This window comes from Macaca nemestrina, chromosome 9 (genome assembly GCF_043159975.1).
Source record: "Macaca nemestrina isolate mMacNem1 chromosome 9, mMacNem.hap1, whole genome shotgun sequence".
Taxonomy (NCBI): Eukaryota; Metazoa; Chordata; class Mammalia; order Primates; family Cercopithecidae; genus Macaca; species Macaca nemestrina.
The window spans coordinates 93,483,146-93,627,324 of record NC_092133.1 but is presented as its reverse complement, the minus strand read 5'-3'; the positions used below and the strand labels follow the sequence as shown (position 1 = coordinate 93,627,324).

Below are 144,179 nucleotides of genomic sequence, written 5' to 3'. Positions count from 1 at the left end.
TAGGCTACTTGCTGTGCCAAACTCCTATTAACTTCAATAGGGAAGGTACCAGGTTCAAGTAGCCAAAAAAGGGTCTCAGAGCCAGCAAAAGAGATATGAGGTTTAGTAGAAGTTTAAATATAGGGGTAAGTGTTCGGTGGTGGCAGGCTGGAGCACAGCCACCTTATGTACAGAAATGGTTCAGTGGCAGCAGGCTAAATATCGCCTTACATACAGTCCAGTGGCAGTGGGCTGGACAAAATCTTCACCTGACAGGGTGGTGGGCTGGACAAGATAACAACATAACTGCACTGCCCAGTGGTAGTGGGCAGGAAAGGACAGCAGCACCTTCTGATACACAGCATGTCGTTTTTGTAGCCTTTTATCTAAATGATGTTCTTCACACCCATGTGAGCCTCCTCGGGGTGCTTTCTCTCATGAGCAGAATCTCACCCAGGGTACTGCACTTTTGATTTTGCCATTTCAGGGAAAGAAATGGGTCATAGTGTTGCCTCCACATACTCTTGGGAGCTTTTTCAGTTTTCTTCTCTTATTTTACCTGCTGTGAAATTCTCTCTCAATTGACACCCTCAGAAAAATGTTATGGAAATATTTACTGCCTATTCAGTAGTAGGTGAAATGATCTATATAAACTTCTCAACCCATATCTAATCACAGTTCACAAATTATAAATCGAATTGAGAACTTTTATTTTTAGGTAATATTTGTTTGCATTTTAAATTTCTTTTTTTTTTTTTTTGGTTAGTTTTGATTTCTTGGAGATGTTTTTAAACTGAATTATTTCCTTACAAAATAAATTATAATCCATTATTTAGTCTTTAATCAATTTTGACTTTGTATCTGTTTAAACTTTCTGAAAAAATAAAACATGCAGGCCCGGTGCGATAGCTCATGCCTGTAATCCCAGTACTTTGGGAGGCCGAGGTGGGTGGATCATGAGGTCAAGAGTTTGAGACCAGTCTGGCCAATATGTTGAAACCCCGTCTCTACTAAAAATACAAAAATCAGCTGGGTGTGGTGGTGCACACCAGTAGTCCCAGCTACTAGGGAGGCTGAGGCATGAGAATTGCTTGAACCCAGGAGCCAGAGGTTGCAGTGAGCTGAGATTGCACCACTGCACTCCAGTCTGGGTGACAGAGCGAGACTCTGTCTCAAAAAAACAAACAAACATGAAAATGTGTTGTTATTACTGTTCTAAATTATGCTTATGTTTTATTTTATACTTATAAAAAGCCTTTTCAATTATTACATAAAATTGTCATGCTTCATTTTGGTGTTTTAGATGTGTTATTTGTATTTAAATAAGTTATTTATGCATCTGTAGTAATGTTTTTTGAACCTCATTTGGCCAGGCGCAGTGGCTTACACTTGTAATCCCAGAACTTTGGGAGGCCAAGGCAGGTGGATCACCTGTGGTCAGGAGTTTGTTACTAGCCTGGCCAACATGGTGAAATCCTGTCTCTACTAAAAATACAAACAAACAAACAAACAAGCAAACAAAAAAACAAAGCTAAGCTTGGTGGCAGGTACCGGTAACCCTAGCTACTTGGGAGGCTGAGGCAGGAAAATCACTTGAACCTGGGACGCAGAGGTTGCAGTGAGCCGAGATTGCGCCACTGCATTCTAGCCTGGGCAACAAAAACGTGAAATTCTGTCTCAAAGAAAACAAAACAAAACAAAACAAAAAACAAAGCAAACAAACAAAAAAAAGCAAAAACAAAACCATCATTTAAGGGCTATATTTGTTCTTATACAAGATGATGAATTTAATCACTTTCTATGTTTAGCTTTAGTATAATAATATAATAAACAAATTGTACAAATCTAAAAATAGAAAGTTATTTTACTTAATTATCTTGTCCAGCACACTGCCCTTGGACTGCATGTATATTCTTGTGCATCTGTGATGAGTGTTCTGAATATGACAGGTTTATCATGACACCCTGTTCCAGTGCAGAAGCTGACAGCCTTTTTGTCAGGTCTTGTGAAACAGTACAAGTAACAACAGCCATGCTCATGCATGTTCTCTTGTGTTCTTCTGTGAGTCAGAGAGTTGTCTCTGCGTAGGGTGGCCATATAATAGAGTTTCAATCAATATGATTTAAAGAGAACACCTGGGGAGAATGCTCTCTGAACTAAAAAGCAACAGTTTTTATTCAAATATTCTATGTGCTATTGGCTTGACGTTTCCGCTTTGATGTTGTGTGGAATGTGATTTGATACTTGTCGGTGAAGCAGCCAACATTGGGTTCTAAAAAATTAGGCATGAGCACAATGACTAAGTACGCACATAATCAGAGAGAAAAGAGAGAAACTAACTGATACCTTGTAAGGTCATTGGACTATTTCATCAGCACTGAGTTGCTACTATTCACAGTGTACATAAGACAAAATACAAATAATATTTTCTGACACTGTACACCAGTCTTTTTTTTGATATCTCTGAACAAAAAGTAATAGCAATGGAAAAAGATAAATTATTGTATTTTAGTTGCACCAATGTGAAATGTGTGAGCATAACCTATTATCTAACTTTAAAAAAATCTATTTCCACAATGGACACTTTACTGTCCACTGTAGACAGGCTGCATAAAAACAGAGCATGGGCTGTGAAAGAACCTAGGGACTTCTCACCTGAAGGCTGGGTGGAGTGAGTGCAGTTGAAATGCTCATTATATCTGAGTGGTTAACTGTTCCCCAACCTTTCCCAGTGCTTCTCACAGAGCAAGGGTCATGTGATTAGATTTATCAACACATGTGTGTGATATGTGGGAGTGAGGGAGATCCCTGCCACCTGTTGAGGACAGAGGCCATTTCTCCTGAGGTTAAAGATTAACCCCCCACTCTAACCACATGTGCTATCTGTGGATCTTAATCTGTCATGACCTTTTCACGTGAACCCCTTAGATTTGTAAGCCCTTAAAAGGGCCAGGAACTCTTTCTTTGGAGAGCTCGGTTCTTGAGACACAAGCCTGCCAATTCTTCTGGTCAAATAAAGCCTCTTTCTTCTTTAACCTGGTGTCTGAGGGGTTTTGTCTGTGGCTGGTCTTGCTACATTTCTTGGTTCCCTGATTGGGAAGTGAGGTGATTAATGGATGGTTGAGGCAGCCCCTTAGTTGGCTTAGGCCTGCCCTATTGAGCATCCCTGTAGGGGACTCCTGCCAGCTTGAGTGATGCGAATCCTGAGAGTGCTCCCAGGTAGGCATTTGCCCCGGTGGAACTCTTTGTCAGAGCAGTGCATAGTAGGCCCCTGTGGAGGATCAACACAGCGGCTGAACACCAGGAAGGAACCAGCGCTTGGAGTCTGGACATCTGGAATCTGGGAGGACCAGTCCTGGGAAATTGTCTGCTCCATTTGAGTGGAAGCATGGCCTGATCACCCAAGATGCGCCCTTATTGGTACTTTGATCTCAGTATTGATTTGACTTGACTTGTTTGCAAAAAGGAAAGTGAAAGTGAGTAAGTGCTTGAGTTTGAGACACGTGAGGGAAAGGAGTGACCCCTTAACCCTTTCCTTCTTGTGGTGTGAGTGTTGTTTTATCTTGGGAGGAAGATGGGTAGAACATAAAGTAAGCCCTCTCTGCTAGGAACTATGTTAAAAATTTTTAAGAAAACATTTATTGGAGACTGTGGAGTTACTATGACAGCAGGAAATCTTAGAACTTTGTGTGAGATAGACTGACTGGCATTAGAAGTAGGTTGGCCATCTGAAGGAAGCCTAGTCAGGTCCCTTGTTTCAAAGGTATGGCACAAGGTAACTCATAAGTCCAGACACCCAGACCAGTTTACGTACATAGACACTTGGTTACAGCTGGTTTTAGACCCCCACAGTGGTTAAGAGGACAGGCAACAGTAGTACTAGTGGCAAAGGAACAGCCAGCCAAGGAAGAATCCCCCTGTACCCGCCAAGGGGAGTCGGCTCCTAAAGTCCTCTCCTACCCGACATCAGAGGATTCATGGCAAGAAATGGTGCCAGTGACCCCCTACTTTCACCAAAAAGGAAGACCTCCTACTCCTGAGCCCAATGTGCCTGAGCTTCCACAAGGCCTACACAGCCCTAGGCCACCCAGAGTGGAAAAGAAAGGATGCGAGACCTCAGGAAACCCCTTCCTTGGCAGCCTGTTTAAGGCCTAGAACTGGGATACAAATGCCCCTGAGAGAGCAATGGTATACTGGGGTAGATGAGGACGGGCATATGGTGGAAAGGCATGCCTTGGTGTACCAACCCTTCACCTCTGCTGATCTCCTCAATTGGATAAACAATACCCCATGCTATACTGAAAAGCCTCAAGCTACAATTGATTTGCTCCAAGCTGTTACCCAGACCCACAACCCCACCTGGGCTGATTGCCACCAGTTGCTCACATACCTCTTTAACACAGAGGAAAGGAAGAGAGTGCTCCAAGCAGCAACTAAGTGGCTGGAAAAACATGTTCCAGCTGATTACCAAAGCCCCAAGAGTATACGAGGATCCAATTACCAGGAACAGACCCCCAGTGGGACCCAAATGAAAGACAGGGTATGCAAAGTCTAAACTGATACAGGGAAGCCCTTCTGGAAGGGTTAAAGAAGGGAGACTGTAAGGAAATAAGACACTGGAAGGACAAGTGCCCCCAGTTGAAAGTGAAACAAGGTGACTCTGAGCAGGAGGCCTTAGACAAGGATGAAGGGGTCTTGTTCAATCTGGCAGAAGGCTTACTGGACTGAGGGGGCCAGGCTCATGTGCCCCCAAAGAGCCCATGGTCAGGATGATAGTCGGGGGCAAGGACATTGAGTTTCTTGTCGATACTGGTGCTGAACATTCAGTAGTAACCACCCCAGTTGCCCCCTTATCCACAAAGACTGGTGATATAATTGGAGCCACAGGGGTTTTGGCAAAGCAAGCTTTCTGTTTGCCCTGGACCTGCACTGTTGGGGAGCATGAAGTGATTCACCAGTTTCTGTACATGCCTGACTGCCCCTTGCTTTGCTAAGAAGGGACTTACTTAGCAAGCTGAGAGCCACCATCTCTTTTACAAAGCACAGTTCTTTACAGCTAAAGCTACCTGGAACGGGAGTCATCATGGCTCTTATGGTTTCTCGGGAGGAGGAATGGAGACTCTTCTTAACTGAGCCAGGCCAAGAGATAGGACCAGTTCTGGCTAAGTGGTGACCAAAGTTGTGGGCGGAAGACAACCTTCCAGGGTTGGCAATCAACTAAGTCCCCGTACTCATGGAAGTTATGCCTGGGTCCCAGCCAGTCAGGCAAAAACAGTAGCCAGTTTCCAGAGAAGCTCCTGAAGGTATCCAGGTCCATCTCAAATGCCTGAAGGCTTTTGGAATTATAGTCCCTTGTCAGTCTCCATGGAACACTCCCCACCTGCTTGTTCCCAAGCCAGGGACCAAAGACTACAGTCTGGTACAGGATTTGCACTTGGTCAACCAAGCTATAGTGACTTTACACCCAATGGTACCTAACCTGTACATGTTGTTGGGGTTGCTGCCAGCTAAGGAGAGTGGGTTCACCTGCCTAGACCTGAAGGACGCTTTCTTTAGCATCAGACTAGCCCCTGAGAGCCAGAAACTGGTTGCCGTTAGAGACCTAGGCTGCATGTTGCTCCAGTACATTGACGACCTCCTGCAGGGACACCCCATGGCAGTCAGATGTGCCAAGGGAATGGATACCCTGCTCTTGCACCTGGAGGACTGTGGGTATAAGGTGTCCAAGAAGAAAGCTCAGATCTACAGACAGCAGGTATGTTACCTGGGATTTACTATCTGACAGGGGGAGCACAGCCTGGGATCAGAAAGAAAGCAGGTCATTTGCAACCTCCCGGAGCCTAAGACCAGAAGGCAGGTGAGAGAATTCTTAGGAGCTATGGGGTTATGAAGTTTATTTTCATTTTTGGGTCATTTTTTGAGTCTTTGTTTATTTTGTTTTAAGTAGTATTAAGGTCATTTTATTTCAATATTGTTTGGTATGTGTTTTGTATTTGATTCATTTAGAAGTTTAAGATAATACATCGTATTAGTCTGTTCTCACACTGCTAATAAAGACATATCCGAGAGTGGGTAATTTATCAGGGAAAGAGGTTTAATTGACTCACAGTTTCACATGACTGGGTAGCCCTGGCAATCATGGCTGAAGGCAAATGAGGAGCAAAGTCATGTCTTATATGATGACAAGCAAGAGAGCTTTTGCAAGGGGAATCCCATTTATAAAAGTGTCAGATCTCATGAGACTTATTCACTCCCATGAGAACAGTATAGGGGAACCACTCCCATGATTTAATTATCTCTACCTAGCCCCGCCCATGACACATGGGGATTATTACAATGCAAGGTGAGATTGGCGTGGGGGCATAGCCAAACTATATTATACATATAAGTTTCTATCAAACTTGACAAGCCCTCCATTTTGTTTCCTTTTACTATAATTTTGTCTCTTGATTAATACATAAGAGACTTTTTTTGAAATATGTTGACTTCAGGTTTAAAGTACACTAAATTTGTGTCGTAAAGATCTTTATTTTACTACCTTTTCTGATCCAAGGATTTGATTTGTCTTAAAACATGTCTTTTTGTGTGTGTGTCATTCAGTAAAGTTTTATGAGTTTTTGCAGGCCTAGACATGTCTTGTAAATGTGTATTTTGGTACATTTGATAATCAAGATAGACGTTGATTGTCTCTGTTATGCTGTTGTTATTCCTGTTGTTCATCCATTGTTACTACTGAAGAGTAGTATGTTGACCATGCATTTACCCAATTTTCTGGATGTTGTGTTTCTAACAGTTCATGTTCTGCATGTTAAAATAGATTTTCTTCCTTTTCTAGTTTACATCCATGTCATCTGTGAACAGCTACAATTCAGATTCTTTGAATCAGCTTCTTTCCTGTTTTTCTTCTCTTCCTTGTTTTGGTTCCTACTCAGCCATCTCACACAGTGGTGAATTGTGAGAGCCCAGTCCCCTCCATCTTTTAACTTTACCTTTATTGAAATACTTCTAATGTTTTTTCTTGATTAGTATATTTGCAGAATTTTCCTTTTTTACTAAGAACTTTTAAATTATGCTCTTTTGCATGTGTAATCATCAAATACTTTATTCTAGGATCTAATGTTGTAATTTTTCCTTCTTTAATTTTTTGACTTAATGCATAAAGTTTGAATTGAAAATTATTGTTTTATTAGCAGGATAAAATTCAATTTATATTAATGGCTAAATGTAAATGGATTCCATTGTTTATGTTTTTGTTTGTTTGTCTCTGATGGGGATTAAAGCTAAAATATTCTATATGTTTTATTTTCATTTAATATGGTTTTAAAATGATCAAATTAACAAAATGAACAATCTTACAATATTCCCATTGCACAGAAACTCTATCTGATGTAAAATTTATGCACACTCATGCTGAAATAAATCAGATCTTACCAGGTTCCCAATAAAGGCCAGGGTAATCTTTAAATTTAAATATAAATATTGGTTAATTATATTTCCTTCTTTTTCTTAATATACTCTGTATTAGAAAACTTTAACATTGACAGCAAAATTAAACAAAAGGTATGTTGCTCTCGTGTACACCTTACCCCTCTGGAAGTTATCAGAATCAAAATGGTCTCACTAAGACTAAGAAAACCTGGGCAGGCCGGGCGCGGTGGCTCAAGCCTGTAATCCCAGCACTTTGAGAGGCCGAGACGGGCGGATCACGAGGTCAGGAGATCGAAACCATCCTGGCTAACACAGTGAAACCTCGTCTCTACTAAAAAAATACAAAAAACTAGCCGGGCGAGGTGGCTGGCTCTGTAGTCCCAGCTACTCCGGAGGCTGAGGCAGGAGAATGGCATAAACCCGGGAGGCGGAGCTTGCAGTGAGCAGAGATCCGGCCACTGCGCTCCAGCCCGGGAGACAGAGCGAGACTCCGTCTCAAAAAAAAAAAAAAAGAAAAAAAAAAAAAAGAAAACCTGGTCAAATATACCCAAGAAGGCCATCATTAGAGGATTGTCATGTTTATATGTCTGATAAAAACTATCAGAAAAGACTTAAAAAACCGCAACCTTGCACAAAGGCCAGTGCAGCCTTACACAGAAAAGACACCTGCAGTGACACAGGCCCAGAAACTGCTGGTCTAACCTCAGACTCATCACCCTTGTTACTGATCTTTGCAGTCAAGAATAATTAATTCAAAAACAATTATGCAATCCTCCACATTAAAAATTTTGTTCTTCTTTACCTCTATTAATATGCACATGGTTTACTATGACATTTACATTCTCATTACAATAATTTATTCCAAGTAAATATTTTTTACTTGAGAGACTCTTTGTTTGCTGTTTAGGTTTACACATATGGTGTCATAAATGGGACCTGCAAAGTTTACAATTGGAAGGAATTGGTGATTCTTGGAGCATGCATGCAGTCTTCACTTTATACCCTTTAGCGCTCTGCTTCTATAAGTCACCCTTTCTGCCCTGGTGAGTCTTCTTTCAGTTTAAACCTCAGTTATTTGATACATGATTTTTGGTATGTTGAGGTCTCGTTTGAATAAGGCTCCTTTAATAAAAGACCATATATCCCTCCTAGAACAATGAAAGCTTTTTTGTCATTTCTGGTAAGTCCTTTCTGCTATAAAGACAAACATCTTTCTGGATTGTGTACTCTTGGTTTCTACAGAACTTACCTTCTGTTTGTGAAGCATTTATTTTCTAGTTTGCACACATAGTTTTATATTTTGTTTGATTTACACAGCAAGGTTATATTTTATATGAACGTTTTTATCTTGGGCTCCTTTGAATTTGTTTGACGTTTCCCCCTTACTTGTTTCTAAAAAGTGACACTAGCTTAGTTGCCACTATCTAAAACACTGGGCTAACCTCCTGGCATTTTCTTACAAGATTTATAGAATTTCCTTTGCTCTCTAGATATTAATAAGAAACAGAATAGGATTCCCCAACATTCAGATATGCTAGGTTTCTTGGACTCCTCGTGGCTACATAGTATGATGCTTCTTTTGGACATTTTAAAATAAAAAGGCAAAATTACATCAGGAAAATTTAGGGCTTAAATGGTTATTATTTTAAAAACTCACAACTATAGAGTTAACATATGGAGTCCTCTAAGTTCTCTATTTTTTTCCTGCTTACTCTGTATCTGCTTGCTTTTCTACTGTTGTTGAGATAAAACTCACTGCTTATGGTATTCCAGCCAAGATGTGTGTGTTTTTTTTTTAAATTATACTTTATGTTCTAGGATACATGTCCACAACATGTAGGTTTGTTACATATGCATACATGTGCCATGTTGGGGTGCTGTACCCATTAAATAGTAATTTACATTAGGTATGTTTCCTAATGCTATCCCTCTCCCCTCCCCCTACCCCACAATAGGCCCTGGTGTGTGATATTTTCCTTTCTGTGTCCAAGTGATCTCATTGTTCAAGTCCCACCTATGAGTGAGAACATGCAGTGTTTGGTTTTCTGTTCTCGCTATAGTTTGCTGAGAATGATGCTTTCCAGCTGCATCCATGTCCCTACAAAGGACACACACTCATCCTTTTTCATGGCTGCATAGTATTCCATGGTGTATATGTGCCACATTTTCTTAATCCAGTCTGTCGTTGATGGACATTTGGGTTGGTTCCAAGTCTTTGCTATTGTGAATAGTGCCGTAATAAACATACATGTGCATGTGTCTTTATGGCAGCATGATTTATAATCCTTTGGGTATATACCCAGTAATGGGATGGCTGGGTCAAATGGTATTTCTAGTTCTAGATCCTTGAGGAATCGCCACACTGTCTTCTACAATGGTTGAACCAGTTTACAGTCCCACCAACAGTGTAAAAGTGTTCCTATTTCTACACACTCTCTCCAACACCTGTTGTTTCCTGACTTTTTAATGATCGCCATTCTAACTGGTGTGAGATGATATCTCATTGTGGTTTTGATTTGCATTTCTCTGATTCAAGTGATGATGAGCATTTTTTCACGTGTCTGTTGGCTGCATAAATGTCTTCTTTTGAGAGGTGTCTGTTCATATCCTTTGCCCACTTTTTGATGGAGTTATTTGTTTTTTCCTGTGCCTCACTCTTCTCAGTGTTCTGAGAGAAGGAGCGCCACCCCAACTTGAGCTCGGGCCACAGTTATGAGCTCAATACCCCTTAACTGTGCTCAAACTCTGGGAAGCTGGGACAGGTCTTGTAGCTGTATCCTCTTGTACCTCAGGGATAAGCTGTGCTGGAGCAGGAAAACTGCTTTTGGTCTGCCAGAAAAACACTCAGGTGGTACAGTGGAGGCTGTGCTATGTGTACACCCTTGAGGGAGCATCCAGGCATCAACTGGGGAAGGCCCCGGCAGAAAAGGGGCTGTACAGATCAGATGCACTTCAGACCCTCAGGAAAGGCAGCCCTGCTCTCTCCTGGTCCAGCTGTCAGCAGGGACTAGAGTCATGCAGAGAAAGATGGAGAGCCTTGAGGAATGGGTGCCTATTCCTGTATTTAGCTGCAGCTGCCTCTTGACCTCAGGTGATCTCCCCACCTTCGCCTCCCACAGTGCTGGGACTACAAGCATGAGCCATCATGCCTGGCCTGATTTTTGGTTTTATATGGTTCCTTTTCCCCTTAATATTCTTATGTAGTTAACCTGATCTATTAATTTTTCTGCCAAGTATCTTGAAGCTTCATAATTTAGACAGTGATACTGTTATACAATTGTTTGTCAGCATTCCTCTATATAGAAATATTAATTAGTTTAATTATTTTTGATAAGATTGCAACTTAAACTGAAAAAAGGGTCAGGTACTTCTACTCCTTTGCACATTCTGGCACTCAGTAAATTAACTTTCCTTGATTGCAATCTTTGGTATTATCCTTAGAGGTTACCTTGGAACAAAGTATTTTGTACAGTTTTTCCACTCCACATAAAGGCATAGTTGTGAAATAGGAAATGGTAAACACAGGCTTGAAAGGAAATATAATTCATAAAGTGGTGAAAAATAACACCTTGGTCAGCCTGAAGCGGTGGGTGGAAGACCAAAAGGGCAGGCCCTACTTCTGATGCCGTGGCCACGATTTTAGGAACAAAATGCCTTTGGAGATGATTAAGTTCTCTTTGATCTCAGCTGTCTCCTTCTCCCCTGAGAGTTGTTGTTCTGAATGATTCCTTGGTACCAAATGCTTAAGTTTTCTCAGATAATGGGTGAAATGTACAAGAGTGTTCAATAGAATGTTTGAAAATGTCTTTGAGGGCCGGGCGCGGTGGCTCAAGCCTGTAATCCCAGCTCTTTGGGAGGCCGAGACGGGCGGATCACGAGCTCAGGAGATTGAGACCATCCTGGCTAACCGGGTGAAACCCCGTCTCTACTAAAAACTACAAAAAACTAGCCGCGCGAGGTGGCAGGCGCCTGTAGTCCCAGCTACTCGGGAGGCTGAGGCAGGAGAATGGCGTGAACCCGGGAGGTGGGGCTTGCAGTGAGCCGAGATCTGGCCACTACACTCCAGCCTGGGCAACAGAGCAAGACTCCATCTCAAAAAAAAAAAAGAAAAAGAAAATGTCTTTGAGAGACAGTGTTTTTTTTTTGTTTGCTGTAACTGGTTTACTAAATACAAGCTTCATTTTATTTATTTTACTGTCTATATTTAAGGAGTAAGACATGATGTTTTAATATATTTATACACAGTCCAATGGTTACTCTGGTCCAGCGAATTAGCATCTTTAACATTTCATGTAGTTACTCTTGAAACACAAGTATTTTTTTCTTTTCTTTTCTTTCTTTCTTTGTTTTTTGAGATGGAATCTCCCTATGTCGCCCAGGCTGGAGTGCAATGGTGGGATCTCGGCTCACTCCAAACTTCTCCTCCCAGATTCAAGCAATTCTCTTGCCTCAGCCTCCCAAGTAGTTGGGATTACAAGCGTCCACCACCACGCCCCGCTAAGTTTTGTATTTTTAGTGGAGACGGGGTTTCTTGCCATGTGGGTCAGGCTGCTCTCCAATTCCTGAACTCAGCTGATCCGCCGTCCTCAGCCTCCCAAAGTGCTGGGTACAGGGGTGAGCAACCACCACACCACCACTGCTGGCCTTTTTTTTTTTTTTTTTTTTTTTTTTGGAGATGGAGTCTTGCTCTGCTCTGTCACCCAGCCTCAAGTGCAGTGGCACAATCTCGGGTCACTGCAACCTCCGCTTCCCAGGTTCAAGCGATTCTCCTGCCTCAACCTCCTGAGTGCTGGAATTACAGGCGCCCAGCACCGCACCCGGCTAATTTTTGTATTTTTAGTAGAGACGGGGTTTCACCGTGTTGGGCAGGCTGGTCTCAAACTCCTGATCTCAAATGATCCGCCAGCCTCGGCTTCCCAAAGTGCTAGGATTACAGGTGTGAGCCACCAACCCCGGCCTAAACACAAATATTTCTTTTTGTTTGTTTGTTTGTTTTTGTTTTGAGGCAGAATTTCGCTCTTGTTCCCCAGGCTGTAGTGCAATAGCGCAATTTTGGCGCACCGCATCCTCGGCCTCCAGGGTTCAAGTGTTTCTCCTGCCTCACCCTCCCGAGTAGCTGGCATTACAGGCATGCACCACCAAGTCCAGCAAATTTTTGTATTTTTAGTAGAGACAAGGTTTCTCCGTGTTGATCAAGCTGGTCTCAATCTCCCCACCTCTGGTGATCCTCTGACTCTGCCTCCCAAAGTGCTGGGATTACAGCCATGAGACACTGTACCTGGGCTAAACACAAATATTTCTAATGATATCTTTAAGAATCTTATAAGTAGAGCCATTTCAGAAGGCAACAAGTGTGACTTGTTAATCCATACATCATTAATAGCTTTTGCTCTTCCCTCCCTACTTTGTTTGAATTACTTATTTGTTAGAAATCCTCGAGAAATATATGTACTTCTTTACAACAACTTTAAAATTATAACTGTATACAGCATATAGGCTCTAATACACTTTCAGAGGTAAAACATGGTTTGTTGTATCTTTCATTGACTCATGGTCACTATTTAAACAACGCAAGTCATTTAGACACATTTGTTAAAAAACAAAATACTCAGTATCTGTCTTTTGCAATCTTCACAGACGTAAAGAAATTCTAGCAGATGTCAGTACCAAACTTCTTCAAGAAAATGAGTGGAGCAGATCTTTATTTACTTCTCATACTACAAGGCCAGTCCTAGAGTCACCATGCAATGGAAATCTTAATGATAATTTAGATCTCAACAGAATACATATCCCAAGAGAAACCTTAATGATTCCTACTTCAAGCTCATTGTCTTCAAATATCAGAATGGAGAACGACTTGTCAAAAGTTAGGTATAGTATTGTTTTTTCTTTGGTTTTCAGACTTCTGATATAGTTCTCTCTATATTTTTGGCAAGATATTGAGTTGTCTAACTGACTCATGCATTTTAAATAAAGGTCCTAATTATCTGTGTTTCTAAGGAAAGGAAACAAATCTTACAGCTTTTTTTTTTTTTTAAGTCCCTGGGGTTTTAATTGTCAAAAGATATTCATTTTTTAACTTTACTCAACAAATGTAACTATACCAGCACATTTTAAATTTCTGTAAAAATTGCATTTAAGTTAGATTGTGGAAATGTACTGATATTGCCTAACAACCAAAGTTATACTTGGAGATGCTTTGGCTTACTTTCTTTTTTTTTTTTTAAGTTCTAGGGTACATGTGCACAACGTGCAGGTTTGTTACATATGCATACATGTGCCTTGTTGGTGTACTACACCCATTAACTCATCATTTACATTGAGTATATCTCCTAATGCTATCCCTCCCCCCACCCCCTACCCCGCAACAGTCCCAGTGTGTGATGTTCCCCTTCCTGTGTCCAAGTGTTCTCATTGTTCAATTCCCACCTATAAGTGAGAACATGCGGTGTTTGATTTTTTTGTCCTTGTCATAGTTTGCTGAGAATGACGGTTTCCAGCTGCATCCATGTCCCTAACAAAGGACATGAACTCATTCTTTTTTCTTACATGATTACATCCTTAATTGCTGTTGTACTTACAGCATTTCAATTCAATTGTTGCAAAATGTGCCTGTTGCTGTGCAATTGTACAGTGGTTTTTAAATACTTAAAACAATATTTGAATTCTTAAAGTGAAGTTCACTTATGTCTATCTTACCATCACTCAAATGATTTATGGCTGAGATGGCAATGATATCAGGAGTAGTTAAATAGCAAATGTGACCAAACAGAATACATTCTGTTCTTTCTACTCAGAATTCCATGTAAAACTGCACAGGGTTCCCAGCTCCCTAGGACATGACACTTTCAAACTTTCAAGGTTCAACTGAACAAGAACTTTTCAATCCAACTGTTAGGGTAGCCAGTTAGTCAGACATTAACAGGCAGGAGGAAAGGTAGCTGTGTAGGAAGAAACACCACAGAACGACTCTTAAGATGCTCAGTAATTACTCATTCTATGGTTGAACTGTCAGAATGTGTTAACTACAATCTGATAAAGAAGGAGAAAGGCAAAAGGGGAATTCTTAAGAGCTGTGTGGGCACAATGAGTACAAATTTGAGTGCTATACTACCTTCCTGGGGTGGAGGTAATGAGCAATGCCATCATTGGGTAGAATTTGTCTTGATCACTGGGTTCTGCATATGCACATTAACCAAGAGTAAGAGAGGGTCTGCCAGCCTGGGTGTGAACTGGGCAAGAACAAAGGCAGGAACCTAAAGAAGAAAGTGAGAGAAAAGATCAAATGCAGAATGTATTGAGGCTGTTCCCAGCCAAGTCAGCGCACTCTTCTCTTAAAGCATACTGTTACTTGCACAATAAATGTTTTGCTGGATTTACTAACTGGTGTTTTGGTTGAATTCTTTCTTGCAAAAAGACAATAACTGAGGACACTTTCTGGAACTCCAGGCTTGTCCATACCTTTTGGTGCTGTGACTTGCATCTTGTCATGAGGTAGGGACTGTGCTCGCCACTGTCTCCTCTCACATGTCTGCTCCTATGCAGCATAGACTGTGAGAATGCTGAGCATGCTGAGCAATCTCCCTAGCATCTCCACTTTGTGTGTTCAACTAGAGCACTTTCACCTAATGCCCAACAGAGCTCCCCAAGCACAGAATGCTTTTTTCTTGACAGAGAACCTAAGGTTTCTGATTACTTCCATATTCTCACAACTGACCTCTGGGGTCTCACCACCCTGTCTTTCTTCACAGTTGCTCCTGCTGCCCATGCCATCATGGCATCTCTCTTGCTAGCCAATGCCACCTTCTTTGCCCTGTCTGTTCCCAGGTAGGTCCCAGTAGAATGGCTTTTTGCCTGCTCTGTCACCACCTCCTCTGCATTAATTCCACCTCCAGATGGAATGTAGGTAAATTTTGGGTGCTATGGTCTAGGTTTAGGGGTCTCCTTGGATGTACCTAGTACCCAATTTTCTCTCCATGTTCTTACCACTGAATTCTCAGGGATTTACCTATCAACTTCCCTCTTGTCTCTAGCCCTCCCCGCTGTCCTTGACATGCTTTGCCTGTATGCAGAGGATTATCACTGAAGGCTACAAAATTATAATTGGGCAGAGTCATCTATAATTAGATGCAAGACCTATGGACCTAGGAGGTCCACAGACCAAATGAGGGGAAGAGGTCACTGCTCGGTTGGGAGCATGTAGTAAGGGTGCACGAAATCTGAAGCTCTTCACAGACTAGGGATACCTGGTCTAGTGTGGGAAAGGGATAGAAAGGATGCTCTCTCCCTTTCACAATGGATGAGAATGGACAGAGAGCGAGGATGCTCACACTCCACTAGCATTTTCTTCTCTCTGTTTTTCAGACGTGCATTCAGCACTCCATACTGTAGGACTCTCCCCTTGGATGCATTCTCAACAGTTAGGAGAAGTCTGATTCCCAGACATTAAAGAAAACTATATTAGTTTTCCTTTGTAATGCTTCATAGCCTCAATACAAACTATATGACTAGGAAGACTGGCCAGAAAATGGTAGCCTTAATTTTAACACCATCTTGCAGTTGGACCTACTTTGCAGGGGACAGGGAAAATGGTCAGAGGTGCCCTATGTCCAGGCCATTAAGGCTCTAAAAGAAGACCAGGATCTCTGCTAAAAATGCAGATGGGACTCTGCCATCTTGGCTCTCATGAGCCCCTCAGCAGATAATTCTCCCATAAATGTCTTAGGAAATTTCCCAGCAGAGCATCCTCAGCTTCCTTTAATCCTCCCACTGAGGATCCAAAGCCACCAGCTCCTTGTTCTCACCAGAGGAATAGGAATGGGCACTGGGACACAAGGCTCTGGAAGCTGGTATCAACTGGGAGAAGTTCTACATCTGCCTTAAAATGTTCAATGGGCAGTTAGCTATGCTTTGCATGACTATTGCCACTTTCTCAAGAAACAGCTTTCAATAATGTGCAAACGGCTCTTTTGGGAAAAAAATATTTCCAAGACTACAGAACAAGTTTGTAGGGCCCGTGCCCTTTGCACATTAAACATTTTGCACATTAAACAAGGAACCAAACCTCCTTTTCTTTTCCAGCCAGTCCAGTGGAAGGTCACTTATCCTGGGGAGGACTGGCCGTTTGACTTTACCTGACTTCTTGCCTGTCAAGGATTAAATATCTTCTGGTCTTTGTAGACATATTTACAGGTTGAATATAAGCGTACTCCATGTGAATGGAAAAAGCAATGTGTGTAGTATAGGCCCTCCTTAAGAAGGTCATCGCTGGTTTGGCATCCACAGGTCACTGCAAAGTGATCATAGTACATCCTTCACTTCACAGGTTACTCAACTTGTTTCCCAGGCCTTGGGAATCAGTTACTTTCTAAATTCCTCCTGGCACCCACAACACTGTGGAATGGTTGACAGAATTAACAAATCTCTCAAGCAAACCTTGGAAAAATTATTCCAAAAAACTTCAAACCATGACCAAAACAATTACGTATTGCTCTACTAAGGATGAGAAACATACCCATCTCTAATTTACAACTCAGTTCTTTTGAGTTATTATGTGGAAGACCCTTTCTTCACTTTCCTATTGGATACTGACCTTACCAATTCTAATTATGTTAATTCCCTCTCCCAGTTTCTGCTGGTGGCTCAAAAACTAGGCCAAAATATATTTTCACACCCTGAAAACTCTGACCAAATTTTAAACCCACCCGTACTCAAGTTCTCATCAAGATTTGGAAGGATGGAACTCTAAACTCTCAACTGAGTCTTATTTGGAGAGGTCCTTACACTGTTTTACTCTCCACTCCTATAGCAGTTATGGTGCCAGGGATCACCAAGTGGATCCACTATTCCAAGGTAAAGCTATATGATGCGTCTCGGGCAGAGGAAGTCCTAGAGGTGCCATTGGACACCTGGACCACTTGTCCCCTCCAGGATCTCAAACTCCTCTTCAAGCAAAGCCAAAAGAATAAACATAGGTAAATTAGTAATGCTTTGGCCTGTTATACCATGAGTCATAATACTCCTTGCAGGTTTAGTAATATGTCTTTGCTACTATGAACCAAAATCCCCTCCAAGAAAAGGTCTGTTCTGTACTACCTGATTTTAAATCTCAAAGCCATAATCTGGGCGGCATTCTCTAATACTCACTGAGTTAACAGCTTCTGTTTCCCTAATCAAGAGACATCTTGATTTGGCTTTAATCTGTTCTCTTTGGGATCATGCAACTCAGTGCTCTATGCTCACTAATGCTTCTACCTAAAATCACCCTCATAGGCCCCAGCAGCCCACAACCACAACAAAAATCTCTACAAGCAGCTCAACAACTACTAAAGTTCACCAAATCTTCCTGTGCCTCATCCTATTGGCTATACATGAATTCTTTCCACCCAAGGCAGGAACAGGCTCCCCAGCCATGATACAAGAGCAGGCAACTATTCAAGCCCAATTTAGATTCACCTATCATTGGGAGCTCTGCATACAAAACATTCCAAGAGATGTCATACGGTACCTAATACAAGTTAAAGTGGACATTCAAGCCTTGTCTAAGCCCACTTGCACTATTTTAGGCCCCTTGTACTCCCCCATTACCCTCATCAGCCAGGCATCCCTAGGCATCACTACTACCAGAGATTCTGGAACTTTTGTGGGTTCTCTTAACTCTGAACACTTCAACACAACCATCACCATTGTTAATATCTCTCATACTTTTTTTCTCTACAAACTAAAATCTCCAAATACTAAGTAAGGTTCTCTACCCAACCAAACCAGCATTGGGTCATGCAAAAAGTTTCAAATCTTTAACTCCCTTTGGGAGGTTCTTCTCCTTGACATTACTGGACACATGATCCTCTGGGAAAGAAGAACCATCCTTCTATTCAAATTAGTCACCCATGTCTGGCTCCCCTGGCAGCTGAATCTTTAGTGACAGAATATCACGTCTCAGGTAGCCAACAGGTATATTGGTCAATGTTTGGAATTGACCTTGCCTCCTTCAGTGTCCGTCCTTGTCTACCTATAACAGAACTTTATTTTCTATGTGGGACACAGGCCCACCTCTGTCTCCCTGCAAACTGGACTGGAAGTTGCTCTCTGGCTTATCTCACTGCTAACATCACCATTGCTGCCAGTGATGCTTCTCTGCTTTTTCCCTTATTTATTACCTCACACTGGGCCCACCAAACAATACAATTAATTCCCTTTCTCATCAGACTTGGCATCACCACAGATGCCATGATAGGAATAGCCAGCATTGGCACAGATTCCTCAATCTACCACAGCCTGTCTCTAGAATTGACTCAAGAGATAGGAACCACTGCTTGAACTGTAACAGAGTTACAGTGGCAAGTCAATTCTCTTGCAGCTCTAGTTCTCAAAAGTGGCTGAGGTCTTGACGTGCTGGTTGTAATTTAGGGAAAATTAGTCTATGCTTGGAGAAAAGTGTTAATCTGGGTTAAGAAACCAGGGCAGACACAGGAGCACATTAGAGATCTCATAAACCAGGCCTCTCGCCTTTGGGAAAGGACTACTGAGGGTTGGCTCTCCTGATTCTGACTCTTACTGTTCATCCCCTTCCTAGGACCCCTGGCCTCTACCTTCCTTCTTCTCCTTTCTCGGCCTTGCTTCTTGAACCTGCTAACTAGGTTTATCAACCTCTTTCCTACCCTCGAGGACAATCAAATCCTTGCACGTCTCCACTGGACACTGGTTCAAACCTTTAGAGATACAGCAACAATCTCTGAAACCTTGTCACCATGATAGCAAGGAAGGCGGGGACCCTGAAGACCCTCGATACCCCTTTTTAGCAGAAAGTATCTACAGAATGAACCCCGTCTCATTTCCCAAAAGATTTCTGGGTCCCAACTCCTTGAGGGATAAATGTAAGAGGAGGCAGTTGGTCAGATATGAGCAGGCAAGAGGGGAGGTATCCATGTTGGAAGGAACAGCCCACAACACCTCTTCAGATGACCAGTACTCACTCTATGGTCAAACTCAAAATGTGGTTAACTAGATCCTGATAAGGAAGGAAAAAGGCAAAAGTAGAATTCCTGAGAGCTGCGCTGGTGCAATGAGTACAAATTTGACTGCTATATGACCTTTCTGGGTGGCAGTAATGAGCAATGTCACTATTGGGTAAGATTTGTATTGATCTCTAGGTCCAGTACACATGCATTACGCACAGTAAAGGAGAAGCAAGACCAGTCAGGCATGGTGGCTCACGCCTGTAATTCCAGCACTTTGGGGGCTGAGGTGGGTGGATCACCTGAGGTCAGGAGTTCAAAACCAGCCTGGCCAACATGGTGAAGCCTGGTTTCTACTAAAATAGAAAAAATTAGCCAGATGTGGTGGTGCATGCCTGTAATCCCAACTACTTGGGAGGCTGAAGCAGGAGACTTGCTTGAACCTAGGAGGTGGAGGTTGCAATGAGCTGAGATTGTGCCACTGCACACCTGCCCGGGCAACAAGAGTGAAACTCCATCTCAAAAATTTAATTAATTAATTAAGGAGAAGAAGACCACAGAAGACCACAATGCAGAATGTCCTGGGGCTGTTTCCAGCAGGGTCAGTGCACTCCTGTCTTGAAGTTCACTTTTACTTCCCCCAATAAAACTTTTGCCTGCTTTACTAATTGGTCTTTTTGGAGAATTCTTTCTCTAAGAAGACAACCAGGAACACTCTGGATCACCGAGATCCATAGTATCAACATGTGATTTCCCTCATGGTAGGAGTCCATTTCTGGGGATCCCAAAATGAATCCAATAATGACACGGTGTATCAATTATAGAGCTGGTAAAGAAAAAATAGTGCAACTATGCTTGATTAATTTTAAGAAATTTTCCTAAGGTTTGACCATTTTTCAACTAAGGGAAAATTACAAAAGCCAGGTGCAGTGGGACACAAATGAAGTCTCAGCTACTCCAGATGCTGATGCAGGAAGATCACTTGAGCCCAGGACTTCAAGGTTGTAGCATAAAATGCTGGTGCCTGTGAATAGCCACTGCACTCTAGTACTACAGCCTGGGCAACACAGTGTGACCCTGTCTCTTGAAAAGATTACAAAAATTATAACATACTTGTTTCAACAAAAATAAATAGGCAAATTGTAACTAGTTTTTTGTGTCTTATTTTTATTAGAAAATTCAGTCAGTGCACTTTGGCTTATCATTTGGATGGTGTTTTTGTGATCTCCTTAATGCACAGAAAGGTAATAATAAACCCATGATAAATGAAACCATGAAAAAGGCAGTGCATTTAATAAAATACCTTTCCAGAGCAAAATCTTAGGTGTATTTCTTTAGTGCCAGTGTCTTGGATGATGGGCCCCTAGAAGTTGTCAACATCTCTTCTTGATTGGAGAAAGTGTTAAGCCCCAAAGTAGCTGGAGCAGTATATTTTCACCTTTTGTCAACAGGGCAGGAACTTGATTACTTTGAGTGCTATTCAACAGTTTCTGATTTAATTAAAAATGCAACACAAGCCAACTATATTGCTGCTAACTCCTCGCTAGATATCTTCTGCTACTGTCAAAAGAATTGTGGTCTCTGGCCTTGGATTTGAAATGTTGATGTTCATTTTATAGAAAGGAGACTGTTCTGTTGTAATTATTTTATTGAGAAACACAACTTTTGAGCCATTGGAAAAAAATACAAGTTGCTGGAATATCAGAATGAAGAATACAGAATTATCAGACTACAATGTAATATCAAATTTGATTTCAAGAAATTACAGAAAATCTTTCCTCAAGTTTAATCTCACAGAATTTATTTCTACAAAGAATTCCAAGATAAATTCAGTTTTCTGGAAGATTTTTACATGGCTTTTACTCATTCTTCATATCGACTATCAACAGATGAGTACATCAATTATTTGGCTAGTGAATTCATGAGTGCAAAACTCAGAGACATTCCAATATTACATTGCTTGCATCGTTAGGCATACGCTCAATGCCAGCTCTGGCAATTGAAAATAAGCTCTTTTGTGATCTAAAGGCTTAAATTCCTCCAACCAAACTGCTTGATTCAGAAGCAGCTCTGCAAATTTTAAAATTGTTTCTGGAAGAACATGTAAATGAGACTTAAGAGAGAAAAGGGCTTGAAACTGGGAGGTGGAGGTTGCGGTGAGCCCAGATTGCGCCATTGCACTCCAGCCTGGGGGACAAGAGCGAAACTCTGTCTCAAAAAAAAAAAAAAAAAAAAAAAAAAAAAAAAAAAAAAAAAAAAAAAAAAAGGGAGAGAGAGAAAAAGGAAAGGAATGGCCACAAACCACCTGAAATTTAAAAAAATGAACTATGCAGAATGCCAAATCAGAATGAAAACAGAGGTACAAGATTATAAACAGAATGCAATCAAACTTGTCTTGAGCTCACCTAAAGTTTTCTTTCCTGATAATTTTAGGCAACTTTGATTAACATTAAATTGACATTCTAAACTACCAAGTCATTTGAGTTTATATATGTTAGTAAACATTCACTATATTAATTTTATTGTCCAAGGCTAAATCTAAAGAGTTTAAATATAATTTAAAAATTAGTTTTCATTGATCGAAAAATATAGTTTGTTAAATTTAGTACTTTCCCAGTTAAATTGATCATTGTTAGTTCTTTATTTGAGAAATCTGCAAAACTCCACTGAAAATAAATTAGTAGTAGAAATTATTCCTAAATATCAAAAAATGAATAATTTAGTCAATTGATTTCACAAAGAAATAAAGGAAATTTGCTTAATTAGCAGAGAGTATCATTCCTACTATTTTTTTTGTACTTGGATTAGCGTTCTGAGACAGATACAGTGGCAAGTAATTGCATAATTAAAGTATATATATATATTTTTTAATTAAACGACAATAAAAATAGGTTATGCAATGTCCTTAAGAACATTGTGGCCTAATTCTAATGTTATTTACTTCTATGCTACACCACACCCAACATCACTTAAATGCTCTCTCTGGGATAGGTGCTATATTACATTTTAGCAAACTTCACAAGACCCTTATGGGATGATATGCTTCAGTGTTGTAAGTTTGTGTGCCTGTACTAGTCTTGAATTTTCTGGGGGTATACTGACCCAGTATTACTCCAGACACCCAAGAATCTGTCTAGACTTCACAGTAGAACTGATATAAATCTTGACCATAGGTGACAGTGTTGTGGCATTTATTTGGAAATTATTTTTCCTTGATTTTTCTTTGCCTTTTAATTGTTTCATGCATTTTTTAATGTACAGAACATTTTAAAATTCTTATCTAGATAAACTGTTTAGTCTTCATTTTAAACTCCTGCCTCTGAGATGTTACTTAGGTTTCTCCTACCCATAATATCATACACATATTTGCAATATTTTTCTTGTACTGTTTTTTTGACTCACTTTGTTTTTCAACTTTTTTAGAATAACAAAAGTGATATCAATTAATTGTGAAAATACTGAAGTGGCATATAAGTTTCTGAAGTGCATATATGTATTTATTTATTTATTTTTTAACCGATAGATAGGGGGAATGCTGTGTCCTATTTTAATGTACATGTTAAATCTTTCAATACATGAACATGGCATGTCTTTCCATTTATCTGTGTCCTCAGTTCCTTTCATCAATGTTTTAGAGTTTTCAGTGTAGAGATCTTTCACTTCCTTGGTTAAATGTACTCCTAGGTATTTAACTTCTTTTTAACTACTATAAATGGGATTGCTCACTTGCTTGTTTTTTTTTTTTTTTTTGATATCTTGTTGTTAGTGTATGAAAATGCTACTGATTTTTGCATTTTGACTTTGTATCTTTCAACTTTACTGAATTTGTGTATTAGTTCTAACAGTTTTGGGGTGGTATTTCAATTATTTAATGATGAAATCAAGGTCCAGAAAGGTGAAAAACTTGTCTACAATGCTGTGGCTAGAGCTCCAGGTTAAATCCCATGCTTCAATCTCAACTAGTAGGGTAATACTTTCTGATTTCTAAGTGTATCAAATGTATCACTAGTATGCGTGGTGATTTTAGGTAATAATTGTCCTTTCTTTTCATATGCATTAGAAAAAAATATAATGAACTAACCAAGTCTGGAATTTCATAATTATTCTTGTTTAGGAATTTTTTTTTTAAAGTGAATTGCTGGCCAGGTGTGGTGGCTCGTGCCTGTAATTCCAGCACTTTTCGAGGCTAAGGCAGGCGGCTCATTTGCGGTCAGGAGTTTGAGACCAGCCTGGCCAACACGGTGAAACCCCGTCTCTACTAAAAATACAAAAATTAGCCAGGCATGTTGGTGGGTGCCTGTAATCCCAGCTATTTGGGAGGCTGAGGCAGGAGAATCGCTTGAATCTGGGAGGTGGAGATTGCAGCGAGTCAAGATCGTACCACTGCACTCCAGCCTGGGCAACGGCATGAGACTCAGTCTAAAAAACAAGAAAAAAGTGAATTGCTTTAAATCATAAATAATAAATTCAGATGTATTGTAGACATGATTACAGTCGTGGAGGTGGCCCCTATGTGCTTGAGATTTAGGTAACTCTTCCCTACCTTCTATGACAGATGCTATTCCTCTCATTTATAACAATGTTAAGATTTCATCAATTTCACCCTGTGCAATGTATTAATACAAGGAAAAAGTAAGTAAAAGTTCATTCATGAATATTTCCCTGAACAGCATTTTTGTTTCTTTCTTACTTTTAAATATTACTTTTCCATTTCCTCCAACACCGGTGTAACTGAACAGTATTCGTTGCATACCAAAAGTATTTCTCTTAATCCAGCATTATGACTTACTACAAATAGAAATGAGATAGATAATTGGTGTACTTAATCCTTTGTAAAAGCTTAGAGGCCATCTTAAAATGCTTCGCAGAAATTGGAAATACAGTATTTTGAGTGGGATTTTTAAATGTTTACTGTGGAATTAGAGCACAAATCTCTTCAAGAAGAGAACTGTGAACATTAAAGACTCTTATTGTCCAGTGTGGATGAAAATGGAAATGTAATTCACAATTTGTTGTGGACAAAGAGCCTGGCAGAGAGAATGTGTCCATGGTCTTAAAGTGTATTACACAGCTACCTTACTAGCATTTTTTTCACTGTGCTGACAAGAAAGGGAAGGAAGAACATTCGCAACCCAGGTTGCTAAACTAAGAGCTTTAATTAATGAGACTCCAGAAAGGGCCCTAGCAAGATAAAAATGTGATTGCAGTGTGCTCTCTGACCTCAATTGCAGGTTCCCTGACTTCTCTTTCATGTTCTCAGACCCTCAGTGTAAGGATATAAGGGCTCTCTGAGATGGCAAGTTGTTTTGCTAAAAAGCCTCTTTACACATCTGGAATATAACTCTGAAACCTAACCCAGGCTTATGTTAACACTGTGGCTTATAAACCATGCTTAGACTGCATGGAGTCATAAACATGTTGAATGTAGGAAACACTGTCAGTTTATAAATTGGGTCTGCTATTAAGTTCTGAGGTCATTAGTTTGTTTTTTTTGGGGGGGGGTTGTTTTGTTTTTTTTTGTTGTTCTTTCTTTTTTATTTCTCCCAACTCTATGTGCTTTGGAAACCTGAGGGTGGGTAAGAAAACAGTGTAGCCTGGTTTCTTTCCATGTTTGCTTCCAGCAAGATGCCTCTGGACTTTTCTTGTCCAAAATCAACATAAAGCTGCTTCTCCCATATCACCACCGTGACTACCACACAAAGCCAAGATGTCCCCATTTTTAACTTTGTTACTTCACAGACTTACTACTAAATTCCTGGGTGATGGGGGAGGTGGGAAACACGAGGCCCAGAATCATGCCTCTCTGTGTGATAATGGGCAAGTTACTTTACCTCGCTGAGATGTTTATAGGTCTGTGAAAGGAATGATCTGCACCGTTTGCTCATTAGATCCCCCTTTGCATCTAAGCCATGATAATACCCCAAATAAGATGATAGGATTTTATACAGGCTTGCCTGCATATTGGCATTTTGATCAATGACAGACAGCACATATGACACTGGTTCCATAGGATTAGAACACCACATTTTTACTGTACCTTTTCCATGTTTGGCTATTTTTGTTTGTTTGTTTTGTTTTTTTGAGACGGAGTCTTGCTCTGTTGCCCAGGCTGGAGTGAAGTGGCATAATCTCTGCTCACTGCAAGCTCTGCCTCCCAGGAATGATAATGAACAAGTGAAAGTGAAATCAGTGTCCCTTCTTTGTTCAATAAACATGGTTAGAGCACCTGTGTGCAAAGTAGTGGGACAGGGGCTGAGGGGAACGGTAAAGCCGTTTAAGCTGTGACCCTGGGCTGAAAAAGCAATCTAGCAGCGCCATCAGACTCTGCACACTACACAGCACAGTGTCCCAGGGGCCAGGTGGAGGGAAGGATCACTTCTGGCTGCAGCATCAGGGAAGGCACTCTGCAATCAAACTGTCTATCAAATTGTATCTTCCACTACTTTCATTGGGTTTATCTTGCTGCTTTTCTCTGGCTTATCTTGGATTGTTTATTTTTCTTCTTTCTTATTTTCTAATACATGTGTTTTGGATGGTACACTATTCCCTGAGAGCTAGTCTGGCTACTGTCTGGGGCGCAGTATTATAGGACTGTTTCTCATGTGATTCTGGTGGGTAGATGGAGTAAAAAGCACTGGTATGGCTTCAGATCAAATGTTTTGAAGATAGACCAGATTGAAATCCTAGCGTGGCTACCCACCAGCTGTGACCTGGACAAATCACTCAGTATCTCTCCAAATCAGTTTTCTCATCTGAAAAACAGGAACGGCAGTAGCTATCTCACTGAGTGTTGAGATCATTTATAGGATAATACATACAAAGTGCTCAGGAAGGAGCCTCGTCCACACTCATGATAAACACCTGCTTATATCGTCATTCAAATTCAACTGCCTAAAACGAAGTGCAAAAAAAAAGACCCAATGGAAGTGAATGGCTTGCTACAGTCTCATCTGTATATAAATAAGTCTCATTTGGATGACTTTGATTTATAACGAACTTTAAAAACAATATATGTAAGAACAGATTAAAGGAGAAAGATCATATGAATATCTTCATAAATGCAGAAGTGGCATTTGATAAATTCCAATATCCATTCTTTCTCCACCCCCTCAGAGATGGGGGTCTCACTCTGTCACCTACAGTGGAGTGTACAGCTACAATTATAGTTCACTGCAGCCTCTAACTCCTGGCTAAACTTATCCTCCCACTTCAGCCTCCCAAGTAGCTGGGATCGTCACAGGCATGCACCACCATGCCTGGCTAGTTTCTTTGTTTGTTTGTTTGTTTTTGTAGAGACAGTGTCTTGTTTTGTTGCCCAGGCTGGTCTTGAACTCCTGGCTTCAACCGATTCTCCCGCCTCAGCCTCCCAAAGTGCTGGGATTACAGGTGTGGGCCACCTCTGTCCACATCCAACATCCATTTTTAATAAAAGTTCTCAGCAAAGTTAGAAATACAGTGGAACTTCCTAATTTTGATAGAGGAGATCTACAAAACTCTAGAATAAACACGATGCAAAATGTTGAAAGTTCTCCTTTGAGGTCAAGAACAGGGCACACCTCTAGTCAGCACTGGTGGAAGTTCTAGCCAGTAGAATAAGGGAAGAAACATAAATAAAAGGCATTCACAATTGAAAGAAAGAAAACTGTATTTCTGGACAGTTTTACACCTGAAAAACTGAAAATAATCTACAAACTATTAGAATTAATAAATTTATTTAGCAAGGTTGCTGGGTATAAGGTCAATATGAAAAATTGACTGTATTCATAAAAACTACCATCAAACAATTAGAAATTGAAAAAAAGTGAACCGAGATCATGCCACTGAACTCCAGCCTGTGTGACAGAACTAGATGCCATATCGGGAAAAAAAAAAAAAAAAAAAGTTGGTGCAGTGGCTCAGGCCTGTAATTCCAGCACTTTGGGCGACTGACACAGACGAATCGCTTGAGCCCAGGAGTGTGACACCAACCTAGGCAACATAGCAAGACCCCATCTTTTTAAAAAAGTCATTTATAATAGCATCTCAAGGTAGAAGTAACTGGAAATTAATCTAACAACAATGTGTAAAACCTCTTAAAATTATAGATATATTAAAGGAGATCTAAATAAATGGAGACAGACCATTTCATTGTTCAGAAGACTAAATAATAGAATTATGTGATGCTTTCTAGACCTTAAGGGAAACAAAATAATGACAATATGTCAATGTTCAACAGCTTTATTTTTCATTTTTGTAGCATGGGACAATGCATAGAACATGCAAAGGTGTAGGAAAAGGCAATTCTATTGCACAAGATAAGAGGACAAGATTTATCAGATAGCAATGATTGTAAAGCTGCTGCTATTAAGACAGTGTTTTGTTAGCCCAAGGATAAACAGGCCGATGGAACAGAATAGTGTTGAGAAACAGATCTATACATGTAAGTAAAGACAGGGCACATCAATGAAGACTGAATGTCTCAATAAATAGTTCTGGGATAATTGGGCATCCAGATGGAAAAGGTAAAGTTGGAAACCTCTCTCTTACAAAAAATAAGCTCTAGGTAGATTGAAAACTTAAATATGAAAGAAAAGAATTCTAAAACTGTTAGAAGATACTGTAAAATAATATAACTTTAATACAAATAAATGAATAAAATTGACTGCCTTCATAAAGTTCTGTTTATCAAAAGGCCCAACAGAGTAAAAAGACCATGAGAGGATATTTGCAAAACATCGAAATGACAAAGTACTGAAGATCAGAAAAAACAAGGAGTGCCTATAAAAAGGTAATAAAAGGACAGACAGCCCATTAGAAAGCTGGTGAGATTGTGGGGAAATGGGCACTATTGTATTCTTTGCTTAGAAGCATAAATTAGTCCCACAGTTTTGAAGGCAATATGGTGATATGTATCATAATTAAAAGTTCATTCTTTTTTTTTTTTTTTTTTTTTTTTTTAGATAGAGTCTTGCTCTGTCGCTCAGGCTAAAGTGTAGTGCTGCAATCTCGGCTCACTGCAACCTCCGCCTCCCAGATTCAAACGATTCTTTTGCCTCAGCCTCCTGAGTAGCTGGGATTACAGGTGCCTGCTACCACGCCCAGCTAATTTTTTTTTTTTTTTTTTTGTATTTTTAGTGGAGATAGGGTTTCACCATGTTGGCCAGGCTGGTCTCAAATTCCTGACCTCAGGTGATCCACCAGCCTCAGCCTCCCAAAGTGCTGGAATTATAGGCATGAGCCCCCACACCTAGCCAAAATATTCATTCTTTAATCTTCAAATTCCAGATCTTGGAATTTTTTTCTAAGGGAACAAATACCAAAGTGGGACAAATACATGAAATTCGTGTTCATTGCTGTATTGCTTATAATGGTAAAAAAGTAGAGACTTAAAAGTCCCTCAGAAGGGGGGTTTCTTAAATACATTAAAGCACATCTATGTAATAGAATTCTATGCACTAATATTAATGGATGGGTAAGTTTATACGTATAGACAAATAGACATATGTTCGTCCAGTGCAGTGGCACACCTGTAGTCCCAGCTACTTGGGAGGCTGAGGCAAGAGGATCACTTGAGCATGGGTGCTCAAGGCCAGCCTGGGCAACATAGTAAGACCCATCTCTTAAAAAAAAATAAAATAAAATTTAAAATAGGCATATATGACAATGGAAACCAATTATAGAAGAGATTATATCTATATGTATGTATATATATATATATATAATTGGATTATAGGCATGAGTCACCACTCCTAGCAACTTTCAATTTTATAAGCTGAGTTTTTAACATTATTAACTTAAACATGTTTGTTTTGAAATGGGCAAAACAACAAAAATTAAATGTTATAATATAAATGTGAATACTTAAATGTCTTTCTAATGAAATGATGACTAACTGTAGAAAAGAAAATGCAGGAATGTATACATCCTTGCAAAGAGTGTGAAACTGATGCAGGCAGTGTAGAAAGTCTTGCTTAGGGGCAATGAACAAAAGAACATACCTGGGTAAAAGAAATGTGAGGTTACTCATAACAAAACTAATATTTATATTGCACAATGTAAAACATTATTTTATAATTAGGATCACATTCGATCTTTACAAATCCCTGTGAAACAGCTATTATTATCAGATCCAGTTTATGCATAATAAAAACAAGACTCATATGGGTTAGCTAACTAGGCTATGGTCTCTCCACCAAGCTCTACTTCTCTGATTGAGAAGATAGTAATATCTAGACCTTCAGTGTTCTTTCTACTGCCCTACGCTACCGCCCAGTGCAGATATAAGAACAAAACCTTCTAGTAACCTGCTATTGAGTGTTTAGACCTTCAGCAACTTTAATCATCCAAAACATAGCCATGAGACCAAAAAGAGGAAAACAGTTTACAAAAGCCCATATTTATTACATCATGAAAGAGCCAGGTCTGTGAAATGTTGCCTAGAATTTGTGTACTAAACTCAGCAAAATGAATTAACTCAGTGACTTCATTTTCTCCCAAATTACAATAAATGGAAGATTTAAAAGATGAGAAAAATAAACACAGAAAACTTCAGTTAACAGGGTAGAGGATGACCTATTGAAAGATTGGGAGTCCATGTGTGGGAGGTAAAGGCAGGTCCTATGAGTGTTAGGCAGGCCTAGGCACGTGTTCTTTTTGTTGTTTAATTCTAAATTTATGACAAATGAAGAACAGGGCCTTGACCTGGTCTGGATCAACTTGTTATGGAGCCCATGCAAAATGAAAATGATTCATAAACAAAACTGATTCATCCCCAGCAACAGCAGAGATGACCATGAACAATTAGCCACTTGAGAATCCTCAACTATCCTTGGGGAATGTCATTAATTACATTTTATTAAAGGGCAGGGATACCCAAGCTGACCTATGGGTTACAAAGGCAAACTAGAATTTCTTTATGGGTTTTGTTAATGTGGAATATAAATTCAGAAATAACTAGAGTTTAAGGGTGTCTTAAATCCAAAAAATAAAAATAAAAACCCAACCAGCAGCAATTTGCTGAATTCCTGAGTGCTTAGGACTCTCCATTTCTAGTCTAGCAAATATCTTCCAGTTGCAATTTTAAACTTTTTTTCCCAGATCTTTCAAGAAACCTCTAATAGTATCAAGTTCAGCACACAAAGCTAGATTTCTGTAAGCAATCAGTCTCATCTACCCACCTTTACTTTAGACAGGCTCCTAAAGACAACCTTAGAATAAAAATAACTTTTCTTTTATTATTAAAAGTCTGTTGTCTAGCCAGGTGTGGTGGCTCATACCTGTAATCCCAGCACTTTGTGAGGCTGACACTAGAAAACTGCTTAAAACCAAGAGTTCGAGACTAGCCTGTACAATGTAGTGAGAACACCATGTCTACAAAAAGGAAAAAAAAAAAAGTAGCTGGGCATGGTGTCACACACCTGTGGTCCCAGCTACTTGGGAGGCTGAGGTGTGAGGATCATATGAGCCCAAGAGGTTGAGGCTGCAGTGAATGCAGTGAACCATGGTCATGTACTACCCTTCAGCATCGGTGATAAGAGCAAGACAGATGTTTCAATAATTAAAAAAAAAAAAAAAAAAAAGGCTGTCCTCTGCCTCAAAGGGACTTTGCTGTTATATTAAAACTATTGAAATATGTATAAACCAGGTGTGGTGGCTCACATTTGTAATCCCAGCACTTTTAAGAGGCTGAGGCAGGAGGATTGCTTGAGACCAGCCTAAGCAAGTTTGAGACCAGCCTAAGCGAGCTAGTGAGACCCCGTCTCTACAAAAAATATGAAAACTAGCCAGCTGAGGCTGGGTGTGCCTGTATTCCCAGCAATTCAGGAGGCTGAGACAAGAGAATCCCTTGAACCCAGGAATTTAAGAGGTTACAGTGAGCTGATTACGAACTGCACTCCAACCTGGGAACCAGAGGGAGAAACTGTTTCAAAAGAAAAAAAAAAAGAAGAAGAAAAGAAAAGAAGAATATATGTATAAATGCGTGTTTTAAATTGGAACAATTACTACAGCATCAAAATGCACATTTCATGAGATGTGAAAATTTCTTCTTAAGCATCCATTTCTGGTTTTGCAGCAAAGGCATTATTATACTTCTATAACTTGTTGTCTTATATAGTCAGATAGAATCAAGCAAAGTTGGCAGAGCCTAGGCGTCTGCCTAAAAGAAATGGTCTCTCACATTTTCGTGTATATATTAACTCTTCCCGAGTTCCAGTGGCACTATTTCTGGAGTCCTTTTTGAGGCACATAATCCTAAAGCAGGTGTCACTTGTTATTCTATTTCAAAGCATCTTGCTCTTTTTCTTCACAGTACTTTTCAAAATATTTAATATACATTTATTTCTTATAAAAGTTGTTTACCTCACTGGACTTTAAGATCTGTGAGGTTAATCCCATGTCTGTTTTATTTTCTACCTTATTGCCCCTGTTCCCCAGGCACAGAGCAATGTGTACCTGACATATATTTGGCTCTCGATACACATTTGTCCTATTTGTGAGTGTGGTTGTTCAACTTATCTCACTCTGTGTGTAGGTGTGTACTTTCTTGTCATTTCAGGGACACTTAGGAATTTCCTTATTTTGCCTCAATTTCAGCTATGCATTAAAACTATTTTATAAAAACATGTTTTATTGATTTTTTTTTTTTTTTTTTTTTTGAGACAGAGTTTCACTCTGTTGCCCAGGCTGGAGTGCAGTGGTATGATCTCGGCTCACTGCAGCCTCTGCCTCCTGGCTTCAAACCATTCTCCTGCCTCAGCCTCCCAAGTAGCTGGGATTACAGGCAACTACCATCATTCTCAGCTAATTTTTGTATTTTTGGTAGAGACAGGGTTTCACCATGTTGGCCAGGCTGATACTGAACTACTTGGGAGGTTGAGGTGGGAGGATTCAGCTACCTTGGCCTCCCAAAGTGCTGGGATTACAGGGGTGAGCCGCTGCACCTGGGCTTAACATGCTTAAGTGTTTTATATCAGAAGGCATTTTTCTGGTCCTCTATTTCAGGAGTTGGCAAACTTCTGTAAAGGGCCAGATAATATTCTCAGCTTTGCTGGCCATGCGATTTCTGTCCCAACTACTCAACTAATTGACATTTCTTGTCAACATCAGCATCACTGGAATTCTAATTTGTTATTATGATTTAAGTAGCAGGAAATCATCCAGCTGTCAAGACACAAAAGACCTTCAATGTCAGGCTCTAAAAGATAAAGCTCTAGAGTGTCAGGCTGTAAAAGATAAAGCTCAAACTCCCTCACATATTTGAGTATGAATTTAAAGCTAGTATTTGCTGAGCATTTACCGTGGTTCAGGTACTATTCTAAGTGCCTTTCCTATGTTAACTCCTTTACATCTCACAACAGTACCAAAGACAATGACCACTATCATCTCCATTTGGAAACTGAGGCTCAGCTACATAAAGTTACGCCACCCAGTGGTGGATAAAGGGCACCATCTCTGTCTCTCTGACTCCAGAAACCATGTTCCACTCAGGATGCTAACCCCCTAACACCCATTCTTCTATCTCTTGATGAGTTCTGAATTATCACTCAGGTATTCGCCCTTCTCCAGTAGCCTCCTTGCCTCAGAAACACATACTCTCACCCCAGCTTCAGAGAAAAGCTGATTGATCTCCATGCACTCTTATCCTCTAGACAGTGATTGGCTTACGTCTGAGGTTTCTCAACAAATTAGTACATGGCATAACCTCAGGTCACAGGGGCTGGCCAGAAATGGACAGGTAACCTTAACTAGGCTGATGTGATGGGAGGGAAATTTGCTGAGGGTTTTTAGAAAACAAGTTTCATCAATCTTGGGAGAAAATCTTGGAGAGGGCCAGCCTCTCTTCATCCAAAGATTGCCATATATGCATGTAAAGCTTGAAGCTACAGAAACATCTTACTCATCATGAGGATAAAACCAGAACAAAGTGGCAGAGTTGAGAGACTCAAAGACCAAGGCAGCCAGAGCTCTAGTTGAATCACAGCTGCTCACCACTCTAGTGCTGGATTTTTTGCATTGTATAATCAATACACCACCTTTGTGTTTTACACCAGTTTCAACTGAATTTTCATTCAATGGAATGTAACCTGACTGTAGTTATTTGAAATCTTTCAAAATCTGGCCTCAGCATACCTTTCTAGTCCTTATTTTTACTTGTCTAGGGCTAAATAAATTACCCAGAGTTTCCCAAACACATCACACCATTCATGGATTTGCAAGCGTGATTCCTTCTGCCTTCATTGTCCTTTGCTCTTCTCTCCCTGGAGAATTCAGGTTTGGTTGCAATCATGTTTTAAACGTCTGTCTTCACCACTTGATGCGGCTACATCATTTTTGTCTTTACACTCTCTGCACTTCTCATGCACTTAAGACATAATAAGCGCTCCAATAAGTGTCTATAAGATTAATAAAAAGGGTGGGCAACATGGAAACCTGAATCATAATATAAACTTTCTCTACAAGATACTTAGCCTGGCGCAGTGGCTCATGCCTATGATCCCAGCACTTTGGGAGGCTGAGGCTGGTGGATCATGAGGTCAGGAGTTCAGGACCAGCCTGGCCAAGATGGTGAAACCCTGTCTCTACTAAAAATAAAACAATTAGCGGGGTGTGGTGGCGGGCGCCTATAATCCCAGCTACTTGGGAGGCTGAGTAGAAAATTGCTTGAACCTGGGAGGCAGAGGTTGCAGTGAGCTGAGATTACACCACTGCACTCCAGTAAAAAACAAACAAACAAACAAAAAAACAAAAAAACCCAAAAACCTTAACTATTTAGATCAATGCTTTCTGGTTAAATATTCTGTAATAATGGAAATGTTCTGTACCTGCCCTGTCCGATAAAGTAGCCACTAGCCAAGTGTGTGTAATGAGCACTTGAAATGTAGCTAGTATGATGGAAGAACTGAATTTTAAATTTAATTTAATTATAACTGATTAAAAGTTAAAGAACCATATACAGCTAGTGGCTACTATACTGAATACCATAGATGTAGACAACAAATTTAAAAAATTTTCCAAACATGGGAATGGGTCACCTAAATGATTTTAGATACCAAGCTAAATAAAAACATCTGGAGATGGTACTATTTTGACTCTAATAATTTTCTTGTTGAAAGCAATATATATTATATATACACACACATATATACACACATACATATAAATATACACACACACATATATATATGTATATAATCTAGAGGTTTCTTTCCTTTCAAAAATAGTTCATACCTATAACTTAAAAAATATAATTTTATGTTTCTTGTCTTTATTTTGAATTTTCAATTTCAAAGTTAATATGAGCAACAATATCATTAAAAAGTGGGCAATGGATATGAACAGACACTTCTCAAAAGAAGTTGGCCGACAAACATGAAAGAAAGCTCAACATCACTGATCATCAGAGAAATGCAAATCAAAACCACAATGAGATACCATCTCATGCCAGTCAGAATGGTGATAAAGTCAGGATACAATAGATGCTGGCGAGGCTGTGGAGAAACAGGAATGCTTTTATACTGTTGGTGGGGATGTACATTCGTTTAATCATTGTGGAAGACAGCATAGTGATTCCCCAAGTATCTGAAACTAGAAATACCATTTGACCCTGCAATCCCATTAATGGGTATATACCCAAAGGAATATAAATCATTCTACTTATTGCAGCACAATTTACAATAGCAAAGACATGGAACCAACCCAAATGCCCATCAATGATAGACTGAATAAAGAAAATATGTTACATGTACACCATGGAATACTATGCAGCCGTGAAAAATGAATGAGAGCATGTCCTTTGCAGGGACATGGATGAAGCTGGAAGCCATCAACCTCAGCAAACTAACACAAGAACAGAAAACTAGACAAGCGTGTTCTCATTCAGTGGGAGTTGAACATTGAGAACACATGGACACAGAGAGGGGAACAACATACACCAGGGTCTGTTAGGGGATGGGGTGAGGGGAGGGAACTTAGGGGATGGATCAATAGCTGCAGCAATCCACCATGGCACACGTATACCTATGCAACAAACCTGCACATTCTGTACATATATCTTCTTTTTAGAAGAAGAAATAAAGAAAAATAAATGATCGCTTCATTTCAGGAGGTAGAGTTTTCCTCTTAAAGTTTTTCAGATTTTTATCTCAACGGTTTGGCTTTTTGTGCATCTCACTACGTGTAATTTGCAGTTAATACATCAATGCCTTCTGCTCTTCTTTCTTCTCAAAACAGTACATCTTTTTGCTTAACTAAAGTGGTGACTCTCATTTTTTTTTTCTGTCAGTTCCTATTGCATTTTTCCCCACTTCACACTCTAGTATTATATCCTGACACTGAGAATGTTTGTCTCAAAAAAACCTGGAAAAAGAGTGTTTTTCCAGTATAGATTAATTCTGTACTCTTGGCTTTTCCTGATGTATCCAAATTGTTCTTTGTAACCAGGAAATTTCACATGCTCTTACTTTTTCTAAAAGCCATCCATTCCACCTGGTGGAGGTACTAGTTGTGTGTGTGTGTGTGTATGTGTGTGTGTGTGTGTGTGTATGTATTATTATTCCATAATACGGGTTACTTATAATATTAGACACACACTCTTCCAGCCTCTAATTGAATTAAAGTAGTTTTTCATGGGGTTTAATTTCCAGCTTACTCAAAAGGGCATATATACAAAGAGAAATGGTCATGCTACAAAAGGTTTCTCTCTCTCTCTCTTTCACTCTCTCTCTCTCTCTCTCTCTCTCTCTAAGTAATCCACCTAACAAGCAGATATTTTATGTTTTAAGATAGCCTTTTGTGGTCTGGGCTGTCTTTATTCGGGTTTTGACCACCTGAAAAAACTAACTCATCTCTAATGCAGGTCTAAGTAATTTTTTTCTCTTGATTATGTAACTTTTGAATTTATTTTGAAGTCTTTCCATTATTACTCTGGTTAAATAAGTGACCATTATCTCTCAAGGATATGTAATTTTACTTTAATTAAATATTTTTAGGCTTTTTACACCCAAAAAAATGACAAACTTCCCCAGAATCAAATTCAAATTTAACTCTTTTTAACCTAAAATTGACTAAGGGATTTTCTAATTGGGCTCCTGGGAAGTCTCAAAAGATGTGTCTCACATTAGGCTTGTTTGACCAGCTCCCAAAATATTCTCTAGGATCTGTAAGCTTTCTTTCAAAACAATGTGTAGCATTTCTCTTGCTAGTAAACCCCCAATCTTCTCTTTGTCCTTCACAAATACAGAAGACCACCGTGGTTTTCAGTTTTTTTTTTTTTAAACTACAATTCGGTGATTCCCAAATAAATTGTATAATTTAGAGATCCATCTTTATTTTGACTTCAATAGTGGTGATAAATTCTGATACAATATTCAAGAATATGTTTTATAACAATACTAAGTCAATTTAGAAATGCATTTTACTGTGATATAAAATCCTTAATTTTTCTTCTCCACTGACGTTATGTATGATTTTGTTATTAATTTATGAGTACTTAAAAATTCTTTATTTTACATAAGGTTTCTATTAGATATAATTTTGTGAGAAAAATAAAAGGTCGGTTTTCTATTTGCATTGTGCTAATTCAGACTGCACTTGATTCTTCACGCACACTGGTATCAAAGTTTTGACAAATTATTATAAAAACCGATATACACACAGACCATTACAGAGTTATTTTTAAAAGCACAAAAAACTACTTTAAAAGATCACAAAATTGATTTATATTCTTGGGGCGTGCCCAAGATGGCTGAATAGGAACAGCTCCAGCCTCCAGCTCCCAGTGCAAGCGACACAGAAGATGGGTGATTTCTGCATTTTCAACTGAGGTACTGGGTTCATCTCACTGAGGTGTGTCGGACCATTGGTACTGGTCCACGGGTGTAGCCCGACCAGTGAGAGCTGAAGCAGGGCGAGGCATCGCCTCACCTGGGAAGCACAAGGGGGGAGGGAATCCCTTTTCCTAGCCAAGGGAACCTGAGACACACAACACCTGGAAAATCAGGTAACTCCCACCCTAATACTGTGCTTTACCAAGGGTCTTAGCAAACTGCACACCAGGAGATTATATCCCACACCTGGCCCGGAGGGTCCCATGCCCACAGAGCCTCCTTCATTGCTAGCACAGCACTCTGAGATCTAACTGCAAGGCAGCAGCGAGGCTGGGGGAGGGGTGCCGCCATTGTTGAGGCTTTAGTGGGTAAACAAAGCCACCAGGAAGCTCGAATTGGGTGGAGCCCACCGCAGCTCAAGGAAGCCAGCCTGCCTCTGTAGACTCCTTCTCTGGGAACAGGGCATAGCTAAACAAAAAGCAGCAGAAACCTCAGCAGAGGTAAATGCCCCTGTCTGACAGCTTTGAAGAGAGAGCAGTGGATCTCCCAGCACAGAGGTTGAGATCTGAGAATGGACAGACTGCCTGCTCAAGTGGGTCCCTGACCCCTGAGTAGCCTAACTGGGAGACATCCCCCACTAGGTGCAGACCGACACCTCACAACTCACACAGCAGGGTACACCCCTGAGACGAAGCTTCCAGACCAAGAATCAGGCAGCAACACTCGCTGTTCAGCAATATGCTATCTTCTGCAGCCCCCACAGCTGATACCCAGGTAAACAGGGTCTGGAGTGGACCTCAAGAAAACTCCGACAGAACTACAGCTGAGGGTCCTGACTGTTAGAAGGAAAACTAACAAACAGAAAGGAAACCCACACCAAAACCCCCTCAGTACATCACCATCATCAAAGACCAAAGGAAGATAAAAACAACAAAGATGGGGAAAAAGCAGTGCAGAAAAGCTGGAAATTCAAAGAATCTGAGTGCATCTCCCCCTCCAAAGGAACTCAGCTCATTGCCAGCAACAGAACAAAGCTAGACGGAAAATGACTTTGATGAGTTGAGAGAAGAAGGCTTCAGTCGATCAAACTTCTCAGAGCTAAAGGAGGAACTACGTAACCAGTGCAAAGAAACTAAAAACCTTGAAAAAAGAATGGATGAATGGATAACTAGAATAATCAATGCAGAGAAGACCTTAAAAGAACTGATAGAGATGAAAACCATAACAGGAGAACTACGTGACAAATGCACAAGCTTCAGTAACCGACTCAATCAACTGGAAGAAAGAGTATCAGCAATTGAAGATCAAATGAATGAAATGAAGCGAGAAGAGAAGTGTGGAGAAAAAAGAGTAAAAAGAAATGAACAAAGCCTCCAAGAAGTATGGGATTATGTGAAAAGACCAAATCTACGTCAGATTGGGGTGCCTGAAAGTGACAGAGAAAATGGAACCAAGTTGGAAAACACTCTGCAAGATATCATCCAGGAGAACTTCCCCAACCTAGCAAGGCAGGCCAACATCCAAATTCAAGAAATACAGAGAACGCCACAAAGATACTCCTCGAGAAGAGCAACTCCAAGACACATAATTGTCAGATTCACCAAAGTTGAAATGAAGGAAAAAATGTTAAGGGCAGCCAGAGAGAAAGGTCAGGTTACCCACAAAGGGAAGCCCATTAGACTAACAGCAGATCTCTCAGCAGAAACTCTCTAAGCCAGAAGAGAGTAGGGGCCAATATTCAACATTCTTAAAGAAAAGAATTTTCAACCCAGAATTTCATATCCAGCCAAACTAAGTTTCATAAGTGAAGGAGAAATAAAATCCTTTACAGACAAGCAAATGCTTAGAGATTTTGTCACCACCAGGCCTGTAGTACAAGAGATCCTGAAGGAAGCACTAAACATGGAAAGGAACAACAGGTACCAGCCATTCAAAAAACATGTCAAAATGTAAAGTCCATCGATGCTAGGAAGAAACTGTATCAACAAGCGAGCAAAATAACCAGCTAATATCATAATGACAAGACCAAGTTCACACAGAACAATATTAACCTTAAATGCAAATGGACTAAATGGTCCAATTAAAAGACACAGACTGGCAAACTGGATAAAGAGTCAAGCAAGACCCATCAGTTTGTTATATTCAGGAGACCCATCTCACATGCAGAGACACACATAGGCTCAAAATAAAGGGATGGAGGAAGATCTACCAAGCAAATGGAAAACCAAAAAAAGCAGGGGTTGCAATCCTAGACTCTGATAAAACAGACTTTAAACCATCAAAGATCAAAAGAGACAAAGAAGACCATTACATAATGGTAAAGGGATCAATTAATCAGGAAGAGCTAACTATCCTAAATACATATGCACCCAATACAGGAGCACCCAGATTCATAAAGCAAGGCCTTAGAAACTTACAAAGAGACTTAGACTCCCATACAATAATAATGGGAGACTCTAACACCCCACTGTCAGCATTAGACAGATCAACGAGACAGAAAGTTAACAAGGATATCCAGGAAATGAACTCAACTCTGCACCAAGAGGACCTAACAGACATCTACAGAACTCTCCACCCCAAATCAACAGAATATACATTCTTCTCAGCACCTCATCGCACTTATTCTAAAATTGACCACATAGTTGGAAGTAAAGCACTCCTCAGCAAATGTAAAAGAACAGAAATTATAACAAACTGTCTTTCAGACCACAGTGCAATTAAACTAGAACTCAGGACTAAGAAACTCAATCAAAACCGCTCAACTACATGGAAACTGAACAACCTGCTCCTGAATACATAACAAAGTGAAGGCAGAAATAAAGATAATAAAGATGTTCTTTGAAACCAATGAGAACAAAGATACAACATACCAGAATCTCTGGGACACATTTAAAGCAATGTGTAGAGGGAAATTTATAGCACTAAATGCCCACAAGAGAAAGCTGGAAAGATCTAAAATTGACACCCTAACATCACAATTAAAAGAACTAGAGAAAAAAGAGCAAACACATTCAAAAGCTAGCAGAAGGCAAGAAATAACTAAGATCAGAGCAGAACTGAAGGAGATAGAGACACAAAAAACCCTCCAAAAAATCAATGAATCCAGAAGCTGGTTTTTTGAAAAGATCAACAAAATTGATAAACCACTAGCAAGACTAATAAAGAAGAAAAGAGAGAAGAATCAAATAGACACAATAAAAAATGATAAAGGGGATATCACCACCAACCCCACAGAAATAGAAACTACCATCAGAGAATACTATAAACACCTCTATGCTAGTAAACTAGAAAAACTAGAAGAAATGGATAATTTCCTGGACACTTACACTCACCCAAGACTAAACAAGGAAGAAGTCGAATCCCTGAATAGACCAATAGCAGGCTCTGAAATTGAGGCAATAATTAAGAGCCTACCAACCAAAAAAGTCCAGGACCAGACAGATTCACAGCCGAAGTCTACCAGGGGTACAAGGAGGAGTTGGTACCATTCCTTCTGAAACTATTCCAATCAATAGAAAAAGAGGGAATCCTCCCTAACTCATTTTACGAGGCCAACATCATCCTGATACCAAAGCCTGACAGAGATACAACCAAAAAAGAGGATTTTAGAACAATATCCCTGATGAACATCGATGAAAAAACCCTCAATAAAATACTGGCAAACCAAATCCAGCAGCACATCAAAAAGCTTATCCACCATGATCAAGCGGGCTTCATCCCTGGGATGCAAGGCTGGTTCAACATATGCAAACCAATAAATGTAATCCAGAATATAAACAGAACCAAAGACAAAAACCACATGATTATCTCAATAGATGCAGAAAAGGCCTTTGACAAAATTCAACAGCCCTTCATGCTAAAAACTCTCAACAAATTCGGTATTGATGGAATATATCTCAAAATTATAAGAGCTATTTATGACAAACCCACAGCCAATATCATACTGAATGGGCAAAAACTGCAAAAATTCCCTTTGAAAACTGGCACAAGACAGGGGTGCCCTCTCTCACCACTCCTATTCAACATAGTGTTGGAAGTTCTGGCTAGGGCAGTCAGGCAAGAGAAAGAAATAAAGGGTATTCAATTAGGAAAAGAAGAAGTCAAATTGTCCCTGTTTACAGATGACATGATTGTATATTTAGAAAACCCCATCGTCTCAGCCCAAAATCTCCTTAAGCTGATAAGAAACTTCAGCAAAGTCTCAGGATACAAAATCAATGTGCAAAAATCACAAGCATTCTTATACACCAGTAACAGACAAACAGAGAATCAAATCGTGAATGAACTCCCATTCACAATAGCTTCAAAGAGAATAAAATACCTAGGATCCAACTTACAAGGATGTAAACAACTTCTTCAAGAAGAACTACAAACCACTGCTCAGTGAAATAAAAGAGGACACAAACGAATGGAAGAACATACCATGCTCATGGAGAGGAAGAATCAATATTGTGAAATGACCATACTGCCCAAGGTAATTTATAGATTCAATGCCATCCCCATTAAGCTACCAATGAGTTTCTTCACAGAATTGGAAAAAAACTGCTTTAAAGTTCATATGGAACCAAAAAAGACCCCGTATTACTAAGACAATCCTAAGTCAAAAGAACAAAGCTGGAGGCATCACGCTACCTGACTTCAAACTATACTACAAGGCTACAGTATATATATATTCAAGGCTACAGTAACCAAAACAGCATGATACTGGTACCAAAACAGATATATAGACCAATGGAGCAGAACAGAGCCCTCAGAAATAATACCGCACATCTACAGCCATCTGATCTTTGACAAACCTGACAAAAACAAGAAATGGGGAAAGGATTCCCTATTTAAGAAATGGTGCTGGGAAAATCGGCTAGCCATAAGTAGAAAGCTGAAACTGAATCCTTTCCTTACTCCTTATACGAAAATTAATTCAAGATGGATTAGAGACTTAAATGTTAGACCTAATACCATAAAAACGCTAGAAGAAAATCTAGTTAATACCATTCAGGACATAGGCATGGGCAAGGACTTCATGTCTAAAACACCAAAAGCAATGGCAACAAAAGCCAAAATTGACAAATGGGATCTGATTAAACTAAAGAGCTTCTATACAGTCAAAGAAACTACCATCAGAGTGAACAGGCAACCTACAGAATGGGAGAAAATTTTTGCAATCTACTCATCTGACAAAGGGCTAATATCCAGAACCTACAAAGAACTCAAACAAATTTACAAGAAAAAAACAAACAACCCTATCAAAAAGTGGGCAAAGGATATGAACAGACACTTCTCAAAAGAAGACATTTATGCAGCCAACGGACATATGAAAAAATGCTCATCATCACTCGCCATCAGAGAAATGCAAATCAAACCCACAATGAGATACCATCTCACACCAGTTAGAATGGCAATCATTAAAAAATCAGGAAACAACAGGTACTGGAGAGGATGTGGAGAAATAGGAACACTTTTACACTGTTGGTGGGACTGTAAACTAGCTCAACCATTGTGGAAAACAGTGTGGCGATTCCTCAAGGATCTAGAACTAGAAATACTGTTCGACCCAGCCATCCATTACTGGGTATATACCCAAAGGATTATAAGTCATGCTGCTATAAAGACACATGCACATGTATGTTTATTGCGGCATTATTCACAATAGCAAAGACTTGGAATCAACCCAAATGTCCATCAGTGACAGACTGGATTAAGAAAATGTGGCACATATACACCATGGAATACTATGCAACCATCAAAAAGGATGAGTTTGTGTCCTTTGTAGGGACATGGATGCAGCTGGAAACCATCATTCTCAGCAAACTATTGCAAGAACAGAAAACCAAATACTGCATGTTCTCACTCATAGGTGGGAATTGAATAATGAGATCACTTGGACACAGGAAGGGTAGCATCACACACCAGGTCCTATTGTTGGGAGGCGGGAGGGGGGAGGGATAGCATTAGGAGATATACCTAATGTAAATGATGAATTAATGGGTGCAGCACACCAACATGGCACATGTATACATATGTAACAAACCTGCACATTGTGCACATGTACCCTAGAACTTAAAGTATAATAATTAAAAAAAAAAAAGGATGAGTTCCTGTCCTTTGTAGGGACATGGATGCAGCTGGCAACCATCATTCTCAGCAAACTATCGCAAGAGCAGAAAACCAAATACCACATGTTCTCACTCATAGGTGGGAATTGAACAATGAGATCACTTGGACACAGGAAGGGGACCATCACACACTGGGTCCTATTGTGGGGAGGGGGTAGGGGATAGGGATAGCTTTAGGAGATATACCTAATGTAAATGACGAGTTAATGTGTGCAGCACACCAACATGGCACATGTGTACACATGTAAGAAACCTGCACATTGTGCACGTGTACCCTAGAACTTAAAGTATAATAAATATATATATATATAAAATTAGGTTTAGAGAGAAAAAAGCTTATTAACTATTAATTAAATCATATAAGTAAATGCATTCAAATCCTCTATTCATAATTATTATTATTTAATTGATCTGAGAAAAAATTGACTAGTATATGAAAATCACTAAATTTTTTTTGTTATTTTCTTACAGTTCTAATAGTTTTTGCTTTATATATTTTCAATCTGTATTAGACCATCATATTCTTATTGGGAAAGATGTCTTTTCTCAATGATTCATTTTAATTGTATCAGATTCCTATGATCTTAATAAATATTTTTCACTCAAAAAACAATCACAAGATTATGCAGATGAATCTTCATATTCATTCCGTCAATGAAATATAATACTAGTTTCAATGTCTTTTTTCCAAAAGCCTAATTTTCAAGTGAAAGCTTTAGATCTTTGAAAGTAATAGAATTAAAGATAAAGATGGAAAAATAAATAATTCATTTCAGCAGTTTTCTGAGAAATACCACATTTTCCAAAATACATATATTTTATAAGAAATGGTTTCTCTTGAGGCTATTAGAATATCAATCTTCTACAATAGGCCAATTTTCAAAGGACTAGGCCTACCTTCACTTAATCAGTCTCATGAAGCAAAACTTGAATTAAGATATTCCATTTAATTTAGTCTACATATTTATCAAGCAAAGAAACTAGCAAACAAATACTCTTTCTTGGCCGGGCGCGGTGGCTCAAGCCTGTAATCCCAGCACTTTGGGAGGCCGAGACGGGCGGATCACGAGGTCGGGAGATCGAGACCATCCTGGCGAACACGGTGAAACCCCGTCTCTACTAAAAAAATACAAAAAACTAGCCGGGTGAGGTGGCAGGCGCCTGTAGTCCCAGCTACTTGGGAGGCTGAGGCAGGAGAATGGCGGGAACCCGGGAGGCGGAGCTTGCAGTGAGCTGAGATCCGGCCACTGCACTCCAGCCTGGGAGACAGAGCGAGACTCCGTCTCAAAAAAAACAAAACAAAACAAAACAAAACAAAACAAAACAAATACTCTTTCTTGCCGAAGTTCTTGGGATTTCCACGGTGCTTAATGTGTATTTTTTTCAATTGTGAGATCAAACAACACACATCTTGAGCCATTGTATATGTTACCTGGGTAAAAAAACTAAATTAATCTTTTCAAATATCTAATGGAATCCCAGGCATAGTGATTTATTAAAATATTAAATTAAATTTTAAGAGAAAATTAATCACTAATAATGAAATGAGTTGATTTTCTAAGAAAAGTAAGTATGTAATTAAGGAATCATTAGCAGACTCAAAACCATTACAACATTTAAAAGCAATCAACATTACAATTCTTAGGGTGTGTTTTAAATTCTTCATAAACATATACATTCATTAATTATTCACTTGCCATGATCAACAATGAAAGATGAGTTAGAAAAACCAGAGGCTTTAATTCAAAAATGACAATCTTTGGTACTGCAGCAAGGAAATAACTAGCTGGTGAAATTAATGACTCCATCTGGCTTTATCTCGGCAATGTTCTGATATACATGCAATGAACAACTTCACATTGTTTGATGTTGTTAATTCTTTACAGCCATCTCTATGGCTGGTCATAATACATAAGGTCAATCCGAAATGATCATATTATGAAACATAAATCACTTCACATGCCTTATCTGGAAAAAGGGCTTGTACTTACTTGCACCATCTCAAGTTCCAAGAGCCAAAAATATATACATGCTCATGAAGGAGAATTTCCTTTCTGATTTTAGAACAGTCTGAAAATGGGGTGAAAAAATGAAAAAGAAGGGGGAGCTTACAAATAACAAAAATGTATATCCCAAATGAAAATTATAATTTCTATGGAACGAGTAGCAGTAACAATAGTAGACAAAAGATAGAATGTAGATGTTAAGAAGATGTCTACAAGGGAAGCACAAGACTCCAAAGGCTCTTGCTACTAAAACATAGACTCAAGGTTTACCATCTGTAATATTCTGCTGCCAAGTACATCTATGCCACTAGTACTGTCTAAAATGAGGATATATATTAAGAAATCACCAAAAAGGACTGCATAGCAGAAACTTTTCTGATATCAAGGGATCAACCTAACTACAATTATATACAGGTGCCAATTTCCTCTGGAGTAAACTAGCACACTGGGCCTCATGTACCAGTTAGATAATCCAAACCAGCCCTTATTGCATAACTTATCTAAAATATTGGACTCTACATTTTGGCTCTGCAGAACTGAGAGAAGAAATGTATAAATAGGATAGTGATATTGCCTTTGTCTATGGGAATTCTTGAGTCTAATAAAAAAAAGTCTGGGAAAAATCTAACTCCATGATTACACTTGGACACATAGGTGATTAATATGAATGAAGTAACAACCATAAATACAATCATAACCACAAGAACAACAGTAATTCAAATTTTTTCACTTCACAGATGTTCTTAGAATGCTTTATTGGTATCTTGCAGGTGCTGTCCCCAAGCCTCAGGTGTCATTGCATAATCTCAGTTGATGCAAAGGCAAACACCACACTCTCCTCTGTTCAATGTCTGCCATCCCTGTCTTTTTGGCCTCTGACTCTTCCCTACACTACTATCTGTGCACTTGAGATCTTCACTGAAATAGCTGGGCTCTGTATTTATTGATAAGAATATCTCCTTTCTCTTAGACTAGGCATGACCAAAAGGTTAATCTGGGTTCAAAGATCAATGACAATGACCACTCAGTTTTCATTCAAGATCAATTTTATTTATTGTACAAACAAACATGGGTTACATTCCAGACAAACAGATATAAGTGAGTAGACTTATGCCCTGGTGCCTCCTTGGCTCTTCACAGGATGCAAAACAAATCCTGCCAGCAGGAAGTGGCAGTTTGCAGAGGTGGCAGGTGGCAGAGGTGGCTGGTTGTTCTTTGAGCTGGCTTGGACTTGTCTGGCATGCACAGGCCCTGGCACAGCAAAACATTCAGGGAATAAGAGTGTTGCACAAAAGATTTTACCAACTTTGTCACATTAAGCAGCATTCAAGGATTTGCTGACCACCACTTAAGCAAATTGTGTGTTATGCTATAGCAGTGAACTTACTTGTTCTATTTCTAAACAAAACATTGGGTTCACACACAGGCCTGGACAAAGCTTCCCACTTCTGGACTATTTACTGATCTTCTTATTCTCAAAGAAAGCAAGATGAATGATGCGTCATACCATGGCTATGGCGTATGACTCTTCTAGACCTGGATAGTTAGTGTCCCAATATTTAACTGATTTTGAGGGGGACTGAAAATATGCCATCAGTTCTTCCTTCTATCATCCCCATCGCTACCATACACATAATGACATAATCATGTCACAGTATGTCCTCAGAATCACTATTTCTAGCTGAGTGTATACTAAGGCTTTATATCTAGGTCAGTCCATTGTACCTGTGTCTCCTCTACACCCTCCTTCACCATGCCTACCTTGAGGAATTCAGCAAGTGATCATTCACACAAGTTAAGGATTTTAGCTTTCTCTGCCATAAAGATTATTGCTAAAATACATACCATACAACAAACCAACCCATTTCCCACAAATCTTATTGTCTGACTTCTCGCAGAATACATAATGACTTTTATTGTGTCTCTTCCTTCCGTGTTTCTCTTTCCTAACTGAACTTTGTTCTTTATCCAGGCCTTCTTCCAATCCTGACACATTTTAAAACCTTTAGCATTTCTGCCTATAATATTCGGGTGTTCTTCTTTTCCTATCTTTACTTAATAAATCCCACACAAATATTTTCCCCATAATCACAATGTTTTATTTTCCCTTTGCTCAAGAACTGAGTTATGAGCTCCAAATGAGGTCTGAAAAAATTTGGATAAACTCTACATTGGCTAAGTTTTAGTCATTTGCACTGCTAATAAAGATGACAATTCAACATGCTGAAGACAACTTCCTCCCTCATAAAGGGGCTAACAGAGAGGGCAATACTGTTCATGCTTCTGATTCTTGATCACAAGAATTGCTTTAGGCAATTACAATAATGTCTCCTCTGACACATATTATTATTCAAGTGAGACAGAGAAAGAATATGTCCTATGTCACACAGCCAGGTGGTGACAGCTGACGTAGCATCAGCATACTGTGTTCCCTCTATTTTCTTCATTCATCTCTAGGTGGCAGTAAATTTGGTCCTGAATACTGACTTTGACACTCTGCTTTCTCCACATCCTTCCTGTCACTTCCTTTGAGACTACTTCAGATTCTTCCCTTAGCTTCTATTTCTCCATTTGTAAAATTGGGTTGATGAGGATATCTTCCTTCAGTAGCTTTGACAATAAAAATGGGATCATCACGCATCCTCCTTAGCCCCATGAGTAAGCTCCCAGTAAGTGAGGTTGCCATCATTATTGTATATTTAAGGTGATCTACCCATTTGAAAAACCCTAGTCACAGAGCCTCAGTTGCTTTTCTTTTTGGGTGAATGATCACTTGCTGAATTCATCAAGCAAGCTCTTTAACATTTACCTTCCTTTATTATGCTGGAGCATTTCTAATGTAGGAGGCTTTTGTGGCTTCTCACTATGACTGCTTTGTTTGTTCAAAACTTATACAGGCTGAGTATCCTTTATCTGAAATGCTTGGGTCAGAAGTGTTTTGAGTTTCAACTGTTTTCAGATTTTGGAATATTTGCTTATATGTAATGAGATATCTTGGGAATGGGACCCACGTCTAAACACAAAATTCATTTACGTTTCATACACACTTAGCCATATATATATAACCTGAAGGTAATCTTTAAACAATATTTTAAATACTTTTATGCATGAAACTAAGTTTTGAATGTGTTTTGACTGTGACCCATCACATGAGGTAAGATGTGTGGAATTTTCCACTTGTGGCATCATGTCAGCACTCAGAACATTTTGGATTTTGGAGAATTTCAGATTTTGGATTCTCAGAGTAGGTGTGTTCAATTTGTATATATGGGTCAGATTCAGTTGTCTCCTTTAATTCTTGGCTGAAGGAAGCACTAAAGACTTTGGGGCCTCAATCTCCCATATGCAGTGACACTCTCAAAGCCATTGACTCAGCTTCTCACCTGAGTTTCCTTCCAGTAAGCCATAGATAGAAGTCATAGATGATGGCAGGGGCCTGGTGGCTGATGGCATTCCAGTACTGGGTTGTGAAGTTGCTGGTGGTGAAATCAGCATATGGCCTCCTAAAAGCTCTCTCAAATGGAATTGGAATTTCAAAGGTTGGCAAGACCTGGAATCCTGGGGAAAAAAAGAGAGAGAGTGCTAGAGAATAGGAGGATATAAACCATCATAGTGGAAGGTATTTGTAATGGGTCACAGCAATAAAGACAAAGGATTTGCTGTGTAGAGTCAAGAATCAATTTCTGAGAACAATATAAACATTTTTATGCTAAGCAAGTGGTTATCTGCAAAATGAAACAATGTGAATGGGTTAAGAATTGGATCCTCTATTTGAAACATCTACTCTAAAACAAATTCCTGGGGAAACGCACGTAGTCAATATAAGGGGGTACTGTTCAGAAAAAACATAAATCTGCATTTAATTCTAAGGTTATCTAGTCTATTCTGAAAGCCCCAAGGCAGAGGCTAGAAACTTTATTTCCCTGGCTGGACCATTACTTTCAGAACCATTTAGAAAGTTTCTTAACATTTTATTTCAATCTTTATTAAAAGTTTAACTAAAAAATTCTAAAGGCAATATTTTCTTGTGTTAGTTTACTTTCAATATTTCTCTGGGAATATGGCAGACTCAGTTGTCCACTCTGCTATCCAGGGTTTTATTCATAATAGTGTCTTTTTATAGAGTAAGCTTAATTAAGAACTTTTTACATACATTTGTGAATTCAGTAGTTCTTTCAAAAAGATACTCATTTGAATTCAATTTTATTTAAGGTATGTAGGTTTTTGCAAACCATATGCCTAAGCTCATTATTCAATTATGATGTCAGTTATTACAGTAATATCATTATTGCCCTACTTTAAAAATGCCAGCTAAAAATCTATCTGAAAAATATAGCTCCTCTTCAGAGAAGATTCTCAAGAATCATCTGGTCCATAGGGATTTATACTTTAAAAAGATGGTGGTAAATTAAAAAGTTATGTACAGGTTGATAGCATAAGAGATTCTGATCTCCACACTGACATTCTGATCTATATATCCATATACTTGTTCAATGTTTCCAACTGGAGGTGTAATAGACATTCACATTTAACAGCTCTAAAGTGGGCCTCCTGATACACCCACTACTAATGACCCCCTTCCCAATGCGTACACAAACTTGCTGTTTCACCAATCTTCTACCTCTGACCAAATGGTAATTCAATTTGTTTAGTAGTTCAGCCAAAAACTTTGGGGTTATCCTTGATTCTTCTCTTTAACAACCCACACACAATTGAACAAAATCTATCAGCTCTCTGTTTGAAAAATACCCAGAATCATAATTTCCACCTGCTATCTCTCTGATCAAAACCACTACTGTAGCCTGGAATGTTGCAATACTGTCCGAAGTGGTCTCTGCCACTACCCCTGTATCCTCAGTCAGACCTCCATGTAGCCGCCAGAGTGATTCTTCTAAAATGTAACTCAGAGTATATTACAGGAACTTCTCCATTCAGAGCCCTTCAATGGAATCTCTTCTCATTTAGAGGCAAAGCCATAGTCTGCAAGGCCTTGCACTCTCTGCATCCTCTCTCTCTGCCCACCACTCTGACTTCATCTCTTACCGCTCTCCCTCTCAGTGCTTCTGCTGCGGCCATACTGGCCTCCTTGCTGTCCTTGAATATGATTAAAGAACTTTAGCACTTACTGTTTCTTCAACTTGGAATATTTCATCCACATGTCCTTCTGATTTGCCCTCTCATTTATTTCAGGTCTCTACTAAGAAGACACCTTATCGGAGAGACTTTCTTTGGCCATCACATATCAAATAGCAGCCTTCCCACAACACTATTTACTTCTTTAATCTCCTTTATTTTTCTGCACTCAACCATATCTGATGTATATTTCTCCTAAGATTTAAATACCAGAACGAAATTTTGTGTGCATTGTTTGAACTTATACAGTACCTTAAAGAGTGGCTGACTCAGTGACTAATAAACAGTTTTTGACTAAATGAACGAATAAATATCTCAGCAACATACAATTACTTTCCTTTTCCTAAATCTATGTCAATCCTTCCTTTAGTCATTTCAAATATATTTATTTAGCATTTAACACTTGCCAGGCACTGTGGTAGATGCTGAGGTAAAAAAAATTACATATGACATATTCCTTGTCTTTAAAGAATTGGCAATCTGGTGGGAGATGTGGACAATTCATGATTACAATACTTTGCCTGAGTATTCTGCTAGAGGCCAGGACAGTAAGCTCTGGAGGAATACAAAAGAAGCATCTAGCTCTGTCTGGGTGCCAGGAAGGGGAGGGGTGGGGCTGGGTTAGGAAGGCTTTCTGAGAAAGCTGTCCATATGGGGATCGCAGGCGTTTACTAAAATGTTCACTGTTCTAACCACTGTATGAAGCACTTTATCTCCCTACATTCTCCGAAGAGCTCCCTAGAATAGAATAATTATTATTCTCATTCACAGATAAAAAAATTGATATACAGGGAGAAACTGAGAGACTTTTTCAAACTGATACAACTAATAAGCAGTGGAGTCTACTGAATGGTGGGACGCATCCCAGCATATAACAGCTATGTGAGCACGGATTTCTGTTTAGTGATACATCCTCAGCACCAAGAATAATGACTATTTAATGAATACAGGAGTGAGTGAATGAGCTAGGATTTGAATCCAAGTCTATCAGATCCCAAAGCCCAAGACTTTTAACCATGAAGCTACCGTCTTTCTGATGTGACGGACAAGTAGAAACTCATGCACATGTAGAAAATGTAATTTGGCAATTGAAAACTGCACTCTACATCCTCATAGGTCAAAGAAGAAATTCAAATGAAAACTGTTTAAGGATTAGAGAATAATGATAACATAAACATTATACAATAAAATGTGTGGGATACAGCCAAAGTGGCATTTGAGGGAAATACAAGCCATGAATGCATGTATTAGACAAGCCGAATATTTGTGGGCTATATTTCTAAGTTAAAGAGAAGAAAAACATAATCAAAGAAAACAGGAGGAAGGGGAAAAAAGAGATAAGGCAATACATCTATGCAACAGAAAACACAGCAGCGTAATAAAGAGTCAATAGGCTGGGCTCAGTGGCTCATGCCTGTAATCCCAGCACTTTTGGAGACCGAGGTGGGTGGATCACCTGAGGTCGGGAGTTCGAGACCAGCCTGACTAACATGGAGAAACCCCATCTCTACTAAAAACACAAAATTAGCCAGGCGTGGTGGCACATGTCTGTAATCCCAGCTACTCTACTCAGGAGGTTGAGGCAGGCGAACTGCTTGAACCCAGGAGGCAAGGTTGTGGTGAGCCAAGATCATGCCATTGTACTCCAACCTGGGCAACAAGAGCGAGACTCCATCAAAAAAGAAAAGAAAGAGAAGAAAAGAGAAGAGAAGAGAAGAGAAGAGAAGAGAAGAGAAGAGAAGAGAAGAGAAGTCAATAAAGCCAGAAGAAGTTGGTCCTTTGAATAAAAGAAATAAAGTAGACCCTTTAGAGACTAGCTAAGAAAAGATAAGATACACAAATATTATGAATTAAAACAGAAGCATAATTACAGATACAGTTTAGGACAAAAATATTAATATAATATGAAAACAATGTAAATACATTTTAAAACAGATAAAATCTTAGAAAAAGAGACAAATATAACTAAAACTGATTCCAGCAGAAAATGAAGCCTGCAAAATTCTTTAACTATTAAAGACACTGAAGCAATAAAAAATGTTCTTACCAAAAATTATAAATCCAGATAATTTAAAGGTGCTTTTCCCAAGTTTTGGAGAAACAGATTACTCCACTATTACACTTTCACTCCACTAAGCATTTTCAGAGAATAGAAAAAACAAGGGAACTATATGATTAGCAAATTGAATTAAACAAAATATAAAAAAAGATAACACGGCATGACCAAGTTGGGTTTATCCTAAAAATGGCAGGAGAGTTTAATATTTGAAGTCTTCTGCTTAAAATTAGCAGCAAGACAACAATATGCACTATTGCCATTTGTATTCACCATTATAGTAGAAGTTCAACAAGAAGGCTGGGCGTGGTGGCTCATGCCTGTAATCCCAGCACTTTGAGAGGCCAAGGCAGGCAGATCATGAGATCAGGAGATTGAGACCATCCTGGCTAACACGGTGAAACCCTGTCTCTACTAAAAATACAAAAAATTAGCCAGGTGTGGTGGCAGACGCCTGTAGTCCCAGCTACTCAGGAGGCTGAGGCAGGAGAATGGCGTGAATGAACCCAGGAGGCAGAGCTTGCATTGAGCTGAGATGGTGCCATCAACAAGAAAAATAAAGACCTAAGGCTTGAAAAAATTGGGATAATACTGGTATTTTTGCAGATTAAGTAACTGTCTACATAGGAAATCAAGAGGAAATTTTATACAATTTCTAGCAATAAGTTTAGCAAGATAGCTGAATATAAGGTCAATATACAAAAATCAATTGCATTTGACATCATCCACAAACAATTAAAAAATATATTTTTACAAAAGATATTTAAATTAGTAAAAAAAAAAAAAAAAAAAAAAAAACCATCAATTACCTAGGCCCTAGGTATAAATCTGATAAAAGATGCTTAAGACCTATATGCAGGAGATTAAAAACTCTTCTTAAGGGACACTAAAGGAGACAATTCTATGGAGAGATAGCCCATGTTCACCCACCCAGCTATCACTCCTTGTAATATCACCTGAGACTATATATGCTCAACCTCCTGTTAACATGGCTACTGCTCCTAGTAGGAAGCATTTTTATCCCTCCTAAGAGTCCCCGATAGGAAACACAAATGAGTTTAATTTGAATGTAACATCAAATTAATTAGTAATAGCTTCCAGAAATGCTGTGTTAGAAGGGAATCCAGAACAGAGCCTTGGCACAGGGATAACCAATGTCATATCAGCCTACAATGTTTGCTATAGGTGTGAGAAAGGTAGAGGAAACATGCATGCCAGGTATTTTTCATTCCTGGGAAAGCATTTTTCAATTCAAAGCCACAATATATAAATGAGCCACAGTGTCCAGCTGTCCTGCAATAGAACTCTCAGTGTGGTACCATGGCTTCCCATTGGAATATGAAGAGCCAGTGTCATCTATGTAACAGGGACAGAAGGGATGTGTTCGCAGGTACTAAGAAATCCTACAGAATAGCAAAATTCCCTATTTTTATCTTCTACCATCATTAGATGTTTAAGTTGTACTCAAATTGATTTCCATGGTTTTTGTACATTGAACAGATTAAATCCCTTACCTTCGGACAAATTAATCATTTATATAGTACAGGGTTTCTCAAAGAGCATTTCCCCAAGTATCAAGAATCATCTAGATGCTTATTAAAAATATAGTTTCCTCAGCATCACCCAAGACCTTGGTCCCAGGGTCTAAGGAATCTGGATGTTGTTTTATTCTCCCATAGTGATTCCTATTCACTTTTACAAATCACTAGTAGAGTAGTTAATGCACACCCAAGAGAGGCAAGTTGCATAAATTAATGGTCAGTATTACAGACGCAATCAGGAAGGAATAAGATCACTCGACTTTTCTAAATCCCATTGGTCACTGATCATGTCACATTCTCAGTGATGTATCAAGAAGGGAAGGGGTGTGTACAGGACCCACTGCCCCAGCAGGGAGGAGTATTTCAGCATTTTATCACTGAGATTCTTTATAACTGCCAACTTTTGCTTTATTTCATCACTGTTTTTTAAAATCTTTATAACCAATGGACCCCCTATTGCTTACAATCATGTATGTGTCCCCAATGACTCCTTTCCTTGGTAACCACAGTACCTTCTAGTTAATTACCACAGATTTACAATTTCTCATTATTTTGTCTCTTTATTTACTTTCTGTCTTTCTCCCCATGTAGGCTCTAAGCTCCATGACACACTTTGTCTATTTTTTCTCTGTGTCAGACACCAGTAATTATGCAGATACATGGCTAAAGTACTTACCCATTTTGCCCCAATTGCAGGGATTGAGGTTACCAGATGTACAGTGGTAGACTAACATTGACTTAGGTCTGGAAAATGAAATAAAAATTAAATAAATACAACAGAATGGAAAACTAATGAAAGAAAAATAAGGGAGACAGAGTTGTTTCCATAATTCATCTGATTAAGGCAACCTATGCAAGAAGGCTTCTGTATTTTTTTCTTTCTTTGGGTTAATAAGCAAACTGGAAGAAGACTAGCAAAAGGCTGTGTGTGGGGGGGTGCGTGTGTGTGGGAAAGACATGTGTTAAATAGGAGTGACATATTATGAAGCACATATGTGTGAGTTCACATAAGAAAAATTTAATTCTGTTTACCACTTACTAACGCAGCCAAATGTATGAACAACCTGTTTTTCTTTTTTTCCTTTGTACCAGGAAACTTCCTCACACATAGCGATTGAACACTTTTGGCATTAACCAGAGTTCAACTAAAAAAAAATATTCTCTCATTTCATCCAGTTCTATCTCCTTTGCCCTAAAAAAGAAAGCTGAATGTTAAACTACCAATAGAAAGAAAAGCCTTTTGGTTATCAAGAATTTTATGGTTAAGTGATTTAAATGTTTTATTACTTTGTGAGTAGCCAAGTACTAAACTGTATTTTGAAAACAACTCAACATATATATGATGGCATATTAGGAACTCTATAAAATATTGAAATGAACACCCTCTCACATTTGGGGTCTTATACAATGAAATGCCTATATTTGGAAAATGTGCCTAATAGATGAACCCTCCCTCTCATGAAATCTTTGAAAGCCCACTTGAGCATCCACACCTGTGAGCTGCAGCACACCATCCTCCAGCTAGCGGGAGATTGATGGCTGTATCAACCGGAATTGGAATTTAGTCTGCCACAGCCATTGGAGTAGTTTTTATGGCCAGAAGAAACCCTTTCCCAGCCTGCACAGGAAAAAGAACATAAAATGTGAAACCAGGTCTTAAGTAACAGCTGGGGCTAAAGTATGTATCATCAAACTGATTATACTAGTGCAATAAGTGAAGACAGCTAACATCGATCCATCGCTTACCAGGTTCCTACACTAAGTCTGACTTCGTCAGCCTATCCTAGCTTCTCAGCCAAGGTCACCTTCAGCATTTTCTTGAACTACTAGTGTTCCTCACGTTCCTTTAGGGAATAAAATTCCTCATATTTGTGAGAGGTTAATAAACTTAGTTAATTACCAAACACCAAGAATACACCTTCACATTTTAAAAATTAATTAATAAGACACGTTAAGAATTAAGGTTACACAAATTTCCCATTAATGTTTACCATTTCCTTGATGATTTTGTTTTCTGCTAGGGTTTATTAACCCACAAGCAATAGTAGGCACTAAAAGTTTAAGAAATTTTATTTGAAAAAAAATTAATTGGTGAAATTCCACAATTAATAAGACAAAAACTTTTTTGGCTTAGAAAAATGGTCTTATCATTTACTTTTTATTCAGAATCTCAGTTCACCTCACAGATCACTAATGTTATATAGATACAGGAGTTGGGAATTATTTACATTAATAATTTGTTGAGTTTATGAAGTTGATTCTTTCTGCTTTGCATGTTTCCCACTTTGATTTGAAATGATTAACACTTTCTTACCTTACTCAATTCTCTTTTCTTATAACTAGCTCCCCTTCTTTTGGACGTAAGAAACCAATTTAGAACATTTTTAAAAATGTAAATAAATATGCATCTTTGCATATAATGAAAACCGCTTTGGGATCGTGTTAAAATAATGATGTTCTAAGTCACCAAACATTCACCCCAACTGAACTTTTTTAGGAGAAAGAGTTGAAGGCAGGTGGGAAACAGAAAGAAAGGGGCTGCTGGAAAAATCTGAAGTTCGAAGGAAGGTCTTTGTCACTATCATAATTCATTGTTTTATATTTGTATTTTAATTCATGTTGAATCTAGCTCTGGGAGGAAGAGAGACAGAGTCTGAAGCGCAGTTCGAATCCCTAATAAGATTTAAACTCATTTAGATCACTGATTTCCTACTCACTGTACAAAAAAGTAAAGTGGTGCTTAGGCCCTAAATGCCTCAGTGTGAGCTGTGAACCCCACAGCTCTACCGGATCCATCTGGACTTCAGGGAGATGCGCACTGAGGGCTGTTTACCTAGAGGAGCCACGTTTCTCCTTGTAAGACATTATTGAAAAGGCGTTGCTGGCACATGTGTACCCATGTAACAAACCTGCACGTTGTACACATGTACCCTAGAACTTATAGTAATAATAATAAAAGAAAAGGCCTTGCCTATATTCACTGGTGTTTGTATTTGAAAAATTTGCTCCAATATTGGTAGTTCTCTTTCTTGTATTCATTAAGAATTTTTGATGTATACCTGCTTTCCATACACACACGTAAACTCGTATGTGTTTTATAATAACGAATAATCTTTGAAGATATTATTTTTACTGCATCCTCAATTCACTGCACTAATTCACGCAATTATAAACTGCAGAAAGGAGGAAATACCCCCATCTTGCGATAAACAAAGCAAAATCCTTGGCAGAACCATGCCCCCCTGCCCGCGCCCCGACCAGCCCACCCGGGCAGCCACTCACCGGTATGCGTCATCCTAGCTCCCGGCCATGTGGCCAAGTGAATCCATCCTGCCGTCCGTCTCCACTTTCGCCAGCCCCTACCGTGAGCACCGCCTGCAGGAGGGCTGACCCCGCACGAGGGGCACCCACTACTACCTCAACACGTGGCGTGCGGGACTTCATTCGGTCCAAAGGGCTGGACGGCCTGGGGCCGAGGACACCCCGAAGCCCCCGCGACCCCGCCGTCTGCGTCCTGCTACCCAAACACTGCACGCAGCTGCCCTATGGCACCCCCGTGAATGGCCTGGTGTGGGTCCCAGCCGCTGCGACCGGAGCTGGACCCGCCGCGGATGGCCCGCCGGTTTCTTTTCTTTTTTGATGGAACCTTGCTCTGTCGCCCAGGCTGGAGTGCAGTGGCGTGATCTCCGCTCACTGCAAGCTCCGCCTCCTGGGTTCACGCCATTCGCCTGCCTCAGCCTCCCAAGTAGCTGGGACTACAGGCGCCCACCACCTCGACCGGCTAGTGTGTGTGTGTGTGTGTGTGTGTGTGTGTGTGTGTGTGTGTGTGTGTGTGTTTACGGTGTGTGTGTGTGTTTGTGTTTTTACGGTGTGTGTGCGGTTTTTTTTTTTTTTTTTACGGTTTCACCGCGTTAGCCAGGATGGTCTCGATCTCCCGACCCCGTGATCCGCCCGCCTCGGCCTCCCAAAGTGCTAGGATTACAGGCCTGAGCCACCGCGCCCGGCCTGCTAAACCGCTTTCTACTGGCGCTGCCGAGCCGCCTGGTCAAGGCCCGGCCCCCTGAAGCGGACAGCGGCGGCCAGGGCGGCGCACCCGGGTTCACCCATGGACCTCGCGGCCTCAAACACGAGGGCGCCCCGGGCCGGCGGCTTCATGCATGCGAAGTCCCGGGTCCCCCCCTGCCGCCCCCGACACCCGCCCCTCAGCCCCTACTGGCCCGCGCCCCTCCTGCCCGCTGCCCTTCCGTGGCGCTGGCTTAGGACACCCAACCCAGCCTTTATGAGGCGCCCCCCAGCTCCCAGCTCCCCAACCCCCACCCCCGCCCATTTTCGGTAGCTTTGGCGCCGCAGCCACAGCCCTGGGCCTAGGCCTGGCACCCCCAGTCGCCCGCGGTCTCCTCGTGGTGGCGCCGGCGTCCCGGCTGGAGCTGCTGGAGGCCAAGTCCAAGAGTGGCGGCCGCTCCTGGCCTGGGAAAGGCACCACCATGTGTGCCTGTGCGGCTAGGGCAAGCCCCACAGCAAGAGATCTCACCCAAAGGCACATCCGCGCAGCACACAAGTGACAAGCCGAACCACTGCCACTGGGATGGATGCAGCGGGAAGCTGCTCACTCAGACAAGCTATGGCTCTGCCACCCCAAGTACAGGGGCCACTGGCCATTTCAGGGCCACTGGTGCCACCGCGCCTTCTCGCACTCCGCCCACCTTGCCCTGTACAGGAAGCGGCACATGCAGCCCAGATGCCCCCGCCCACCTGCGCAAGGCCCCCTCCCAAACTGTGACCGGTATTTATTGCACCCAGAGAAGCGGGCAGGGCACAGTGTGGCTACAGAGGGTCTGAAGACGACGCCACCGCCCCAGCCCCCATCTGTGACTGAAGGCCAGGTGGGAAAAGACCACTATTCGCCTTGACGAGTTCTGTTTCTCAAAATGGTGCAATAATTAAGTGGCATCTTCCCTCCCACCCCACCAGGTCATAAGGCTTGATGTCCTATGAGAAATAAGGGCCTTAATTGGTACTGTCTGCGACATTTTTTATAATATTGTACAAAACTGTGACAAATATTGCATTACTGTATATAGAGCGGCAGGTGGGCATTTTTTGGGCTACTTGCTTCATTTTTATAAGACTTTTGCTGGTTTTAAGTTTAAAAAAGTTTTTTTTTTTTAAAAAAAAAAAGAAAAAAGAAAAATCCTTAATTCTCAAAGACTTTTCAAAATAGAACTCTTAAATAGTAATTGATAGCGGTTTACCTGTTTTCCTGATAAAAAATTCTAAAAGAATAAAAATAATTTCATCCTGCCTTCATATTATAACCAGAATAGTTGAAATAATATGCTTCAATTGATAGTAAAGTAGCATTTACGTTTTTGGATCAATGAAGCTAAGCCAGCACTAAGAATTCTGTTACTATTCCTCCACTACATTTCAGAGTTATTTCTTCATCCCTATACATACCGCAATAATGAGTCGGCTAGGTCCATTTAGATTATCAACCCAACCCTAAAAGAAAGAAGATTTCCATTGGTTACACATTTTAGAAAATTGTTGTTATCTTGGAACATCTGCAGTCTAATCTCAATAAATTTCAAACAAGGGCACTGAGACACCAGCTAATAGAACTATCTAATTCAGTATTATTAAGATCCCAAAGATCAATGGCAAAGCATTGGCTATTTTGTGCACTTTGTCCAATAATTAAAATTTGGCCAGGATTGTTGTTCATAGCAGGAGCCATGAATGGTTTTGCAGCGTTTTGTGACATCTTAAGGGCTACGGTGGACCTTGTCCTTATACCATGATCTGCTAAGCAATTCGCCAACCATACTTCTCCACCTCAGTCCTGATTTTAGCCTCCTTAGGAGAACATTGAAAACATGATTGGTAATAATGTGTGTTGACTTGCTTAAAGATGTTACAGGAAAGATTATGCTTAAGAGTAGTTAGAGGGAAATGTCTTTTTGAGTTTGTTTCCTAAGCCCCAAGCCATTCAGCTGACCTTATTATGTCTCTTTACCTTACAGTATAAAAGTTGAAATGTGTATAATGGGAGACAAGAGATATGGGAGGAGAAGATGAAGGGACTAATATTAATTGAGCCTTTTCAGTAGGGACCCGCCTTTTACTAGAGTCTGAGCACTCCTCTCCTCATACATTGTCTCATTAAACCAACTCTCCAAAGTAGTATCTGTCCTGTTTTATGGAAAGAACAACTCAAAAATGTCGCATTGCCAGTAAGTGGTGGAGCTGGAATTTATCTGCCCCCAAAGCTTCACAGACCTGCTTTGAAGAAGACAGTATAATTCAAAATACTTTCAGAAGGACACAGCAGTATACTGAGGTTAAAAAAAATTACTATTCCCAAACTGAGATCCTTCTGTGAGCTTTGTAACTCTTGTTTACCCTGGCAGTTAGTTGCAATACTATCAAGTTGGCCATCAAGAACATTCTGGTCTGTTTAAGCTATAGTGGGAAAGCCAAGATATAAAAACATCACCCATGGGAATTTTGAGACTAGAGTAGTTAGAAGCTAATTTAAGATCTCTAAGATAGTCAGGGTAACTGCGAGAAAGAGCCTCATGATCCCAAAGTGGGATTTTGCCCTAGTATAATGCGTTCATATTTGATTGGTTGCATTTAGCTATAAATCCTGAGGAGAAGAAGAAAGACATCAGAAAATAATTGGGCTAGAAAAACCTTAGTTTGAAAGCAAAACACAGAATCCAGGTAAGTGGGCTTACTGGGAAAGGCTTATGCCACGTTGCTCCCACAATGGAGGGCCTTATGATGGCGATGGTTAGGCTCCTGCTCTCCTGCTGCACCACCATTTCTCCCAAGGCCTTGGTGTAGGTGTAAGTATTGGGCCAATCTCCGATCCGCTTGGGTGTGATCTCGTCAATAACAGCGTTGTCTGCACATAAAAGGTAGAGTAAAATGAATTCTAGCAACATGTGTTAGACAATAGACCAAAAGGAAAATGTGAGACACAGTCAAACAAAACTTCCACCCTTTAGCCATGGTTCTGGAATTCAGAACAGTCACATGATACCAAGTTTGAGTGCATACCTGCTTAAAGCATACATGAGCTCTTTTCACTGCTAAGCCCTATCTTATCAGTCAAATCCTGTGCCCTCCCATCCAGACAGGTAGGTAGATAGATGGATAGAATCAATAGCAATGCCACTTTATTACTACTACTAGTGTAGGGCTATTAGTACTACTTTATTAGTACTACTTTAGTGCTACTTTTACTTTACCAATACTGATTATTCTGTAGTAGTACTAATTTGAGGTAATTACATACAACCTCTTTACTTCCTCTCCAACAAGCTCATAAGTACATTCATTGCACACATTTTTGAGTCCCAGTCATTCTCCCAGTAGTGTGCTGGATGCTGTGTTCAGGGAGTTTGAGCCTCTCATCCAAGGTGTTTCAGTGGCAGCCCTGTTCAGTGTTGTCCCATAGAAACCCAGTGCAGTGATCCTGAAGACTTTAGCTTTACATTTTAAAAATTTCATTCAAGGCAAATCAAATCAAAGTGACTACTTTTGGCAGACTGACGATCTGTTTTACCAATACTATGTAATGCATTTTGAAGGTCTGTTTAGAGCCTGTGATAATAACTTGGTAATTATTTCCAGAGATTTTCAACGAATTCTGAAGTCTGTCAAGTGGGGTGATTATAGCACTCTGAAACAGCTTCAAAATCATGAATATTGAATACTCCTACTTTCAAGATGACATGTATCATGAATAACTGAGTTACCATAGCATCAGCCTAATCTTTCTTAAAAATATGTCAGAACCAGCCGGGCACAGTGGCTCACACCTGTAATCCCAGCACTTTGGGAGGCCACGGCGGGCAGATCATGAGGTCGGGAGATTGAGACCATTCTAGCCAACGTGGTGAAACCCCGTCTCTACTAAAAATACAAAAATTAGCTGGGCATGGTGGTGTGTGCCCATAATCCCAGCTATTCAGGAGGCTGAGGCAGGAGAATCACTTGAACCAGGGAGCAGAGGTTGCAGTGAGCTGAGATTGTGCCACTGCACTCCAGCCTGGTGACAAAGCAAGACTCCATCTCAAAAAAAAAAAGTCAGAACCATTTGATTGATAACCCCAAAATCTATCTACAACTCTCTAAGAGAGCAAAAAAATTAGTCAATTAAATATGTAACATTTATTCTAGCTCAGATCTATGTGGTTAAATTATTAATATAACATAGCTTTTTAAAAATTAAGCTGTTGGAATATGCTAGTGTGATTTTGCTGATCAATGTGGTACATTTATTTCTATTTTATACAACAGAACATAACTATACTATTTCGATTGTAGAAAATCTTCAGTGTTACCACCTTGCTGACATGACAAATTTTTGAACAACTAACATGTTCATGAGGTTAAGACTTATTCAGAATCACAACTCTCAGTATTAATCCTCATTTGATCCTGGGGGAGAACTTGGGCATTGACCATTATGTTTCCATTTTTCTTGCTTTGCTTCTGAGTGTTGAGTGTGTTCTGGATACTCAAATGCCTTTTCATTTAAATTGAATAGAGAAAGATTGAGAGGTTCTAGAATTAAAAACAACTTAAACTACACAGAAATATCAAGGATATTTTAATTATATGGTCACCTAGCAGCTGGGAAAGAGTGTAGGATGCTGCAGACACCTCTCCATCTTCACAATAATCCTACCTCATTCCATTTCTGGGTCAACAGTGGATTGACTGACCTAAGACTATTTTCCCTCAACTGCAAAAATAGAGAGTTTATAAAAACCAGGTCTTGAGGGAATACAGCTTCATTTCACTACAGCTGTAAAGAAAAAATTCCTAGAAAACATCAGAGCCCAACAATGTGCTGGGATTGTATGTCACATGGCTAGTATCGGTTGCTATCATTAATGTTGGGGTACATGGAAAGGATAATACTTGCAGGAATGGGAGCCTCATAAAGCTTAGTGAGTTTGCTTGTATTAGAAAATGTTGGGTTTTTTTTTGTTGTTGTTGTTGTTTGTTGTTTGTTGTTTGTTGTTGTTGCTGTTTTGAAACGAGGCCTCACTCTTGTCACCCAGGCTGGAGTGCAGTGGTGAAATCTCATCTCACTGCAATCTCCACTTCCCAGGTTCAAGCAATTCTCCTGCCTCAGCCTCCTGAGTAGCTGGGATTACAGGCGCCCACCAGCACACCCGGCTAATTTTTGTACTTTTAGTAGAGATGGGGTTTCACCATGTTGGCCAGGCTAGTCTCGAACTCCTGACCTTAGGTAAGCTGCCCGCCTTGGCCTCCCAAAGTGCTGGGATTACAGGCATGAAAAAAATTTGGTTTTATAGATTTCTAACAATGCACATGGAAGAAATTTTAATATTCTATAGATGGCTTACCTCTGCTACTCTTAGCTACACCTGTATTCCACTGTTTTATCTTATTCTAATTCTACTTGTGAAAATGGCAATAATTATATTCGTTGTAAATTTTCAGGCTATTATGAGGGTAAACAGAAATATTCACAACTGCATTTAAGCTCTTTGATAAAACAAAATGAGCCAATAAACCTAAGGCGTTCCCATTTTTAAATAAAACAACCGGAGAGCATCATATGTCTGCATAGGTAATAGTTGGTTTTAAAATGTCATTTCTGGCCACATGTAGTAGCTCAAACCTGTAATCCCAGCAGTTTGAGAGGCCAAGGAAGGAGGATCGCTTGAGTCCAAGAGTTTGAGACCAGCCTGGGCAACATAATAAGACCCAGTCTCTACAAAAAAAGTTTTAAAGATTAGTTGGGCATGGTGGTGTGCACCTGTAGTCCCAGCTACTCAGGAGGCTGAGGCAGGAGGATTGCTTGAGCCTGGGAGTTGAAGGCTGCAGGGAGCTATAATTGCGTCACCATACTCCAGCCTGGGTGACAGAGTGAGACCCTGTCTCAAAATGAATGAGTGAATGAATGAATGAATGAATGAAACAAATAAAAATAAAGTATCATTTGTAATACAGCCAAAGAGATCATCTGCTAGCTCATTGAGCCACTTCCAAGGTTCAGACAGGAGATTAGTGTAAACATGCACATGCACTGGTTGGGCAATGCCCTTCTCAGGACTTTCACTCAACTCAGGGTTGCTGCTGTTATTCTCAATTTATTTTAAACACAGTAAATAAGTTAGTATGGATAAAAAACACTATGTAAACCAAAATACATGTCTGAAATTAATCTAAATGTTCTTCAGTACACTCAGGAAGATATTTTGACCCATGGATCTCAAATGCTAAACTTGAATTGCTTCAGAAGAAGCACAAAGTCATTGAAAATTTCAGAAAGCAATATGTGTATATCTACATGTGTACACACATAGACACATACACAGTTTCTTCTAAAGATGACTCTCAATTTTGGTTTCAAACTTATTGAATCAACATGATGATATCATTAATAGTTACATTATTTATGCATTTATGGATTGAAATACCAAGAAGCATACGTACTTCCCCTCCCCCATGTTCCAATTTTCTTATGCAACAAGTTGGCAAGCCTAGACGTTCATCAGGAAATCTGTTAGAGAGTAAGTACTGGACACACTGTCTTATGATAACATTTGCTCTCTTTCTCCAGTCGGGATTATATAATTCACTTGACTGTTGTAGTTATCAAGTTGCATTTGCTTATGTGTCTGTCTCCCCATTGGACAGTGAATCCAGGAGAGTAGGGATTATGATTTTTATCTCTGTGTCTAATCATTTTTCTGCCCCCAGGAGCCAGCTGCCTTATTCAGTAAACGGATGCTCTTCGACACTGTAATCTTGATTGGTCAATTTCTGTACTATATAAGGTTTTGGGAAGCAGAGATGGACAATGATGAGACAGAGTGGATGAACTCAAAAGAAGATGAGGTTGTAGGGAGAATGCAGGAAAGGAAGGAAGGGGGTATCTTTGTAGAGCAGGTAGCAAAATTGGAAGTCAAATTGTCCAGTGGCAGTGGTGATAAGTGTTGACCAACCTCAGTTTGATGAAGGTGGCGGGAAAGTCAATTTAAACTTTTCACTGGGAAGCAAGGTATTTCTGAGTCTAATGCTTATGGAGAATTGGCCTCTGTATTTCCCTCCAGACTTTTATGAAGCACCCAGCCTGGCCCAAACATAAGCCAGATGCTGAATGGCCTGCCAATGGCCTGCCTATGTGAAAATTATTCTGTTTGATTAAGAAAAATTTCATCATATTCTGGTTTGTATATTAAGCCTGCTAACATCAAAGTACACAGAATTTTCATTTTTATGTCAGCTACTTAGCTGTCATTTTGAAGCTGTGCAATTATTAAATTAAATTAAATCACAGGCTGGGCACAATGGCTCACACCTGTAATCCCAACACTTTGGCCGAGGTCAGGAGTTGGAGACCAGCCTCGCCAACATGGCGAAATCCTATCTCTACTAAAAATAAAAAATTAGTCAGGCATGGTGGCGGGCACCTGTAATCCCAGCTACTCAGGAGGCTGATGCAGGAGAATCGCTTGAACCCAGGAGGCAGAGGTTGCAGTGAGCTGAGATCATGCATTGCACTCCAGCCTGGGCAACAAGAGCAAGATCAATCTCAAACAAACAAACAAAAAGCACAAGTGCTAGCATCAGCTTTCACCATTCCCCTAGAAGAGATCAGCTTTTTTGGTGTTAACAACGTGTTCTATAGCACGAAGGCAAGACTACTGTCCACCGTCTGACCTCCTTTCATATCTCCCAGAGGGCTGTGATGAGGGCCACTGCTGCTGGCTGTGGGGGTCTCCATTCCCCTGCCTCTCACCCCTGTACCCTCAGGGCACATGAACCTTTCCTTTTTTACATGGCAGACTAGCTGTGGCTTCTGGTGGCCATGTCGCTTCAGAAGTGTGGTTTTTAGTAGGTACAGATATACTAGGATCTGTCATTCAATTAAAGCTTCTAGGAACTGAAAGACAGCAGGAGATAAAGAGAGCAGGAGAAAGAGGAAGCATGGGTATTAGAAGATAAATGATCTTCATTTCAAATGAAGACTGCTCAGTGAAAAATCTCCTTAAGGCACTATTTCCCAAACTTGCCTGTTCATGAGTGTGAATTACACAGGGACCCTGGGAAAAATCCAGGTCCCTTGGTGCCATTTTAGAACCACTAAATACATCTGCAGAGGTAAGAGTCTGGATAATCTGTGTTTTCAACATGCCCTGGAAATTCCAACAGTCAGGGAAATTGGGGAATCACTAATTTAAAAGAAGTTCGCTCCATCAACTTAAGTCATTAAGATTTGAATATATCAGGATTAGCTCTCAAAAACACATGGCTTCTTGGAGTAAAAATTTCAATAGAATTGAATTTTAAAATTATTAAACCCCATAATGCTATCCCTCCCCTAGCGCCCCACCCACTGACAGGTTCCAGTGTGTGATGTTCCCCTCCCTGTGTCCATTTGTTCTCGTTGTTCAACTCCCACTTACCAGTGAGAACATGTGGTGTTTGGTTTTCTGTTCCTGTGTTAGTTTGCTGAGAATGATGGCTTCCAGCTTCATCCATGTCCCTGCAAAGGACATGAACTCATGCTTTTGTATGGCTGCAGAGTATTCCATGGTATATATGTGCCACAGTTTCTTTACCCAGTCTATCACTGATGGGGATTTGGGTTGGTTCCAAGTCTTTGCTATTGGGAACAGTGCTGCAATAAACATACGTGCACATGTGTCTTTTAGTAGAATGATTTATAATCCTTTGGGTATATACCCAGTAATGGGATTGCTGGGTCAAATTGTATTTCTGGTTCTAGATCCTTGAGGAATCGCCACACTGTCTTGCACAACGGTTGAACTCATTCACACTCCCACCAACAGCGTGAAAGCGTTCCTATTTCTCCACATCCTAATGTAGCACCGAATGTCGATGACAGGTTGATGGGTGCAGCAAACTACCCTGTCCTGTGTATACCTATGTAACAAACCTGCACATTCTCCACATATGTCCCAGAACTTAAAAGTATAATAATAATAAAAAAGATTGAAAATTTAAAATGCTAATACAAAATTAGGCTTTAATTATTTGCAGAATACATTGTATTTTCAATGTGAAAAACAAAGGGTTATTGCATGTATTATCAATAAAGTTACATAGTTTCTCATAAAAATAACATTAAAAATGGAAAATTCTAAAAGAAAAATAATTAAATTCCTTTAGGACTATTTAAATATGTATCTGTCAATTTTAACATGAAAATTATCTTACATTTATACATCCCACATTCTAATAAGGACTCATTGACATGAATTATGATCAGTAAAGAAATACGTGTATGCGTGTCTGTATACTTATAGGTATATATCTGTTCCTGTAAAAATATCTCTTTTAGAGTCAGAAAATCTGTTTGGTCCCAGTTCTCACTAAAGATACTTAATAAACTCAATAAACTTTACTCTTAATGAGGTAAGAATGAGAACACAGGCGCCAGCAATGAGCTGGGGTTCCTCTGGCACAGGCTTCAGAGATCCTACCTTTAACATCCTCCTTTCATTCATTTGAGCCTGATAAGAGAGGAGTCTCTTGGGAGAGGAACAAGTATATACCTTGGGATCAGACAGCCCATGGTCAAAGTTGAACTCCACCACTGTTCAGCTGTGTGACTTTAGGCAAGTGACTTTCCCTCTCTGATCCTCATGATCATTTTTGGTAAAAACAGCACAGTGACAGGTCTATGAAGATTGGAGGAGCTGAAATAAAAATGTGTGTCTTAGTTTGAGTTTCCTGGAAGTAGATCCTGAGGCAAAGATTCAAGTATAAAAATTTTATCTGGGGATGACTCTAGGACAGCAATTATGCTGCCAGTTCTTCCTTAGGGTACTAATTGCAGGAAACACTAGTACAGGAGTGGAGAACTGAAACAGGAATGGAATGCAGCAGTTAAAGGGACCTTCATCAAGAAAATTTCCACTGTGGTCAGTCAGGACTCAGCCCTGCTGGGTACCTCTGAGACACAGCATAGAACATGTGTCTCAGAGTCATCCTACCCAGAGCAAGGGAGTTTGGGTATTTATCCACTCTTACCTACCAGTCACTTCTCAGGGCTTCTTCCAAGGGCATGATTCCTCCAGAATGCCCTGCCTGCACTGCAAGAATGAGACCTGGAGGGTCAACGGCAAGGGCCCTGACAGCACTTCCAGCAATGAGCACAGCCTGGGGTGGAGAATTTCAGTCCCTCAGTGACCCCAACACACACACACACACACACACACACACACACACACACACACACACACACTCCCTCTCTCTCTCTCTCTATTGCTCTCTCCCCCTCTCTCTCTCTCTCATGCACACACACATTCTTTCTCTCCCTCTTCTCTCTCACACACATTCTTTCTCTCTCTCTCTCTCTCTCTGACACACACACACACACACCACACTCCAACACCAACACAGGGTATATGTACATACACACACATGCATACATGACTGTTACCCACTCAGATCCTGGTGAATCCATGGGATAGAAGATAAGGTGGGAATCAGAGGGAAGAGCAAAATTAAGGGGAGTGAAGGTCTTGGGAACAAAATGCAAATGCAGTCAGAAAATCAAGAGGGAAGAGGAGCGGTCTGGACACCAAATGCCTGCTGGTGGTACCTGCTCTACACACACTGTCAGTCATTCCCCAAGCAGCCTCGTAGGGTAGAAGGAATTCCCCTCAACTTACAGATGGCAGAAATGTAGTTCAGAAAAGAAAACTGACTTTACTAACTGATTTTACTGCTCCTGGGCTCTGCTCCTTTTCTTGCTAGGCAATCATAGCAGAACTGACAAAAACATTTTCCCCCTTCACCACCTGGACCAGAGCCAATGAGAGGGGCTGGGGAACAGGCCATGAGGCCCTGCACCCACCATTCAATGTCTTCAGGACTGTGGTCCCTCAGGATTGTTGCACCACATGCTGGCAGCACTCCCGGTGTCTGGGTGTCTTGTGAAGTTGTACAGGATCCAGTAGAGGCCACTGGCTCTGCTGTCATACCCAGAGGCAGCCAGGCAGGCTTGTGACCCTTGGCTGCTTCAGCACCAGAGGATGAACAGCACTCATGCACTGAGGCTTTTGGGAGAATGAAAGGAGGGAAAAGAAGGGCAGAATGGAGTGATGTAGGGTCCATCCACAACATCCCTGAATGGAAGGACCCCTGTTCCCACAGTAGTCCCACACCGAGACCACCACCGGCATTCATGAATATGCCAGCCTCCATTTCTATGTCCTCGTCTGACAACTCCTTCCCATTTTCATCCTGGAGGCAAGACTCTGAATGTACTAGCTCTGAGGGCACCTGAGTGTAACCTGAGACAGTGCCTGAAGACCTTTCATCCAAGCAGGATCCCTCCCTTGCTATCTCCAGACCTGCCCCACAAGCTCCCTCCCTGGTCTCCTGGCTCTTGTTCATTCCTAGGCAGCCTTCTACAGTCATCTCTAAGATGAATCTGAATGTCACACCTTTATCCAGCATCTTCCATGGCTCCCCAGAGCCTTCCAGATGAAGTGCAAGTTCTTTCATCAGATGCTTGATCCCAAGCTCCATTCTACCTCCTGAATTAAGATCCCGGAGAAGCCCGCCTCTCTCAGCACAAGTGCCTCAATGAAGTCAGAAGCCTTGAACGTGGCCTTGGCCTTGAGGAAGTCATCAACACCCTGGCTAGTGAGGGTGCAGTACTGCTCCAGGATGATGGTGTTTGAAGTTGTGCACCAAGTCAGAGGCCCTGCAGAAGCATTGCTCCTCAGGAATGAGGTAGTACAGGAAGTCCGTGCACAGGCAGATCTGCTGCTGCCGTTACACTATGAGGGCACTGAGCTCCAAGATGGCGGCAACATATTCACTGGCATTTCTGCAGGGTGAGGCTGGGGAGAGGAAGCAGCTCCACAACACATATGAAACCCTGGAAGCCCTTCCCAGCCAAAATCTCTGGATCACACTACTTCCAGAAATGGCTGCCCTCTTAGCACACTTGTCTCTCTGTCTTCCACTCCGAGTTCCCTCCTGGCCCCACATGCCCCAGTCTGGACCAGGACTTTGAGCCCAGCAGGTGTTCAGTCCATGGTGTTGACTGCTCCCTGGGCCAGAAGAGCCCTTGGTGGCTCTGTGACTCCTCCTGTGGGACCACTACCTCTGCCTCAGGACCTCCCGATTCCCATGGGAAGAACCCAAGGCTGTGGATTGCCCCACCTGCCCAGGGATCCTCCAACCCCATAGGCCTTACTCGATGCCTTAGCCCTCCCAGAACATGACATGCTTCTCAGAAGGTGACTTATTTCCAATGCCATCTGTGGATGTTTCCTGGGGACCTCTCGCTGTTCTCCTTTATAATCTGTAGGTCAGGGCCAAGGGGAGAAACCAGCCCAACCTCAGAATAAACAAAAGGCCCACTGCCACAAATGGCAACCGCCAAACAGTCAGCAGTGCTTCTGGAAGGAAGGAGGCTTCATTCTGCACAAAACTCCTCGTTTGGCTTCTTTCTGTATCCGGGGAGGGGTAGGTACCAAGCCCAGCTTACCTGTGGTGTCTGTGCCTAGGATGTACAATGGGCCCCTGTTCCCACTGCAGGGTTGATGTTTCCTCCAGCTGGAGATCTGGGCTCCTGACACCACCTGGCCTGTTTGTCCTGCGCTGGATGAGCGTGGAAAGGCTGTACCTGGTATTTCCCTAGGCCCTTGGTTTCCACCATATAGACATCCAGCAGGAGTGGCCATGCCCTGCCCCACACCTGAAAGGGAACTCCCTCACAGAGCAGTCGAGACATCTACGGAGGGAAGAGTGCTCGGTGAGACAGGCCACAGGGGTCCCCGGGGAGAGAGCTCGGTGAGACAGGCCACAAGGGTCCCCGGGGAGAGAGAGCTCGGTGAGACAGGACACAGGGGTCCCAGGGAGGATCGGGGGTGGAGGATTCTGGAGGTTTCCAGCCTTGGGCTCTGTGGTTCCTCAAAGAGGTTAGGTCCACCTAGTACCAGGCCTCCCCTCCCATGATTCAAAGAATGGATGAGTGTTCAATGTCAGGAACTCTGATCTGGACCTGTTTTTTCATTTACGTCACCAAGAGACAAGCCCTAGCCCCTCAGCTAAGGATGGTCCAAGCTCTGGGATGAAATTCTCCTCCAGCAATGTGATGCTTACAGGGACAGGTAGAAAAGCTGGTGACCAGGCCTTCTGTCCTCTGGGTAAGGACAGTGTGCCACCCACCCTCTGAGAGTCAGCTGGTGCCAGGCCACAGCACTGGGCACCTGTACCCCTGGCTCTGCAGACACTAGTCATGGAGGTCCCTCCCTTTCCGCATTACCTTCTTGCTGCTCCTAGATTTCTTCTAGTCAGTAAGCACTTTGAGTCATTTTTCTGTGCATCTGATTTTACATGTTTGCTCTCAGATGACAAGCGATAAAGTATGCTGAGCTGCCTGGATTCCTGGAGGAGACCTTGGATGCTGAGTCTTGGGCTCCAGGGCCCTGATGGCCCTGAATCAGAAGGAGCCAGGGAAGGACAAATATTGGGGCTGAACCCCTATGACCCAATGGCCATTGGTTGCCTGGCCTTATAGTCCCAAGACACCCTGTCCTCAGGTCAGAGACACCATGGGCTTTGGTCAGGTCCCAGCCTCCCAGTAGTGTCCTGGCACTAGCAGGTACTGACCCCTGAGCCACAACCGCAGTTCTGGGTTTGGGGTTTGGTAAAACCACCTCAAGGACAGAGTCCTGGGGTCAGATTTGGCAGGAACCATGGTGCCTCCCAGAGATGGTGTGCCACTCCCACTTGCCAAGAAATGTGCACACAGGCTGTCCCCCTGTCCATCCCATCCTGCTGGACAGGATGGAGGAACTCAGGGAACAGGCAAGGTGGGCAGCTGGGGTGCAGGAAGAGGCAAGAACATGCTGGGAGGTCAGACCCTGTGAGGGCTGTGGAGGCATCAGGTGGAGTGGGCTTCAGGTGTACCTTCAGTGCACTGGGCATGTCTCAGGCCAGGCTCCCCGGACCCTGCATGTGTGATGTGGTCACTCCCTGGGGGACTGCTGTCAGGACAGAAATAAGGAGATTATGTTTAATCATTTGTGAAGGATCCACATGCCACCATCATTTTTCACCCCTCACCCCCAACATAATCGCCCCATTCTCCCTATCTCCCACCTTCCAACCCCCACTCTCCACCATGATTAAATCATCTTCCACCAGGCCCCACCTTTAACATTCCCCATTACAATTCCACATGAGTTTTGGTAGGGACACAGAGCTAAATTTTATTATTCTGTCCTTGGCCCAAATCTCATGTCCTTCTCACATTGCCAACGACAATGATACCTTCCCTACAATACCCCAAAGTCTTACATCATTTCATCATTTATACAAATGTTCAAAGCTTAAAGTCTCATCCAACACAAGGCTGCAGACCCTTAGACTCATGAACCTCTGAAATATAAAGCAAGTTAACTACTTCCAAGGTACAATGCTTATACAGGCAATAGGTAAGCATTCCCAGCCAAAAGGAGTAATTTTGCCAGTAAGAACAAAACACAGAAAGGACTTACAGGCCCCATGAAACTCCAAACCCGGAAGGCCAGTCATTCAATCCTACAACTCCAAAATTACCCTTTTTGAAACCTTGTCCCACATCCAGGGCACACGGATGTAAGGGCTGGGCTCCCAAGGCCTTGGGCAGCTCTGCACCTGTGGCTTTGCAGGGTTTATGCCCCAGGGCTGCCTTCATGGGCTGGGCTGGTGTTGAGTGCGTGTAGCTTTTCCCCACTGACAGTACAAGCTGTTGTGGGGTCTATGAATCTGGGGTCTGCATGATGGTGGCCTCCAGTGTGGGGGCTCCAACTCCGTGTTTTCCTTCTGCACTTCCCTGGTAGAGGTTTCTTATGAGGTGCTGCCTTTTTGGAAGGCTTTTGCCTGGACACCCACACATTTCCATGCATCCTCCAAAATCTATACAGAGGCTCCCAAGCCTCTAGTCTCATGCTCCATCCAACCAGTGGCTTAACACTATGAGGAAGTTCATGACAACTCACTATCACGAGGTCAGCATCAAGAAGATGGTGCTTAATCACTGGTGAAGGATCCACCCCCCAACCCACCTCCACCCCCTACTGTTTCCAGGCAGAAGCCTGAGGCAGAGGCAGAGCCTCTGGGAAAACCTGTACCATGCCAGTGCAGAAGAAAAACATGGGCTTGGAACCCCTATGCAGGAAGCCACCATCCTCCAAACCCCAGGTTCATAGCCCCACCAACAGCTCGCTCCTTCAGTATGGAAAAGCTACTGGCACTCAACATCAGCCCAGCCCATGAGAGCAGCCGTGGGGCTACACCCTGCAAAGCCACAGGTGCACTGTCCTAGTAGAGGTTTTCCACCAGCCTCTGCCTCTGCAGCAGGCTACTCCTCCTTCCTACTACCCCCACCCTCCCACCACACTACAGCCAGCTTACTCCTCACCACCCTACCCACCCCTTTTCCCTCCAACCCCACCCCCCTCCCATCCATGATAAAATCACCTCCCACCAGGCTCCACCTCCAACATTCGGGATTGCAATTCCACATGAGTTTTTCTAGGGAAATATAGCCAAACCATATTATTCTGCCCTTGACCCCCTCCCACTGAATCTCATGTCACTCTCACGGAGTAAAATACAGTCATGCCTCTTCAAATGTTTCCAAAAGCCTTAACTCATTCCAGCATTAACTCAAATGTAAAAAGTTCAAAGTCTTATCTAATACAAGGTTACAGTCTCTTCTGCCTGAGTCCCTGAATTTCAAATGGAGTTCTTTTAAGGTACAAGAAGCTTACATTGTGTAAGCTTTCTCAATCCAAAGGGAAGAAATTTCCCAGAAAAATAATACAAATGGGACCACAGGCCCAATGCACATCCAAAACCCAGCAGGCCAGTATTCATTGAATCTCAAAGCCCCTAAATCATGAAGCAAACTATCAGAAGGACAGCATTAAAAAGATGGTGTTTAACCATTTGTGAAGGATCTGCCTCCCACCCCTGCCTTTCCCCCGAACCCCACCACAATCCCTGCAATGCTCCTCACTACCCCCACCTTCCAACCTCCACTGTCCACCATGATTGAATCACCATCCACCAGTCCCCACATTTAACTTTTCCCGTTACAATTGCACAGGAGTTTTGGTAGGGACACAGAGCCAAATCATATTATTCTGTCCCCGGTCTCCCAAATCTCCTATCTTTCTCACACTGCAAAATACAATGATGCCTTCCCTACAGTCCCCCAAATCTTAAATAATTCCAGCATTTACTCAAATGTCCAAACCCCAAAGTCTCATCTGAGACAAGGCTACAGTCCTTTCTGCCCCTGAGTTTCTGAATTATAAAGCAAGTTAACTACTTCCAAGGTACAATGATTGTACAGCCAACGGGTAAACATTCCAGGCGACAGAAAAAAGAAATTGCCAGAAAGAAAAACAAAACACAGATGGGACTCACAGGATACAGGAACATCCATTACCCAGGAGGCCAGTCACTCAATCCGACAGCTCCAAAATCATCCTTTTTGAATCTTTGTTCCACATCTGGGGCACAGGGGCGTGGGGGCTGGGCTCCCAAGGCCTTGGGCAGATCTGCGCCTGTGGCTTTGCAGCGTTCAGCACCCAAGGCTGCCTCTCATGGACAGGGCTGATGTTGAGTGCCTGTGGCTTTTCCACACTCAGGGTGCAAGCTGTCGGTGGGTCTATGAATCTGGGGTTTGGAGAATGCAGCCTCCCTGTGTGGGGGCTTCAACCCTCTATGTCCCTTCTTTGCTGCCCTAGTAGAGGTTTTCCATGAGGCTCTGGCTCTTGGAAAGGCTCCTGCCTGCACACCCAGGTTTTTCTGTACATCCTCTGGAGTCTAAACGGAGGCTCCCGAGCCTCTGGTCTCTTGCTCTGTGCACCTAATGGCTTAACACTATGTGGAAGCCATCAAGGCTTGGAGCCACCTCTGAAGCAGTGACCCAAGCTCTATCTGTGCATCCTTCAGTCATGGCTGGAGCTCGAGCTGCAGGGATGAAGGCAGCAGTGTCCTGAGGATGCACACAGAAGCGGGGCCATGCAGCTGGCCCAGGAAACCATTCATCTCTGCTAGGCCCCAGGACCTGTGACAGCAAGGGACACTGCAAAGGTCTCTGAAATGCCTTCAAGGCCTTTTACCCTTTGTCTTGGCTGCTTGCACTAAGCTCCTTTTTATGCAAATACCCTGAGCCTTCTTGAATTTTCCCCATTAGCTATTTTCTATTTTATTAGCTATTAGCTGTTAGCTATCCTATTTTCAAAAAGAAAATAGGATTTCTTTTTGACCACTTGGCCAGGATGCAAATGTTTCAAACTGTTGAGCTCTGCTTCTCGTTTAAATAGAAGTTCCAACTTAAGGTCATTCCTTAGGCTCACACATAATACAGGCTGCTCATCGCAGACAGGACACCTCTTGAGCTATGCTGCCTAGATGTTCATTCCACAAGATATATCCTAAATCATCACCCCCAAGTTCATAGTTTCACAGATCTCCAGGGCAGGGTCACTGTGCAGCCACGTTCTCTGTTAGGCCAATCAAATGGAACCTTGGCTCTTGTTCACAGGAAATTCCTCATTTTCATCTGAGACCTTTTAAGTCTGGCCTTCACTGTCTATCCTTCTGCCAGCCTTCTCATCACAAGCATTTCACAATTCTCTACAGTGCTCCAAACTTTTCCTCACCTTGCTGTCTTCTAAGCTCTCCCAACTCTCCCGACCTTTGTCTTTTATCCACTTCTGAACCTGCTTCTACACTGTCAGCTATGTTTGTCACAGCCTGGCAATGTGGTAAAAGAAAAGTCCAATTTCAGGGAAAAAATTCACGCAGGCTTCAGATATTTGCATGAAAAGAAGCTGAGCACTGATTGCCAAGACAATGGGGAAAAGGCCTTGAAGGCATTTCATGGCTTGAGTTCACAGTACTGTCTGTATGACCATAAAGAAAGTTTAATTGGCTCACGGTTCTGCAGGCTGCAAAGGAAACACAGTGGCTTCTGCTTCTGGGAGGACTCAGGTGCCTCCTGATCACACCAGAAGGCCAAGGGGCAAGGAGATGTTTCACGTGGCAGGAGAAGGAGCAGACTCAGAGGAAGAAGGTGCCACACCCTGCTATAAAACCAGATCTCATGAGAACTCACTATCACGAGGTCAGCATCAAGAAGACAGTGCTTAACCACTGGTGAGGCTTCCACCCTGGAAAACCACTTCCCACTGTTTCCAGGAAGAAGCATGCTGCAGAGGCAGATCCTCTCGGGAAACCTCTGCTCAGGCACTGCAGAAGGAAAATACAGGCTTGCAGGCCCCACAGAGGTCCACCACCCTCCGGACCCCAGGTCCACCCTAGCAGAAGTGGCTGGTTGCTCCTTCAGCCAAAATGGCTTTGCCTGCAATGCACAGGCCCCAGCCACCGACACACTGCTCCGAGTGAGCTTGTCCTGCCTTGAACCAAATTCTAAGTCAGTCCAGGGCCACAAAAGGCCGAGGCCCATGGGTGGTAATCCTGCCTGCTTTCTGCACTTGAACATAAAGTCCTCCTCAAGACGGCCTGTGGTTTGCCTTTTGGCAACCAACAAGACCTCAGTGCCATAGGAGCCCTGAGGCCGCAGTGCCATAGGAGCCCTGAGGCATGGACTGGAGCACGAAAGGCAGCACTCACCCTGCTCCTGAGCCTGCTGCTCGTTTCCTCTATATGGTTCCATTTGAAGCACGGTTGTTGCACTAAGGCTTGTGCATGCCAGGCAAAGCCAAGCTGGCTCAAAGAGCAACCAGCCACCTCTGCACGGGTGTGCCAGGAGCAGGTGGACCAGCCACCAACCTCACTCGCTGATGGACATGGTACATCAGTTCTTCCACCCTAAAGGTAGGGCCGAGAGGCAGACCTCAGGCCATTTGAGGAGGACTTTATGTTCAAGTGCAGAAAGCAGGCAGGATTTCCACCCAGTGGACTAGGCCTTCTGTAGCCTACAGTGCCACACGAGCCCTGAGGCATGGACTGGTGCCATCTCCTTTATACAAAAATTAACTTAAGATGGATTAAACTGTTCAACATGCAATCTGCTTTTCCTCAGGTCTCTGTTCCATCAGACATTAGGTGGCAGCCACTCAGGTTGTGGGAACCAGGCCATTCCTGCGTCCTTGAGTAGCTGAGGCTGCTGGATGGTGCACATGCTCCAGGTGCACGCTTGCAGAGGTGGCTGGTTGCTCTTTGAGCCAGCTTGGCCTTGCCTGACATGCACAGTCCCCACCTACTTACATGCTATTCTGAATTAGCTTGTCCCAAAGTCTGAGTCTGGCCAGGACCACAGAAGGCCGAGTCCCTGGGTGGTAATCCCACCTGCTTTCTGCACTTGAACATAAAGCCCTCCTCAAGACGGTCTGTGGTCCACCTCTTGGCAACCAACAAGCACGCATTACCATACAAGGCCTGAGGCACTGACTGGAGCCCCAAAGGCAGCGCATACCCTGCTCCTCAGCCTGCTGCTTGTTTCCTCTATATGGTTCCATTTGTAGCAAGGTAGTTGCACTGAGGCTTGTGAGTGTCAGGCAAGGCCAAGCAAGCTCAAAGAGCAACCAGCCACCTCTGCAAGGGTCTGCCAGGAGCAGGTAGAACAGCCACTAACCTCACTCGCTGATGGACATGGTACATCAGTTCTTCCACCCTAAAAGTAGGGCCGAAAGGCAGACCACAGGCCATTTTGAGGAGGACTTTATGTTCAAGTGTAGAAATCAGGCAGGATTACCAACCAGTGGACTCGGCCTTCTGTGGCCTACAGTGCCACACGAGCCCGGAGGCATGGACTGGTGCCATCTCCTTTACACAAAAATTAACTTAAGATGGAATAAACGGTTCAACATGCAATCTGCTTTTCCTCAGGCCTCTGTTCCATCAGCCATTAGGTGGCAGACACTCAGGTTGTGGGAACCTGGCCATCCCTGCTTCCTTGTGTAGCTGAGGTTGCTGGATGGTGCACCTGCTCCAGGTGCCCCCTTGAAGAGGTGACTGGTTGCTCTTAGAGCCAGCTTGGCCTTGCCTGACATGCACAGGCCCCAGCTACTTAAATGCTGCTCCAAATCAGCTTTTCCCAGAGTCTAAGTCTGGCCAGGACCACAGAAGGCCGAGCGCCTGGGTGGTAATCCTGCCTGCTTTATGCACTTGAACATAAAGACCAACTAAAGACGGCCTGTGGCCTGCCTCTTGGCAACAAAGAAGCCTGCATTTCCATAGGAGTCTCGAGACATGGACTGGAAACCAAAGGCAGCACATACCCTGCTCCTCAGCCTGCTGCTCGTTTCCTCTATATGGTTCCATTTGTAGCACGGTTGTTGCACTGAGGCTTGTGCGTGTCAGGCAAGGCCAAGCAAGCTCAAAGAGCAACCAGCCACCTCTGCAAGGGTGTGCCAGGAGCAGGTGGACCAGCCACCAACCTCACTCGCTGAGGTACATGGTACATCAGTTCTACCACCCTAAAGGTAGGGCCGAGAGGCAGACCACAGGCCATCTTGAGGAGGACTTTATGTTCAAGTGCAGAAAGCAGGCAGAATTACCACCCAGTGGACGTGGCCTTCTGTGGTCTACAGTGCCATACGAGCCCTGAAGCATGGACTGGTGCCATCTCCTTTATACAAAAATTAACTTAAGATGGATTAAACAGTTCAATGTGCCATCTGCGTTTCCTCTGGCCTCTTCTCCATCAGTCATTAGGAGAAGCCACTCAGCCTGTGGGAACCTGGCCATCACTGCTTGCTTGAGTAGCTGAGGTTGCTGGATGGTGCACCTGCTCCAGATGCACCCTTGCAGAGGTGGCTGATAGCTCTTTGAGCCAGCTTGGCTTTGCCTGGCATGCACAGGCCCCAGCTACTTACATGCTACTACGAATTAGCTTGTCCCAAAGTACGAGTCTGGCCAGGATCACAGAAGGCCGAGTCCCATGGGTGGTAATCCTGCCTGCTTTCTGCACTTGAACATGAAGTCCTCCTCAAGACGGCCTGTGCTCTGCCTCTTGGCAACCAACAAGCCTGCAGTTCCACAGGAGCCCTGAGACATGGACTGGAACCCCAAAGGCGGCACTCACCCTGCTCCTGAGCCTGTTGCTCGTTTCCTCTATATGGTTTCACTTGAAGCACGGTTGTTGCACTGAGGCTTGTGCATGCCAGGCAAGGCCAAGCTGGCTCAAAGAGCAACCAGCCACCTCTGCAAGGGTGTGCCAGGAACCAGTGGAAGAGTGACCAACATCACTCGCTACTAGTCAGGGTACGTTAGATTTTCTACCCTAGAGGTAGGGTCAAAATATCATCTGCTTTTCCTCAAGCCTCTGCTCCATCAGTTGTTAGGTGGCAGCCACTCAGGTTGTGGGAACCTGGCCTTTCCTGCATCCTTGAGTAGCTGAGGTTGCTGGATGGTGCACCTGCTGCAGGTGCACCCTTGCAGAGTTGGCTGGTTGCTCTTTGAGCCAGCTTGGCCTTGCCTGGCATGCACAGGCCACAGCTACTTATTCACTGCTCCAAATCAGCTTGTCCCCAAGTCTATGTCTGGCCAGGGCCACAGAAGGCCGAGTCCCCTGGTGGTAATCCTGCCCGCTTTCTGCACTTGAACATGAAGTCCTCCTCAAGACGGCCTGTGCTCTGCCTCTTGGCAACCAACAAGCCTGCAGTTCCATAGGAGCCCTGAGACATGGACTGGAACCCCAAAGGCAGCACACACCCTGCTCCTGAGCCTGCTGCTCGTTTCCTCTATATGGTTCCATTTGAAGCACGGTTGTTGCACTGAGGCTTGTGCATGCCAGGCAAGGCCAAGCTGGCTCAAAGAGCAACCAGCCACCTCTGCAAGGGTTTGCCAGGAGCAGGAGAAACCAGCCACCAACCTCACTCGCTGATGGACATGGTACATCAGTTCTTCTACCCTAAAGGTAGGGCCGAGAGGCAGACCACGGGCCGTCTTGAGGAGGACTTTATGTTCAAGTGCAGAAAGCAGGCAGGATTACCACCCAGGGGACTCGGTCTTCTGTGGCCTACAGTGCCATATGAGCCCTGAGGCATGGACTGGTGCCATCTCCTTTATACAAAAAGTAAAGATGGATTAAACAGTTCAACATGCCGTCTGTGTTTCCTCAGCCCTCTATTCCATCAGTCACTAGGTGGAGGCCACTTAGCCTGTGGGAACCTGGCCATTACTGCTTCCTAGAGAAGCTGAGGCTGCTGGCTGGCCCACCTGCTCCAGGTGAACCCTTGGAGAGGTGGCTGGTTGCTCTTTGAGCCGGCTTGGCCTTGCGTGGCATGCACAGGCCCCAGCTACTTACATGCTACTCCAAATTAGCTTGTCCCAAAGTCTGAGTCTGGCCAGGATCACAGAAGGCCGAGTCCCATGGGTGGTAATCCTGCCTGCTTTCTGCACTTCAACATAAAGTCCTCCTCAAGACGGCCTGTGCTCTGCCTCTTGGCAACCAACAAGACTGCACTACGATAGGAGCCCTGAGATGTGGACTGGAACCCCAAAGGCAGCACATACCCTGCTCCTTAGCCTGCTGCTCATTTCCCCTATATGGTTCCATTTGTAGCACGGTTGTTGCACTGAGGCTTGTGCATGCCAGGCAAGGACAAGCAGGCTCAAAGAGCAAGCAGCCACCTCTGCAAGGGTGTGCCAGGAGCAGGTGGACCAGCCACCAAATTCACTCGCTGATGGACATGGTACATCAGTTCTTCTACCCTAAAGGTAGGGCCAAGAGGTAGACTATGGGCCGTCTTCAGGAGAACTTTATGTTCAAGTGCAGAAAGCAGGCAGCATTACCACCCAGGGGACTCGGCCTTCTGTGGCTACAGTGCCACACGAGCCCTGAGGCATGAACTGGTGCCATCTCCTTTATACAAAAATTAACTTAAGATGGATTAAACAGTTCAACATGCCATCTGATTTTCCTCAGGCCTCTGTTCCATCAGGTGGCGTCCACTCAGGTCGTGGGAATGAGGCCATTCCTGCGTCCTCGAGTAGCTGAGGCTGCTGGATGGTGCACCTGCTGCAGGTGCACCCTTGCAGAGGTGGCTGGTTGCTCTTTGAGCCTCCTTGGCCTTGCCTGGCATGCACAGGCCACAGCTACTTACACACTGCTCCAAAACAGCTTTTCCAGAGTCTAAGTCTGGCAAGGGCCACAGAAGGCCGAGTCCCCAGGGTGGTAATCCTGCCCGCTTTCTGCACTTGAACATAAAGTCCTCCTCAAGATGGCCTGTGCTCTGCCTCTTGGCAACCAACAAGCCTGCAGTTCCATAGGAGCCCTGAGACATGGACTGGAACCCCAAAGGTGGCACTCACTCTGCTCCTGAGCCTGTTGCTCGTTTCCTCTATATGGTTCCGTTTGTAGCACGGTTGTTGCACTGAGGCTTGTGCATGCCAGGCAAGGCCAAGCTGGCTCAAAGAGCAACCAGCCACCTCTGCAAGGGTGTGCCAGGAACCAGTGGAAGAGTGACCAACATCAATCGCTACTAGTCAGGGTACATTAGTTTTTCTACCCTAGAGGTAGGGTCAAAATATCATCTGCTTTTCCTCAGGCCTCTGCTCCATCAGTCGTTAGGTGGCAGCCACTCAGGTTGTGGGCACCTGGCCATTCCTGCATCCTTGAGTAGCCGAAGTTGCAGGATGGTGCACCTGCTGCAGGTGCACCCTTGCAGAGGTGGCTGGTTGCTCTTTGAGCCAGCTTGGCCTTGCCTGGCATGCACAGGCTCCAGCTACTTACATGCTGCTCCAAATCAGCTTCTCCCCAAGTCTATGTCTGCCAGGGCCACAGAAGGCCGAGTCCCCTGGTGGTAATCCTGCCCGCTCTCTGCACTTGAACATAAAGTCCTCCTCAAGACGGCCTGTGCTCTGCCTCTTGGCAACCAACAAGGCTGCAGTTCCATAGGAGCCCTGAGACATGGACTGTAACCTAAAGGCAATGCATACCTTGCTTCTGAGCCTGAAGCTTGTTTCCTATATATCGTTCCATTTGTAGCACGGTAGTTGCACTGAGGCTTGTGCATGCCAGGCAAGGCCAAGCTGGCTCAAAGAGCAACCAGCCACCTCTGCAAGGGTGTGTCAGGAGCAGGTGGAACAGATGCCAACCTCATTTGCTGCCGTTCAGGGTACCTCAGTTTTTCTACCGTAGAGGTAGGGTCCTAGTGCCATCTGCTTTTCCTTAGGTCTCACCTCCATCAGCCGTCAGGTGGCAGCCACTCAGGCTGTGGGAACCTGGCCATCCCGGCTTCCTTGAGTCGCTGAGGTTGCTGGCTGCTCCACCTGCTCCAGGTACACTCTTCCAGAGGTCGCTGGTTGCTCTTTGAGCCAGCTTGGCCTTGCCTGGCATGCACAGGCTCCAGCTACCTACACACTGCTCAGTCAGCTCGCCCTGCCTTGGCCCAAATTCTACGTCTGGCCAGGGCCACAGAAGGCCGAGTCCCCTGGGTGGTAATACTGCCTGCTTCCTACGCTTGAATATGAAGTGCTCCTCAAGATGGCCTGTGGTCCGCCTCTTGGCAACCAACAAGCACGCATTGCCATACGAGGCCTGAGGCACTGACTGGAGCCCCAAAGGCAGCACACAGTCTGCTCCTGAGCCTGCTGCTCGTTTCCTTTACGTGGCTCCATGTGTAGCACGTTTGTTGCACTGAGGCTTCCGCATGCCGGGCAAGGCCAAGTTGGCTCAAAGAGCAACCAGCCACCTCTGCACGGGTGTGCCAGGAGCAGGTGGACCAGCCACCAACCTCACTCGCTGATGGACATGGTACATCAGTTCTTCTACCCTAAAGGTAGGGCCGAGAGGCAGACCACGGGCCGTCTTGAGGAGGACTTTATGTTCAAGTGCAGAAAGCAGGCAGGATTACCACCCAGGGGACTCGGTCTTCTGTGGCTACAGTGCCACACGAGCCCTGAAGCATGAACTGGTGCCATCTCCATTATACAAAAATTAACTTAAGATGGATTAAACAGTTCAACATGTCATCTGATTTTCCTCAGGACTCTGCTCCATCAGGTGGCGTCCACTCAGGTCGTGGGAATCAGGCCATTCCTGCGTCCTCGAGTAGCTGAGGCTGCTGCATGGTGCACCTGCTGCAGGTGCACCCTTGCAGAGGTGGCTGGTTGCTCTTTGAGCCAGCTTGGCCTTGCCTGGCATGCACAGGCCACAGCTACTTACACACTGCTCCAAATCAGCTTTTCCAGAGTCTAAGTCTGGCAAGGGCCACAGAAGGCCGAGTCCCCTGGGTGGTAATCCCGCCCGCTTTCTGCACTTGAACATAAAGTCCTCCTCAAGATGGCCTGTGCTCTGCCTCTTGGCAACCAACAAGCCTGCAGTTCCATAGGAGCCCTGAGACATGGACTGGAACCCCAAAGGCAGCACACACCCTGCTCCTGAGCCTGCTGCTCGTTTCCTCTATATGGTTCCATTTGAAGCACGGTTGTTGCACTGAGGCTTGTGCATGCCAGGCAAGGCCAAGCTGGCTCAAAGAGCAACCAGCCACCTCTGCAAGGGTGTGCCTGGAGCAGGTGGACCAGCCACCAACCTCACTCGCTGATGGACATGGTACATCAGTTCTTCCACCCTAAAGGTAGGGCCGAGAGGCAGACCACAGGCCATCTTGAGGAGGACTTTATGTTCAAGTGCAGAAAGCAGGCAGAATTACCACCCAGTGGACGTGGCCTTCTGTGGCCTACAGTGCCATACGAGCCCTGAAGCATGGACTGGTGCCATCTCCTTTATACAAAAATTAACTTAAGATGGATTAAACAGTTCAACGTGCCATCTGTGTTTCCTCTGGCCTCTTCTCCATCAGTCATTAGGAGAAGCCACTCAGCCTGTGGGAACCTGCTTCCTTGAGTAGCTGAGGTTGCTGGATGGTGCACCTGCTCCAGATGCACCCTTGCAGAGGTGGCTGATTGCTCTTTGAGCCAGCTTGGCCTTGCCTGGCATGCACAGGCCCCAGCTACTTACATGCTACTATGAATTAGCTTGTCCCAAAGTACGAGTCTGGCCAGGATCACAGAAGGCCGAGTCCCATGGGTGGTAATCCTGCCTGCTTTCTGCACTTGAACATGAAGTTCTCCTCAAAACGGCCTGTGCTCTGCCTCTTGGCAACCAACAAGCCTGCAGTTCCATAGGAGTCCTGAGACATGGACTGGAACCCCAAAGGCGGCACTCACCCTGCTCCTGAGCCTGCTGCTCGTTTCCTCTATATGGTTCCATTTGTAGCACGGTAGTTGCACTGAGGCTTGTGCATGCCAGGCAAGGCCAAGCTGGCTCAAAGAGCAACCAGCCACCTCTGCAAGGGTGTGCCAGGAACCAGTGGAAGAGTGACCAACATCAATCGCTACTAGTCAGGGTACGTTAGTTTTTCTACCCTAGAGGTAGGGTCAAAATATCATCTGCTTTTCCTCAGGCCTCTGCTCCATCAGTCGTCAGGTGGCAGCCACTCGGGCTGTGGGAACCTGGCCATCCCGGCTTCCTTGAGTCGCTGAGGTTGCTGGCTGCTCCACCTGCTCCAGGTACACTCTTCCAGAGGTCGCTGGTTGCTCTTTGAGCCAGCTTGGCCTTGCCTGGCATGCACAGGCTCCAGCTACCTACACACTGCTCAGTCAGCTCGCCCTGCCTTGGCCCAAATTCTACGTCTGGCCAGGGCCACAGAAGGCCGAGTCCCCTGGGTGGTAATACTGCCTGCTTCCTACGCTTGAATATGAAGTGCTCCTCAAGATGGCCTGTGGTCCGCCTCTTGGCAACCAACAAGCACGCATTGCCATACGAGGCCTGAGGCACTGACTGGAGCCCCAAAGGCAGCACACAGTCTGCTCCTGAGCCTGCTGCTCGTTTCCTTTACGTGGCTCCATGTGTAGCACGTTTGTTGCACTGAGGCTTCCGCATGCCGGGCAAGGCCAAGTTGGCTCAAAGAGCAACCAGCCACCTCTGCACGGGTGTGCCAGGAGCAGGTGGACCAGCCACCAACCTCACTCGCTGATGGACATGGTACATCAGTTCTTCTACCCTAAAGGTAGGGCCGAGAGGCAGACCACGGGCTGTCTTGAGGAGGACTTTATGTTCAAGTGCAGAAAGCAGGCAGGATTACCACCCAGGAGACTCGGTCTTCTGTGGCTACAGTGCCACACGAGCCCTGAGGCATGAACTGGTGCCATCTCCTTTATACAAAAATTAACTTAAGATGGATTAAACAGTTCAACATGCCATCTGATTTTCCTCAGGACTCTGCTCCATCAGGTGGCGTCCACTCAGGTCGTGGGAATCAGGCCATTCCTGCGTCCTCGAGTAGCTGAGGCTGCTGCATGGTGCACCTGCTGCAGGTGCACCCTTGCAGAGGTGGCTGGTTGCTCTTTGAGCCAGCTTGGCCTCGCCTGGCATGCACAGGCCACAGCTACTTACACACTGCTCCAAATCAGCTTTTCCAGAGTCTAAGTCTGGCAAGGGCCACAGAAGGCCGAGTCCCCTGGGTGGTAATCCCGCCCGCTTTCTGCACTTGAACATAAAGTCCTCCTCAAGATGGCCTGTGCTCTGCCTCTTGGCAACCAACAAGCCTGCAGTTCCATAGGAGCCCTGAGACATGGACTGGAACCCCAAAGGCAGCACACACCCTGCTCCTGAGCCTGCTGCTCGTTTCCTCTATATGGTTCCGTTTGAAGCACGGTTGTTGCACTGAGGCTTGTGCATGCCAGGCAAGGCCAAGCTGGCTCAAAGAGCAACCAGCCACCTCTGCAAGGGTGTGCCAGGAGCAGGTGGACCAGCCACCAACCTCACTCGCTGATGGACATGGTACATCAGTTCTTCCACCCTAAAGGTAGGGCCGAGAGGCAGACCACAGGCCATCTTGAGGAGGACTTTATGTTCAAGTGCAGAAAGCAGGCAGAATTACCACCCAGTGGACGTGGCCTTCTGTGGCCTACAGTGCCATACGAGCCCTGAAGCATGGACTGGTGCCATCTCCTTTATACAAAAATTAACTTAAGATGGATTAAACAGTTCAACGTGCCATCTGCGTTTCCTCTGGCCTCTTCTCCATCAGTCATTAGGAGAAGCCACTCAGCCTGTGGGAACCTGCTTCCTTGAGTAGCTGAGGTTGCTGGATGGTGCACCTGCTCCAGATGCACCCTTGCAGAGGTGGCTGATTGCTCTTTGAGCCAGCTTGGCCTTGCCTGGCATGCACAGGCCCCAGCTACTTACATGCTACTATGAATTAGCTTGTCCCAAAGTATGAGTCTGGCCAGGATCACAGAAGGCCGAGTCCCATGGGTGGTAATCCTGCCTGCTTTCTGCACTTGAACATGAAGTCCTCCTCAAGACGGCCTGTGCTCTGCCTCTTGGCAACCAACAAGGCTGCAGTTCCATAGGAGCCCTGAGACATGGACTGTAACCCCAAAGGCAATGCATACCTTGCTTCTGAGCCTGAAGCTTGTTTCCTATATATCGTTCCATTTGTAGCACGGTAGTTGCACTGAGGCTTGTGCATGCCAGGCAAGGCCAAGCTGGCTCAAAGAGCAACCAGCCACCTCTGCAAGGGTGTGTCAGGAGCAGGTGGAACAGATGCCAACCTCATTTGCTGCCGTTCAGGGTACCTCAGTTTTTCTACCGTAGAGGTAGGGTCCTAGTGCCATCTGCTTTTCCTTAGGTCTCACCTCCATCAGCCATCAGGTGGCAGTCACTCAGGCTGTGGGAACCTGGCCATCCCGGCTTCCTTGAGTCGCTGAGGTTGCTGGCTGCTCCACCTGCTCCAGGTACACTCTTCCAGAGGTCGCTGGTTGCTCTTTGAGCCAGCTTGGCCTTGCCTGGCATGCACAGGCTCCAGCTACCTACACGCTGCTCAGTCAGCTCGCCCTGCCTTGGCCCAAATTCTACGTCTGGCCAGGGCCACAGAAGGCCGAGTCCCCTGGGTGGTAATACTGCCTGCTTCCTGCACTTGAACATAAAGTCCTCCTCAAGACAGCCTGTGCTCTGCCTCTTGGCAACCACGAAGTCTGCGCTTCCATAGGAGCCCTGAGACGTGGACTGGAACCACAAAGGCAGCACATACCCTGCTCCTCAGCCTGCTGCTCGTTTCCTCTGTATGGTTCCATTTGTAGCACGGTTGTTGCACTGAGGCTTGTGCGTGTCAGGCAAGGCCAAGCAAGCTCAAAGAGCAACCAGTCACCTCTGCAAGGGTGTGCCAGGAGCAGGTGGAACAGCCACCACCCTCACTCGCTGATGGACCTGGTACATCAGTTCTTCTACCCTAAAGGTAGGGCCGAGAGGTAGACCACGGGCTGTCTTGAGGAGAACTTTATATTCAAGCGCAGAAAGCAGGCAGGATTACCACCCAGGGGACTCGGCCTTCTGTGACTGCAGTGCCCACGAGACCTGAGGCACGAACTGGTGCCATCTGTCTTATACAAAAATTAAGATGGATTAAACAGTTCAACATGCCATCTGCTTTTTCTCAGGCCTCTGCTCCATCAGGTGGCATCCACTCAGGTTGTGGGAACCAGACCATTCCTGCGTCCTTGAGTAGCTGAGGCTACTGGATGGTGCACTAGCTCCAGGTGCACCCTTGCAGAGGTGGCTGGTTGCTCTTTGAGCCAGCTTGGCCTTTGCCTGGCATACACAGGCTCCAGCCACTTACACGCTGCTCTTAATCAGCTTGTCCCAAGGTCTAAGTCTGGCCAGGGCTACAGAAGGCCGAGTCCCCTGGGTGGTAATCCTGCCTGCTTTCTGCACTTGAACATAAAGTCCTCCTCAAGACAGCCTGTGGTCTGCCTCTTGGCAACCAACAAACCTGCAGTTCCATAGGAGCTCTGAGACATGGCTGGAACCCCAAACGCAGCACATACCCTGCTCCTCAACCTGCTGCTCATTTCCTCTATATGGTTCCATTTGTAGCACAGTTGTTGCACTGTGGCTCTTGCATGCGAGGTAAGGCCAAGCCGGTTCAAAGAGCAACCAGCCACCTCTGCACGGGTGTGCCAGGATCAGGTGGAACAGATGCCAACCTCATTTGCTGCCGTTCAGGGTACCTCAGTTTTTCTACTATAGAGGTAGGGTCCCAGTGCCATCTGCTTTTCCTCAGGTCTCAGCTCCATCAGCTGTCAGGTGGAAGCCACTCAGGCTGTGGGAACCTGGCCATCTCAGCTTCCTTGAGTAGCCTAGGTTGCTGACTGGTCCACCTGCTCCATGCGCACCCTTCCAGAGATGGCTGGTTCATCTTGAGCCAGCTTGGTCTTGCCTAGTATCCACAGATACCAGCTACCCACTCGCTCCTCCAAATCAGCTTGTCCTGTCTTGGTGCTAAATTCTAAGTCTGACCATGGCCACAGAAGACCGAGTCCCTGGGGTGGTAATCCTGCCTGCTTTTTACACTTGAACATGAAGTCCTCCTCAAGAAGGCCTGTGGTCCGCCTCTTGGCAACCAACAAGCATGCAGTACCTCACGACCCCTGAGGCACTGACTGGAGCCCCAAAGGCAGCACATACCCTCCTCCTGAGCCTGCTGCTTGTTTCCTCTACATGGCTCCATTTGTAGCACAGATGTTCCACTGAGGCTTCTGCATGCCGGGAAAGGCCAAGTTGGCTCAAAAAGCAACCAGCCACTTCTACAAGGGTGCCCCAAGAGTCGCTGGATGAGTCACCAACCTCACTCGCTGTCGGTCAGGGTACATCAGCTCTTCTACCCTACAGGTAGGGCCCCAGTACTATCTGCTTTTTCTGAGGACTCTGCTCCATCAGCCATCAGGAGGCAGCACCTCAGGCTGTAGGAACCTGGCCATCCCTGATTCCTTGACTGGGTGAGGTTGCTTGATGGCCCACCTGCTCCAGGCGTACCCTTGCAAACGTGGCTGGTTGCTCTTTGAGCCAGCTTGGCCTTGCCTGGCATTCACAGGCTCCAGCTACCTACACACAGATACTCCGAGTCAGCTCGCCCCAAATTCTAAGTCTGGCCAGGGCCTCAGAAGGCCAAGTCCCCTGGGTGGTAATCCTGCCTGCTTTCTGCACTTGAACATAAAGCCCTTCTCAAGACGGTCTGTGGTCTACCTCTTGGTAACCAACAACCCTGCAGTTCCATAGCAGACCTGAGACATGGGCCCCAAAAGCAGTGCACACCCTGCTCCTGAGCCTGCTGCTCATTTCCTCTATATGGTTCCATTTGTAGCATGGTAGTTGCACTGAGGCTTGTGCATGCCAGGCAAGGGCAAGTTGGCTCGAAGAGCAATCAGCCACCTCTGCAAGGGTGTGCCAGGAGCAGGTGGAACAGATGCCAACCTCATTCGCTGTCATTCAGGGTACCTCAGTTTTTCAACCCTAGCGGTACGGTCCCAGTGCCATCTGCTTTTCCTCAGGTCTCACCTCCATCAGCCGTCAGGTGGCACCCACTCGGGCTGCGGGAACTTGACCATCCCAACTTGTTTTTTTGTTTTGTTTTGTTTTTCGTTTTCTTGGGGTTTTTTTGTTTTTGTTTTGTTTTGCATTGTTGTTGCATTGTTGTTGTTTTTGCAGCCACAGGAGATTCAGCCAATTCAGATGCTTGCTACCCACAATTTGGAACATTCCTTTGGATTTGACCAAGTCAGGAAGAGATGGGAGAAAAATGAAACAACAACAATAAAACCCCAAACACAAACAAAGTTCAGCAAAACTAACAAATGCACAATCCATATGATTACTGAGTGTTCTAATGGTAAGGAGAAATTAAAAGACAAAACTCTAATTCAGCTACTTACCTGGAAATAAGGTTCAGGCTAGTCATCGTTCTCTGCCCTCTTAGAAGCTGGAAAAAACTTACACTCACCTTCCCTTAAGAAGCTGAAACTCAGGAAAGGAGGTGCCTGCTCTCCATCATCATGGAAGCAAGAAAACTTGCCATCCTTGTTGGAAATGAGTAAAACTTCAGAAAAGAGATATACAACAAAATCAACCATAGATCTCAACCAAATTTTGGGAGATCAGAGGCTCTCTGTTAAGCTCCCCAACCTCAGCAAATTATCGTCTTGGTTTGGGCAATAAAGATAGCCCAGGTTGGTATCAAGCAATAATGAGATTTCTCAAAGGTCAGAACCACCTTTGTAATGTCCTCTTTTTATCTTTAATGGTAGTCTGTTTTGTCAGAAACTAGGAGTGCAACACCTGCTTTTCTCTGTTTTCCATTTGCTTGAAAGATTTTTTTCCATTCCTTTATTTTGAGCCTATGTATGGCACTGCATGTGAGATGGGTTCTTTGAAGATGGCGTACTCCAATGGGTACGGTTCTTTATCCAGCTTGCCCCCATGTCTTTCAATTGGAGCGTTTAGCCCATTTACATTTAAGGTTAGTAATGGTACATGTGGATTTGATCCTATCATTATGCTGTCAGATGGTTATTTTGCAGACTTGTGTATGTGGTTGGTTTTTAGCAACACTGGTCTGTGTATTTCAGTGAGTTTTTGTAGTGGCTGGTGGTGGTCTTTTCTTTCCCTATTTAGTGCTTCCTTCAGGAGCTCTCATAAGGTAGATCTGGTGATACTGAATTCCCTCAGCATTGCTTGTATGAAAAGGATCTCATTTCTCCTTCACTTATGATGCTTAATTTTGCTGAACATGAAATTCTAGGCTGAAAATTCTTTTCATCAATAGCAGTTGGTGTAGGCTGGGGTGGGTGCTGCACTCCCCTGTGCTGTCAGGGCAAGTACAGCAAAATCAGGTCTCAGAGGAGAACTCTTTCAAAAGTGAACCCCCACCACAGCACAGCTGCTCTACACAAACGTGGCCAGACTTCTTTTTTAAGCAAGTCCCCTTTTTAAAGAGGGGAACTCTCAGACCTGATCTCTGCTGGGCAATCTTGTACATGAGATGTGGCTGGTCTAACCTCAGCATTCCTAAAGTGTTGGGATAAAGTGTCTCACGAGAGCAAGTGGACCCTAGAGAGAGCTGTCCCTGCCTTCTGGGCTCCACATCACCTGACTTGCTGCTCCACCACTTTGCTCCTCTCCTGGGTGCTCCATCTCAGAGACATGTGAGTTAGCAATCACTAGTGTAATCAGCCCAGGATGGAGGGTCTGTGCTGTGGGCCCAAGCCAGGGTTGCTTGTCTGGTGATGAGCAGTGGAGGGCATGTCATGCACATGGGAGATGGACTGGCTTGCTCCAATAAACTGCAGCTTATTGGAGGTGTTGTCAAGGCACTTAGGGTCTTTGCTCCCTTGATATTCTGAGGGTAGCAAAGGCAGTTCCACTGCAGAGACCGTGGCAGAAAGGATTTCATTGGCTCCTGGAAGCTCTGTCCAGGGAACTGGCAGTTGCTGCTCGCTTGACAGCTCTGGTGTGGGCTGGCTAGAGACCCAGGCCAGGAGGACCTGCCCATCAAGCAGACAGTCTGGCCACTTTTCTGTAGGGCTGCTGTGGTATGCTGGGGGTCCTCTCCCATCCCTAATTGCCTCGTATTTTCCAGGGAAGATGATAGCCTGCCCCTTCCTCTGGGAGCTCTGTACCACTGAGGTGCGAACTTGTTGCCAATCTGAACACACCTGTGAGACATGTCTGGAGACAAGTGGAGAAGTCTTACCTAGTCAGGAGAAAGAAGAACAGGGACTTGCTTTAAAAAAACATCTGGCCACATTTTTGTAGAGCAGCTGTGCTGTGCTGGGGGTTCACTTCAGCCCCTGGTTGCCTCAGACACTCTGAAGCCCTAAGGCTAAAATGGCTGAGTCGCCCAAACAGTAAACAGTCTGGTTCTCCCCCTGGGAGCTCTGACTCAGGGAGGCCTGAGACCTCTGTCGGCCAGAGAACAGCAGTCAAGGTAGCTGGAGACCCTGGTTGAAAGACTTCAGCCGCTGACCAGAAATGGGGTCAGTGACTGACGTAAACAAGAGGCTGGCCACATTTTCGTAGCATGGCTGTGCTGTGGTACCTCTTCCATCCCTTGTCAGCTTGGGCTCTCCAAAGCCTGCAGGCCAGAACAGCTAGTCATCCAAAAAGCAAAGGAGGTGGCCTGTCCCTCTCTCTGGGAGCTCTGTCCCAGGAACATTTCAAATTTCCACTGGCCAAGGAATGCTGGCGGGGGTAGCTGGAGGCCCCAGGTGGGAGGTCCTGTCCAGTGAGGTGGAACAGGATCAGGGCCCTGCTTACAGAATCAGTCTGGCCGTGGTCTGGTAAAGCAGCTGCTCTGTGCTGCGGGATCTCTTCTGTCCCTGGTCGGGGCAGGCTGGAACGACTAAGTTGCCTGAACAGGAAAGATGGTGGCCTGCTCTATCTTTTCTCTCAGAGTTTATCTTGTTTGATGGAGCTTAATTTTCAGCCTGTTGATTTTACTTTCTACATTAGACTTGTTCAGAAAGAATCTGTTATATTTTAGGTTAGATATATGAGAATTCACTGTTTTCTGTAAATAAACCTGTTCATGTCTTGTTCTCTGGAAAGAAGTCTCTTTTAGCTATCTGACTTTGGTCACAGTCATGTAGAGCAGTAGCCAGTCCACAATGACATAACTGAATTTCCATTTCCAGTGTTTCCTTGGTGTGTCTTACATTGTCCAGAACTGAGCATTTTATTCTCAGTTGTCAAAATGCTAAGCTGTTCACTGTATTGAAATACTGTGCTTCCTCATTCAATTTTTTTAAGGTGTGCACTTTCATCCAATTCTTCTCAAGTCAGAGTACAGGTAAGCCCTGGCTGCCTCCAGCCACTCTCAGGGAGACCAAAAGCCTTCATACACCCCGAGTTGGGGTACAAAAAAGGGGGCCATGAAAACTGTTCAAAATGAAACAAAATCAAAAAGTACTCAGGCGAAGATTTTAAAAATTTTGCATTACATAATTTACATGAAAGCAATGCTATCATCTCCCCTGTGTGAACTCGGGAGAGGACTGGGGCATTCTCCTTAGAGAGAAGTGGGGTGGCTTTTAGGAGGGCAAGGGGCTTCCTGAAACAACGCATCTCACAAAATTTGGAATGACTATTGAAAAGAAGAACAATGTACAATCAGAGTCCTCAGCCACATTGTAGAACTTTGGGGGATGCTCACTCCAACCAACTGCTGTCACCTTCAGCATTCCAGTTTTTAAATCCTAAGTCAAGTCAATAATAAAAAAAAAAAAAAAATTGAAACAATAAAACAAATAAAGTCATGCCAATCTCATCTTGTTTTCTGCGAAGTTTGGTTTTGTCAAGAAAGGGTGTAACGCAACTAAGTCACAGTCCACCTAGAAGCATTTGCGGTGGACAATGGAGGGGCCTGACTCATCATACTCCTGCTTGGTGATCCACATCTGCCGGAAGGTGGACAGCGAGGCCAGGATGGAGCCACCGACCCACACGGAGTACTTGCGCTCTGGTGGAGCAATGATCTTGATCTTTATTGTGCTGGGCGCCAGGGCGGTGATCTCCTTCTGCATCCGGTCGGCCATGCCAGGGTACATGGTGGTGCCGCCAGACAGCACTGTGTTGCTGTACAGGTCTTTGCGGATGTCCACGTCAGACTTCATGATGGAGTTGAAGGTAGTTTCGTGGATGCCACAGGATTCCATGCCCAGGAAGGAAGGCTGGAAGAGCGCCTCGGGGCAGCGGAACCGCTCATTGCCGATGGTGATGACCTGGCCATCGGGCAGCTCGTAGCTCTTCTCTAGGGAGGAGCTGGAGGCCGCTGTGGCCATCTCCTGCTCAAAGTCCAGGGCGACATAGCACAGCTTCTCCTTGATGTCACGCACGATTTCCCGCTCAGCGGTGGTGGTGAAGCTGTAGCCACGCTCCATGAGGATCTTCATGAGGTGGTCAGTCAGGTTCCGGCCAGCCAGGTCTACCCGCAGGGTGGCATGGGGGAGGGCATTCCCCTCATAGATGGGAACACTGTGGGTGACCCCGTCACCGGAGTCCATCACGATGCCAGTGGTACGGCCAGAGGTGTACAGGGACAGCGCTGCCTGGATGGCCACGTACATGGCTGGGGTGTTGAAGGTCTCAAACATGATCTGGGTCATCTTCTCGCGGTTGGCCTTGGGGTTGAGGGGGGCCTCGGTCAGCAGGATGGGGTGCTCCTCGGGAGCCACACGCAGCTCGTTGTAGAAGGTGTGGTGCCAGATCTTCTCCATGTCGCCCCAGTTGGTGATGATGCCGTGCTCCATGGGGTACTTCAGGGTCAGGATGCCTCTCTTGCTCTGGGCTTCGTTGCCCACATAGGACTCCTTCTGACCCATGCCCCCCATTATGCCCTGGTGCCTGGGGCGCCCCACGATGGAAGGGAAGACAGCCCGGGGGGCATCGTTGCCCGCAAATCCAGCCTTGCACATGCCGGAACCGTTGTCAATGACAAGCACGGCGGTATCATCATCCATGGTGAGCTCATTCAACTGCATAGCCTTTAAAAGATCATCATTCTCTTTTTTCACGCTTTCAATTTCCTCCAAGTATTTCTCTTCTCTTAGCTGGCTCTGATGTTTCATCATGTCTAGCTCCAGTCTTAGCATGGCAATTTCTTCCTGCAACGTACTATTTTCATGCAAGAGATCTTTTTCTTTCTTAAGACAAGGAGAAAGCTAAATAAACAAAGGGAACTTTTAATTAGCACTCAATAGAATGACATATCATGATTTCTTCTGAAATTAAAAAATAACATGTGTATTTGTATAATGAAAGAATCCCCACAGTGGACATTTAACTGGAAAAAAAAAAAATTGGACAAAATTTCAAACCTGATAGAGTGTAAATTCCCAAAAGTTTAAGTATTTATTTAAAGACTATGAAAAATAAATCACTAGAGGATTTTAAAGAATCTCAGAATTTATAAAGCCTTTCTCTGAGTTACAAAAAAAACCAGAGGTTAAATTCTTTAAGTTCCTTTTACTGAAGAACATTTTACTGATATTCTACATTTCTAATATTTTTATACTCAGTTATAAGAGTGACATTTATTCATAATGGTTAAATCTAAGCATTGTACCCTTCCACAATGTACACATCTGCATCTAAGCACTGTACCCTTCTACCCTGTACACGTCTGCATCTAAGCATTGGACTTCTACATGCAACACTGAACTCATTTAAGATCACGATTCTTAAAAGGAGAGGTCAAAAAATATATACAAGATGCAGGATTTTCCCCAGGTCTCCTGATGCTACTTCTAGTGATCCTCCACAAAATCACAGTTACTTCTATGGTGTAAATACATAAATACAAAAGAAGCCTTTTATTTCAAAATACGAATGGTAAATAAGATAGAACTTAGAGAGATTTTCTTAGAAATCACGAGATTATTTGCCATTGCAATAACTTTTCTTTCCTCTTTACAATGTTTGAAACAGCAGTAAGTGTGAAATAGGGGAAATACACTGAACTATTTCTCTAGGAACAAAATACTTATCAATAAATTATCACTAAATGTGTATCATGGCATGTCATTGTTTTCAAAGCTCTTTGCATTGAAATGAGAAACTTCTTGGAGCAAACTGTTCCTCTCTGCAAAAGCAAGGATAATGACATCCACAATGTGGCCTCTGACCCAGCTATACATTTCCGACTTTCCTATCAGTGAAAATAATCAATTCACTTCTCTATTAATATTTTCAAAAAATAAACCAATGTCCAAAAACTAGACAATTTCTTTTTACTAGCGAAACTTATTTTTGATATTGGAAAGATAATCAATTCTGATGAAAAATATCAAAAGCTTCTCCTTTGGATTGAGGCCATTGCTCGACTGCTGCAGGCAAATGGAGTTGAATTCAGAACATAGCTTTATCCTATATGTACATATGTAGATATATGACAAAGGATATATAGAATATATACACACATATATATGACTTAAAAATCCTTTATATTTCCAAAATATATCGTTTTAAATATATACACATATGAAAAATTTGAAAATAACTAAAGAAAATACCTCAGAATTCATTTTCTTTTCAGTCACTTCTATCTGCTCTTGTTTATTAGTCAGAATCTCATCTTGTGATATTCCAGTGTTCCGTTCTTCAGAAACTTGCTTCTGAGTATCATTTTGTTCATCACTAGAAGAAATTTTAATTTTCATGAAATACTGGAGGTGTCCCTAAAATGATCTACAGGGCACGATGGCGCCATCAGACGTCATTCACACGATGTATATCTGCACATGAATCCTAGACAAGGCAAAGGGGTCTCACATCTGTTAACCCAGCTGCCCCAACCATGTTGGCACCAGGGACTGGTTTTGTGGAAGATAATGTTTCCAGGAACCTGAGGTGGGGGATGGTTCCAGGATGATTCAAGCACATTACATTCATTGTGCACTTTATTTCTATTATTATTCATACATAATGAAATAATTATATAACTCACCAAAATGCAGAATGAGTGGGAGCCTCAGCTTGTTTTCCTGCAACTACATGGTCCCATCTGGGGGTGACAGGAGACGGTGACAGATCATAAGGCATTAGATTCTCATAAGAAGCGAACAACCTGAATCCCCTGCATGAGCAGCTTACAACAGGGTTCGAGTCACACTCCTATGACAATCTAATGCCACCGCTGATCCAACAGGAGTAGGAGCTTGGGCGGTAATGGGAGATTTGATAAATGAATTAGTAAAGTCTCAGAAGTTACAAATTAAATGAATACCAATCAGTAGCACCACTATACACCAACTACGACCAAGCTGAGAGTCCTTATCAAGAATCCAATCCCTTTTACAAAGGCTGCAAAAAAGTGTGAAATACCTAGGAATATACTTAATGAAAAAGGTGAGTGATCTCTGTAAAGATAACTGGAAAACACCACTGAAGAAAATAATAGATGATGCAAACAAATGAAGATCCATCCTATGTTAACGGACTCAAAGAACTGATATCGTGAAAATGACCATAGTGCCCAAAGCCGTCTACACATTCCATACAATTTCTAGCAAAGTACCAATGTCATTCTTCACAAAGTTATTTTAAAATGCTGACATTTATGAAGGACCACAAAAGAGCCTGAATAGCAACAGACATACCAAGCAAAAGGAACAAATATGTTGGCATCACATGACCTGACTTCAAATTATACTCTAAGGCCACAGTAACAAAAACAGCGTGGCACTGGTATAAAAGTATATACCTAGATCAATGGAACAGAATAGACAACTCAGAAATAAAGTCACTACAACCAAATGATCTCTGAGCAAGGATACAAAAACATACACTGGAGAAAGTACACGTTATTCAACAAATGGAGCTGGGGAAAAAAGATAGCCACATGTTGAAGAATGAAACTGGATCTCTATCTCTCACCATGTACAAGAATAAATTCAAGATGGATTAAGGGCCTAAACCTAAGACCCGAAAATATTGGCCTAGGCAAAGAATTTATGATGAAGACCCAAAAAGCAAAAGCAACAAAAATGAAAATAAATAAGACCTAATTAAACTAAAAAGCTTCATCACAGCAAAAGAAATAATCATCAGAGTAAACCAACAACCTATACAATGGGAAAAAATATTTGAAAATTATGAATCTAACCAAGGACTAATATCTACAACCTACAAGAAACTCAAACAAATCAACAGGAAAAATACAAAGAATTCCATTAAAAAGTGGCCAAATTACATGAATAGACATTTCTCAAAAGAAGATGTACAAATTGTAAACAAGCATATAAAAACATGCTAAATATCTCTAATCATCAGGGAAATGTACAATAAAACAACACTGAGATATCACCTCACTGCAGCCACAATGGCCACTTTTAGAAATCATAAAACAACAGATGTTGGTGTGGATGTGGTGAAAAGAGAACAGTTATACACTGCTGGTGGGAATACAAATTCGTACAAATCTATGGAAAACAGTATGGAGAGTTCTCAAAGAACTAAAAGTAGATCCTACCATTTTATCCAGAATTCTCATTTCTGGATATCTACACAAAAGAAATCGTACTCTCAAAAAGATGCCCGCATACATATGTTTACTGCAGCACAATCCACAATATGCAAAGATACGGAATCAACCAGTGTCCGTCAACTGATAAGTGGAATAAAGAAAATGGATATATATATATATATCACATCACATATATATATCATATATATGTCTGTGTGTATATACACACACCGTATACATACATACATACCCAAGACTGGGTAATTCATACACATACATACCTGAGACTGGGTCATTCATAAAGGAAATAGGTTTAATTGATTCACAGTTAGGCATGGCTGGGGGGGCCTCAGGAAACTTAACCATAGCAGAAGATGAAGGGGAAGCAGGCACCTTCTTCATAAGGCCGCAGGAGAGAGAGAAGTGAAGGGGAAAGAGCCCCTTAAGAAACCATCAGCTCTTCTGAGAACTCACTCACTATCACAAGAACAGCATGGAAGCAACTGACCCCATGATCTAATCACCTCCCACCTGCTCTTTTCTCTCAACACCTGGGAATTACAATTTGACATGAGATTTGCATGGAAACACAAAGCTAAACTACTGGGGGGTGTATCCTTACTTTTAAAATATCTAAATGTCATTATTTATAATTCAAAAATGGTAATTTTTATTAGTTATGATTTTATTTGAAAATAAAATGATCTGGTAAATTTTCTTCACTTTTAACTTATTCAGTCAAAATATATAAAAAGCTGGATTTGCCAGCAGAAAATTGTAACTACTTTTTAATGAGATAAAAATGTATAACAATATCATGATTACTGTACAGAGAAGAAAGTGAACAAGAAAAGAAAAGGAATTTAAAAAGAGAGAATATCACTACCATATACATACATGAACTGACAAGGAGACTAAAATCTCCTACTAGAGATTATGTTAGGACTTGAGCAAAAGCTTCTAAAAATACCAAAAACAAAAACAAAACAATTATTTTCAAGAAATAAATTATACACAGAATTCTTCTGGTTAAGATGATGTATCAAAAAAAATCATCCTGAGAGCTACTATTAACCAATCCATCATAACCAAAACTCTAAGTCTACAATTCTGGAATATTAAAAAGTTTCATTTTGAACATAGTTAATGGAAGGCAACTTTTGAACAGAAAATTTCTGGTTAAAGTTGACTCAACTTAGGAAAGAATTGACCTGTAGCCATGGTAACAAGAAGCCACCCAGAGCCAGTTCAAAATCTAGTCAATCCACCAATGACCACTGGCCTTGCTCACCAACCCATATCCATGTGAGCAGCTTGCTTCTGAAAGACAGCCCAGCAGCAAGAGCTGCTCCATCAGAATAGACAGTGCCTGACCAGTATACGTCTTACTAGAGGAAGCAAAAAATTCCAACTCTGACTTTTTATTTCAAATACCAAAGGTCCATAATCCCTTGGAAAGAATTTGTGGTCCATTAAATTTACCACTCTAATAGTTTTTAATATAAAATACTAGTGGTCGGGCGTGGTGGCTCACGCCTGTAATCCCAGCACCTTGGGAGGCCGAGGCGGGTGGATTGCCTGAGGTCAGGAGTTCAAGACCAGCCTGACAAACAGGGTGAAACTCCCTCTCCACTAAAAATACGAAAATTAGTCGGGCGTAGTTGCGCGCACCTGTAATCCCAGCTCCTCAGCTGGCTAAGGCAGGAGAATTGCTTGAGCCCAGGAGGCGGAGGTTGCAGCGAGCCGAGGTCACGCCACTGCACTGCAGCCTGGGTGACAGAGCAAGACTCTGTCTCTAAATAAATAAAATACCAGTAAAGTTTGCAATTCCTCTCACTCATTTTACCATAATTGCAATTATCATGATTAACAGTAAAAGAATAGTGAATGACCACAATATTGGGCTTTTCTCCCTAAGCGAAAAAATATTAATATAAACAATGTAGCGTATTATAAAGTGCCAAAAGAATTTTAAAAATGCATATAATCACCTGGCAAAATTGTTAAAATGAACCTTGTCGAACACTTTTTAAGTGAGACTCAAGCAACATATCCAGGATAAACTCCACTCGTTTGTCCAATAACTATTTATTAGGTAGCTACGTCTCATATGTTAGGCCTTTTTCTAGGAAGTGAGGATATGGTAATGAACAATAAAACCCCTATTCATGAGAGTGAGATAAACACACAATACAACAGACAGGTAAGGCAAAATACACAGTACGTTAGAGGAGAAAAACTAAAGCAGGAAAATGAAATGTTTATGTGTTTGATGAGGAGGGCGGTGGGAAAGTTGGGAGGCCAGAAAAGCCCCTGCTGAGAAAGAGGATTTTTCTTTAATACAAAGAATATTGTATTTGTATATCAAAGACTCTAGAAAGTGATGATGTTAACAGAGTTGATGTCAAGATACAAAGAGGTTTAAAGTTAGAGATGATAAACCACTGTTGCACTGAACCTTCCCTTGATTATGTTAGACAGCATCCCTGGTAGGCTCCCAGCTGAATCTTAAGCATGATGTGTCCTGGTGATACAATTGTAATTCCTTTCTGCTAGTCATCGTTCTCTCTCTTTTTTTCCTTTTCCTTCATTTTTCTCTGGACTAGGAATTGTGCTGGTACACGGTTCTTCCTCAGAAAGTGGTTATTCCTTAATGTGTTTCTTTTACCCCTTTTCTTCTTAGAAAGGGGATTTTAAGTAAAGAACTGAAGAGATGGAAAGCTAGACGAATATCCAGACACAGGGAACTTCTAAGGGCAGACAGAGGTGTGCCTAGAGTCTAAGCAGTAGGGATAGGTAAGGAATAGCAAGAAGCTCAGTGTGGCTGAAGCAGAGCAAAGAGGTAAGGAACAGAAGTTCAAGCAGGAGAGGTAACATGCCAGATGGTTTACTGCCTTTTGGTTATTAGGAGGAACTCTGTCACATACTCGAAGAGTGAAATGGGAGGCAATCAGAAGGGCTGGGGCAGAGGAATGACACAATTTGACTTATGTTTTAAATCCATCCACTAAGTTAAGAATTGATGAAAGGGGAAGTTTTTAAAAACCAGGACTATCAATTCCCAGTCTACGACACTCATCTAGACTGCAGATGATGGTGGCTCAGATGTGCAAGATATGACTGGCTTCGGGATACATTCTTCAGGTAGGCCTGGCATTTACTGAGAGATTAGATGTGAGGTGTCAGAGAGAGAGAAAGATGAGTCAAGAATGACACCAAGGTTTTTGGCAGAGCGACTGGAAGAGTTGCCCTTAACCAGAGGAGGAAAGACTACATGAGCTGTAGATTTCTGGAAGGCATCAGGAGCCCAGTTTTGCATCTCACAAGTGTATGATACCCAACAGCTAATCAAATAGAGATGTCAAGTAGGCGGGCTGATATAGAGATCTGGAATTAAGGAGAGAGACCTGAGCTGGAGACATACATTTGGAATCACTAGCATATACACAGTAGAAAAAGTCATGAGGGGCAAGGCATGGTGGCTCACACCTGTAATCCCAACACAGACAGACAGATCACCTGAGGTCAGGAGTTTAAGACCAGCCTGGCCAACATGGGGAAACCCTGTCTCTACTAAAAATACAAAAATTAGCCGGGCATGGTGGCGTGCACTTGTAATCCCAGCTACTCAGGAGGCTGAGGCAGGAGAAGCACTGGAACCCAGGAGGCAAAGGTTGCAGTGAGCCAAGATCATGCCACTGAAATCCAGCCTGGGTGACAGAGCGAAACTCTGTCTTAAAAAAATAAAAAAGTTATGAGAAAGAAGATTGAGGACTGAGCTCTGGGAAACAACAATGTCCAAAAGGAGAAAGATGAGGAAGAGCAAGCAAAACAGACCACGATGAATGGACTAGAAAGGCAGGAGGAAAAACCTGAGGGGGTGAGGTCCTGAAAGCCTAGTGAAGACGCCGTTAGGGAGGAGATGTCCTTCACTGGCTCAAATATTGCTGACAGATTAAATGAGGTGTAAGAAAAAATGCCTAGATTTAGTTACAGAAAAAAGTAGTGATAACCTTGAGAAAAACAACTTTGGAGGAGTGCTGACACCGAAGACTTACTGGCATTGAGATCAAGAGTGAACAGAAAGAAAACCTGAATTCGTGAGTGTAGACAGTTCTTTTAAGGACATCATACTTAACACAGTCATGACTGAGAATGATGTAATTTTCTTCCACAGTCATGGAAAAGTGATAGACAAGCAATAGCAGTTTTCAAATTGTATATAGCAGGTGGAGTTTTCAAATTTTATATAACAATTATGTATTTTAAAGTTTATAAAAATTATATACATATGGCATTAAAAAATGCCAGACTGAGATATTAAAGGTCCCTTGAACATTTCTAGATTACATAAGCTGATTATCATTTTGTTCATGCTGATACATAAAGACCAAGAAATACTGAAGGTTTCAGGGAGAGTATTTCTTGCTTGATAAAAATCAGCCAATTCGGCCGGGCGCGGTAGCTCAAGCCTGTAATCCCAGCACTTTGGGAGGCCGAGACGGGCGGATCACAAGGTCAGGAGATCGAGACCATCCTGGCTAACACGGTGAAATCCTGTCTCTACTAAGAAATACAAAAAAACTAGCCGGGTGAGGTGGCGGGCGCCTGTAGTCCCAGCTACTCAGGAGGCTGAGGCAGGAGAATGGCGTGAACCCGGGAGGCGGAGCTTGCAGTGAGCTGAGATCCGGCCACAGCACTCCAGCCTGGGTGACAGAGCGAGACTCCGTCTCAAAAAAAAAAAAAAAAAAAAAAAATTCAGCCAATTCTAGGAGAGTTGATACTCATCAAATATACAAAGTCATTGATCACGGTAAAATACTGAGTTCTACTAACAGGAATAAAGTGGGAGAAATGCAGAAAATAATCTTATTTTTATTTTAAAAATTTTATGAAGTCACTGTTGAAAAACACGGTGAGGTGAATACTGAAATATATCCTTTTCTCAAAGGGAGGATAATGTCACACGCAGGGGACTTTTACAAATAAGAGTCACTGCATTAGCAGCACCTTCCTTTTAGCACAAGGGTTGGAAAATAAGCACCTGTGGGCCAAATCCAGCCCACTGCCGGTTTTTATAAGTCAAGTATCTTGCAACGCAGCCAGGCTTACTGACTCTACAGTCCATGGAGTCAATTAGCTGGGTGTGACGTTGCACACCCGTGGCCCCAGCTAGTAGAGAGGCTGAGAGGGGAAGATCGCTAGAGCCCAGAAAGTCAAGGCTGCAGTGAGCCGTGATCACACAACTGCACTCCAGCCTGGGCAACAGAGCAAGACCCTGTCTCAAGAAAATAAATATATATAGTCCACAAAGCCTAAAATATTTACTAACTGGCTATTTGCAGAAAAAGCTGGACAACTCCTGGTTCAGTAGATAAAAGATCCTTTGATGTATTTTAATAAAATTTTTACCCAATACACTGAAATGTTTATATTAAATCTAGATCCCCACGTATAATCCCTTGGCAATATTCAGATTGAGGGTCCAATATTTCAGCACTCAGGCCACTGACAACACAAATTTAGTCACTAGCAATCTTGTGGCTAACAAAGTACAGTGTCAATGTAGCATGTAGCTTCCATTTGCAACACAGCAGATATTACAAGAATTCTAACAAGAATTCTTAAGATGTGTCATCAAACTAAATGCTTTAAATACATTTTAATTGTGAAATAATCAGTACTCTCTAGATCTAACCTCATCTTAAAAAAAATGGTTTATACTACCTTATTTTGGGGGTATGGAAACTGAGCTATTTCTTATTGATAAGGAATTAGACTAGCTCCAACTTTTTGATATAATAATGCTGTAATAAATATATAGGTAAGTATATATGTAACATATCTATACAAACATCCTTTACATGTATTATATATCCTTACTATGTTATATATGTGTGTGTGAATATGCCACTAAATTAATGCTCAAAATGTATACTAACAGTGTATCAAATGTCTTTTTCAACAAAACCATTTCCTTTGCAGCAACACGGATGGAGCTGGAGGCCACTATCCTAAGCAAACTAATGTAGGAACACAAAATCAAATGCCATATATTCTTACTCATTAGTGGGAACTAAACAATGAGAACTCATGGACACAAACAGGAGAATAACAGACACTGGGGCCTACTTGAGGATGGAGCATGGCAGGAGGGAGAGGACCAAAAAACTACCTTTTGGGTATTTTGCTTCTTATGTAGCTGAAACCTCCATGATACAGTTTACCCATATAACGAACCTGCACATGTACCCAAGAAGCTAAAATAAAAGTTCACTAAAAAGAAAAGAAAATGCCTTTTCCCTCACATTTGCCAATACTGGTTATTTTTCAAATAAATTAATGACCGGAAAAAATGATAACTCATTGTTTGCTGATTTTCATTTTTCTGATTACCAGGCAAGGCTGAATATCATAGTAAAAGTATAAAATGTGTTCATCATGAATATTAGCCCAAATTAGGATTAGTTTGACAGCACATGGTTGTCTCCTGTTAAATGTTGCCAGAGGCTTACCTGTGACACTCTTCATTCTCAGTGTCAGGAAATTGCTGACTTTCAGGTGTTCTGCTCTTTCTTTGTGGAATTAATTCATCATCACCATTGCCAGCAGCAGCACCATCAGTCAGGTTTTCTGGTAATCCCACATGATTACTTCTGTGCTTCTTCACTTCTTCTTCAACCTTGAGTGGAAGTTTGATATTAAGGATGGTTATCGCTTTATTGAATAGAAAGGATCTTTTCAATTGATTTTATCACTTGAACTGTTTATCATTATTTTAGTCATTAAAAATATTTCACATTTAAATTTAATCATATATACAGAACTAGTAGCATATAATTTTATGATGTAATTATCATTAGTATCTCAGTAAAATTTTTGAAACGTTTGCTTGATTTCTGTTTTACTGAATAAAACAGAATTTTCCAAAATTCAAAAAGGGCCCTCCTTCATTTTATGCTTTTATTCCCAACCACTCTTCAGAATCTTATATTGTATTTACCCCATTTGACTCATGGGAACACACACATAAAAAGACAAAGATACAAATTGTGTCTCCTGTCTTTACCACCTAGATTTTACATTCAACGGTCAGATTTAGAGGATGAAACACTGTGGGGCTTCAGGAGTAGAAAGGAAGATTGCTCTTTTCTGCACTAAGATATTCTTCTCCCACTGCCTTTGATCATTCCTTTTTCATTTGGTTCCTGGGATATCGAAAACATGATGGTGCTCACTGAAACATGGGAACCAAAGTTCACCACAACACAAGGAGCAGAGTGAAGCTGCTGAGGCACAAGCGTGGAATTCCAGAAAATGAGATGCTCCCCAGATTTCACATTCAATAGCCATACAATTTTCCAGCTGGAAAATACACAGAATAAGAAACTGTCCTCTTTAGCCACATTATCTATTGATAATCAGACTAAAACCAAGAAAGATAAAATGACTGATCCAAAGCTCCTAAAGTGGCATTACTTAGCATTTTAAGGCACCATTCAGGATTATTCCATAATAATGAAAGAACATCTCTAGGGTTTGCATCTCTTTAAAACTCAGTATACAGAATTCTTTCTGAGTTAAATATTAAATTTTTCACTGGTGATTTATGCTACTTACACGATAGGATCATGTATGCCTAAACTTACTACACTTTGTTAAACAACGTAACATAAAAATCTAATTCAACAGAAACATCTGAATATAAAGGTATACCTCTCTATCACAATCCTTATTTATTTCTGGTTCTTCAGACATTTTCTGCAAATGCAAAAACAGAAGGTTAATCTGCTTGCTGTATTTCCGTGATGTCTTCTCTTTCGGAATTTATGTTTTTAAAGTAATTTTATTCTTCAGTAATCAAGTATGGACAATGAAAAATAAGAAAATAATTAAACTTAAAATTTAACTGTTAAAATAATTAAATAATTAAAATTAAGAATTAACTTTTTAATCTACATGTAGCTACTGCCACATCACTGGCTTCTAACATGTGAAAAATAATTCACCTTAGATAAAGGGAGAAGAAAAACATGAACCAGCAAACTTAACTTTTCACCATCTGTTTGGACTAAACTTAATTTGTTACGTGTTAGATCTACCAAAAATGAATTAGCAGATGATTTGTAGTGTTTCAAAGGCTTCCTCACTTGAAAAGGGTTTACCTCACGAAACCCTAACTAGTGAGCCCCTACATTGCACTGAAGTCCTTTTTTTAAAAGATTCCTAACTGAACTGTATACACGCTTTAAATTATTAGGAGTTGAAATAAACACCAAACAGAAAGAAATGCAAATTCTTAAATTTTAATTGAAATTATATGCTGTAATATGAGAGTGTTATGAATATAGATTATGTGCTTAAGTCCAGTTCTATAATGTGTACTAATGACAGTGGATAAAATTGTTTGATAATCTGTACTGATTTTCTGCAACTGAAGTAAGTTCGAATGTTACTGTGTTTGTGCAGCAACACCAAAGCTCCCATTCTGCAAGATGTGATTCTTGGAATAGGCAGTTGGGTTGCTTTTATGAACCTGATTCCCTCCCTGAACAGAAACGCTGAGGTCAATGAGAGACCACAAGGCAGAATATATCTTTAACCTTGGTATCAGTGACTGACAATAGAAAACTGCAGATTTTCAATCACTGGCCATGATTGCTCCTTAACCATGAATCCAGCTCAGGGACCATCAGGATTACATTGTTCATAATTCTACTGCTTAATAATATAATCCAATAATTGATGTTACTTTATCATGTTAGGGTGTTTTAAAAATAAAAGAACAAAGTTCTGGAATTTGTTTTTGCCTCTATTCCAAAAGGAAAGATTAGCTATAAGCTAATCAAAAAGGCAGATAAGAATATTTTAAATAAGAATACTGCAAAATTAGAGTATTTTAAATTTCACAGTGGTTATGTTTTTGAAGTTAAATATCAAATGTCAATTAGAATCCATTGATTCTTCTGTTAATGAGATTGCTGAATTTATTAAAATAAATTTTAAGAATCTATTTTTAAATTCTTAAAAAAAGAATCTATTGATTCTCAAAACCTAGCCCGAAAGGTAATTTCATTTGGACTATCTAATATTATTAAAGCAAAGAAAACAACATTAAATCAAAAATTTAAATTTAAAAGTTTCCATGCCTCTGGCTGGCTATTTTCACTGCCTTTAAGCCTTTGTGACTCTTCCTCTGACGTCAGCTTTAAGTCTTGTTCTGTTGAGAAATCCATGTATTCAGTTAAAATGAACCACTTAGAACAGTTAAAAACTATTGTCTTTATAAAAATAGATTTAAGACAACATTTTATTTTATTTCATAAATTCAGGGTTTAGTCTTTCATGAAATAGTTACTTAGGAAATAATTATCCAAAACTTCAACAAACCACTTGGGGAGACACCTGATGTGATTCACTCACAAATTCATCCACCCAACAGAAATGAACAAAACCACCAGAAACACAACTTTAAAATACAGTAGAAACGTATAAGGTGACATGGTATGTTGTTCTCCACTTCCTAACAGTGAAGCAGTAAATGTAATGAAAAGAAAATTTAGTTTTCCTGCACTTAGCTACTCTGACTCTAAGGATAGCAACAGGCAGGACCCAGGAAAGGTCGGGGTGACCCTGTCTGAGAAGCCAGAGCCCACAGGTATGGGCTCCAGACATCCCAGAGCAAGGTTAAGAAAACAAATTCCTTTCCCGTCTCCCCTTCCCCTTAGCATTTACTCATAGCTATTTTTATAAATGCATATATTTTGCAACTTTCTGTTTTCCTTCAAAGCAGCTGCAAGGTCACAGGCTATGCTGAGGTTGCAAAACTGTCACTATATGATTAATTGCCTTTATTCTGCTTCTGGAAGCTTGCCTATATAAGCCAAGCCCTCCCTTTGTTCAGGGCTCAGCTTTTGGATGCAAATCTGCTGAGCTGATGTGTACCTAAATGAAATCCTCCTGTTTCACCCACAGGGTCTCTCCTGCCTCCTGTTTTTTGCAACAATAGTACCTTATAAATGATTTCCAAAATTACTACTGACTGACACCTTTATTAGTGTACAATGTCTTCCTAACATCTAAAATGTTTCCCTCCAGGATTCTGACAAATTTCTTTCTTTCTTTTTTTTTTTTTTTAGCTGGGGTTTTACTCTGTCACCAGGCTGGAGTGCAATGGTGCATTCTCAGCTCACTGCAACCTCCGACTCCCTGGTACAAGTGATTCTCCTGTCAAGCCAGGATTACAGGCATGCACCACCATACCTAGCTAATTTTCGTATTTGTAGTAGAGATGGGGTTTCACCATTGGCCAGGATGGTCCTGATCTTCTGACCTTGTGATCTACCTGCTCCAGCCCCCCAAAATGCTGGGATTACAGGCATGAGCCACCACACTCAGCCTTCTTTTCATCTCTTAAAACAATGCTGTGTCAAGTCTTCCTTGATTCTGCATGTCTTTCCCCAAATAAACAGGTACCTCCCTCCCTGAGGCTGCCTTAGTACTTCAATGATTTTTCTACTGCATCTTTACCACCTGAGCTGTGCATTATTCCTCCACGTGTCTGTCCCCTCTGCTCCAAGACTGCAGAGGACAATCCTGCACATCGTCTTACTCACATTTTACTCAGAAATTTCTTACTGAGTCCTGCTACATACATGCTAGGCATTAGGGTTTACAAAGAATGAAAATAAGGCATGTCAGGGATGGCTTTTCTAGAACACATGCCTAAGCAGAGACTGAAATATTGAGGCTAGCCAGATTAAAAGGGTAGAGGCAGGAAAAGATGACAGCATGCCATGCAGCAGCAAGGGCAGGAGCGAGGCCTAAAAGAGGGAAAGGATTTGCCTGCAATAGAAGGATGAGTGAGCAGAGCATTACCAGCAGGTCATCAATGCCAGAGAAAGGGCACACAGGGAAAAGGGCTAAAGATGGAGAGTGGGGCAGAAGGCAGATTATGAAAGCCTCACATTCAGGTTAAATACTAGTGTACAACCCGGAAAGCTGGAAATTATCTGACATTTCTCTCTGTGCCCCAAACCTTTCTCACTCAATTATCACTAAATCATATTGACTATACCTCTTTTCTGCCTCTGCTTTATACTCCCACTACCACTGGGAACATAAACATTTACAAAATGGTTTTTATTTAAAAGAAAATGCCAACTATTAATGCGTTTTTTACATGAAAAAAATTAAGCAAAACAAATGAAAAAAGCATAACACCAAAAAAAGGCCAACATATTAAAATGAGTAACTGAGATTCTGAACTTTATTTATTTCACCATGGATGGGTGAAAACCTTCTAATACACTGATACTAGTCCAAGGATGTGTGACAAGGAAACTATAGTTCACTACTGCAAAAGCTTCCTTTGTCTCCTGGTTTCTTTACCTGGTTCCCTTCCATCAATTCCAGCAAACTATAGGCCACAGGCCAAATCTAATCTGCCTATGGCTTTGTAAATAAAGTTTTATAGGAGCTCAGTCATGCCTCTTTGCTTACATAGAATCATCGTGGCTTTCACACTACAACAGCAAACAACAGCAGGGTAAGTAGATATGATAGAGACCACACAACCTCAAATATTACCCACCTGGTCCTTTACAGAAAAAGCTTGCTAACTCGTTTTACACCATGACCAGAAGGCCTTAGTACTAAAATTTAATATTGCAATTCCCCTGCTCAAATGTCTCCAATGAGCCTCTGCAGCAAACACTGTGGTCTCCCTTGCAATAGCCATGTCTTATTCTTTCTTGCAGAAGAAACACAAGTCTATTGGGATATTTATTATCTCAATCCCCCTCCTCAGCCTCAGAAACAGAAATGTTTATTCTAAGCTAATCACATATTTGCCTTCCCAGTGCCTGGTTTGGGAATGAGCATGTGATGTGACCCAGCCAATGAAATGTTACAGGAAGCCCCTTGCATGCTTCTAAGTTTTCTCCCTGTTTAAAAGACACATGTGAAGAAAAGCAGCTCTTGCGATGTTGTGCTGTGAGAACAAGATGTTTGGAGCTGCTGCGATTAGCCAACCCTGAAAGGAGACATGAATAAAACACTGCCAACAGCACAGCTGAAAGAGGAACAAGTGGGATACCTAATATATCACCGAACAACCAAAACAACTCTGGTTCCTACTGTTTTAGCCACTGCTCATCAGTATTTGCAGTCCAAACCATTCTATCTGGTAAATTTCCTATGGCCCACAGGATAAGACCTACTCATTTCTACAGTATTAAAACGTCTACCATAAATTTGCCTTAGCTAAGTATTCACCTCATTCCCAACCTCTGGTATCTCACACTTTTGGTACTAGCAAAAGTGAACTGCTCAGAAACCCTGAAAAGTTCACTCAAGCATCTTGTCTTTTGCACTTGCTGCTCTTTCTGCCAAACAGGCAATCTCATTAGACGTTCCTTCTGGCAAACACACCAACTCGTTCCATGTTCCTTCTGCCAAACATTATTCTTCTGCTTCTTTACCTAGAAAAATTCTTCTCACTCTGTATGTTTACCTTAAATCACACCTGTTTTTTTTCCAAAACTTTTATTCCTCATCACATATGTCTGGCACATAATCAATATATAATAAATCATAATTATAAGCTTCCAGTGGGCATCTAGCACACAGCAAGCACCGAACAAAGTAGTAAAATAATAAAAACGACAATGATAATAACAAGATCCTGTCTGTATTTTTGTTTGTGTTCTGTAGCATTACAAAAATGGTTAGTATCTAAAAGATATTTGATAGTTATTTGTTAAGTGGACAAGTGAAAACATAGATAGAAATGTGTTCTTTGAAAATTCTGTTGAAAAAGCACAGAAATGGAGACAGCTCTATCATGAGCACCTTAAAGATCAAAACTACATCTGTTCCACCTTTGTCTCCCGCAACTTATGAAACCTACCTTACAGAAGCTCTGTGACAAATAGATAGCTAAAGGTGTCCTCCTACAGTTTGGATTATACAATGTATCAGGTGTCCACAACCCAGTAGCATACTAGCATTTTTGTTATTGTGAAACATTTTTCTACTTTTATTATAATCTACTGAGCCTAGAGTGGGGCAATTTGTATATTTATTATGGCAATCTTTTGGCAAATGATAGCAGAGCATCTTGTTCTAACAAAATTACTGTTACCATGACAATTAACTAGCAGGTAGAACACATCTTGTTCCAACAAAGTAAATGTATCTCTTTCCAACTTCAAATGAGGAGGAATGAAGTCAGTAATAGTGAAACCTTGTTGGGACAAGCACGTGTAACATGACTTGTGCTTAGCATTCTTGTGATCAAAAATTCCTTACTTTACTTTTTTATCTATGGTAGGACCACCCAGAGCAGGAGTCCACAACTCCCAGGCCACAGACTGGGACCAGTCCATGGACTATTATGAGCCACACCACACAGGAGGAGGTGAGCAGCAGGCAAGCCAGGGAAGCTTCGCCTGTGTTTACAGCCACATCCCAAGGCTCATATTAACGCCTGAACTCTGCCTCCAGTCAGACCAGTCAGAGAATTAGATACTCATTGGAGCATGAACCCTGTTGTGAACTGCCCGTATGAGGGATCTACGCTGTGTGCTTCGTATGAAAATCTAATGCCTGATGATCTGTCACTGTCTCACTTTGCCCCCAGATGAGACCATCTAGTTGCAGAAAAATAAGCTCAGAGCTTCCACGGATTCTACATGATGCTAAGTTGTATAATTATTTCATTGTATATTACAATGTAATAATAATATAAAGTAGCACAATAAAGTCACATGATTGAATAATCCTGAAACCACTCCCACCTTCCCTCAGCCCATGGAAAGATTGTCTTCCACAAAACCAATCCCTGGTGCCAAAAAGGTTGGGGACAACTGACCTAAAGTAATTCACTATCACAAGTCTTACCTGGATTGCTATTTTCAGAAGAGATTTTTAGCATCCGTTTTTCTTTGTAGTCAGAAAATAACTGGCAAATTCTATGTATAAAATGCAATAAACCAAATTACTATTTTAATACTGATATAAAAAATGCTTACCAAATGTAAAATTCTTAGAGTATTTCTAATATCATAATATCAGAACTTAACAGTATTATCCCATTCACTTGTGAGTACATTCTACAAACTTCTCTTTAAGCTTCTAATTAAAGAAGAAAACAATGTAAGGTGAAATGCTCAGAAATCAAGGGCATTGTGACCCAGTAAATTAGCTTACATTATCATGACATAATAGAAAGCATCTCAGCTCTGCGTAAGTCCTAGCTCCATAATGAACAGCTATTTGTTCTTGGACAATTTGCTTCTCTTAGGCTCAATGCCTTCTTCAACAAAGTGAGGACTTTGCTGCCTTATTTCATATTTCACTAGGTTGTTATAAAGATTTAACAAGATATTTTTTAAATGCTCAGAGAAATAGTAAAGCTATGGAATAATCTGTTCCTAAACTTTATGACTAAAATTATCTTGGAATCCCAAATAAAACCCAATGTGTATTTTGTTCGTAGGTTCTAATACGCAAATGTAGTTTTCAGAAAATGTTATTAAGTCCTAATTTTGCTTTTCAGTTGTCCTATTCCTTATGGCTTATAATTCAGGGCATCTCAACTATGTCATAGTTTGCAACTAAATTTATTCATAAATATCTCATTAAAGTAGCTAATGTGATTGTCCACTATTATGGAGTTGGCCAATCACACCAAGGGCAGAAAAACTAATGGATGTTAAGACTTGGCTTGGACCAATGATCCTTCTCTACAGACTCCAACTCTGAGCCAGATGTTTGTTAGGATAACGCTTTATATTGATGTTCAATGCCAGCTGGCAGGGGAGACCAAAACTCTTTTATTTTTTTTAGTTTCCATGAAGAAGTTGCAAGTTGACATTTTCTAGTTTTCGACATACATGCTAACAATATAATTTTGCACCGAACATGTTATTCAGCTCTAAGTCATCTCATAGACCATCTTACATGACTATTTTTGCAGCGCAAATCACAATTTCAGTATTTTGGTGGCACCCATCTTTTGCTTTGCTTCACAGTGTTTCCTTACAGCTAGTCAGCAAATAGTCAAATGACCTTCCAGTGACTGCACAGAATATGGAATGCTTCAAAAATTTGTGCTGCCTCCTTATGCAGAAGCCATGCTAATTTTCTCTGTATTGTTCTAATTTTAGGATATGTTCCGCCGAAGCAAGCACAAAGCCCTACTTTTACACATGATTACTGATGAGTCATGGACGAGGCTTGGCTCTGTTAAGTCCAACTAACCATTGAAGAGATTCTGAGAATTCTCTTCAATGGCTTCCTGTGAGGTAGAATTTCAAAACATTTTAAAATCTTGAGCTAGAGATAGGAGTAGCTTGGACGATTTTCATTATCATGTAAAACAGATCACTCAAGGGGCCAACCACAACTGGGAGTCCCTGCTAGGGGAAGGTTCATATAGGACTTTCTCCTGCCTAAGGTTCTATACAGGATATAAAGGTGCCTCACAGCACAGATCTGGTAGCAAAGAAGAAGAAACAAACACTGATCTCTTTCTGCCACGTTATTTGAACCCCTCTGACCCTTCAGAACAAGCCCACCTGATATCTGCTAGAGAAAAGACCAACAACTGCCTCAAAGGATCTCTGACCATGAAGGTCTCAGCTAATTCTTGGCTAAGATGTGAGTTCCACATTAGGTTCTGAATATGGGGGGAAGGGTCAATCTGCTCACTTTGTCTGCGGATAAAGTCAGGATGCCCAGCAGCCAGAGCAGGGTGCTGGTGCTTTGGGAACAATGGCTGAGAATATAAGCATAGGTATGGGAACTAAAATACGCTGTAACTTCAAAGTCACCGCATGAATTGTCAGGAAGGCTTGAGGGATCTGAATCAGTAAGGGTATCTTGGTGTCAAAAGTCAACCATTACCAGGCAGCAGGACCAGTTTGAGTGGCAACAATGCAGCCACAGAAACAACGGAAACAACAGAATGACTGGAATGTCCTTTTTTGCCTCCTCCTTCTGACTTGATAAAAGGGACTGTCTTCCTTGGATTTAGTGAACCCCTTCGGTTCCTGAAAAATTCATGGAGTATGTAGGAGATAGTCCCCAGAGGACAGTACAAGACTTTCTGCTAAACTGGACATTTCAAGACCCAAATAACTAATCAGAAAAATCAAAGATGTGACACCATTTTTTATCCCATGCATAGGTGTTATACTTGGATGAAATGAACAATGTTGGGATCTCTAAGGATAAAGGTCTTAAAAGTCCTGAGATAAAGAATCCTCCACCCACTGGTACTTCTAACTTGTCTTGCTTTTTTTCTGATTTCTGGCTGATGCAGGGTACTAACTCACTGCCATTCTAAAACTACCTGAACCGAACTATGACATCTCACCTGATACGTAAGACGCAATTGTTATAATTATTTTAAACCTCAATTTAGCATTAACTCCCCTTTTAATGTAAACACTTACACATTATGATGACTAGAAACAGCATACTCTCTGGCCGTCTGTCCAGATAGATCTTGAGAAGATACATCAATATTTTGCTCAAGTAGAAGGCTGACTAGACTTGCTGATCCACAACATACAGCAAGTATGAGAGCGGTTCTAAAATGACAGAGATAATTTCTCCCTTAGGAACTGCAATAAAGTTATTTTTAAAGCTAATTTGATATATTTTACCAATTTAACATCTTGTCTCTCCGTGCAGAATCAAACATTTACATGCACCAAAAGACATAGCATCTTGGGTGCTCAAGTGTTCATCTTTGTAAAATAACACCAAGGTTAAAAGAAAGGGACAAAAAGGAAACCTCTTATCTCACTGGGGCATTGCATAGTAGAAGCTACTAATTTAAAGTCCTTTGATGGGCAAGAAACAATGTTAGGGCCACTTATCTGAAGTGGACAAAGATTTAAGTGAAGATTTCATCACAGCTTCCCTAGACTGATACGCTGTAATAGAAAATTAGCTAGAGGGTAACATAAACAAGAGCTCTCTGCATGCTGAAAGCAGTAATAATAATAATAGTAAGAATAGTAGTCACAGGAGTGTCAGTTAATGATGCCAATAAGCATGTACTAGGCACTGAATTAAGTGCCATATATATCTCTCTTACTTATGCACAGTCAACTTTGAAGCATATATTCTCCTGCTTTTCATATATGACAATACATTTGGTGGTAAGTAACATTCCCAAGGTCACACACCTAGCAGGTAAGAAAGCTAGGAATTAAATTCCGTCTTGTGTGAATCCAAAGCCTAGCTCCTTTCTCTTTATCACCCACCTACAGCTTGCCTTCATGAAAGGAAAAGTGTATCCACTTAAAACTATCTTCACTCCCTCTTTCCATACCAATTAAAAATAAAAACATCAAAATACACTGGAAATAAAAAAGGAAGAAAGCTGTTGAACCCACAGTATGTGGGAATAGCAATTAATTGTCATGTAGGGATAAGCTAACATTAATATTCTTCAAAGAAAGCAACTTAAAGCAGAGTCATTGAAAAGACAAAAGAATTTTCAACCCCTACTTATGTTTAATATAGCATATTTAGTGGAAAAGCATGTAAGACACAGAGGTTAAAAACTGGTAGAAAGAGTTAAGAAGTTCAATACTGAGTCATAAAGTAAACTGAAAGTTAAAGTTCACACTTCATAAAATTAATACGAAATCCCTCTAGCTAACATAAGATCATGTAACCAAAACATCATACAACAAAGAACATCAGTCAATACAATAAGAGAAGATGAATCCTACAAAAACTGTTCTTTATGTTGCCCAGTCCAAATAATTGTTTTTCTACCTGACTGATTTGTGTTGATACTGATCAGTGTCCCAATAAGTATACATTAATCTTATTAATTTAACATTTATGACTTGAGTGACTGCTATCCATCTAGTTAACAACACACAGATTGAAAGAAATAACTATACCTTCCATATCTATCAAATGCATTTAAATTAGCTTTTTTCTTGATTAAAAATTTCACCACTTGCTGTTTTTGTTCATGTACGCCAAGTAACAGCGGTGTGAGGTCATGCTGTAAAACAATATAAAGCAAAAAAGAATGTAATTCAAAAAAGTACACATTCCTCAACTGAAGCAGAAACTTTATATAAGATCCTACGGACTTACACGCATACAAAGTAAGTAAAATGTAGCTGCTTCCTTCTCAATCTTCTGTGCTTTCCCACGTGCTGCTCCCTCCCTTGGGAACACCCCTCTCTGCCTCACCACATCAACTCTGATCATCTCAAAAACTCACTTTCAACATTCACTGCTTCCAAGACTCTTTGCTTCTAACCCAGCATTTGGCAAGCCATTATTGGATGATAATATTTTTCCCATCTAAACAAAGAGCTTCTTGAGGGCAGGGGCTGTATCTTTTATCTCTATATCCTCCACCCTAAGAAAAATTGTTGTGTATAAAGCAATAATTTGCATGTAAAATATTTCTTTCGTTTCACATGTTTTACCAAAAGTTCAAGCTCCAACATGCAATAAAAATTGCTATTAATACTCATACTGCCCATTTGAAAAAATTTCCCAACATTTATTTATTTAAAATCTATCTGTATTTAATTTTTCCAGATTGTTAATAGATAATCAGTTCATAGGACTACTGAAACTAAATTAACAGAATTCCTATCTGTATTCTTAATAACTCCATGGTTTCTAGTGTTTAAAACTGCCATGTTGATTATGCCAAAGCTCTACATACTTATGAGACACACTGGGTAGTCCATAATACAGCTTCAATTGACAAAAAAAAAGTTTACAATTTGCTACAATTCTAATTGAGAAAACTCTGCTCTTAACAACGACTGACTGACCTAAGTACTTGAATGACAACAAAGAGACACAAAATCCCGAGAGGATCATCCTCTACTGACTCAAAGACTACTCACTGCACATTTCTAAAGACCTTCTGAATGGCAGCGAATAACTGACGGTAGGAAGGAAAGGGTATTACTCTGTAAGCTGATGAATATTAAGCAAATAATATTCATTTTAATGTCTCACCACAGAGATAAAAGTCAGACTAGGCCAGGAATGGTGGCTCACACCCGTAATCCTAGCATTTTGGGAGGCTGAGGCAGGTGAATCACTTGAACCCAGGAGTTTAAGACCAGCCTGAGAAACATGGCAAAAACCTCATCTCTACTAAAAAAAGAAGAGAAATACAAAAACTGAGGTTGGAGGACCATCTGAGCTTAGGAAGGTCAGGGCTGCAGTGAGCTGTGATTGCACCACTGCACTCCAGACTGGGAAACAGAGTGAGACCACATCTCCAAAAAAAAAAAAAAAAAGTCAGATTAATGTAATTGGATAGGAAAGATTTAAAGAAATCAGCACATATCCAACTCCAACTCTTCTACAGATATCTTAAGTTTCTGAGATATAAGAATTTACATATTACATTTATGTATTCAGTGGTTCTTAAGCAGGTGTGTATCCAGATTTTGAGAAAATTGTTGTTGTTGTTATTGTTGATGTTAGAGACAGGGTCTCCTTATGTTAACCAGGCTAGACTCGAACTCCTGAGCTCAAGCAATCCTCCCCCCTCAGCCTCCCTAGCAGCTGGGACTACAGCCATGCACCACCATGCCTGGCTTCAAGGAAACATTTTTAAACATACATATCTAGGCTTTACTGGACTTACTCTATCAAAATCTTCAGGAAAAAGCCTAGACTTATTGATTATTTAAAAATTTTCCTGAGGTTACTGGGATGCAAATTTCTAGCTGGAAGCTAGTACAACAGACAGTTAATTCAGTCTCATTTCTCACCCACGTGACCAATTCTCTTTCTCATTTGAAGATTTGGCCAAAAAGAGGAAAGAGTAGGAGACAGACTCATTTGCTGAAAACACCACATAATTTTCCCCGGTAAGAGAAGAACAAGGTCTAGTAAACTCAAAATCCAACTTGATCTTGTTACTTAAAGCTCCTTATCTCCCACCTTCCCATCCAGACATGCTAGATTTGAAAGCAGAGTTGAGACTCTAACTGGCCATTTCTACCAGAATAGGGTACTAAGTCAGTTAATTACTTGTTATTCCCTCTGCTCAAGGGTTTCCCATTACATGACCACCTATTTACTGCCAATCTGGTTCTTCAGAGGCCTCCTAAAATTGATCTCTAGGCAGTTCACAACTCACTAACTCCCTCTCCCAAAATGAAAACTGTCATTCTCTAAAATTGAACCTTGTCTCACCATACAAAGGAAACAAATAAATGAACAATACACAGACACACACACACACACACAGACACATACACGCATATGCACACAACCTCTTCATGGTCTTTTCCCTCTATTACCTAATTTCCAGACTGGCCTTGATATTTCTGATTGCTCTTTTTCCCTTTCCACTTCTGCCTCATGAGCAATCAGAAATATCTTAAGCCTTGCCACTGAGAGGTACATCACCTCATATCTATTACTGTTTTTTAGGAACTTGCCAAAGCAGCAGGATTTCTATTCACTGAAACATGTTTAAGTGTTCTTGGAGTTTTCATGTAAAACCTATTTCAGGGAAAATTTTGCAATTTTACATTCATTAGGGAAAAAAAAAAACCTAGGAGGGAAAAAATGAAAAATAATAAGTATTACCTTTTACCAATTCAGTGTTTTCAAAAAAGTATTTACCACAAGTGCATTAAAAAAAACTGTACCCTCAAATGCTTCTTTGAAAGTAACAATATTTAAAATAAAATCTTAGATAATTAAGTCATTTCAAAATATTTTCATTCAGGTTATGCTTGAGCTTCCAAATATGGAAAACTGGCCCTTACACAGGTCACTGTTAAAATGAATGCATTTCAGTATTTTGAAAAGAAAACTGGTAGATCTAATACCTTGTTTTTTGATTCAATAGCAGCACCATGTAAAAGCAGTGCTTTGGCCATTAATTTATCTTCATTGTAGATAGCATAGTGTAGAGCAGTATTTCCATACTCATCTGGAATATTTGGATCAGTGCCATGTTCTAGCAACATTAATGCACATTCATCTTCTTGGCATTGTACGGCCTGTCAGTGTTAGACCAAAAACAAATTATAAATGCTAGGAATTCAAAGTAACATTCCACAGCTTTCACCAACTAGTTACATTTAAAGGAGAAAACTCATTTTTGTGCTATGTATTGAAATCAAACCCATCTCACACTGATATAGTCGGCTACCGCATACCTTTGTCAGAGCTGTCCTGTTTTTGTTGTCAAGGACATTAAGTTGACATTGTCTGTCCAGCAGGAGTTTTACTACTTCTGAATTCCCATTGGCAGAGGCCAGATGTAGAGCAGTCCTAGGAGAGTGAGAAGACTTTTTAGGAAATTGTTAGTGCACTAGCTACAGGCACATCAATGATTCGTGTAATTACAAACACTGAATAGCCTGCTGTTACTCTGCCTTCAAAACAAACATTTACTTTTCCCATGAAGAAAGCACACTATTTATTACCTCTCATTACTCGCTGTATTAATGAAAGAGCAGCCTATTTGAATAGAAACAGCACAGCCCTTGGATGACATTCAGCTGGGACTGGAACCCTACTTGAAGCTCTGTCGCTTCCCAGCTGTTGCTTAGCCTTTTGGTGTCTCAGTTTCCTCATCAATAAAATGGGAATGAAAATAGTAGCTTTCTCACAGGAAACCACTGTAATGCTTAAATGAGACTCTACGCAAAAGATATAGAATAGTTCCTAACACAAAGAACAGCTCAATAATTGTTAGATATTATAATTTTTACTAATACCCTAAAGACATTTGAATTAAGTGAGATGATACAATTATACCTACATTTTCAGGTATGTTTTAAAGACTACAGGTAACGTTGTATTTCAGTGATTCTAAGATGATCATCGTCTCCATGTTGTCTCCACTGAAATACCACTTATAATTCATGATTTACTATAATTGGCGGCATTTAAATAATTCTCTTATTGAGACATAAAATAATGGGGCATCATATAACCCCTGGTGCCTTACATTAAGTAGAATATGTTATAACAGGCCTGGGGCAGTTCCAGTCAGATGACCAGCATTTAGATAAATTTTAGTTCTTAAAAAAACTATGGAATAAGAGGGCTGAGGTGAAAACAAAAACAAATTTCTAAAATAAACTAATTCTTACTTTGGTTTTCAAAAAACTTTAAGCCAAAGAAAACCTGGAAATTCAAATAAACACCATGGGCTCATTTGTTTCAATACTTAGATTTATACAATGTATGTACATCAGATATTTCCAATCTTTCCTATTAGGATTTAAGACTGTTATAAATTTCCTCTTTTTAAAATGGATTTATGAAACGATTTGTGGAGCTTTTTTCAACGTTTACATTCAGGGGTACAGGTGCAGATGTGCCGGTTTGTTACACAGGTAAACGTGCGCCAAGGGGGTTGGTTGGACAGATGATTTCATTACCCAGGCGTTAAGCCCAGTACCCGTTCACTCTATTTCCTGCTTCTTTCCCTCCTCCCACCCTCCACCTCCGATAGGCCCCAGTGCGTGTTCCTTCCCTCTAGGTATCTGTGTGTTATCATTTAGCTCCCACCTATAAGTAAGAACACGCAGTATTTGGTTTTCTCTTCCTATGTTAGTTTGCTGAGAATAATGGCTTTCAACACCATCATGTCCCTGCAAAGAACATGCTCTCGTTCTTTCTTTTATGACTGCATAGTAGTCCCTGCTGTTTATCTACCACATTTTAGTTCTTAAAACAACTAAAACAGTCTTTATCCAAGACTTATAAATGTTCAAAAAGGCAATTAAAGGTTATCTTTTACTATTTTCTACCTTCAGAAATGTTTTTGTTTGAAAGGAGGGAGGAAAAGCTTCAATTGAGATTAAGTCCTAATGCTCCAACTTTAAATCTCTCAGCTTGCTCATGCCCAGCAGGTAAACGTGAAGTTTTCAAAGATGGAAGGTTCCTGAGAGATAGTAGAATACGCCTGCCACATAATAGGTGTCTGGCTTATGTCTGATGACTAAATGGACTGAAAGAATGGATAAACGCAGCTTGGGAGTTCAATATTTTTAAAGGAAACTGCTGTAGAGTAGGAGAATACATCTGCAACAGTAATAATCATTTATATTTGCTATTTTAATTTTCATAAGTACATAACTCAACTAAAATGAATCACACTTTTTACACATGTTAACCTATATATAATGAAAAGATAACTATATAATAAAATGTATATACAATAAAATCTACAGGAACAGGTAAACAGAATCTCTCTACTTCTGAAGAGGATAAAAGTTCACAGAAGACAGCCATCCACAGAAATAAAAATAAATAATAGAATGTGAGAAATTAGTTGTATCTATGCAAGCAGCATATTCCTTCTCTTCCCAAGGATTATTTCATTACTAATGAATCTTAACTAAACTTCAGATGTTCATTGCAGAAATCACAGATAAGAGAAAGGAAAAAAATTCACTTACAAATCCCCAGAAATAAGTTTGATTATATTTTCTACATATTTTCAGCTAACACAAGAGCAGATTATATTTGTGTATATGTGTAACAAACTGATTTTTTTCTCACTTGATATAGCAAAGTACATCTTTGCATGTCAACATATCTCTGTATCTACTGACGCCCTCAATAGTTACTTATTATTCCATCCTATGGATGCACCGAAATTTGTTCATAAAATCTATGAATTCTTCTAAACACACTGCTGGGTTTTTTTGTTTTTTTTTTTTTGAGACGGAGTCTCGCTCTGTCGCCCAGGCTGGAGTGCAGTGGCCGGATCTCAGCTCACTGCAAGCTCCGCCTCCCGGGTTCGGGCCATTCTCCTGTCTCAGCCTCCTGAGTAGCTGGGACTACAGGCGCCCGCCACCTCGCCCGGCTAGTTTTTTGTATTTTTTAGTAGAGACGGGGTTTCACCGTGTTAGCCAGGATGGTCTCGATCTCCTGACCTCGTGATCCTATCTGTTTCGTAAAGATATTTCAGTATAATGGAATTGATCAGTAAAAAGCATATACATTTAAAAAATGTGGTTCTTACCACTAAAGTGTGTGTTTGAAAAGCTGCAGCAACTTAAACTTTGAACAACTATATATGTACCACTGTTCTTCATCCTCACAAACTTTGTGGATAAAAAACAGTATTTCATTCCTTTTTTTTTTTTTTTTTTTTTTTGAGATGGACTCTCACTCCATCGCCCAGGCTGGAGTATAGTGGTGTGATCTCGACTCACTGCAACCTCCACCTCCCTGGTTCAAGCAATTCTCTTGCCTCAGCCTCCTGAGTAGCTGGGATTACAGGTGCATGCCACCATGCCCAGCTAATTTTCTGTATTTTTAGTAGAGATGGGGTTTCACCACACCGGCCAAGCTGGTCTCAAACTCCTGACTTTGTGATCCGCCTGCCTCAGCCTCCTAAAGTGCTGGGATAACAGGCGTGAACCACTGCACCCGGCCTTTCACTCCTCTTCTAACTTAAGTAGAAAACAGTATTTCATTCCTCTAACTTAAATTCCTTCTCCTACCAGGAACACTGTTTTCCTACGTACGTAGGTCACTGGTAGATACGCTAAAAAGTACTATGCCCAATTTTAGAATGCTTATTTTATTATTACATCTGCATATATAGGCCGGGCACAGTGACTCACACCTGTAATCCCAGCACTTTGGGAGGCCAAGGTGCATGGATCACAAGGACAGAAATTCAAGACCAGCCTGGCCAAGATGGTGAAACCCCATCTCTACTAAAAATAAAAAAAAAATTAGCCAGGCATGGTGGCAGGCACCTTTAATCCCAGCTACTTAGTAGGCTGAAGCAGAGAATTGCTTGAACCTAACAGGCAGAGATTGCAGTGAGCCAAGATCACACCACTACACTCCAGCCTGGCCAACAGAGTGAGACTCTGTCAAAAAAAAAAAATATATATATATATATATATATATGCAGATATATATATATATCTGCATATATAAATAGGCATTTGTGTTTTCTTCTGGTATGTTTCTCCTTTTGTATATTTAAAATTTTTAATCTATACTCTTATTTTTGTGACATAAAAATCTAGCTAGTTTTCTCCAAAAATGAATTATGAACAATCCACCTTTTTTAAATAATACAAAATATCACCATTATCAAGTGCTAAATTCTTACATATATGTGGGTATTTCTGGATTTCCTATTCTGTTCTACTCATTGATCTTTTCGGCTGTTAGTAAACAATTTGTGGAAATAGCACATGCACATTTTGATATCTGGAAAAGCAAGTCTTTTTCCATTCTGTTACAAAAAAAATAATTTATCACAATAATAAAAGACAGCATGTGTAAAAACTCTAAAACTTTCCTATTTTTATTTGGCTTAGGTAAAAGTGATAAACAGAAAAAGCTCACATCTTCAGAAAATTCAATCTTCCTTTTCAAGCACACAAACCTTCTTGCCATTTCAGTTTCCTTCTAAGGTTCCTCAGTAAAGAACATATTTACATAGGGTACATTGATAAAAAATCCATACTGGATTTTATTTGAAGAATATTTAGCCTTGAAGTTGATATGTTATGGGGCTTCGTTCTTAGTTCTCAATATACACTTTTCTATAATACATAGAACATTGCTTTAAAATGTGTACATTAAAAATAATCCGCTGCATCAACTTAATTTTTCGAGTTAAATCACTTTAAAACCATTTATTAGTGTTCTGTGAGGGAAATTATAATTGGATTGGAAATCAGCTCAAGTTTTGTTTTGTGTTGCGGCTCACGAAGGGACCTGTGCCCTGACCTCTGACCTCGCTGAGGTTTCCACACCCAGGGTGGTATGGGGCCTGCGGAGACAAGAAAGCCAGGTCCCCCTCCTCCCCCACCAGGAGGGTATGTCCCCATCATCCCCCCACGTCCCTCCTCCTCCCAGCCCAGGCCCGGTTACCTCTTTTGCTTGTCCGTCTTGTTCACGTCAGTGTCCCTGAGCATGACGATGAGATCCTTTCTGGGGACTTTACCCCACCAGGCAGCTCTGTGGAGCTTGTCCAGATCTTCTCGACGGACGTGGTACCTCGGCTCCATGAAGGCGCTATCGTCGTATTCTTCCCAAGCGCCTATGTTGCTCTTGCTGCTCCTGACTGTCTTCACAGCGGAGTCATCCTGGTCTCCGGAAGCGCCCAGGTTGCTCTTGCCGCTCCCCCTGCGGCAGGGGAGGCAGTGGCAGCACCACTTGGCCATCTTGCTCCTGAGTGTCTTCATAGCAGAGTCATCCTGGTCTCCAGAAGCGCCCACGTTGCTCTTCCTGCTCCCCCTGCAGCAGGGGAGGCAGTGGCAGCACCACTTGGCCATCTTGCTCTTGCGTGTCTTCCTAGCGGAGTCGTCCTGGTCTGCAGAAGCGCCCAGGTTGCTCTTTCCGCTCCCCCTGCAGCAGGGGAGGCAGTGGCAGCCCCACTTGCCCATCTTCCTCCTGAAACCAAATGGCTTCTTCACAGAGGACCCAGCCGGCATGGAACCGACTTCAGCCACCATCTGCTTTTAACAGCAGATCCCGTCTACCAACCAGTTTCACCAACTAGCAGGTAACTCCGGGTTTCCGATCTGTTTGAAGAGAAAGATCAATCCCAGCCAAAACCTGCCAACCCCAGCAGGGGAGCCCAGCCCACCCCACCCAGGGAAAACCCACGCCCACCCCAGGAAGGGCCACCCCCCCCCCCAATAAAACACCCAGCCCACCCAAGGGAATGCCAAACCCAGCAGAGAAAAGGTCAAGCCCAGCAAAGGAACTAGGGAGGAAAGGTCAACCCAAAGGAGAAAACGTCAATCCAAGGAGGTCCCAGGAGGAACAGAAGGCCAAGCGACCGACGCCAAGCCAAGCAAAGAACGCAAAGCCAAGCCAAGCCGCTACGCGCGTGTGCCGTGCGCGTGCAAGCCGTTACAGGCCAGCCAGTTACCAGTTACGCGCGTGTGGCGTGCGTGTACAAGCCGTTACAAACCAGCCAAGCCGTTAGGCGTGTGGCGTGCGCGTGCAAACCGCTACAGGTCAGCCAGTTACGTGCGTGCGGCGTGCGTGTGCAAGCCGTTACAAACCAGCCAAGCTGTTAAGCGCGTGTGGCGTACGCGTGCAAGCCGTTACAGGCCAGCCAAACCGTTACAGGCCAGCCAAACCGTTTCGCGCGTGCGGCGTGCGCGTGCGGCGTGCGCGTGCGGCGTGCGCGTGCGGCGTGCGCGTGCGGCGTGCGCGTGCGGCGTGCGCGTGCGGCGTGCGCGTGCGGCGTGCGCCGTGCGCGTGCATCTCAGGTGGCGCCAGTGCACGTGGCACAGACAGTGGCGGATCCGTGCAACCTGCATGGTTAAGTCTTGGCGCCACGAATGTCACTGACAGCCTTGTGTTCCCAGCAAACTTCCCCGAGTCAGCGGAGCTTTCAGGCCATTGAGAAGCCTCTGGTGGGGGAAAAAAGCCTCTTGAAGCAGGACTGGGCCTGAGCGCCTGGAACCTGAGGATGCTGACAGCCTCCTATGAAGAAAGCCCCCAAGACACTCCTGGCGGTGCTGTTGTGCGTGGCAGCGGCTGCAGCTCGGAACTCGGGCTGAGGGAGCTGGCTGCAAATGGCCTCAAAATCGCGGAGCACAAGACGCCCACCGAGCCCAGTGCCTGCCTGAGGTGCCTTCCACACTTGCTCCTCTTTGGTCGGCACACAGAACACGAGGCCATCAGCGAGGGGGCACTTGCGGTCACGGATCGCGGCCACCTCCTGCCCCGGTGCCCCCTGCCTGGTGTCCAAGCCAGAGCCAACAGCTGTGGGGCTTCTGGCCTGGGGGGCTCTGCTCCACTGGCATGCAATAGGGTCAAGGTGCAGGCTGCTGTGTCCAGGCTGGCAAGAGGAGGCTTGGAGGAGCACCTCCCACGGATGGGGAGATGCAGAAAGTCACCCCCCTGTGCAGATCCTGGGAACACGACACTGTTCCCGCCTCCCTGGTGCTGGCGTCTGAGCTGGACCAGGGCAGTGGCACCTCAACCCTCCTGCTGCATAAGCTCCTCTTGCTTGATAATAAACTAAATTTTGAATGAAACAAAAAGAAAAAAGACACACACACTAAATTTCCTTGTCCCTCTGTGATCCCGAACCAGGGAGCAAGGGGAAGCCTGACCTCCTGATCTCTCCCCCCAGCTGCAGGCTGAGCAGTTTCCTCCAGTTGGGCTCAGTGGAACCGGGCTGCCCTTCCTTCCTGCATGGACATCCCCATATCTTCCATTGCCCCATACAGAGTGCCATGATCTGGGTTCAAATCCCGGCTCCAGCACTCGCAGCCTGAGTTACCTGGCAAATGCCTTGCCCCCAGGCACCTGCTGTCTGTGTCCTTCCTGACAGGAGGGACGGGAGGTGCTGTCCCTGACATGAAGTGCTGTAACAGTCAAACAAGCGGAGCACGAGACGCCTGGGTGGGGGACTGCCCTGCTGGCTGCTGGGGGTGCTCACCGAAGAGCACCTCCCATCTGCCCACATGGCCTTGCAGGTCTCAGCACTTATTAGGCACTTGACTACGGTAAATCCCTAAACAAAGCCCTAAGCTGCCCTGGGGAATGTGACCAGGGCGATGGACCAGGAAGGACAGTCTGGGGTGCCAGGCATGAGGATAAGCCAATCTCTTCCCGGCAGCTTTGGGTCCCAGGGCACCCTCAGTGGACAGAGAACCCAGAGATGCCACAAGGCTTGAGCTGCATCCCCGAGTTCCAGCCCAGCCATGCCGGGCCCAGGGGTACTTTGGGCACTAAGTTGGGATGAGGAGGGGCCAGGTGACACTCCTGTGTTCCAGGATCTGGTCAAGAGGATGGTACCCTGTCACTGCCTGGCTCCACCTGGTCCCAGTGGAACAAGAAGAGCAGGAAGCTTCTAGCACCCACCCTCTGGGCCACCAACAGCCAGATCCACAGTGTGGTTACCTGAGTCAGCACCACCTGCCTTGGGGACCGGGGCATGAAGGCCCAGATATGACCAGCACAGTGGGGCAGAGGATGCAGGTGGGCAGGATGTGCTGTGCAGATCCAAGGAGCCCCTCTCTCGAGGCTGGGGCATAACCTCTCCATCTTATTGACGCATAATATTTTACCTCTTTGTAGGGTACATACTGTAGCAGGACGAGCCGCAGACAAAATTCCTCAGACACCGGATTAAAGAAGGAAGAGGTTTTTTATTCGGCCAGGAGCATCGGCAGACTCGCGTCTTAAGAGCCGAGCTCCCCAAAAAAGAAATTCCTAGCCCTTTTTAGGGCTTACAACTCTAAGGGGTCCACGTGAAAGGGTCGTGATAAATCGAGCAAGCATGGGAAATGTGACTGGGGGCTACATGCATCAGCTAACAGAACAAAAAGTTTTACAATGCTTTTTTCATACAGTGTCTGGAATTTACAGATAACACAAGTAGTTTAGGCCAGGGGTTGATGTTATTATTATTACTTTGTTTAACTCCTAGGACTGGGTGGTGGTGCCAAGGTTGTCTGGCTATTTATCTTACTTTTGTTTCTCTCTCTCTTTTCTCCTGTCTTTGAACTAGGCAAGGTGGGGGGAGGAGGGCAGCAGGAGTAGTAGTGGTCTCCTTCCTTAATACAAATGCTTGTTACATGCATAAAATGTGTATTCTGGTTACTTCGAATATTTACACATAATATTGTTATTTAGTCACCATAGTCTGCTGTCAAACATTACAGCTTATTTCTTCTAACTGCAGGTCTGTACCCAATAGCCAACTTCTCTTCATTCTCCCTTCCACACCCCGTCTTCCCGGCCTCTGGTACTGCCATCGCATTCTCTGGGTCCATGAGATCAAGCTTTTTTTGGCTCCTACATGTGAGTGAGAACCTGCGGTATTTGTCCTTCTGTGCCTGGCTTATTTTACTCAATGACTTCCAGATCTACCCTTATTTCTGAAAATGACATGATTTCATTATTTGTTATGCCAAATAGTATTCTACTGTGTATATTTAGTACATCTTACTTATCCATTCATCAGTTGAATACTTGCATTGACTCAGTATCTTTGCTATTGTGAATAATGCTGTGATAAACACAAGCATGCAAGTTACCCTTTGTTACACTGAACTTTTTCCTTTGGAAGAATACCCCTCCCCCACATACCCCCACCCCCCGCCCAGTGAGATTGCTGGACCATACAATAGCTCTCGGTGTTTTTAGAATTCTCTATACTTGTTTCCATCATGCTTGTACTGATTTGCATTCCTACTGACAGTGTAGCAGAGTTTCCATTTCTCTGCATTCTCATCAGCATCTGTTATTTTTTGTTTTATTAATAATACCCATTCTAAGTGAGGTGAGATAATATCTCGCTGTGGTTTTGATTTGCATTTCCCTGATCAATGATGTTGAACATTTTCTCATATACATCTTAGCCATTTGTATGTCTCTATTTCTGTCCTTTGCCCATTTTTAATGGTATTGTTTTGTTAGCTGCCCCCGCAGCCCATGGCCCATAGCTACTCCCACCTGAGCACGCCTGGGGGCCTAGCACAGCAGCTCCTCGCCTGGAATCCAGCATATGCCCTTCCGGACCCGGGCAGTCCTCCCGATGCTCTGCCCAGCCCTGCTGGGAGGGTAGCCGCTGGGTTGGTGTGGCTGCAGGCGGAGACCTTGCCTGCCCTACTCAGCCTCCTGCGCCAGCGCCGGGGAGGGTGTCCAGTGCATGGGAAGGTGTGGGCTGGCTTTGAACTCAGGGGAGCTGGAGCGGGCAAGCTGGGAGGGGACCGTGGGCAAAGCCATGGGCTATGGGCTGTGTTCAGGAGGTGGTTTGTGGCCCACCAAGCCTGTGGTGGCGGTTAGGGACGTGTAGTCACAGGACTGGGCAGGGCCTGGACCAGTAGCCCAAAGTCGGCCTCAGCATTGGCACAGCAGGACAGGCCTGGGAGGCCCACTGCGAGGACTGGACTGGGTGGAGGGTCTGAGGCCCTGGCCAGAGTCACAATGGGGCACAGAGCAGGGTGGTTGGAGAAGCCTCCTAGGGCAGAATAAGAGAGTGAGGACTTAGGACTTAGGGGAGTAGTAGAGGAGGAGTTGGGTGTGCCCCCTAAATCTCATAACATACCACTAGGTGCTGTGGGGTTGTCCTTGTCCCCACCACACAGGATGCTGACATATCTGCCACCTTCACCGCCTTCAGGCCCAGATGACTCACCCTGAGCAGTTAGAAAAGCACAGGGAAACATTCATCCTGTGAGAAGCTCGGGAAGCCACTTCCCTTCTCAGGACACCTCCTGAGGCAGCAGAGGCCAGGCTGGCAGGGAAGGTGGGACAGCCGGAACATTCCTGGGGCTGCCCTGACACCTGGTGGCGGCCCTCAGAAACCAGCAGCTGCATGGAGGAAGTGCCAGCCAGCAGGAGTGCAGGAAGCGGGAGAGAGGAAGGAGGAAGGGGAGAGAGCAAGTCCATTCTAGACCAGTGGTCCTCAAACTTGAACCTGCAGTGGCATCACCCTGAGTGCTGTCCCTGACTCGGGAAACTGCTGGAAAACTCGGAATTGCTGGAGAATCTGCATTTCCAAGAGGTTCCCGGAGGCTGCTGTGCTGCTGGTCCGGGACCAAGCCATGGGTCTGAGAAAGGAATGAAGGGATGTCTGCGCTCCTACTGGGTGCCTACCAGGTGGTACTGTATATTACTATACCTTCCTTATAGAGGAGGCCACCGAGGCTGGAAAGGCCATGTTCCCACACTATCCACATCCGTGCCCACAGAAGTGATAACCTTTTGAGATCAGTGCAGCCCCAGAGACCTCCCTAAGGGTCCCTGCTGCACATCCGTTGAGCAGGTCACAGCCTGGGTTTGTCTGCACCAGGCAGGCAAGACAGCTCCTGAGAATGGGCCCTGCCCGGCACACCTGCCCAGGCACTGAGCCAGGAACACACAAGCTGCTCACCTGGCCTCTGACAGGTTAGTGAAAGAACGGGGCAGGGCCTGCCTGGGGTGCTGCACAGGAGCACCTAGCTCACTGCCCTTTGGAGATGACCCTGTTTGAGAACTGCCATTCTGATGACACAGCAGTGGAGGGTCTGGTGGAGCTGCCAGCTCCCCTGGGGCCCAGGAGGAGTTGCCTCTGACCTATTTCCCAGTTCCCAGGCAGGGGCATGCCCAGAGAGCCATGCAAAGCCAGTGCTGGGCCCCTTCCTTCCTCCCACTGGCCAGTGACTGTCCCTGGGCTCAGTCGCACCACAGGAGGGGAGGAGGCCATACTGTCCAGTGTCGCTTCTCTCAGCATTGTGCTGAGCTGGAGGGAAGGCTAGGAGGCCTCCTAGAGGAGGGGACACCTGTCCAGCAGCTCAGCGGAGGTCAGTTAGGTGAGCAGGGAGGGAGAGGAGAGAGGAAGGCAGAGGTCTCAGAAAGGGCGGGGCTTGGAGGCCAGGACCAGGGGAGTCAAGGCTTTACAGAATCACCTGAGGGCAGGCGGAAATGCAGACCCGGGCCACCCCAGACTCCCTCAGGACGTTGTGGCTTTAAGTCCCAGGAAAATGCATTTCTAACCTGCTCCTGGCCACTGGAGTTTAGTCCTCAGGATTCCCAAGACCTTGGCAAGGTGGCCAACTTGTGCCCCCAATACCAGGTAAAATGAGAGCAAGGTGCCAGGGTAGCCTCTGCCCCAGCCCAGCCCACACTGCCTGCTCCCTGCCTGCTGGGGTCCCACAGGTCCCAGAGCCAACCACCAAGCCAAGCAGGACCTCAGACCTGTCCAGGTGCCTCAGGGCTGGCACACCACGTCTGTCGCCTCATCTGTAAGCCTGCATCATGAGAAACACGTATTGTCAGTAGTTACAAAGGTTCCCAGCACCACTCTCCGTGCCTCCCGTCTGTGCTGACTCAGCGAATGCCCATCACAGTCTTTCAGGGTGCTCCTACTGCACCTGTCGTAAACAAAAGGGGAAACGCAGAGGCGAGCTGCCCCCCACAGCACACAGCTGGTAGATGCCCAGTGATGGCTCAGGCCAGACATCACTGCCACCGTGCCTCGTTACCCCCGCATCCACCAGCTTAGGTTAGTGGTTGAAGGGAGAAAGTTCTGCAAGAAGAGTAGAAGTGGGGCATTATGCAAAGACCAATAAAGGGTCCTGGGAATACAGAAATGCCAAGACTCCATGTTTACACTCCCTGGAGGGGCAGAGGAAGCCTTTCCCACCTGCAAAGCTCAGGCGTGGCAGGGCCTTCCTTGGCCATGAGAACAAGAAGGGAATGGTCTCATCTTCAAGGGCTATGGAGACACCAACTGTCACCCAGTTTTACAAATAACAAAAGAGAAGCTCAGGAAAAAAGGAGCAGAGGAAGGAAGTCCTACAGAGGACTCAGTGTGCCCAGCACCGCGCTCGGCCTTCCCACACACTCAGGCCACTTAGTCCTCTACCAGCCCTGTGGGCTTGGCGTCATCCCTCCCCTCCCGTCATTCACAGAGATGAAAAGGCTCAGAAGGGCAAGCTCTGAATCTGGGGCCCCACGTGGTGTAATCTGGACCCCACATAGTGGGGTGTAATCCGGACCCGTCACTCATGTGGTGTGGTGTAATCTGGACCTCACATAGTGGGTGTAATCTGGACCCCCACATGGTAGGGTATAATCTGGACCCCACGTGGTGTGGTGTAAGCTGGACCCCACATAGTGGGCTGTTATCCGGACCTGTCACTCTGGTGAGGCCTGGGCAGTGCTCCCACTGCCCCCTCTCCAAGTATGGTCTCGCTGACTGCTGTGCCCCCTCACCTGGCACAGCACCCGGTGGCAGCTCATCCCGGTCAGCTTTGCTGTACGGCAAACAATGCTCCCCCTGACTTCCATGACACGGAACCCGAGGGGCAGCTGTGAAGGCTCTGCCGCATGAGTCCTATCTGGGACCACAGGGGAGGGAGCAGCTCCTGCAGTGGGGAAAAGGATGAGAAGGCTGCAGAAGCCCCCTCTGCTTCCTAAAGCACCTGCTCAAACATGACACACTCACGCCCGCTTCCCCAGGCACGGCACACCACCCGTGAGGCTTGGATTCTGTTCCTCTGGTGGGTAAGATGACACAGACAGGCACTCAGCATCGGGCAGGAACTTACAGGCTGCTCACAGGAAGGGGCAGCAGGACAACCAAGGGCAATAACGCGTCGTCCTCAGCATGACTTTAATTTAATAAAGGACAAACGGATGAAGGAACTATATTCCTTGCTGGAAAGGGTGAACATCTTCTCTAGGTCCATCCACACCAGTTGATAAGTAGGGAAAGAAACGATCGAACAGCAACAAAAATATCCGTGACCAAATGACATTTGTGTTGTGTGAACTAACGATCTGCTTGTAATATGCAACCACTGGCTTTATGAATCAGTAAAAACTCTGCAAAGGAAAGTTAGTATAAACCCAGCTTCCACCGAGCATTGATGATACTTGACAATCATGATCTGTCATTAACTATGGCCTGTTGCGTTTATCAGCAGCTGAGGTGAGGGCCATTTCTTCCTGAGCTCAGACAACACCTCCCAGACTTCAAGCACTGAGCCCAGGCCACATGATTAGCTCTCACCACTGGAAGGGGAGCGCCACTCCAGAGCTGAGGATGGTGTGTCTTCACTGACTTTTTTTTTTTTTGAGACAGACTCTCGCTCTGTTGCCCAGGCTGGAGTGCAGTGGTGCTATCTCGGCTCACTGCCAGCTCTGCCTCCCGGGTTCATGCCATTCTCCCGCCTCAGCCTCCCGAGTAGCTGGGACTACAGGTGTCTGTCACCACACCAGGCTAATTTTTTGCATTTTTAGTAGAGACGGGGTTTCACTGTGTTAGCCAGGATGGTCTCAATCTCCTGACCTCATGATCCACCCGCCTCAGCCTCCCAAAGTTCTGGGATTACAGGCGTGAGCCACCGCGTCCCGCCTTCACTGCCTTTTCTTCCAGCAGGTTGTGTAAGTTCCCACAGCGGATTCCAAGGCAAAGAGAGAAAAGCAGCTTTGGTCCCTGAACAACAGCCTGGAGCAGAGGACTCTCATCCCTTTTGAACCCACAATGGACTGCGACTTGAACAAGAAATAGAGCTTTTCGGTCAGGTGCGGTGGCTCAAGCCTGTAATCCCAGCACTTTAGGAGGCCGAGGCGGGCGGATCACCTGAGGTTGGGAGTTTAAGACCAGCCTGACCAACATGGTGAAATCCTGTCTCAACTTAAAATACAAAGTTACCTGGGCGTGGTGGTGCATGCCTGTAATCCCAGCTACTCACGAGGCTGAGGCAGGAGAATCACTTGAACCTGTGAGGTGGAGGTTGCGGTGAGCCGAGATCCCACCATTGCACTCCAGCCTGGGCAACAAGAGAGAAACGCTGTCTCAAAAAAAGAAAAAGACGAGACAAGAAATAGAGCTTTTTCTGCATTCAGCTGCTGATTTGGGGTGGCTTACTACAGCAGCTGACCTCGTGTTAACCTTGTGTGTACAGCGCTGACTTCCGCTTCTACGTCCTGGTGATCCTGGAGGTGAGCTGTGAGCTGCACTGCAGGAACCTTTAGTCACCGACTAGTTCCACACCACACTGAGGAGCCCCCAACCAGGAGTAACTGGTACATCCTAGCATTGTTAGCTATAGAAAAAGTCAAAATGGTATTGGATAAATTATGGGACAAATAAAACGAATAAACAGGTTCTTTAAGTGCTGATATGGAAATATCAGGTATGTTAAGTGAACAACTAAGGCACAGAACAACATACAGAGAAGTTTTTAAGGTCTGACCCAAGGACCCTGAGACTGCCCAGGATCCTTTTACGGGGTCCGCTAGGTGCTCCCTTTCCAACTACACAACAGTATAAGGATGTACATCCTTCATATATCCCAACCAAAAAGCGTCACGACAGTTGGAATGCAAAGATGAAAATCCAGCTGTCTTCTACTAAGCATGGCACTAAAGAAAATTGTGATGTGAAAACAATGTCATGCTTCACTGATTCTGTTTTGAAGAATAAGTTTTCTACGTTCTTTTAAAATGTCGCTATAGGCCGGGTGCAGTGGCTCACGCCTGTGATCCCAGTGATTTGGGAGGCCGAGGCGGGCAGATCACCTGAGGTCAGGAGTTCAAGACCAGCCTGGCCAACATGATGAAATGCCATCTCTTCTAAACATACAAAAAAAAAATTAGCCGGGCATGGGGGCAGGTGCCTGTAATCCCAGCTACTCGGGAGGCTGAGGCAGGAGAATCGCTTGAGCCTGGGAGGCGGAGGTTGCAGTGAGCCCAGATCACGCCATTGCACTCCAGCCTGGGCAACAAGAGTGAAACTGCCTCAAAAAAAAGTCACTCTGGGTGGCTCACACCTATAATCCCAGCACTTTGGGAGACCAAGGCGGGCAGATCACCTGAGGTCAGAAGTTTGAGACCAGCCTGGCCAACATGATGAATCCCTGTCTCTAATAAAAAAAATACAAAATTAGCCAGGCGTGGTGGCAGGTGCTTGTAATCCCAGCTACTCAGGAGGCTGAGGCAGGAGAATTGCTTGAACCTGGGGGGCAGAGGATACAGTAAGCCAAGATCACACCACTGCACTTCACCCTGGGTGACAGATAGAGACTCTTTCTCACACACACACACAAAAAAAATTAAATAAAAATAAATATCACTATACAATGGGTTTATTACTTTGTAAATCTCAATTTTATTTTCTAATATAATATTGATATAAATCAATTTTTTTTTTTTTTTTTTTTTGAGACGGAGTCTCGCTCTGTCGCCCAGGCTGGAGTGCAGTGGTGCAATCTCGGCTCATTGCAAGTTCCGCCTCCCGGGTTCCCGCCATTCTCCTGCCTCAGCCTCCCGAGTAGCTGGGACTACAGGCGCCCACCACTATGCCTGGCTAATTTTTTGTATTTTTAGTAGAGATGGGGTTTCACCATGTTAGCCAGGATGGTCTCAATCTCCTGACCTTGTGATCTGCCCGCATTGGTCTCCCAAAGTGCTGGGATTACAGGTGTGAGCCACCACGCCCAGCTGATTCACATTTTAAAAGCTCTTTGGGGGCTCAAAAACTTAGTAGTGTAAAATCATACTGAGATTGATTCAAGCACCACTGTTGTATATCGTATACTACTTTCGTGTAAAAAAGAAAGAAAAATCATCTTGTACTAGCTTACAATGCATAAAGAAACCCATTAAGGATAAACCACTATCAGTGGTACTGGGCAGATGAAAGACCTTTTACTGAATGTATCTTTTTGTTGTTAATTTTCGAGCTATGTATAATCTATTCACGAAAGTAAGTTAAAAAACAAACCCTAGGGGGCCGGGTGCGGTGGCTCACACCTGTAATCCCAGCACTTTGGGAGGCCCAGGCAGGCAGATCACGAGGTCAAGGGACTGAGACCATCCTGGCCAACATGGTGAAACCCTGTCTCTACTAACAATACAAAAATTAGCTGTGCATGACGACGTGCGCCTGTAATCCCAGCTACTCAGGAAACTGAGGCAGGAGAATCGCTTGAACCCTGGAGTCAGAGGTTGCAGTAAGCTGAGATCGTGCCATTGCACTCCAGCCTGGCAACAGAGCGAGACTCCTCTCAAAAGAACAAAACAAAACAAAACAAAACCCCTAGGGGCCAGAGGAAGCAGGAAGGCCAGCCCCAGAGAAGATGGAATAGGCCAGAAAGTCTGTGTGTGGATGACACCACCTCAGCCCAACCCCTCCAGAAACATGGTCTCCAGGCAAAACATCAAAGGATTCTTCTCTAAACAAACAAAAGCAAGAGACAGAGCTTCCAGGGTGTGGCTCCCCCAACTTAACTGTAACCGGCAAACACCATCACCACACACCCAGGGTCTGCAACATGGGAGGCAGCCAGAAATAACTGTAACCGGCAAACACGATCACCACACAGCCAGGGTCTGCAACATGGGAGGCAGCCAGAAAAGCTAGCCCAGAGGAGAGGGAGGCAATTCAGGAACTAAAATGATTTTTTAAAACAAAAATAACTGGCCAGCGTGGTGGCTCACGCCAGCACTGTGGGAGGCTGAGGCGGGCGGATCTCGAGGTCAGGAGATCAAGACCATCCTAGCTAACACGGTAAAACCTCGTTTCTACTAAAAATACAAAAAATTAGCCGGGCGTGGTGGCGGCGCCTGTAGTCCCAGCTACTCGGGACGCTGAGGCAGGAGAATGGTGTGAACCCGGGAGGCGGAGTTTGTAGTGAGCTGAGATCAGGCCACTGCACTCCAGCCTGGGCGACAGAGCAGGACTCCGTCTCAAAAAAAAACAATAAAAGTTAAAAAATAAAAATAACAAAAAAAGAAGTCATGTATCCAAAGATGCTGGAGAAGTTATTGGACACACACTGCCGGGGAGTCTGGGTGGGAAAAATAGTGTCCATTTTCTCACAGCCATCCCGAGTGTGACTACACAGGCCACTCCTGTTTGTGGAAATCATATATTCACATGGCACAGGGAACAAGAAGGCGTTTTAACCTCAGATGTGGAGACCTACTACCTGCATGCTCCTGAGTAAATTATTTAACTTCTGGGCCTTGGTCCCTCCAGTGGAATACCTCCCTTACAGAGTCACTAAGAATTCAGTGAGTTGTCTCTGATGTGACGATATAGTCTAGCATTTGGTAGGTTCTCAATAAATGGCATTCTTATGATCCATGACAGCAGAAAAAGCTGAGAGTATGTTACTACAAAGTAATTTTTTAAAGACACAGAAGTCACAATGAAACATGCTTTAAGGTTAATGCTTTAATGTATTGACATTTTCACTTACAAATGTACAATCTGCATATGTAGGAAAAAATCAGTTCTCTAGACACAACAGAATACTAGAGACGGGAAAGCAATCACAAAAAGATCAACTCTGGGGAGAAAGTGGAATTGCATTCCATGCCTTCATCTACACACACTAGGGAAGGAAAAAGAAATATTACAGAGGATCAAAACTTGTGGAAAATACACTTGGGTCATTTTGTCTCAACTGCAGGACCTTCTTATGATCCAGATGGCTACCTTGAGTCCTGGATAACCTGAAATGGGCAAAGTCTGGCCTTGTTCACAAATGATGACCCGAAATATTAACAGTTCTCCCTCTCCTCTTTAATATCCAAGACCCTGAAGCTGACTCAAGGAATGAAAAGAACAACCGGATCAGCATGTATATAATGTCACTGGCCAACTTCTTCAAGGTATGGATTATTTAAAAGTACACATGGAAGTAAAATGCTTACTCAAACCTGAATAAGAAGTTTCTTCTAACTCAAGTACTTCTTGACTTATATGAAGTGTTGCACTGTAAACAAAGGACATCGTTGAGAAACCGAGGCTATCAAAACATTGGCATCTATGGGAGTTGTGGCCAAGAAATAAAATACCTGAGTGACCTTACCCGAGTATGCATTTTACACCAGGATCAAGTCACTAGTGACAGTCAAGTTCCAGGCTCATCTATGGCTGCCTAATGAGGCTGGCCCCACTGGGATGGGGACTGGGGAAGGGACACACATGAGTGCCCAAGCTTCAGTCCACACCTCTCCCCTTCAGCCAGAAGCAGCCAAGGGAGCACAGGAACATCTGCCTCAATAGCATTTTGGCAGCAAAAATCAATACTCTGTGGTTCCTGGAATTCTCACCCAGCAATTCCAAGTTCAAAATTACCAGTGCAACATGAAAAACTGTTAATAGCTTTTAAGTAAAGGGTACATACAGCTTTAATAATGATTATAATCTGAAGAAAGTCATTCTTCTTATACAGGATGGAGAATCCTCAAAGCAACATTTTAAACCATGGACACTAGACTTGTCATATATTACATCTATTCAGAGATGAGAGATAAACACACATCCTTCCATGTGGGAACAGATACTCCCATGTCAACACGTCCCCTAGGATCAGAGAGAAAAGCAGACCCGTGGTCACCACTCAGTTTCTCTGGCGTCTGACTTTAGATGGAGTCCCAGGTAGGTTGGCCTAAGTTGGCCTCAGAGGGAGGCGGCTGAGCAGCAAAGCAAGACAGCATGTGTGTAACCAGCCAGGCAAAATAACAAGTCTGTGCTACCTGGAGTGTATTTTCAGGACAACAGGACCATATGGAGTGTGGGGCAGGGACATTCACTGTGCTAAACTGCCTCTGTAAAAGCACACTGTTGAAAGCATGCGGGACAGAAAACTGGAATAATTCAGAGCTTAAAAACAAGAAATAACAGAAATGTGAATATTTCAAATACATACATCAGAATATTGAAAATAAGAGCATTTGACAGAAAGGCTGGAATGGTTTTTCCAAAGACTCACACATTTTGGGCCTCAAAATTCAATGTTCTAAGCTTCTCTATCACAAAGAGATCAAGAACAAAAGCAAGGCTGGGGATCCTGGCCGGGCTGAGTGGTACCTTGAGCCAGTCCCTGTGGGCCCCATTTCCCACCCATAACCCAAGTCTGCTCAGCTACGGTCTGCCCTGGTGCTCCGTGAACAGTCACAGGCCCCACTTCTGCACAGGATGGGCCTTCAGAGAGATGAGAGCATCTCCCGCACAGCGCAACCCCGTGAAGGCCTGAAATGGGAACGCCCTAACTAAGGCTCTCCTTCCGCTCCCTCGCTGTTCCTTTAACATTACTTCCTCAGCAAGTAGAAAACTAGGCTATCGGGAGGCTTAGGCAGACACACACTCAAACAGCTCTCTTGGAATAAAGCAAATCTGCCTCCACACACTTGTTATTGTTCCGGCTTCTCCAAGTTTTAAAGGATAAAGCCCTCAAACTTGCAGGCTCAAATCAATTCCCAATGCGGGAAACGTTCTCCAAGTATGGCTACCAAAACCACACCAGAATAAGGTGAGAAGCAGCAGCTAGAGTCAGGCAGACTTCTGAAGCATCATTTTTCAAAGGCGGGCTGTGCCCTGTCATCCTGAGCCGTAGGCCTTGCCGGGGGCCTGTGGAGCCCCAGAGGGCAGGACAGGGGCTCTCACACCATGGCCCCGGGAAGTACCTGGGAGCTTACCAACCCACAACTCCTAAAGTAACAAGCAACCAGTTCTGGTCTGTGGTTTGAAAAAGTTAAATGGAAAGCTATAGCTTTTCTTGCCACAATCACTCATTAGGCATACAACACTATATTACCAGCATAACATGAAAATAAATTAACCCTTAAGCACTACACCTAACTCTAAAAAGAAAATGCCTTTCAAAACAGGTGTGCTCAAATAAGGTGTTCCGAGAGTTGCACAAGGACAGTCTTGGAATGAGCCAGTGCCCCGGAGAGCCAGCGTTTGAACACAACAGCACAGTTCAAACCTTTCTCTGTGGTACTTATGTGGATTAGTTACAATTATGACATCACTACTTTCAAAGGAACCATTAAAACTATTATTAAAAACATTTGTCACAAACAGAAATGCCCTGCAAATCATATTATTGCACACAGGGTTATCAGAAGCTATGCACATCAAGACCTTGAGGCCCCTAGAAGACCCAAAATAGAGACCCTAAGGCCATGCCCGTGGCTGCTCTTGCCAGCATGCCCAGTGCCAGGTCACTGTCGTCGTCTCGATACTGCTCTCGAATGATGACTTGGTTAGCAGGCTGCTGTCCATAAAGTCCTAAAACAGAAGGAAAGTAGCAGATCTCTAAGCAGCAGTTTGTGAAGTTTAACATCACGCGAAGTGCCAGTTCTCCTTTCACAAAAGGGATCTGCTGTCTCCTGTCACACTGGCACCCCAGCCCTCCTCCACAGCAGGCACATCGTGTGGCCCACATCCCTGAAATCGCACTGGGAGGAAACCAAGATCCTCAGCTCACTAAGGGCCAAGGTCCCTAATCTGCAAAGAGCAGAACCCTAAAGAAGCTTTCAGACTCCAGCCTTTGATTTCTACTTCAGCCCTCCACACCATGCTTACTGGGTGGCAGACAAATGGGGAACATGGGAGAGACACAGTGCCCAACAAAAGCCCAAAAAGGAAATGCTCACTTAAAGCAAATTAGCTTCTTAGTATGCATGCAAACCAATTTTTAAATTAAACCTTAAATCTGCACATATAACTTGATTTTTTTTTTCTTTTTTTTTTTTTTTTTTTTTTTTTTTTTTTGAGATGGAGTCTTGCTCTGTGCCCAGGCTGGAATGCAGTGGCATGATCTCAGCTAACTGCAACCTCCACTTCCCGGGTTCAAGCTATTCTCCCACCTCAGCTTCCTGAGTAACTGGGACTACAGGTGCCTGCCACCATGCCCGGCTAATTTTTGTATTTTTAGTAAAGACAGGGTTTCACCATGTTGGCCAGGATGGTCTCAAACTCCTGATCTCAAGTAAGCCACCCACCTCGGCCTCCCCAAGTGCTGAGATTACAGGCGTGAGCCACAGCGCCCGGTCTACTCTTCTTCTTTTTTGAGACAGAGTCTCACTCTGTCGCCCAGGCTAGAGCGCAGTGGCTCGATCTCGGGCCACTGCAAGCTCCGCCTCCCAGGTTTACGCCATTCTCCTGCCTCAGCCTCCTGAGTAGCTGGGACTACAGGCGCCCGCCACCACGCCTGGCTAATGTTTTGTATTTTTAGTAGAGACGGGGTTTCACCGTGTTAGCCAGGATGGTCTCCATCTCCTGACCTCGTAATCCACCTGCCTCGGCCTCCCAAAGAGCTGAGATTACAGGCGTGAGCCACCACGCCCGGCCCAGCCTACTCTTTTTTACTACATGTCTTTATGGAGAAAAAATATTTATGTTAAGAGGTGAAAACTTCAAAAAAACAAACCACAGACAAATTTAATATTTAATTTGCAAGACTAAAATTTACAACTGGAAATGTACTGTTTGCTCTCTTCCATGCTTCACAGCTACAATGCCTAGTAGCTAAGTAGCTTTCAAACTGCTCAGGTATTAATAGGGTTAGCTTTCCTCCTTGATCCTCTATTCCTTTAATGGTTCAAAGGCTGGCTGGCCAGGCTATATGGCTGGCACCTGTAATACCAGCACTCTGGGAGACTGAGGCGGGTGGATCACTTGAGGCCAGAAATTTTAGACCAGCCTGGCCAACATAGTGAAACCCTGTCTCTTCAAAATTTACCAAAAAAAATTAAAAAAATTAAAAAAAAAAAAAATTAGCCAGGGGTAGTGGCGCATGCCTGTAATCCCACGCTGAGGCATGAGAATTGCTCGAACCTGGGAGGCGGGGGCTGCAGTGAGCTGAGATCCTGCCACTGCAATCCAGGGTCTGAGCAACAGAGTGAGACTCTGTCCCCTCCCCCAAAAAAAAAAGAAAAAGAAAAGAAAAAAAACAAACTACTCACTAGTGATGTGCACATGTGGATGAAGAGCAGAAGTGAAACCCTCAGTGATAACAAAGGTGAACATTTCCAACCACTTGCAGCACTACATACACTGAAATGCTCTTACTCAACTGGGTGCGCTCTTATCCCTATTCTGCAGATGGGCAAACCGAGGCACACAATGGTTAAGGACACTAAGGCCACACAAACCCAGGCATTCTGGCTACAGTATGCATTTATACCCACTAATGCCTCAAATCCAACAGAAGATGATGAATGACAAAAATCAAAAGGCACAGAGTAGTACAATGAAACCATTGTAAATATAAGGGCTGATCTCGTACAGGTAACAGTATTGGAAGCAAGTGATTATTTTTGCAATGTTTAAATTTCAAAACTAGGGAATTATGGCATTTACTTTCACAGCCCTGACATTTTAAAACATTCAGTAATGTTAACTCCAACTAGCCAAATGTAACACGATGAAACCTGTGAGCTGACCTAATGAGAAGCTCTCCTGGAAAATCTGCATTCTCCTGCCCTTGCAGGTCATGCTGAGGTCCGCTGGCTGCAGGACCAGGCCACTCTCCTGTGGCTCCTGCTCAGCTCTGCTCCTGCACTGAACTCAGTCCTTGCCAGAATCAGCTGTGGATGCTTCCAGGTCACACTATTTTAATTGCCTAGTTTACTAATACTACATAAATGGTCAAAATGTGAATGAGAAAAAGGCAGACACAGTTTCTATGGCAACTAAGATACTACAGGAAAACTAAATAAAGGAAGGTACTTTTACAAATTATCATCAAATCAGGGAATGGAGAAAACTATAAAAGATGGAAGGATGGGAGCACTATAGTCTCAAAATCTAGAAGTCTGCTCTTGGACTTACCCCTGGAAACTGCAGTGCAATGACGTGTCATGAGGATGGTCTCTACAAGACAGAAATAGAAGACTCCAACCAAAGGAGCCAACTCAAAGCAAACACCCTAACCCCACATGATGAGAGAGCCGAACGAGCACCCACTAGTGGGTGAAATCATAGCACAATGTTTACAGAACGTCTACAGTACTCTGTACTTTCTCAATTGGCTGACCAACCACTGGTCCCAATCACTCAACAGAAAGCCTTAACCAGCTCTGTGCGTGACTAGGAGGGTTCTTGTGGACTAGCTCTAGGCTCTGAGACCCTGGCAGACAGGATGGCATGGAGGTGGCAAAGCACCCATCTGGTTGTCAGCACAAGCTGCTGTGTATCAACCACAAACCCAGCTGACCCTTCCACAGCAAGCAGGTCTGGGGGCTGCCTGGTCACCACCCTGAGGCAGGCTGCATAATGCCCACTGATCCAGCCCCTTACGTGGCAAGCATTCCGAGTACTGCCTGTGAGAGTGCTACTTCTACTCTACTGACGAGAGCTAAGGGCAAGGACGGACTCATTTCTGGAAGCGCCCTAAACAACCACGTCCGCAGTATCTGTGCTCTCTGTACAGTAAGAAAACAGCGGCAACTGCCCTAAGAAGCTGAGAAAGAGGCTGGCTCTCATGTGGCAAGGCTAAGGCTTAAAACTCACCACCCCATGGGATTCCAACAGAAAAATGTGCAAAAGGAAAATGATTCATAAAAGGGGATATAAACTAAAGCAACTCGATGATTCCACTTCAGACTTACTGAAGCTATCAAAACTTTCAGAGCACAACAAGCAATCTTTATGGAATTACAGATAAACCACAGCATCAGTAACTGCTAGTGATATTATCAGTTGGTAAATCATTCTGGGATCAACTTGGTAAAATGCTATCCAGATTTAATGTAATATTAAGAGTTGAAATGATTACAAATCTGGGATGTCCCTTAAACTAATCCAGAGGTAGAGAAAGGAGGCTGAGGTAGAGATAAAAGATTAGACATGATGTGGTAACTACTGAAGCCAGTGATGGACACATGATAGTTCATTATACCATCATCCCTATTTTTTATGTTTGAAAGCATTTATATTTTTAAATCATATCCAAAAGAACCCTCAAAAATGTCTATGCTTTCTGACGTATTAATAGAGATGCTTCTCAACTTACAATGGGGTTACCTCCCAATAAACTCATCGTAAGTTGAAACATCATAGTCAAAATGCATTTAATATGCCTAACCTACTGAACATCATACCTTAACACAGCCCACCTTCAACTGCTCAGAGCACTAACATCAGTCTGTAGCTGGGAAAATCAGCTAACACAAAGTCTACTACAATCAAGTGTCGAAGATCTCATGTAATTGAATGAGTACTACACTGAGAGTGAAAAACAGAATGGGGGTAGGAGTACCTGAAGTACGGTTTCTACTAAATGTACATTGTTTTTGCACCATCGTAAAGTCAAAAAATCATTAAGTCAAACCATCCTGAGTTAGGGCCTGTCTGCATATACAGATATATTCTAGTTGGGGGAGGAAAAAAAAAAGAACTATATTCTAGGCCGGGCAAGGTGGCTCACACCTGTAATACCAGCACTTTGGGAGGCCAAGGCGGATGGATCACCTGAGGTCATGAGTTTGAGACCAGACTGGTCAACATGGTGAAACCATCTCTACTAAAAATACAAAATTAGCCGGGTACGGTGGCACATGCCTGTGATTCCAGCTACTTGAGGGGCTGAGGCAGGAGAATCACTTGAAACCAGGAGGCAGAGGTTGTAGTGAGCCGAGATCATGCCATTGCACTGCAGTCTGGGCAACAAGAATGAAACTCCATCTCAAAAAAAAAAAAAGAAATATATTCTAATGCATATTCAACAGGAACAAAAAGGAAAATGACTAAAGATGTTCAAAGAAGTATCTACAATAGCAAAAAAAGAAAAAAAAAAGAGAGAGGAAAAAAACAGCCAATACTGGAAGGTTTAGTAACACGTCACCCAATATAATAGGCAATTACTAAAAATACTTGTGAGTATTACGTAGCACTTGGGATTCAATACATATAATTTAAAAACAAGACTAGAAACATAAATGCATGATTATAAGGAGAAAATATTTTATATGGAGGAAGTACGGGACGTCCTCAAATAATAGTTTCATTTAACGTAGTTTCATTATAACATTAATAAGAAGAAAAGAACCGATTCCCCTCAGGGCACCGCCTGTGCAGAGCGGGAAGGTTCTTTCCACGTTTGCGTGGGTT

General features: G+C 43.0%; 3 protein-coding genes and 1 non-coding gene across 15 annotated transcripts; all 4 read right to left on the bottom strand.

Moving 5' to 3' along the window:
• Positions 1–46,300: 46,300 nt before the first annotated feature.
• LOC139356339 (putative inactive fatty acyl-CoA reductase 2-like protein) lies at positions 46,301–57,385 on the bottom strand. 7 transcript variants are annotated; one of them, XR_011608040.1, is made up of 6 exons: positions 55,511–57,385; positions 55,057–55,209; positions 54,694–54,761; positions 50,414–50,615; positions 48,671–48,845; positions 46,301–46,538 (listed from the first exon to the last, which is right to left on the bottom strand). XR_011608040.1 is itself a non-coding variant. In XM_071070120.1 (6 exons), the coding sequence occupies exons 4-6, from the start codon at positions 54,749–54,751 to the stop codon at positions 46,361–46,363; spliced, it is 411 nt and encodes a 136-aa protein (XP_070926221.1). In that variant the 5' UTR covers positions 54,752–54,761; positions 55,050–55,209; positions 55,511–55,635; positions 55,764–57,366; the 3' UTR covers positions 46,304–46,360. The 7 variants fall into 7 exon arrangements, 5 of the variants coding, with proteins under 5 accessions (XP_070926221.1, XP_070926220.1, XP_070926223.1 ...); XR_011608039.1 differs by having other exon boundaries at positions 55,050–55,209; positions 55,511–57,384; XM_071070120.1 differs by lacking the exon at positions 50,414–50,615 and having other exon boundaries at positions 46,304–46,538; positions 55,050–55,209; positions 55,511–55,635; positions 55,764–57,366.
• Positions 57,386–59,188: 1,803 nt separating this feature from the next.
• On the bottom strand, positions 59,189–70,612 carry LOC139356338 (fatty acyl-CoA reductase 2-like). Of its 4 annotated transcripts, none has more exons than XM_071070115.1 (6): positions 69,491–70,612; positions 68,899–69,100; positions 68,074–68,198; positions 66,479–66,558; positions 60,758–60,927; positions 59,189–59,519 (listed from the first exon to the last, which is right to left on the bottom strand). In XM_071070115.1, the coding sequence occupies exons 2-6, from the start codon at positions 68,899–68,901 to the stop codon at positions 59,451–59,453; spliced, it is 447 nt and encodes a 148-aa protein (XP_070926216.1). In that variant the 5' UTR covers positions 68,902–69,100; positions 69,491–70,612; the 3' UTR covers positions 59,189–59,450. The 4 variants fall into 4 exon arrangements, with proteins under 4 accessions (XP_070926216.1, XP_070926219.1, XP_070926218.1 ...); XM_071070118.1 differs by lacking the exon at positions 69,491–70,612 and adding an exon at positions 67,592–67,735 and having other exon boundaries at positions 68,070–68,198; positions 68,899–69,481; XM_071070117.1 differs by lacking the exon at positions 69,491–70,612 and adding an exon at positions 67,592–67,735 and having other exon boundaries at positions 68,899–69,481.
• Positions 70,613–91,840: 21,228 nt separating this feature from the next.
• LOC112422926 (actin, cytoplasmic 1-like) lies at positions 91,841–124,460 on the bottom strand. 3 transcript variants are annotated; one of them, XM_071070111.1, is made up of 11 exons: positions 123,731–124,460; positions 119,026–119,140; positions 118,693–118,866; positions 115,765–115,871; positions 114,295–114,432; positions 111,737–111,807; positions 106,984–107,054; positions 105,551–105,595; positions 104,350–104,516; positions 95,883–96,006; positions 91,841–94,532 (listed from the first exon to the last, which is right to left on the bottom strand). In XM_071070111.1, the coding sequence occupies exons 1-11, from the start codon at positions 124,312–124,314 to the stop codon at positions 93,204–93,206; spliced, it is 2,925 nt and encodes a 974-aa protein (XP_070926212.1). In that variant the 5' UTR covers positions 124,315–124,460; the 3' UTR covers positions 91,841–93,203. The 3 variants fall into 3 exon arrangements, with proteins under 3 accessions (XP_070926212.1, XP_070926214.1, XP_070926213.1); XM_071070113.1 differs by lacking the exon at positions 123,731–124,460 and adding an exon at positions 121,911–122,042; XM_071070112.1 differs by lacking the exon at positions 123,731–124,460 and adding an exon at positions 120,631–120,848.
• LOC139356447 (U6 spliceosomal RNA) lies at positions 112,922–113,026 on the bottom strand. Its single transcript, XR_011608417.1, has one exon. It is a non-coding gene; the product is annotated as a U6 spliceosomal RNA (small nuclear RNA).
• Positions 124,461–144,179: the final 19,719 nt, after the last annotated feature.

Bases quoted from the DNA above. Each gene is read 5' to 3' on its own strand.
- LOC139356339 (XM_071070119.1), bottom strand. From the start codon at position 54,751: ATGTTAGTCTACCACTGTACATCTGGTAACCTCAATCCCTGCAATTGG. The intron at 48,846-54,693 runs GTAAGTACTTTA...TTTTTTCCCCAG, and splicing joins CTGCAATTGGGGCAAAATGG to GATTCCAGGTCTTGCCAACC. The intron at 46,539-48,670 runs GTGAGAAGCTGA...TTGCTGTGCCAG, and splicing joins CTTACTGGAAGGAAACTCAG to GGCCTGTGCATGCCAGACAA.
- LOC139356338 (XM_071070115.1), bottom strand. The intron at 60,928-66,478 runs GTAAGTGGGAGT...TTTTATGTGCAG, and splicing joins AACACCACATGTTCTCACTG to ACAACGCTGTTATTGACGAG. The intron at 59,520-60,757 runs GTAAGCCCACTT...TCTTTCTTTTAG, and splicing joins CGTGGCATAAGCCTTTCCCA to GGTTGGGTTGATAATCTAAA.
- LOC112422926 (XM_071070111.1), bottom strand. From the start codon at position 124,314: ATGGTGGCTGAAGTCGGTTCCATGCCGGCTGGGTCCTCTGTGAAGAAG. The intron at 118,867-119,025 runs GTATGCGGTAGC...TAACACTGACAG, and splicing joins ACAGGACAGCTCTGACAAAG to GCCGTACAATGCCAAGAAGA. The intron at 96,007-104,349 runs GTAAGCCTCTGG...AATTTCTTCTAG, and splicing joins GAGAATGAAGAGTGTCACAG to TGATGAACAAAATGATACTC.